The sequence below is a fragment of the Aythya ferina genome, assembly GCF_964211825.1.
Source record: "Aythya ferina genome assembly, chromosome: 1".
Lineage (NCBI taxonomy): Eukaryota > Metazoa > Chordata > Aves > Anseriformes > Anatidae > Aythya > Aythya ferina.
Genome location: NC_140296.1, coordinates 127,422,911 through 127,567,089, shown reverse-complemented (window position 1 = coordinate 127,567,089; position 144,179 = coordinate 127,422,911). Strand labels below are relative to the sequence as shown.

Here is a 144,179-nt window from a genome sequence, read left to right as displayed (position 1 = left end):
CATCATTAATAAAGAGTCAGATATACAGAACTTGCTATTATAGTCTTTGTAGGAATGGGATAATCAATTTTTACTCTGAATAAATCCTTACCCAATTATTACAGAGAATACCCAAGTTGGAAGGAACCCACAAGGATCATCAAGTCCAACATTTTTTTCAGAAGATTGATCTCTGAGAACAGGATCCATACAGCTCTCAGTGAAGGAAAAAAAAAAAGAGAGAAAGAGAGAGAGGGAGTATTAAAATTGTTGACTAGTAAGGAACAGGTAAAAGTTGTTATAATTTTGGAGATACAATGATGTAATCTCCAGGGACTTCCTTTCTACTGTTTAAGGCCCTGTAAATGGTAAGATTTAGTTCTACAAGGACACTTTGGTAGGAAAGATGAGAAGGTGGAAATAATTCTCCCTGGGAAGTGGAGAAGAAAGGAAAAGAGCAAAATCACATCCGTTTGAGACAGAAAGGTGATGAAGTGGTATTTACATATACCAACATATCTGGAATGAATTTTGTGTGTATATGTGGATATTTGTTTTAGAAATAGTGGGAAGCATATCAGATCTGCAGGGGCATACAGGAAAAAAATATAAAAGAATGGAAGGTGGAGCAAACACTAATAAAACATTAGGCTGAACAGGTAGCTAATAGGTGTTGTGGCTTACATCATTAAGGACCAAAGACATGCAGCAGGTGGCTGGTATGAACCAGTAGATAACTCTGAGCAAGTTTCAATTCTTAAGTCTGTGGTCTTTGTTTCCTGTAGACCCTTGGACTGTTCATGCACCCAAAACTAGGCATATGCTACTGCAGATGGCTGAACTGGCCTGATTTACAGTAGTAAATGTAGGTACATGTAGAAGTAGTTTGAAGATCAGAGCATTAATGAGCAGAGGGTGCAAAATAAGCAGAGTCAGTGAACATTTCTTCAGTGTTAGATAAGACGTGATAGATATGGAGTGGCCTGTACCTCCACGGTATAAGAGGTTATAAAAGAAACATGGAAAAAAAAAATGGAATTCAAAAAAGTAGAATTGGACCAGAATTTGAGCTCTGGTCATTCTCTGAGACCTATACTTCTCCTGTGGAGAGCTACTAGAATTGGATTCCATTGGTTTCTTCTTTGCTTGAAACAAACATTTATTACACACACGCAGCATTCAAATTTTGTGAATTCTCCATAGGATGACAGAATGATTTCATGGATAATATCCAGGACCCTATTCAAAAAGCATCTGTCTGAGAAAAATGGAAACGTTTTTACTTTGCTAGAAGGCTAAAGCTCAAAAAAGCTACAGATAGCTGAGCAGTTACCTTGATCCTTGGTATGTTGCCGACAACACCCTCAGCCTCTCCTTGAACATCAAGCGCTTCAGCCCCCTGCGAATCCTAGTGGTTTCCCATTGTACTCTCCCTAATCTGTTGACCTCTCTTTTGTGCTCAGACGCCCCAAACTGGATTTAGCACACCAGATGTGCCCTCACCAGTGCCAGTTACAGGGAAATAATTGTTTCCCTTGAACTCTAGGCTACATTCTTGCTAATGCAGTGGGGTATAGCTGTCCTTCCTCACCACAACTGCTGCCTCAGATTCGTCTTGCTCTCTACCAGGATCCCCAGCCCCTTCTAAAAGTGAAGCTGCACCCCCATCAGTCAGTGCCCAGACTATACTGTTGTGAGAAATTAGGTCTTGCCAGGGGGCAGGTCTTTTCATTTGTTAATGTTGAACTGCATGAGAGACCTGTCAATCCACTTCTCCACCTTTTCAGGGTCCTATCCTATTTGTATCAACTCTTACCATGCTTTGTTGTCAACTGCAAACATCTGAGTCAGTGAAAAGAAACTAACATGGTGCTAGTGGTGGATTCTTCTATTGATGTGTCATGTTGTTTATTTTCTCCAAATTAATGCATTGTGATTGAACACTATGTAGTACCCACAGGAAAGGAAAGGAAAGGAAAGGAAAGGAAAGGAAAGGAAAGGAAAGGAAAGGAAAGGAAAGGAAAGGAAAGGAAAGGAAAGGAAAGGAAAGGAAAGGAAAGGAAAGGAAAGGAAAGGAAAGGAAAGGAAAGGAAAGGAAAGGAAAGGAAAGGAAAGGAAAGGAAAGGAAAGGAAAGGAAAGGAAAGGAAAGGAAAGGAAAGGAAAGGAAAGGAAAGGAAAGGAAAAAAAGTTTTTTTCTTTTTTTTTTTTTTTCTCTTACTTTTAACATGTTATTTTTAATGTGCATTATTCTAGATGTATTGCTACTAAACCATGATTGTACTATACAGTTAGACTGACTGAAGCACAACCCAATGACAAGCTGAGATTAGTAAACCCAGAGTTTTAATCTGGTTGATTACCATAATCATCATGTAATATTCTTAAAGTCTACAAGTCCCATTTTTCAGAAAGGAAACCATTTATTTTTGTCAAAATATCCTCTGCTCCCAGTGCATTGAGGGTCCTAAATACAAGTACCATTTTTCACAGTGAAGCCTCAGAGTTTTTGAAGAGCTGGCTGTGAGTAATGGGAACATTGGTGCCCTCTCTCCAAACAACATGCAGGTTTGCAAAGTTATCTGGCTCAAGACTGCCTCCTTGCTTACCTTGAAACGATCATTTCTGATACCTACTCTGATAAGAGTAGCAAATCTGAACATAAAATAAACGCTTTGTATTTCAGGCTGCAGCCACCTTGTTATATCTTTCTCAGGAGCCACAATGCAAGGTATTTGTTGTGATGGTTTTTAACATATGGAAGATCAAGATCAGATTCCTAAAATATTCTGAAAACCAGTTATAGCTTTAACACTGACTGTGGTTAAATATAAAACCCAAGCAATTTGTTCTATTAAAAAGCCGGAGTCTTATTTTTATCAAGCGATGTTATGAGGGCATGTTCTAAATCAGCCAGAAGCTCTTGAAGTTATAAGAGCTTCACTTTTGAAATTTTTAACAGCCCAGTTAAGTTGGTGTAGGTTCTTAGTGCATTTTGTCAGCACAGGATTCTTCCTCTGACACTGACCAAATCAGAGTAACTCCAGAAGATTAAACATTTAAAGACATAGACAAGGGAAATACAAGAATTGAATTTAATTTTCCTCTGCAAAGATGATTCTCATTTGGACAGGGTCAGGTTATGGTGGGAACACAGGACTAAGAAATAAAAACACACATTTAATGCATTCATACAACACCTCTCCTCATGACATCCCTCTTCCTGCTATCATGCACTTTTCCATATGCATGAGCCCAGTTTAAGATTGCTCTACTAATGATGATATGCAACTATTCCAAGCATCTTTTAACAGAATGTGTATTCCATGCAGGATTAGAGAACAGTTTGTCTGATGCACACTAGACAGGCGGTATGGAGCAGGGTCAAGGCAAGCATGTAGCAGAGCTCTGAAATTTCCTTTTTGATCAAGCAAGTAGTCAGCATATGTTCGCAGCTGGAATGTGTGCTCAACTTACTTTAGTGAAGTTTCAGCACTGACCTTTTGCTGCATTCCTCCAGCAGCAGTAAAATGGTTCTGCTTAAGTAAACTGACATATACCAAGTGCAAGTCCAGCTGTCTCCTCCAGCCCACCATTTCTCCTACTGTTACAAAAAGCTTGAAGGCATGGGAATGCTGTCAATTAATGTGTAATAACTAATCATGAAAATAGTGTTGTGTAAAATAATTGTGTTGATGGCACAATGAAAGCCTCTTATACATCTCCTGCTGAATCATGTTGCTGTGTCCAGCTTGACTGATCCCTAACTCTCTTTGGTTGTGTTTGCCACCTTTGTTCTTGTTCTGCTTGTTTTTAAGTGTCTAGGTCTGGCTTGTGTATGACTCTAAAGTAAAAATTAAGATAGTTTATGCAGCAAGTAGGTAATCAAGCAGGCACATATTACTCTGCAAAATGTTTTTTACAGAGAACAATTTCGTTCACAGAGCTTCTCATGACAGCAAGCACTGCCACTGGTGTGAGCACTGCACAGGTGACAGCCAGATTTTGTTCTCTTGTTTCATTTGCACTGTGTGCAGGCCAAGACTTTCCCAGATGACTTGTTATTCCAATTACCCCTATTTTTGAGACATATTAAACTTTAGATGCATGGGCTTGGCTTTCAGAAAGTGCTGAATATCCCATTTGAAAGCCAGCCTGTTCAATCTGCCTTAGTTTGTGTACTCAGAAATGAAGACATTACCTGGCATTTGGATAGACAGGGAAGAGCTTTCCTTTATGTGCATTGGCTGAGGTTCCTGAAAGTCACATCTGAATGTGTCTTTCCCTATAAAAATGCAGCAAATTTAAAGGTGATAAGGAGCCAGCATGTACTGTATACAGCCTGCATTGTCACATTCTTGCTGACTTCTTTCTTTTCTTGCTGATTTCTTTCTTTTGGAAGCTGGTGAAAAATACTGATGAACAGCACTAGCAGTCAGGAAAGATTCAAAGATCTCTTTTTTCCCCCCTTCTCATAGGAATTAAGGTGCTGTCTCCATTACCCTCCTCAAATACATATCTCAGCCTTGATCGAGTTTTCTTCCCACTGCCATGACATCAACTGAAAGATTATCACCTCCTGCTGCTCCTTGCTGCTGCCTTTCACTCAAACTGTGGTGGGTCAGTTAACACAGGGCAACTGAGGGGCTCTTCTGACCCAATTCTTTCTGCCTACAGAGCTCAAATTGCATTTTGAGGAGCGTTTCACCCAGTGGAGGTAGAGATGGGGGTGGTGACCTTCAGCAGGGCAGGATGGCCAGCTGGTGGAAGTTACCCTTTCAGTGAGCAGGCAGAGAATGGAGAGAGTCCTGAGCTCCTCCAGTTTTCCAGCCTCCCTAGATCAAGCCTCCTTTCCTCCTGATGCATTCACTCAGGCCTGTGCCCACAAACTCTAAATTTGCTGCTGCAGCTCCTTGCCCCCAGGTCCAGCAGGGCTGAGTGTGTATTTCCAGCGGGCACACATGCACACAATTCAAACGTACATCTCTACATGGCTGATCCTACAGATCAGCTCAGACAGAAAACACAGCAGGCAAGGAAACACAATCAGTGCCAATGGGTTCATCCTGTTACCTTCTCAGACTGATTGGAGAGTGGAAAATATGTCATTATCAGGGGGTGTAGTGATAGGACAAGAAGTAATGGTTCTAAACTAAAAGAGGGTAAATTTAGATTAAACATTAGGAAGAAATTCTTCACTCAGAGGGTGGTGAGGCACTGGAACAGGTTGCCTAAAGACGTTGTGGATGCCTCATCCCTGGAAGTGTTCAAAGCCAGGTTGAATGGGACTTTGAGCAACCTTGGTGTGGTTGGAGGTGTCCCTGCCTATGGCAGCGGGGTTGGAATTATGTGATCTTTGAGGTCCCTTCCAACCAAAACTAATCTATGATTTTACATGTATGTATGTATATGTATGCATATATATGTACATAATACAATATGTATCCTTCCAGTGGCTGATGTGCTCTTATACACACTATCTGTCCTGTAACTTCCCCACAATCTTGCACCTCTCCAGTGGCTGGCATTTGGACATATTAGCCCCACAGGCCTGCAAACCCACTTCAGCTACTTCCTTGCACACGTACAGAAACACATGCCTTATGGACATTGTTTCCCTGCAAATTATTTCCCACTGCCAGCCAGAAGTAAAATACATGTATGCTGTTGTTGTCTAAAGCATGATGTACAAAGATAAAGAATCAACATGATGGAAACTTCCTTTCTTCAAGCTCTTTCTATAGGAATAGTTGAAATGAGCTCTGCACATCTCAAATATTAAAAAATAAATAAGATGGTCCCTTTAATTGCAATATAGGCATGAGATCATACTATCATAGAAATGTTTGTTGGAAGGGAACTCTGGAAGTCATCTAGTTTAACCTCCCACTTCAAGTGGGAGTGTTGCCAGCTCTAGAAAAGATCAAGTCATGGCTGACCTTCATGCCATATTTCTAGCTGTAGAAAGATACCCATCTAACTTAACGTTTACTATAGGGCTAAGAATACTTCTCTGACTAAGGTGCTCTTTTGAATAAACTGGATGGTATCTGACCTTTTGCAGTGGATTTTTTTCTTCTATTTTTTTCCTTTTTTAATAACTGCACTTTCAGAGTTCAAATATTCATAGCTTTCCCTTTTTCTTCAAGGAACTAGATCTCATGAAAATTTGAATAGCATCTGAATAGCATTACTGATATGAATGCAATGTGTAAAAGTTTGTTCATTTTTTTGCTTTTTCATGAGGTTTACACTACCTACACCAATACACCATAAAAGGGAACGTAGTGAAGTATATACTTGAATGGTGAGGAGCTGTATATATTGTTACCAGAAAACCATGTGTCTACATGACCTTTAAGTATATTATGACATTCATCCAGCAAGCTTTTGCTGTGTATCTCCGTTTTGCATTGCTGAGTTTCATAACTCATAGTTTTAAAATGAAGGAGCTGAAAGGGGATATGTTCGCAAAATATGCCATGAGGCACTGGTGACACCGAGGTCTCCAGTCCAGATTTCGAGCTGTTAGATTTGGCTTCTAGACATCTTTTGTTTAGAAGAGTCACAAATATTTGATGTATTACACATTTTGCACCCATTCCTCTTACTTAACCACTGTGTGTTTCTAGAGCTATATTGGGAAGTGACATTCTGGCCTTACTGAAGTCAATACCATAACTTTGTCAAAGTTCATCAAGGCAAGGATTTAACATTACTGTTGCATATGAAAGCCCTAAATTTGACTTGAGCATGCAACTGAGTGTAGAAGACTAACTGCAAACTCAGCATGTACAATGCATCCAGCAAAGATCCATCATGTGAAGGCTTTGTGCTTTAGCTTTCCAAATTCTGTGGTTTCAGTGTAAACAGCTTTGATAGTGCTCTTTACAGAGGAACGAAATTTAAACAGATTTTCTAGGAATAGTCGGGTAAGATTGTTCTCTGACTTCATCACCCCACATTAAGTAAAGGCTACTTGAAAGTCTTCCCTTAGCATTTTGAGTCATCCTCTTGAACATAGTATTTTATTTTTTATATGCATTATTCAGCTGATCAGCAATCAGCAGAGAATTTTCATGTCTTCACAAGGTTTTTTTTTAAGAGGGAAATTAATCTTAAATTAAACTCCCCTTTTAAATTCCCCTAGATTGTATTTCATGTATGTCAGAATTAAGACAGGCTCATGAACTGAACTGTAGTTAATCTGGTAGGTCAGAGATAATAGTCATGACAGCAAAAATAAGCAATTCAGGTTCAAATCTTGCTCTTTCTAGGGGGAGAGAGAATGGCTGCTTAAGTACATGGTTTGCCTGGAAGTCTCTTGCAAAGGTCTTGCTTCTGGTATGGGACTGCAATTATATGTAATTAGCTTAATTTGTCCTGTAGGTGCTACTATTCTTTTCTGAGGCCTTATCAGAGTTTGGACATGTTACTTACTCCACTGCAGGCCACAATGGCCTAAACACCAGTGATAGCTGTTGCTTTTTGCTACACAGGCATAAAGGCCAAGGTTGTGAGGAAAGTTTGGCTAGACTGAAATGTATTTATTAATAAAGGTATGCTATTTCTCTACTGAGAATTTTGATTTTGCTCTGGAGTCATTGGCTTTTCATTTTCACTAATTCCAGTGCCCTTTGAGTGAGTACTTTGGTGTCCCAGAACATGTAATGGACTCTACTGTCACAGAATGTGGTGTCCAGCAGACAGTGAATTAAACATTAGAAACAACCAACTAACCAACCAACCAACCAATCCAGAAGCAACAGGCAAGCTTCCTTCCTGCTCAGAGTACCTGCGATGTGGTTGACATGAATGTAAGGCTCATGAGAAGGCTGTGGAAATGAGGAATGGCCTCTAAGTTTCACAGAGAGGAAAATGCTCTTATCTCTGTATGACATCTAGTCCATTGGCTATGTGATTTTTAATGCCCAGGTGATTTTAAATAATTTTAACTTTTCTATAGCCTGATAGTATTTCCAGGCAGTAAAGTTTTCCTGGTAGGCTACATTTTGTCCTCAAATAATTTATTCTACCATTACCTGGCACACAGTATGTAGTTTCAGTGCCAAAAATGAACCCTTAAAGTCTGCTGCCTGTCTTCTGTGTGACTGTCAACTAAATATCATTCAATCACTTGAGTCCTCATTAAAAAAAAAAAAAAATAAATTTAGTAGAATAATTTGCTTGACCCAAGCTTTACAAGGAGTAGATAATTTGACATGTAGGGAGTTTGACTTCCCTGGGTCTACATCCATCACTTAGCTTTGCTTGCACACCATCATCTTGGTTGGGATTCATGATAACTTCCAGCTATCAAGTGACTCGCAGGCAGGAAGGACACAGGACTTTGCCTTTCATGAGGACTCCAGGTAGTGCCCGTTATTAAAGGCAGAAATGAAGAATCAGTAGACTGATCTGCACAGTAATTCCATCTGCTGAAGCACAGCAGAAACTGACACTAGTAAAAGCATGTGCACCAAGGAAAGTTAAATATCCTGTATTTTTAGGTGGCACTTCCCTGAATTATTGTGAAGGTTTAGAAATCAAGTGAATCTTGGAGAGATGCAGCAATTGTCAACAATTTTTATCTGCATATTTTATCTCTTAACGGGAAAGTTCAGTAAACAGAGCTGAACAGGGCTACCTATCAACACAAGGGTGGTATGTACCATTTTCTATTTAGTAACATGAGTTTGCAAGACTTGCCCATGATTTATGGACTGCTTAAAAGAAAGAACAACTTCCACAGGCAGGGAGAATTGCCCAAAATTGCTAAAAACACATCCAAGATAACAACTGGTTGTCAGACAGCGGTTTCCAAACAACTACTCAACAGAAGCACTCACATCCTCTTGTATAGCTTGTCAAGCTTGAGGGAAAGCTCATGTCATTGACCCACTGCAATTTCCACCTTATATTGTTGAATGAGGAAAGATTCATTTCTCAAAAAAGGAGGCTTGGCTGGCTTGTGCTGGCAGGGTTTCCGCTTTGGAAATAGGCATGCAGAAGACTGATAATGTGGATGCTGCACACAAAGCATGGCGGAAGGAAGCGGGCCCCTGTTTGTGGAGTGATGCTATTTCTGCCTGGATTTAAAAGTGTTCATTGGAACAAAGTCGAAACAGTCACTATAAATTACTTGTATGAGTGAGTACAGAGCATTTTGGAGGATTATAATTTATGCCGGGCAGATGCTGTTATGGTTCAGTTTAAGGCACTTAAAATAAGACTTTTGGGAGCCAACCAAACCAGCTTCAAGTCTGGTAACTTCCCAGTTCAAGACACTAAATTTATACGTACAGGGTCCATTCCTGCACAAGGGCCATAAGCCCTGAACTCCTATTGAAACTACCAGGTTTCAAAGATGCTCTGACAATATTTGACGCAAATGAACTAATGCCCATTATGAAAGAGCCAACAACGTCATGTAGCATGTGACTTTTCTTGTCTGAACCTGAATTAATCCAACTAAGTGATTTGCTCTCCAGCGTTTTGTCTTTCACAGGAAGTATGTCTTGAAAGAGTGGGGAATTTTTCTCCATGGCATGCTTCTTCACACACATTTGAAATGAGCTGGCATATTCAGCCAACTGGGACCAGACAATATCTGCTGGATCCAGATGGTTATGCATGTGTTTCCCAAAGATGGAATGGCAGGAGGAAGAAATCGGTTTCATCTGAGCAGTCAGAAAGGCAGACATGAAGCCCCATTTTGGCCTCTCACAGGCAGCTTAAGAGTACATTTTAACATAACAGCATAGCTGCAGCCTCACGTCATTTTGTAAATTATAGTGGATGTCACTCCATTCACTGACAAATTTTTATAAATTATGAGACTGATGTCTAAGTTTTTTAGAAATATTACTTCCACAATTCTTATGTATTTTTCTTTGCTCAATTTTATCCCTGTAGGCTAAGTTAAAACCCTTCTTGGAATACGTAGTACAACCCCGCCTCCTCTTTAATCTTTGCACCCGTTAAATATTTACAGATGGTTTTCATATTCCCCTTCAGTTGTCATTTAGACAGTGTTACTCTGTATCTGCTCAAACTTAGCACCCTTGGAAGGGCACACAAGGCCAAATTCTGCTCTCAGTTGCATCTGTGTAATTTTGGAGTAAGTCAGTGAACTTTAGTAGACTTAATTTACACCAGGAAAACACAGAGCAGAGGGTGACTCCTAAATAAAGGTGACTGCTAAATAAAAACTACGAAGAATATTAAAGTTAACATCATATCCAGGCCCTCCCTGGACTGCAGCAGCTTTTGTATGACAATAACTTTTGCTGTATTTCCAGTGATTGGAATGAAGATTTAGGAGACATGAACTGCAACAGCCATCTGAAAGATGTCAGTACCAACTATAGCTCTTCAAAGTGCAGATATAGTGCATTAGTAGATTAGTAGTCTGTTTTGAGTTATTTCATGATTTAGTGCTGCTAGCTTTTTTTTTTTTTTTTTTGTGTTGCAGATAATATTTAATACTAGTTATATCCATAGCTATATGTTACAAATATGACACAAGAACCTTGTTTTGTTCTGGGACTTATTTTCCCCAGGGGGTATTGATACTTATGCACACTAGAGAAAATTTATCAGACTTTTCTCAAAATTGTATAAGACTCGTTGAATGCACTGTTCCATGTCCATTCTGAAAGTCAAGAAACTGATGACACAAAACCCATGTATCACATACTTTAGTCATTTTCTGATTTAAAATAAATAAATATTAAAATATTATATTAAAATAAATAAATGAACATATATATAAATCTACATGGGGAGAATGTACCCAGAGGAAGATTGGCTTGCTAACTTGTTTTTTGTTTGTTTGTTTTTCATCCGTAGCTTATAGAGGTAATATCTGTAGGTTCACCTTTCTTTTCCCAGAATCTGGACTAATCTCCAGGACGTAATCTTGGAAAGAGCTTTGGAGGCTTCTTATGGGTTCCTCTATAACCTAAAGTCACCAGGGCAGCCTGGACCACGTGCAAAGTTAGTACATTCCAACTTGGAAATAAGTTGTAATATATATGCCTGCTTCAGAAGATGAGACTCTACCATCCATGCTTAGCTGCTACCCATCTACAGAAATATTTGGGAATGTAAATTTTACCAGGAACTTAAAAGCACCACTTATGAGTATTCATAAATCAATCTTAATTTCAAGAATAACAAGCTCGTAGTCTATTGGTTATCTCTGAGCTGATTCACATCATCAGCTGGGTTGTCTTCACCACACATGCTCTCTGGGGCCCAATCTGGTTCATGTGGTGAGACTTCGACAAAGATCCTGACAAACATGGTCACTGTTTAAAGATTCCCACAAAATATAAAAGCACTTGCTTGCCCTGTTCAAGACTCAATTCATTTTTTGTTTATTAATATCATTTATTTATTATCTGTAGGAATTCAAAGTCACATTTCCTATCAAGCTACAGACTTCACCAATCTAGGGGTATTACCCCATTCTTCTTGTTGGAACTGTTTGTTGCTAAAAATGAGTAAGGTTCTTTTGCCAACAGAACGCAGCTTATGACAGATGAACTGAACCCACCTGCCTGATGCTGCTAACTGTAATTACAATGCTTCTTTGCCTTCAGGGTTTAGCTGAGCTTTCCAAAGTATTGAACTATTGTAGAAGGAAAGACCTCTGATGTAATTCTTATCCCTCCGGGCAGTACCAACACTTACATCTCTAGCAGTGTGAAAAATATATATATTTTACAGCAGTGTAAAAGAAGTCTGGTCTGAATTACAACTCTAAATCTGTTCCTCAACTGCCTGCATTCTTTGCCTTGATTGTCATCAGTGATCTTGTAAGCAAACTGCTCCAGATTGTATAGCTGAAGACAATGGATATGAAAGTCAGCTAGGGATGTTCTTGACAAACTAAGACTTTAAACCTCAGTTCAGATTTTGCTAAGGGTATCTGCAGTTTATTTCAACCACCATAAGCACATTCAAATATCTGTACAATGTCATGTCTTCCACATTTCTCTTCAAAGCAATTTACTTAATACAAGCACAGCCACATACACAATTTTATACAACATCTTTAAGGTATTCAGCACTGTCATCCTTCCAAGGAATGCTGCTGTGCATATACAAATAGAAAACCTCATGCTGATTGAGTCATTTTCCTCTTAATCTCAAATAGCTTCTCACAGCCCCAGTAGGATTTCTCAGATGGCTTTATTTCATAAATTGCAGTGTGTATACTACTGGTCTGTACAGTTGCCAGGTACAGATCAAATAGAAAGGACAGCCGAGGTCATCTCAGCTCTGTATTCTGTTTTTCTACAAAGAATGACAGCTAAAACTTGCTGTTAACACTACTTCCTGGAAACAGATATGAAAAGCAGGAATAATAGATGATGTATCAAGAATTCTTTTGACAAAGTCTGGCAAGCCCATTCAGTGCTTATTAGGGCCAAGCTTCAGAACAAGTTAATCATAAATAATAGTTTAGTACCATTTCTTCCCTTTATACTTTCCAAAACCTCACCCCTGGAGTTTATTTGCTCATTTTTGTATCAAAGAGGAACTGGTTATTAGGGTGAAAAGCTCATATATAATCCACTTTCTGAGGACTGAAAAAACACAGCCTCAGAAAATGAAAGGCAGCAGGACTTACCACAAAAAGTAAATAATTATTTTTTTTTTTTGACATTATTTGCAGTTTTACACAAGTGTTACTAAATTAGATATGTCCTGAGGTTTTGTCATAATAAAAGTATTTGTGTGGAATTTTTATTAAAAGTCTGAAAGTATCAGACAGATAACTTGCTCAAGGATTTTTGGTGTTCCACGGGTTACTTCGTGGTAGATGTACTGACTGGGGGGGCAGGGGGAGGAGGCAATTATGTAACACACCTCTCTCTTATAAAACAGATCAAGTCTTACAACTTACAAAAAGGAGTACTTGTGCTACCACATCTTTCACAAACAGAATCTTGGTTAGAGCACTTGATTTTCTAGGACTAGAGTTTAACTTCATCTTAGGAGTAGCAATGAGCTTTAACAGGATTAATCCAGATCATTCTAGATTAATTTACATCCTTCTATTCTGGAACACCAAACAAGGTCACATTGCTTTCATGATTCTTCTTTAGAAGCTGCTGGCACAGGAAAAGAAAGCATTTGACAGTTCAGCAATAGATAGTTGCTGTGTCACTTAGGTGGATTCCGTACAGCATGAAGGATTCAGTAAAAGTATTAACTTCAGAGTTTATGCCATTTATAAACATCACGAGTTATTAATATTGATTCTCCAAGAATTTTAAATTATAGTTATATTTCATATTTATTTTTTATATAAATTATAGCTATAATTTTTAAATTAGAGTTTCCCCAATACAAAGCTTTACACTCTTCGCATTCATCAAACTAAATAAAACAATAATAAAGTCACAATGAAGCTAGTAAATCATCTAATTTTTAGCTGTTTTTCAAGCGCAGAACTTGGGCAATCTCTAGAAAGATATAGAGTCAAACCCATCTCTGCCAGGATCCCAGTGTATCCTACAGAACAGAACTGTGGGCTTCAAAAAGCTTCCTGGGACTTTCACTACCTCAGCTACTTTCTCGTGAGCCTAACTCTTCTGGGAACACCGAGAATACCAGCTTCAGACAGGACTTTCCCTGTGACTGGTCTCTACACTGATTGCTTACAGCCTCTTGTGCCCACAGACATGTTCAAAAAGCTTGACTGTCCAAGATGGGATAAAAGCAGTTTCTTTCCTAGTTTCCCATCAGTAGGAGGCAGAAGGTTATGAGATTTGAGTGGATTCAAGTTTGGCCTAAGAAATTTCACACAAGCATCTTGATTACTGATAAAGACCCTTTAGCGATAAAACATTTTGACAATAAGCAGCAAAATATACCTGTGCAACAGATTTCAGAACATTGTAACGTTCCTACTAAGTTGTACATGAGACTTGTCAATGTGAAATCTTCAAAGAAAGCAGAAAGATAACATAGTAAAAAGGTAGTAATTAGAAGAACACCTAATCATTTTCACAGATACATTAGCTTGATTCTTTTTCAATACTTCCAGTGGTTTACAAAATGCAATATGCTTAAGGATTCTCTCATGTTTTTCATTTTATTACAGTTAATTGGTAAAACGAGGCATTATTACATTTTATTTTGCAGTCACTGTGAGCTTGGAAAGACAACTGAGAATAATTTTGATATAATTTGTCAAAGAAGACATGTAACATCTTTTTCTTTTTTCCTTTAAATGTCACCAAGCCAATTCAGAAAATGTTTCTAAAACTAAGCAATCTGAAGCCCCTCACTCCCCCCGATCCTGCTTCTACTGTAAGTCTTATTCCTACCAAACTATGTGAATCATTTCTGTGGATTACATAAGACTAGTTACATTTCATGTCTTTCAGAAAAAGATGAGGAATTCAACATAAATGCTGTGCTGAAACAGAGAGAGACAAAAATAAAATGCTAACAACCAAATGCAGACAGCATGTATCTTTTATTAAGATGACATTATTCTTGAAATTGCAACAAATGCCAACTCAGGGTCATCAGGCCTTGGAAAAGAGACATTTCCATAAAGAATCTCCATAGCTTCTTCCTCTGTCAACAAGGTATGTCTTACTGCTGCACAGAATTCAATGCTTAGAGGTTAGAGTCAATGTAGAGGACACTCGGAAGATTTGGGGAAGCATGTTACTCAGTTGGTAAAACATTTCCTCAGAAATTGTCTGGGGGGAGGAGAGAAAAAGAAAACAATAAAGAGATACACCAGTAAGCTTTAGCTTTTTGCTGTAGTTTGGAAGAACTAAATCTGTTTAAACTGTGTTTTTTAACATTTAAAAGAGTGTTGCAGTTTTTCAGAAGGCCAAGAAGATTGTTTTCAAAATGTACATTATAATTCTATTTAATTCAATCAAAAGAAAAAGATTGACCTAAAAATCATGTTTGTATATTTATGGGATATATCTCTTTCCAGTACATTTCCTGTTCTAATAATTGATCAGTTCTGGTAAGCAGAATCAGGACAGTGCTGTTCATTATCTACAGGACTTCTGCTGTCTGAATTCCAACGTTAGAGTCATCTTCAATTTATTTATTCTTTGCTTCCTCCCTGCTCAGCAGTTTAGTACTTTGTCAACAAGTATTTGCTATTTCTTTCATACCACAATTCTGATTTTTTACAGAACTTCTAGCACCACTTTTTAGAATAAAAACAAACCAAAAAAATAACAGCACAAAAACCACCTCAGTGTTGGTTACATTTGCAAAATTTCCTGTTTCTGCAAATCAGTTAGAACTCCAAGTTAAATCATTCCAGAATCTTTATTACAATTAACTTGAAACATCTAGAGTAATCAATTGTTTTGTGGAAGCATGACTGAACTCAGTACATTGCAATTTTCCAAGATGCTCAACAGTATGACTAACAAAAAACTAATGTTATATAATGCAATGTTAGTCCCAACTCTTCAGAGAAAATAGGAGAAAAAGAAAGAGTATCTTCTTTTAAGGTTATGTATTAACCATTCATAAAGGTGAACTTCCCAGTTTGCATTTTCAGCATCCTCAGAAGATATTACAGGATACCCAAAAATATAAAACCCTTTTATTCCTGTTTTGTAAGCAAGGGATGAAACTAACAGCAATTAGGTTTAAGCTCAAACTAAAAAACAGGGCACAAATCTAGATCTGCTGACATTTAACTTCTTGTTCCCAGTCTCCCAGTTTAGATACAAACTTGATTTAACCTACCTGCGGTACCAAGAATTGTACAGTCCGAGAAATTCCTCCATCCCATGAAGCCATTTCCATCATGAAACCTAAAAACCAGCACTCATATTATATTCATTATATACGTACACTCCTCCCTCAATTACACTGTTATCAAGCAATGAGGAAGTTTTCACATACAATTAGGATTTTAACCGCCTTAACTAGGGATATCGTTAGTCACATTTAAATCAGACTTGACTGATCAACTGACTGAAATCTGATTTAACTGGAAAATCTAATGAGGAATTATTGAGAAAATTGGAATACCCTTAAAGAGCAAAATAACCAGGTCTATGGTACAGCAGAGTACTAGCCAGCGGAAGTGAGAACTTTCTCCGAATATGATTATTAGGAGTTTTTTCAATAGCTTGCTTTCATTGAGAAGCAGCTTTTTTCTTTTGCTCTGATGTGATCACATCCAGATGAATGAGTGCAAGACAATATCCAGTTGCCAAAAGGGTTTTGGCCATCTGGCAGGAACAGAAACTACTTGGACTTACTTACATAGAAAATGCTTAATGCTCAGTGCTCAACTTATCATCATTTGGCATTTTTATGCTAGCATTTCCTAACTATAACCAATGAACTACAAGGTCCACAGAAATACATTAGTGACAAATAAAGATGCTTGGAAAAATACTTGTATAATGAAAATGGTTACATGGATGATATTTCATTGTGAACCGCTGAAGTTCACAACAGCAAGAGGTTTCTTAAGTAGGTGGTAGAAAGAACATAACTACTAGCATTTTAAATACTCTAAATGACTGTTGCGAGTGTTTAAGTACAGGACACAAGAATGCAGTAAGCAGTAACACAGTTGGGAAATATAGGAAATGACAGTCAAATCATGATGACTTTCAAGCAAAAAGGCGAATTAGCATATAAACTAGCCTTGAAAACGTATAGGGAATTGTCACTGAGGAAATTAAAATACAACAGACACTGGGAAGTATACTGTAGAGAACCACCTTCTCCTGCCCTCCTTCAGAGATTGCTCAAATGCAGTAAGGGCTTTTTCTTTCACTGTCTTTGTAACAGTTGTGAAGATACTTTCAAAACACTTTTAGTTTTCATTCTAGTGTGAGATTATTTCCTGATGCTTAAAATAGTCCCACAATAATAGTTAATTTTTTTAAAGAGAAAGCATAAGTGTTTTAACAAGTAGTAAGTTACTAAAATGACTTGTTTTGGGGAAAACATACAGCTTGATTTAAGACTGGATGTCATCAAATGCAACACTGGAAATGAACTGAAGCATTTACTAACATACCTTTAACACACTTGAACACAAGCTCTGCTCTCTTTAAGCACCATGGAATGGTCATTTCCTAAAAATAAATAAATAAATGAAAAAGGTCCAATGCCCATGGATCTACCATCAAGAGAAAAAAGGAAAATTATTAAAAATAATAAGTTATTACCATAAAACCATATTTTTCCACCAGGTATCCAAGCAGCATTACAGGCCATGATGAGGGATTCAGTTTTCTGAAGTACTCTAGACAGGTGGTGTGTGTATATGTGTATGGATACATAAACACACGACCCATATATACAAATATATTTTTTATATATATATTTATATACATGTATATGAGACCATAAAAGCACAGCCACTGCTTATTGGTATGAGAGCCTAGTGTCTGAACAGCCTATATATTTTTGAGATCTTGAAAAACAAACACACACCATCATACTGTTGATAATAATCCTATTAATGTCACTGGAAAATGAGTCTACTTAATTCCTCTGTGGAACTTCAGAAAAATGTGCAATAACCAATTGTAACTATCAGATTTGTGCTTCAGTTAGCTGAAGAGAGGCTCCTGACCATGTCTTAACAGCAGTAGCTGATGATTAACAGCTATTTTTGATGACTCTGGTTTAGGCTTATTGGCATACCCATACACCTTCAGTAAAATATCTCTAATACTGAAATTGGTAGAAATAATTTTATCCTAGAGGTGCATTTTTATTAAGAACTAAAACAAACAAAATCCGGCTTCATCCGATGGGACAGGTTTCAGATATGACCAGACAGCAAATTCTTACCTGAAGTTAAACACCAAGATGGTATATGAAAAGCACCTGTATAAACTACCTTACTGTATGGCAAACAGGCCCTGGTCTAAAGAATTTAAGTAACAGTTCAAATGCATTAGTACATCAAACATTCTTCAGCTGTAAACTATAAAATGAATTATATTAAGATGAACATTCCTAGAAGGCAGAAGGAATGTCATTGTAAACACTTCTCAGGAAGAAAATAAAATTTGTTCTGATGTGCCCTCCAACATCAAAAAGTGCACTTTCTAGTATGAACATAGGAATATACACATGGAATCAAATTTATCATTCCATGTACCTTTTAAAATTTATGCTTTACATAATTTTGTATTCAGTAAAGCCAGCATTTATTTTGCTATGTCAAGCAGTGTGCAAGCTGTCATTTTCAAAAAGCTTAATTTCAGGATTTAACAAGATTATTTGAGAAGCAAGGTTGTCCAAGAATGCTGACTGATAATGTTGAGTCAATATATTGAATGTCTCTACACTAAGCAACAACTAAAAGCTTAATTCTTTTCTTAGGTGGGAGCATCTCCCTATATTCTCCCATACCTGAAATAGTAACAGCCTTATAGTAACATAAAAACAGCCTAAGTTAGAATAACTTTACAGACCTTTTTTTTTTTTTCATGAGGTAAATTCTTGCATCAATAGATGCTGCTTTTAGACTATACAACATGTGAATCAGAAACAACAATATTGGACAATTTATTTTTTTTATTTTCTAACCTTTCTGGAAGAAATAGCTGGTCTTTGTTATAATTTATCTGCCCACATTTGCATTCTGTCACAAGCAATGTAGGAGTTTATTGCTACTTTTGATCACTGTTTTGGCTTAGGTTAAAAATGAATACCTAAAAAGAACGGTCCTGTTGCTCTGAAGGCAACTTACGAGCACATTATATAATCAATAAAAGAAACTAGCCTTAAAAGGACTGATTGAGACAGCAGGATATGACTCTACTCCTCAGACTATTTCAGAGAAACATAGATGTTAAATCTTGTGGTCAATCAAGGAAATAACAGGTTGAATCTACAATGTCAGTGCATGCAAGCCACAAGAACAGAGAATGACGCAGTAATGATTTGATTTTAATTCATCTTTAAAAACTTAAGTTATCATGATCTTGACACGTTGTCAGGACTTTTCCCTATATGTAAATTAAGTAACAGTTGTGGAAATTAATAGCCAGATAAGTGCCAATTCAAAACACAGCACAGGAGACACGAAAATAACAAACACCCCATCAGATATGGTAAGTTTTCATTAACAGCATTCTAGCAAGTAAAAAAAGCGTCTGGGACTTTTGGTTTCTATTCACTACAGAAAGCACACACCATTCCTTTTCAGGATGAATAGATCTTTTGTTAGATTAACATTCCTTTAGCTGATAAAAATAAAAAAGGCCAATCACTGAAATTTGTGACAGAGTCACTGCATGGAGTTGCTGCTTTTTTGAATCTAGAAGACCATCCTTAAGTCTCTGCAGAACCGTGTCATAACCAGGTAATGAAAACACTAAGTCCATACACTTCTTATGGGACAAAGGTTTCAAACCGAAATTCAATGGTTAATTTCAGTAAGTTAAGAATTAGCAAGGTGTTTATTTAAAGTATATCTATGCATGTTTCACGGTATGAAACAGTAAGAGAAAAACTGAAGGTTAATACACTCTTTGATAATCTCTCTACAAGTATAAATGACATTCACAAATATTTGCTGCACACCTTATATTCCCTTAATATCAACTTTTTTCAAACATTTTTTTCTTAACTTATCATCACATAGGCAGCTGCCTGAGAGCTCTCAAGAGGTCTGTTTTCTTCCACATTGCTATATGGATGGCAGCATACGATACCCCTTATGTTGAAACTACCAAGGAAGTATGCCAACTCCAGCATTTTTAATGATTTCATGTAACCATTTCATTCCCCAGTTCAGTTTATGTTAGATTCAGTGCAATGATCAGACATTAGGACCTCAGTTGTCCTAAATTTGAACTTGTCTATTTTTGTCTTTCTCAAATATCAAACACAGTTTCCTTCCTTTACTGAAATTAATGATCAGAACAGGAAAAAAGAAAAAACAACAAACACAAAACTGTTGTTGTTGTTGTTGAAGTAACAAGAAAAAACAAGAAAAACAGAATTCTTTATTTTTTTTCTTGGGGGGGAGGGCCAGGAGGAAAGAGTAGCTTAATACGAAGGCTAAATGATAACAAAGGGTAACAGCTTCACTGAGACTGATACACTCATTTTTGTGGGGTTATAAACACTACTCTTCCATCCATAAAAGAAAACCTTTGGGAAATACACAAAGCAAACTCATGATGAATGCTTGCCACAGCGAGGCACGCAAACATCTCTGCAGCTGTGCTCCTGGTTAACCACTTTACAAAAATGTTTTTTTATGTAGGTGGTAAACGCAGATTCAAAACTGGAGCTGCTGAAGGCACCAAGTTCAGGTTAACCTTCGGAAATCTGTTGTTATTCACTCTTCCCTCAACAACAAGTTACAGACTTGTGTGTTTCAAATGAGGTCAGCCAGCTGCAAAACACCGTAATAAGTGATGCTGCTAATGCAATTCATGCAGTTCAGTTTTGGCTCAGTCTATGCTTATCATACAGGTCACTTTCAGCTTACTCCACAGATACTTAAAAAGCTTAATATTAAAGATGAATCATTTTACCTGGACTTTTAAGAATTCAGCATCAGACAAGTAGATGGTTCTTCAGTTTCACACATTTCAGCAACAACACCTTTCTAAAAGCATGGTGAACACCTGGTCTTGTGCTCTATTTGTATTTTAAACATGTTATTTTTAGCTTTCATTGTATGTATGTATTTCAAAGGGAAAAAAAAAAAAGTTTAATGGGGTCACTTGCCAACTTGATTAAGAGAAGAGCTCTATAAACTTCTGAAACACAGTAATTGGGTCCCATTAATAACTCAGGTTGCTGTCCTGCAAGTTGATTACTTACATTTGCATACAAAAAGTGTTAATACCAAAGATGTAAAAATATATTTCTGAAATAAAATCTATTACTAAAAGTTCACATTTTGAGGCACATCCTTTAGAATCTTCATTATTGGATATTTTTAACATTGCTTGAACTGTATAGACCTCTATCTTGCAAAAGGGATCCAGTTCTACATGGTGTTAAGATAAAATTATGAAAAAAAAAAAAAAAAACCCAACAAAAAAAAACAGTTATTCCACCTATTAAAAGCAATCCAATGATGAGCCTCTTTCTTGCTATGAGTCAGGCACTTTCAAAGGAGAGGCAGTCTTGAAATTGGTGCCAATTTTTTTAAAAGAAAAACAACAACATAACAGATTGCAAGTAAACATATGCAAAGATATAATTAATAGCAGTGTTATCTTATTCTCCTAATTTCTTTTAGTTTGTAAGTTTGTCACCTAAGGAAGTGTGGCATGTGGCTGTACTTTCTGTCTGCTGGATCTCTCCCCACCTCCATTTTCTTCCCTGCCAGTTATCTTTTGAAGCTGATCTGACAGAGGAAAGATTGTAAATGGTATTAAATTATAAGTTTACTATGCACTGTAAAAAAAAATACAGTTGAGTAAGAGAAAAGTTCTACACACTAGTGTCCCACTGAAGAAAAAAATACAGCAGTTCTGCAGAATAAGCACACTTATGTCACCAATGGATGTGACATATCACTTGAGTCTCAGCAGTATGCTACTTCTTCTCCATCTGGTATGTGGGGGGCTCTGGGGCAGAAACTAAACATGCAAGTAATTAGGGCATGAAGAAGGAGACCATTCAGAGCAAAGGTAAAATTTTGTTACTGCTGCACAGGGCTGAGGTGATAAAGAATGGTGTTTAGGGGTACAGAATTCAAATTTTCTAAGAAAACAGGCTTTGCTAGTTCTGCTGCTCATAAAAAGTTAGTTTTAATTTTTTCTAGCTAGAAGCAATTATAATTTGCATCTGCTATTACTATTATATCAGCATCTTACAAACTATAGTTTCTAAGCAAGAACTGCTGCCACAAAACATCTTTTTAACATCTAAATATGTAGTCCTATCACCTCTTTCATTAATACCTCTGTAACCGTGCACTGAGCTGGATCAAGGAGAGATGGAAATAAAAATGAAGAGGTTCAGCTGACTGAAAAGCTTATAACTGATTCAGTTCCTTAACTCACGTCACTATACAGATACCAATGGTAGCACAATGATGTGGCAGGAGCATGTGACTAGGATAAATTGCTCCATTTGTCTTAAACAAGACTGAGACATATCCTTTCCAGAAAAAAAAATAAATAATTGTTGCACCTTAGAAGCTAAGAAAACAAAACTTTAAATTTACTTACTTCTGACATATCATGTACCAACAGGAGAGGAATGCTAATGGTAGTAATGTCATGCGTGCAGCAAACTTTGAGAATGTTTCTGAGTCCCATGATCGCAGGATCCCGAGCAGTTATGTTTCCAGATCTTACATTATCATCCACACAAAGGTGAAACGCAACATGAATTTCAGAAAGATTTGAATGGCGTGTTATGTAGAATTCCCCTACAGAATTACATAAACCAAAAAGGCAAGGTATCACAGTAGTGACCTATACTGAAACACAATTGTTATGAAATGTAAGAATAGGGTCAGTAAGTTAAGACAAAAGGTAATACAAGCAGACAACAGATCAGAACACGTACATAAGGAGATACATAAAAGTTAGAAACGAACTGATCTAAAATCTCTTGGAGTATGATTGTTTTACATTCATCCTACACACACTTCCCTGCTTTGATGAGTTTCACAAGCATCAGGGACACCTGGTGTAATAAGATGTAACAGTGCCAGAACAAGCGGATACGATCTATATATAGCATGAAACAAAAAAGCAAACACAGAGGAGGTGTAATACTCAAAATATATAATGTAAGCACTGAATTGCAGACAGATGTGGGAGGCGGAAATACCAAAAATGGATGCATTAAAATAAAGTATGCAAAAAGTCTGTGGAAAAGGATAGTGGGTTATGCAATAACAGATACATTCTAGAAGACAGAGGTATAAACGATCTTTAGAATTTAAAACAATTCATAACAATGGGAAGATTAGTTACAAAGCTGCTTTCAAGAAGACATCTTGCCAGAGAGATTTTTAGGCTTAGTTTTCATTTATCAAAGATAAAGAAGCAGTAAATGGGCAGTGAAATGCAGGTCTCTGCACCTTACCTTTCTGCTGGAGAGCAAAACATCTATACTGGAGTCAACAAAAAAGCAGGTATACAATACCACTACTGTTCCAGTCAACAGATAAGCATCTTCCTTCAAACCTATTTTCACTGGCAATTCCAGTTAAGACTTCCTTTGCACTGGATTATCTGAAGAATGGGTATGTACTCCTTCCTGATGATGGCTAAGGTAATCCCCAGCAATGTCCATCTAATAATAATGATACGCTTGCCACTGCAGCAAGATTTTACTGGGATTTATCTATTAAGGATCAAAGCGGATTTATAATCCACTTATATGACCAAGATCTAAGACAATCTTGAAAGCAATTTTAAGAAGCCCTCCTATTACCCATGGGTTGTATGAATTTGTCTCCTTCCCCTACACCTCCAACTGTGCATTCATCTTCAGACTCCACAGCAGCTTTCCATGGTAAAAATCAGAGATTCCCTCTTTTAGAGAAATGCATTCTTACATTCTCAAAGTTAAAATACATTCTAAAATGCTTTACTGGATCAGCACAGTGACATATATAGTTATTTTCACAAAGTTATTTGATATTATTTATGTTTCATTTTTTTTCCCAGAATCCTCAGAGATCTTTTTATCTCCCCTCAAACTCTGAAGAGAAATTTTAGGCATAGAGAAGTGATTTGCCCCACAGTCATATGACGTGGTGGCAAAGCTGGGAATAGAAACCAGATGTCCTGACACCCAGTTCTCTGCCTTAGCCACAAGAACATCCTTCTCCTCTGATTGAGGTCAACTTAGGTTTAGTTTATAATTTATGTTCTGAATTTAGAGCTAAAAATGTGCATCTATAAAACAAAATTTCTTCTAAGAAGAGGGGGGAAACCTCTTCAGTGGAACTCACCTGGTAAAATATTTGACTGGTTTCGTTCAATATTCTTGGATTTGTCTTCAGTTCCACTTTCTTTATTTCCTGTATATAAACAAATACCACAAATATGAAACATAACATGTATTAATCATGCTTTGTCATATAAAATGTACTGAGATGATATCCAGCTTGAATTTTCACCATAGAGTTGGATAAATGTGAGGGTTGGACAAGAATTGCTTCTGCCGACTTCAATAAACGCTGAACCGATTATGAAATCATAAATGAACTTATCAAATCATAAGCTTTCTTTTTTGATCATCCTATGATACCTCTTTACTCAGACAAATGGAAACACAATGTTCTCAAATGGAATGCTAAACTTTCTGAATTACCCTCACAACTGCATAGTACCTTGCTATTGCTTTTTAAATAATGCATATATTTAAAGCAAGTTTGTTCCTAGTATTGCAAGGAAAATTTTAACAGAAATTTACATAAATCACCAATATAAAAACAGCTTTCAGAATTCTCCTTAAGACTACAGCCATATGCAGATTCCTAAGAAAACTTGTTTCGCCATGTACTCTTATGAATCTATTCATGTTACTGATGTATTTAAACCACACAAGTAGTTCTCTGCAAGAAAAACAAAGCTTCATGATGTACAAGTACTGCCTTAACACCATGTGGTCAGAAAATTTCTATGCCATTTGTAAAAATAACTGCGAAGTAAACCATTCACAAGGATTTGGTCAATACTAAAGAGTATACACATATAGTCAATTTATTACTCCATTTTTAGTACTTATTTATATGGAGGGGAATAAGTTGTAACACATCTGCAATTTTTAAGGCTTTGACTTTCATTTTCTATATAAATACAAGTCAGGTAAGTCCATGTTGTCACCAGCAGTTTAAGCTGCAGAGGAAAGTATAATTACCCTACATATTTCCCATGCTGCTAAAGTGTGATCAGAGCTTAAGGACTTTTTTTCTCTAAATTTATGTCTATTATGGAATCAAAGACATCATGTGGACATACTGTCAGTGAACACAGGATTTCATGCAGATCTCTCTGAGTTAACTGACAAACCAGAACATCACATTTTATTGATTTGTAGATATGAAGAAGAGTGAAATCAAGTCACCCCTAACCATAAACATTCTACTGACCACTATGCTATTTCAAGGAAAGTAATTTTGGTTGTCACTGACCATGATGTCTTTTCGACTTACTGCTACGCTGTGCTCTGGCCTTAAGTACAACCTTCTGGACAATTTCAAGTTGTTCTTGAATTCCAGGAAAATGAAAATCCGTGCATTCTTGGCAAACAGTTGCAAAATCTAGGAAAAAAATAAAGATTTAAATCCACGTCATAAGGATGTGCTTAGTAACATTACATAATGCTGTTGTACAGTTTAAGCAAAGACAGATACAACAGCAAAACTAAAACAAAACAAACAAAAAAGCCCTGCTGCATTTCACCTTAAGTCCTAAAAAAAGCATTACATCAGAAACAAAGTTGTTTTTTTTTTTTTTTTTTAAATAAATGAATTCCTTGGAAAAAAACAACTTGAAACAGTGCTGTTATTCTTCAGACAAAATAATCCATGCAAAAAATAAACCTGAAAATAACAGCAAGAATCACAGGATCACAGAATTCTAGGTGTTGTAAAGGACCTCAAGAGATCATTGGGTCCACACCCCCCTGCCAAAGCAGGTAAAACATACATGCATTAAATGTTACCATCCTTAAAGTGTTGATGCCTTATTAATAACAGTCCCTTGATCTGTGATGCTTTATTGAAGCATATATAGTAGATATTTCCAAGAGCAGCTATGGCACCCCAGTGTGTTTTGCAAAACAAGAGCTATTACATTCATAAACAGCATATCTGGAAAGTTGGGATTACAGTTGTTTCCTCTTAGTTCTCAAAACAGAGATCTGAAAGCTAAAGAAAAGTGCCATCAGCTGAAAAGAGCTGCCAGTTTATTTTCCTGATAAGCAATGTCAGACTTGGAAAAATTAAATTAATAATTAGGATCATAACATACTGCCCCTGTAATGCATATTCTAAGCGCAGTATCCTGATGTCCAGCCTTTTCTCCGTTTTTAAAAAATGCATGGTTATCACTGCCAATGTTAAGTTAATGGCCGCCAAAACAAGCAATTATCAAGAAGATGAACTATACTAACCAATCGTGACTTACTTCTGAGGAACCTACCTGGATTAGATCCCAAAGTACTTAATGTATTTTGATTATCTGAGGATCACCATGTAATCCTGTGAACAGGCTATAACAGGAATAGGCAGGATATAAAGAAAACCTTAATATCCTTTATCTTTTTACATCCTCTGTATCATGAAGTCTATTTTCAAAATGCTTTATTAAGTTCTGGTTTCCAAAATCAAGGGAAGAAGCAGCTCATATTCTAAAAGATTGTGTTTTCTGTGTTTATCAAGATAAACTAAGGCCAGGAAATGTTTTATTTGAAACAAAAAAAAAGGAAAAGTCTCTTATTTAAATCAAAATTAAAGTTAGTTTTAGTTTACCATTTGAGTGTGCTATACCTACTTAAAATCTGAGTCATAGTAGCCCTACAAAGTCCTAACGTAAGAGGCTCATGCTAGGTAATGCATAAATACAAAATACATGAGAAGACTATTCCTCTAGCTTACAAAAAGGAACCTGAATTAAATCTGGACATTGGAAGATCATAAAAAGTTCAACTTCCTGTTGAAAGCTGTTTTCCAGAGATGGGTCCAAGTCCAATTTCAAAGGTATATTTTACTAGTCATTGTTTAGATATCGTAAGAGATAGTGTACCCAGAAAACACTGCAGTCATGTTTTTCAGTCTTGCAAATACCTCACATATCCTGAACTTTGAGGCAAACTGAACCATCTTTGGATAATAGATTCACCAAAGACGCAACATCAAAATGTTTGTAAGACAACTGAGCTAGCAAAATATATACTAAACAAGAAGGACATTCACTAGGGTCCTCAAGATGGATCTAAACAAATTAGGTCAAACAAGTAAGTTGCAAGACTTTGTAGGACTGTACCCACTTTCCATTTAGCGTTTGCTGAGTGATTGGTCTTGCTCAAAACAACACAAAATACTTGAATAAACAGCATACTCACATGAAGCTCATCTATATCAACCTTTGCTAATCTCGAGATTAGAGAGTGATTCTAGTCCATTGCCAAACAACAGCTATTAGGTTTGTGTTTTTCCATTTTAGGACAGAAGCACTTCTACACTTTTGTAACCCAGAAATTTAGACTACACATGACATTACCTCCCTATTTAAACACCAACATAAACGTATTATTTAAATGTCTTGCAAAAAATGTTATAATAGAAATGTTATGAACCTTTGAAGCCCCTAGCACATTTACATGTATTTTTCTTTAACAGGCCTTTTCGTACGGAGAATGGTTTCTGTGTAGTGCTCTTGCAACAGATTTAACAATTTTAAAGCAAATTTTCTTCTCAAAGGTATTTAGTACTGACCTTTGCCAGAAGGTATCACTCTCACCAGACAGTAGATATAAAGAAATGTACCCAAACCTCTGTTGCTGCCTCTAGTAGTTTGAGGTCTTAGCACAACCAGATGTTCATTGGTGGTTTAAAGTAGCATATTTGATTCAGTTGGAGGAACAGAGACAATTTAAATGCAACATTTTAAAAAAGAATGGAGGCGCAGACAGCTGTGGAAAGTGCTCACAGTTAAGTTTGCCAAAGTCTGTTTGGAATTAAGAGGAATCAAAATTGACTAAGGATTATATTTTATAGATTATCCCATAGTCCCTTAGTTCCCCCCTCTACTTTCCCCTTTGCTGAGGCTGCAGTATCTAATTTTGTGTTTAGTGGTATTATCTATATGTCCATTTTCTCTTGATCATCTAAGATTTATGCACAAATTTTCACCGTTAATTTAAATATTTAAGCAGTAATAACAAAAAGCAATGGAAAATGAGTGCAAGAGTGAAATAATACTGTTAGAATTAAACTTGGAAACCATATACGGAACAAACAGAACTGGAATTTTAATAGATACACTTCCCTCTCCTTATTACAAGCCTGATTCCACACTATTTTCAGAGTGCACCAAAGCCTACTTTCCTCCCCTTTCCAAGAAAATGCATATTAGAATGATGAAAAGTAATACTGTCTCTAGTCAAAAAGACATTTCATATGTAAATATTTAGGTATTAAATTTCAAGAGGAAGATGGCAAAGTCTACAAAGTTGTTCACAGAGAGCCTGGGTGGCCAAAATTCGAACAAGAACAAACACACGTGTCATTGGTTAGGCTTAGAACACCCTCACAGAGACCAGTTAATCAAAAGATGTGCACTTAAAATGTCTATTAATTAAACTTTCCAAGAGTAGGCAATTAATACTCCTATTATACTTCCATTGTTCCCTGTTAATGGAAGTTATGGTAATACAGATATTTAAAGTAAATGTATAAATATGCTACATGCTTATCAATTTTAAAACTTCAGTTTGAGTATTTAATTGTATGGCAAATTAACATTAGAGAGTTAGAAGACCCTACTGATTATCAGCTTGTGTAAGGCAGGCAAATTAACATTAAAGTGTCCACCCTAACACCTTACTTACTCAAATGCAAAACCTAGTACAGAGATACAAAAGTTAACAGCATATCAGAGTTCAAGTTACTTAGCACAGCTCTGTCCCCCATTCTTATCCATTTCTTTTTGCTTTTCCTACCCTTCTGTAATACCACTTGCAAAACATTTACTCTAGTAAATTTTAATTTTACTGTGAATACTTTTTGTGAGAGAAGACAGCAAGTCTCAAAGAGCGATGCTGGCTTTCACTGACCTGATATACTCCATCAGAGGACTCACCTCTTTTGATGCCACTGTATGAACTGATACGATTATCTACCAGTAATACCAGGCCACAGAGGGAAGTTGAGTAGAGGGACATTGCGGTTTGAAGCCTGTGAAGCTTTACTCCACTTCGATGATTACGCTTATGTTTACAAAAATCCAGCATATCAGCTCTCAGTAATCTCAAGTTATGCATGGTCTTCAACTGAGCTCCTGTAGCAGATATAAACGATACAAACAGTATCATTAAATACAGTAGTATTTAATACAAACAGCAAAAGATGAAACTCATGATTATTATTAAACTGACCAAAACGTTCCCCTAAGCTTTGTGAAAAAGATATAAGGAAAGTATAACCAATAATACTTGCACAAAGTAAGTTCTTAACCATATATGCAATTTATATGCATATCAGCAAATTACAAAATAAAGAGTACTTGAGTGCAGTCAAAACAGACAGCATAAGAAATCTCTATTACATAAACAATACTAAAAGAAAAAAAAATCAAGCATCCATTTTTCCGTTAAGTTTTCTTGGGAACTAAATAAACACCCACATTTTAATTTATTAATCGCTATGTGTATTGATGTTAACATGTTTTTCTATATTAGTCACCTTGCTAAAGTGGATACAAATTTGTTTTTAAAATGTTTTCCATTGAGTATTTTTCAGGTAGGTAGACATTGTTTGATACAGTTTATGCTGTATTGTACTTCTCTCCCAAACTGGGAAAAATAAATATATTATTAGTTAAGTACTGTAAATAAAACACGGTTAGATGCATAATTTATTAGTTACAATCTTTGGATTTACTGTGAGTTTATTTTACTTACCCAAGTGAATAGTAAAACTTTCTTCTAAAAGTCTTTGCTCTTCATAAATTCTTCCATTTCCTTCCACAGATTCTCTCAATTGACTGGGCTGAACCTTAATTTCATCACTAAAATAATGAGAAACCTACTGAAAAGTTTATACTAGCTTTTGCTGACAATGAACAACGTATTGCAAACTCTATCCAAAATTTCCTCAGCTAGTCTGTGGAAGCCAAGAAACTAAACCTATTTGAATGAACTCTACTCCTCTGAAGTTCTGCCTTTCTGGTACGTAACACTTCATCCTTATACCAGCAGGAAGAGTAAACTTCACTATTAGATTTACATCATCAGGCTTCTTTGTAAAGCATTTTGCGATTGAGCAATAAGAACCACAATACCTAGTTATAATGAAATGAACATATAAATAAATGGGAAAAAATCTCAGTCTATTTAGAACACAAAACTTTATTCATGAAGGTCCTGGATATAATATTCTTTCTACCTGCCTCCCCCCCACACACAAAATGGGAGGTTAAAAAAAACAGTCAAGCTAAGCTTGCCACACTGTACAAGCTCAGAAGCTATGCAGTCCTAGGAACATATTCTGGGACTAACCTGAAAACTGCAAAAGACTTCCAAAACACAGAAATTCAGACACAATCGTGAGGAAAGTAGTGAGAAATCAACATGTATATTATCTTCTAACATATTTCCCCTCCTCTCTGTCTCTTCCCTCATGTTCCATACACTCTGCTTTCTTATACCAAAAGTGAACACTTAAGAGGAAGTGAAGTATTTTATACTTTATGTTCCATGCCATTTTCATCTTATCACTCACATCCATTTTAAGCAAAGGTGTCATTTTCCCCATAAATCCTTTCTGTATACATCTAAACAATCTACTCAGGCTCTTCTACTAACGAGACATGAAAAAGCACCAGGTTTTACTCCTTTCATTTTCCAAATAGTAACGAAGGTGGTAGACACTAATGATACAGCATAGGGCTCTCTTCAAGTTACAGATTTCAGTTTCCCTACTATATCCTCAATAAGAAAACAACTCTCACTATAAGTGGACAGACTGAAAGACTCCAAATATTTTAGCTGTACAGCGATGTCTATATAAAACATTAAAAAAAAGGCTTGTTATTCAAAATGTGTTACAGTTCTACCACTTATTAAACTTTAATTATTCTGTGTAATATAATTATGTGATAACAGAAAGCATTATGAAAAAGCGTTTAAAAAAAGACAATGTAAATAAGGCAAAACAGGAGGAAGCTCCATACTGCTCAGACTCTAATTCAGTGTATGAGAACATTTCTTTGTACAGAACGGTTGTAAAATGTCACACAAAGAAAAAAGGTCTAAAAATGTAGATATTTAATTATGATGGTTTATTTGCTTTTGATTCTCTTGGATTATGTTGTTTAAGCAGCTATTTTGAAAGAAAGAGTACATAAAACCACGTCTTTTGAATTAATAGAGACAGCAGTAAACGTCACCATGGAACTAAATACCTGATTGAGCTATTGTTGGGATTCTTAAGGTCCTGGTGAAGTTTTATCACCCATTCCTGATATTCCTGCTTCTGGATAGCACTGGACTGTTTTAATTCATTGGTCCATTTGTTCTCCAAATCCTAACAAGAAGACAGACATAATTTGAATGTTTTGGGTTCTCTTTTTAAGCAATTATTTGCATAATGTGTTCTAGTTCAACGCATTAAGATTACCTGCTGAGATTCAAAATGCTGAGCCGCTAATGAATTTACATCTTGGTCTGTTAGAGATTTCCCTAGCTCCTGCATCACCTTATCCATTTCTGCTCCTTGTCTGAAAGGAAAGGAAATGCAGATTTACGAATAACATTTTCAATAAACTGGCAGAGGATGTGCCGTCAATGTGCGCTTGCAACCCAGAAAGCCAACAGTACCCTGGGCTTTCTCAAAAGAAGTATGGTCAGCAGGCTGAGGAAGGTGACTCTTCCCTTCTACTCTGCTGTCATGAGACCCCACCTGGAGCACTGTGCTTAGCTCTGGGACTTCCACCACAAGAAAGATATGGACCTGTTGGAGAGTCCAGAGGAGGGCCAAAGATAATCAGAGGGCTAGAACACCTCCCTTATGAAGGCAGACTGAGGGTGTTGGGGTTGTTCAGTCCAGAGAAGAGAAGGCTCCAGGGAAATAATACAGAAGCCTTCCAGTACTTTAAGGGAAAGCTGGGGAGGGCCTCTTTATCAGAAAGTGCACTGGTAAGACAAAAAGCAATGGTTCTAAAGTAAAAGAGGGTAGATTTAGCTTTAACATTAGGATGAAATTCTCTGCTTTGCAGGTGGCAAGGCATTGGAACAGGTTGCCCAGAGAATTTGTGGATACCCCATCCCTGGAAGCATTCAAGGCCAGGTTGGATGGGGCTTTGAGCAACCTGGTCTACTGGAAGTTGCCCCTGCCCATAGCAGGGAGATTGGAACTAGGTGATCTTTAAGGTCCCTTCCAACCCCAACCATTCCATGGTTCTATAGAAAATTCAGCAAATAGCTGAAAGATAGGTCATGCAGTACTTTATCCTTCTGCTTTTTTTTTTTGGAATCAGAATCCATACATTTCAAGTCTTTCTGCAGAGATGTCCACAAGATAAGACAGTTTCTCTAGATACTCTAATATCTGGATCACTTCACTGTCCTTATTATTTGAAGAATTTTAACTAATATGTGGTCTGAACTGTCCTTGCTGAAATTCAATTACTGTGTTTTTTGTCTATTTTTCTACCAGGACACAGAAAAATCAACAGCTCTTCTCAACAGAAGCATCCCTTTATGCAGGATGGACTGGGGGAGGGATCTAGAAGACCTTACAAGGGGAACATTCTGAAGAGTCTGATAGGGAGTAAAGTATATGACAGTGCAATGGATGAACTGCATTTTACAACAGCTATTTAGTCAGACACTTAATGCTGGCAATGTTAGAGAGGAGTTCTTTATTTTACTCCTTTGAGTTAACAATTTGATCCAAAAATAATGGAACAGTCACCAGACAAAGTAAAAAAAGCAGTAAGTTTTCAGTCCCAGAACCTGAAGAATAGTTTTCTTTTACTGAAAGCAATTACGAACTAGATCTCTCAACTTTTATGCTAAAAACATACATATTTTCAATTTATTTTCAATTTAAAAATATTTTCAATTTAAAATAGCTATTATTTTTAAAAAGCACGTCCTGTTGTGTTTTCTTTTTTCCTTTCGATTAAGAATTAAGAGTCCATAAGATGTATCAAATAAAATTTCTAGATACTAAAGCCTGTTAAGAACAAAAAGACCAATACAATTTTTTAACTCTTGCCCAGGCTAGATACCATAATCCAGAGACAACTGTTATTTTGAAATGGACTTACTCTATCCCTTGTTTTTTTTTGCCACCAAGCGCAAATGATGCAGACATGGTAACCACCAGGACGTAGGCTAAACACACTTATTTTTAACAGCCAGATGAGTTTCCAAATCAAGCTACATTCGAAAAGGGGAGCTGTAATTGCTAGGCTGTCCTGCTATCATCAATTCATCCAAATATCTCGTCTCTCCTTTGTCTTCCTCAGTGTCCCTGGCTTCATTTGTCTTTTTGTATTCACCCCACCTTTAACAATGAATCGATATACTTTAACAAAAACTTAGTAATTAATATCCACTAAACAAATTTGATGGTAAGGGATTCCAAATCAACTCCTGTGCAAACAGGACATTATCTTCACTCAAGTGGGTTAGTCTCAGCTGTCATCAAAATACAAACTTTCACAATTACAGCAAGCAGATACAATAAATTCCACTGAAGTCAATACACAGCTCTATCACACTGGAGCTGTACAAGATTACTGCTCTTAATACTAAGTGCTCTTTTTTCTATATACGTAGTTGAGAAGAGTCAGTATGCAGCAAAAACCATTATGCTTACATTACTGCAACTTTTATCCCCAGATTAGAGATATGCAAGATTCAGAAGTGTTAGAAAGAAACTACAAATATGTAAAATTCATTCTGGAAGTACACTAGAAAGAACCTATATAAACAGGTGTATACCGTAAGCTTAAAAACAAAGAGTACTACCCCTTAGAAAACACACCTACTAAGGATATTTTGGCATCTCACAAGCATTGCCAGGATTCGTTGCTAGTACCTATACTATACATTCGTGTCCATTTATTTTTTGGAACCTATTTAGTTCACCTGGGGGGTGGGGGGGGAAAGAAAGTAAAACACACAATGCACGTGCTCCTCCTCGTGGACAAAGCAGCCACCTGCAGCTTTGCAAGCTTCCTGGGGAGACCACAGGGACTTTTACAAACTTCCTCCTTCAGAAGTTTCTGAATTAAAGTTTGTTCAAATCTTTTCCTCATCATTTCATCTTGTGGAACTTTCAATTTCTTATTTGAATTATATTACAATAAAGGCAAAGCATGACACATACTTAACCTAAGCACTCAAAACATCGATAGGAATGGAAATGAAACAGCAGTGGAAATTAAAATGGAATTTGAATGGAAAGTTTAAAAAAAAAAAAAAAAAAAATCAAACCTTGTACTAATCAGATGACCTTTGCTTGTATAATTTTCAGTGCCTGAGGAGAGTGGAAGATAGCTGAGCCTAACAATATAAATGAAGCATTATATGACTAAGTTTAAAGAGGGAAACACGACACTAAAATAGGGCTTTACACTGACAAATATAAATTGACAAGCATTATCATACAAGTTGTATACATCCATTAGTATGCACCTGTATTTTGTAAGACAACTGAAGAAAAGAATGCAGAATACCTTTCCCGAAGCTTTTTCAATTCCACATCTCTTTCACTTATTAATTCCGAGATGCTAACAAAATAATTGTGTTCCAGGTTTAACAGTGTTTCAGAAGCTGGAGAATGTATCAGATCATGATAAACATCTGCAAAATCTTCATCCCAGCTGGTTTCTTCAGGTTTTGCGTACTCTAATGTTGTCTAAAAATTATAAGAGAGAAGTCTTTAAAGTCACCATATAATATAAAACAATGATCTCTCATAATGGGGAGGCAAAACCAACTGGGCATTCACACTGATGCATGTCCTTCAACATACATGAATTATCTCCTTGATTTGAGCTGTCTGTATTCTGCTTTAGCTTTTATCGTTTTCTCTCTTCTCATACTCTCTTTCAAAGCAACTAGCAGCAGAAGTATTATGGTTTTGCCAACAGTGAAGAATCATCAATTTTCACCACCAGCGTGAAAAGAAGAATAATTTAGCACTTACTATTTTAAGTATTTAAGGTGCTGTCAAAAAAATAAATCTGCACAACATCATTTGCATTTGATGAAGTTTAGATAGGGTCCAAAACATCATCTGCGCAAAGAAAAACATCTTACTAGAAAGGAGGACCAAACTCTGATGTCACTACAATGTGATCAACAACAATGACTTAAGAAAAGCAATTTTTCATTAACAAAGAATGACTCAGAGATAGATGCCAGTTCAGCAGGCTCTTCTATACTGAAACGATCCTTGTATTTGCTGTGATTCCCACCATTCAGATGATAAATTTAGATGGTAACATTGAAGAAATGTCAAGAGATGATAAAATCATAATCCTTGCACTGAGGCAAGATTTTAAATAAATTTTTAAAGAGTTTGCCTAACCTATTCATAGTAACCTTCAGAGCAGAAGAGGGTAAACTCTTTCAATGATTTGAAACATTCCTGTGCTCACCCAATGCAGATTTTTCCTTCTTAAAGGTAAATTCATTTTTCTTCTTAGGCTAATTTCATTTTATTCATGTTCATCAAGGCATACAATTTGTTCACAGTTTTCTTTAGGAGACTTCATTGGTATTTTTGACGTTCTGGATGGGATCAACGCAAATCTTATTCTTTGAATCTAATGTATTATAACTCCTAGATCTAATTTTGTTTGACAGTCACTATCTATTTTACTTCTCCGTTTTGTTTTTTTAACTCTACTAAATTTTTGCCAGTAATGAGGTAAATTCAGGAAAAAACTTACTGATAAGTTCCAGGGTGAATACCTAATAATCACTTTGGAATAAAAGGAAAAAAATCATAACAATTGTAAAAATGAATTTCCATGTAATTTTGTACTTTCACAGAATTGATTACGTCTGCATACATGTGCATACACATACACATAAATCAAATTCTGAACATTAATTTTTCAGCCTTAGTCTTACCTCTTTGTAAGCTTTAGACCAAGTATCTGCCAGCTGGTTTATGTCTACTTTTCCTGATTTCACTGCTTCCAGAGCCATTTCAGCTTCTCTATCATAATCTTTTATAGTTTCCTCTTCTATGAACTTACTAAGAGATTGCTTCAGGTCTATTATAACAAACAGAGAATGGCCCATCAACAAAACCATCTAAGTGGAAGTATCAGCAATCAACTAGGAAACATAGATTTTTTTTTTCTGAAAACCTTTTACTTAGGCACTTTCCTTCTAGTACTGATAGCCATTTTCTTAAATGTTTAGCTATTAAAAAAAAAATAAAACATTTCTACTAAGTACCTTTCTTTTGGTTTCTTCAAGTGTGGTGTAAGGGATTTATGGGCATGAGTATGTGACACTAAAAATTCAAAATTTAAAAATTCAAGTCTTACCATTTTCTATAAAACATGGCAGATTGTGCAGAAGCATTAGACGTCCATGCAGATGACTAACATTTTCTTGCACAGGAAATTTAAGGGGCACTGTCAGCACTAGATGCTGATTTCCAGCATTGAATTCGTACACATAGTCTCTCTCCCTAATGCAGACGTTTCCTTTATCAGGCTTCATCTTCGAGCTGATTTCCTGAACTAGCAATAAGACGTGCATGAGTTAAATTCTAGTAAAACCATAAACAAATATGCTAACAAAAAGCGTGTTCTGTTAACAATTAACAACTTCTAGTTTTTAAAACTTTAAAACCTGCATTTTTCACAAATATTAATCTCATTTTTGACAAACCCAGCCCCATCCATTCTGCGATTTTAAACCAAGCCCAAGCCGCTTACCCCCACCACCACGTACCCCAAAGCCGAGCCGAGGCCGGGCCGAGCAGCCCCGCTCCCCGAGCCGCCCCCCCGCCCGCCCCCAGCCCCCAGTCCCGGCCTCACCTCCGCGCCCCGCCGCCCCCCGCTGCCGAGCGGCCGGCGCCAGCTTCGCGTCTGCAGGCGCAGATTCGCCACCAGCCGCCCCGTGGCGAATGTGCGGGGCGGGGCGCGGACGGTGTCGTCATGGCCGCGGGCACGGCGCGGCCGGTGCGGAGGTGAGGGCTGGTGGGGGGGGGGGCGTTTCCTAGAAAGCCGGCGGCCGTTGGCGGCCGTTACCCGCCCGTTACCCGCCCGCGGCTGAGGGGGCCCGGCCAGGGCCCCGACCCTTTGCTATAAGGGCAGCAAGGCCCTGGATCGGGTTGCCCAGAGAAGCTGTGGGTGCCCCATCCGTGGAGGTGTTGAGGGCCAGGCTGGGTAACCTGGTCTGGTGGGAGGTGTCCCTGCAGGGCAGTGGGGCTGGGTGGCTTTAAGGCAGAGCTCAAACGCTTCTGTGGCTCTGTGGGTCTTAATAACGTTACAGTAAAACATCTGAACGCGCGTTATTTTTTTCCTTAAAATCTTGAGTTACCCGAAGTCAAGTATTAGCAAGTCAGGATTCTCACTCCCGAATGACTAACTCTGTGCGGTTTTGCCACAGGAGCAAGAAAGTTGTTGATTATTCGGAATTTGGTGAAGATGATGGTAAGTGATGTATTCTTGTATGTAACAAAAATGCCAAACACTAATGCCACTACCCAAAGCATCAGTGGAGTGTTTGTAATGAATCACTTCAGCAACAAGACCTACTGCTTTTAGTGGAAGTAAACTGTGCACACTGTTAAAAGTCCTGATTCAACAGGAATATGATGACCGTAAGCCAGGATATACGAACAGTTTATTAGGGAGCTAGTGAATCCACTGTGTTATTGCAAGAATATTGTTTCTTTCCCTGCCTTAGTTTTCAGAGAGAATTGCTTGTTCCATGTCCTCCCAAAGATCAGTTCGCAGGACTGTAAACCAGAATATTGTCAGGAGTTGTGGATTGTCTGTACATAGACCTAACATTCCTATTGCAGCTCTGTACCTTGATGGGTTCTGGGTAAGAACTTAACAGTCAAATGTTGAGATTCATTGATAAGAAAAATAGATTGCAGGCTATTTATTTTCACGACAGTCCTTTCCTCTGAGCCCCAATTGGTGTCACATATTTTCGGTACTGAATTTGGGTTTCCTTACTTTCATGGATTTGGACTATGAATTTTTTGTTGCTATTGGTTTTTTGTTTTCCTGCTTGCTCTTCATCTGTTTGTGAGATGAACTGAATAGTGTGAAGTGATGGGAAGGAGAAGGTAAAGTAAATAATGTTGATGGTCCCTTGCAAGTCCTGCAGGTTAATGCAGAGCTTTAATATTATGAGTTTAAATGTGCATGACTTTTCTTAGTCTTTAAGTGACCGTTTGTAATATTTAAACAAAAGTTAAGTCACTTTTATTCTGTTCCTCGTGGTTTGTTTTTGTTTGTTTGTTTGTTTCCTCAGAATTGATCATATATATATATATATATGTATGTATATGTTCTCTGGCATTTAGAGAGCACTGAAGACCATTATACTTTTTTCCTTATTTTGTACTGTGAACTGCAGTGTCTTCAGTTGGAAGAAAGGTGGTTTCTATGCCTTCTAATTTTTTTGGAAAACTGAAGAAAATATATTGTATTTGCTAAGAGGCAATATGAGAAAGCTAGAAAAAGGGAAGCAGGAACATTTCTAATGAACAGGAGTCATTAATGGGAACAATTCACAAAACCTCAAGACTAAAACTGATTAATGACAATGATTGATATTATAAAAATTATTGTTCTGTATATGAAAAGGTGAAACTTTAGTTATTGAAATTCTGGTAACAAATGATCACCATTAAAACAGGTGTGAAAGAAGTCACGTTAAATTTTCATTAAAAATACTTTTAAGAACAGTACTGTTACATTTTTTTTTTTTTTTTCTAGTAGTGTTGATGTCAAAAAGGCTATGTTTGGTGTATTTTCAGTGTATGATGAAATTGGGTTGAGTGACTTCTTTTTGGCCACATGGAAGAATATATTGGAGGATACCTAATTACTATTTGTTGTTATTTCTTAAATAGATGAAGACTTTGCATGTATAGCTGCACCTTTAAGCAAAAAATCCAGAACACAGCTGAAGGAACCAAAGAAGGAGAAAAAAGAGAAGCAAAAAATAACACACAAAGAATTAACTCAATTTCAAAAGCAGGCACCTAGTAAAAGGTGAGAACTGTTGAAACGTGGTTAACTGTGTTTGAAAAAAGAAGCTGTATTTCAATAGTAGTATTTGTGGTGGTTTTCGTTGTTGTTGTTTTTTGTTTTTTTTCTAGAGTTTTAAACAGCTGAGAGTAAAAATACAACGTATTAGTGTGGTAATTGTTTTCAGCTTTAATGGTGTAGTTGCAAAACAATGGTATAATAACTTTACATAGGGTCAGAAAAAGTTGCCTGAGGTCAGTAGTGAACTATGTCTATTGTTTTTTACAGCTTTAAACTACAGCAATCTACCTGCATAGGTGCAGAAACAGATTTAAGTGTCTGATCTTGTCTTGATATTTCTACAATGCAAATTAATTGTAAGAATTCTATATTACTTAAGGGCTTGAATAACTGATAACTACAAAGACAAGTTTGACTCCTTAGAAAAAAACATATTTAAAGTTTAATAGAAAATAGAGAGTCAGTGCCAATAAAAAAAACTGATTATTTTGATGGTAAAGTATTGTATCAATGTTCTGTTTCAATGCAGTATTTCAAGCAAATGTTATTAGCCTTTCCTGTGATAATACCAGTTATTAGGTCTTATACTACAATGTTCCAACACCATCGTACTTTGAAGTATAGTGTGCTTTAAATATTAGTTTCTACTTTATTGAAGTCTCTTCAGGAAGTAATTCATAGTATGATGATAATTTCTTGACAAACACCAGAACTCAAAGTTTAGTAAGTCAGAGATAGATCTGTAACACTCATTTCATTGTATTATTACTTAGCCTGTTTGTTTTTTCAGAATATCCTTGGATGACAAACTCTATCAAAGAGATCTGGAAGTTGCCTTAGCCTTATCTGTCAAAGAAAAACCAACAAATATCCTTGAGGTGCAAAATTCAGAAGAACAAGGTTATTTTACAGTTCAATGCAACACTCTATTTATATGTAGCGAATTTTGACATGACTGAATTTATTTTGCAAAGAAATAGCTTGAAAGTCATGTTTTATTTCAAGATGTCATTATGAAGAAATGAGAATTTCTAGCTTGTGCCTGTCTTCTTACATTCAAGTTTTTTTTTCTGTGAGAAAAGTAACTTTTCTATAAGACTTTTCAAACAGATTGTTTACAGACAGATAAAAATGCTCATTTCACTTCTTAATATCTTTACTTTTTAAAACATAATTTTGAAATATTATTGTTTAATATATTTTTTTAATTTTATTTTCTAGATCCTAAAACAGGTAAGAAAATTGAATCAGAAAATAGGAGACCTGTTTTTACCAACTGCAGTGTAGACAGTGAACTTTTAGGTAAGTTGTTCTCATATTATGTCTTTCCAAAAATAGCATTTAAATTTACATTTAAATATGTTTTTCTCTTATTTCTGATGGATTTTGTTTTTCACCTATATGGAAAAAAATCTTACTTATTTTAAAATATTCTTAACTTTGAGGGATGCATTCATTTTTTTGTTAAAATGTCCTAAAATTGGAAAAACGCTGCTCCTTAATGTGTCCAAAATGTCAAAGCAACAAGTAGATATGACCAAAACATATGCTGTGCCACTGGGAGCTTTTTCATATTCCTGATTTTATTTTTGTGCTTCTCTACTTTCATTAGTTTGATTACAGATAAATACTGATAACTTTCATTCCTAGATAGAACAGTTTTGCCAGTTAAGTGGCATTGAGTACACCTGCAGCAAGTTTGCCAGCAACACCAAGCTGTGTGGTGTGGTTGGCACAGTGGAGAGAAGAGATGCCATACAGGGGGACCTTCACAGGCTTAAGAGTTGAGCCTGCGTGGACCTCATGGAGTTCAACAAGGATAAGTAGAAGGTGCTGCATCTGGGCTGGGGCAATCCCAAACACAAATACAGGCTGGGTGGAGAATGGATTGAGAGCAGCCCTGAGAAGGACCCGGGGGTGCTGGTGGATGAAAACAATGTGAGCCAGCAATGTATGCTTGCAGCCCAGAAAGCCAACTGTACTGCATCAAAAGAAGCATGGCCAGCAGGTCAGATGAGGTGACTCTCCCTCTCTACTCTGCTTTCATGAGACCGCACCTGGAGTACTGTGTTCAGCTCTGGGGCCTCCAGCACAAGGAAGACCTGCTGGAGTGAGTCCGGAGGAGGACCATGAGGCTGATCAGAGGGCTGGAGCACCTCTCCTGTGAGGAAAGTCTGAGAAAGTCGGAGTTATTCAGCATTGAGAAGAGAAGGCTTTGGGAAGACATTACAGTGGCCTTCCAGTACTTTAAGGGGTGCTACAGAAAAGATGGGAAGGGACTCTTTTTCACGGATTGTACTGATAGGACAAGAAATAGTGGTTTTAAGCTAAAAGAGGGTAGACTTAATGAGGTACATATAATGAAGAAATTCTTCACTAAGGGTGGTGAGGCACTGAAACAGATCGCCTGGAGAAGGTGTGGATGCCCCATGCCCAGAAGGTTTCAAGGCCAGGCTGGATGGGGCTTTGAGCAACCTGGTCTAATGGGAGGTATCCCTGCCCATGGCAGGGGGCTTGGAACTAGATGATGTTTAAGGTTCCTTCCAACCCAAACCATTCCATGATTGTGTGATTCTATAAAATGAGAACCATGTGAAAACATGTGTAGATAACCTGCTAGTCTAACAGTGTACTTCGAAAACCAAAAACAAGTTCCTGGCCCTAAGACTCAAAACCTGCTTCTTTTTGACATAGAGAGAGAGCAGAGTTACTGTGAATTTGGATTAATTAGATCACCTTCTGTTTTTTAGGTCTTGATCAGGTTCTACACGATGACATACCTAGGAGTGGCTGTAGGCAAGGGACGGCAGCATCTAAAGCTCTGTCACATCAGAAGAAGTCACTGACTGTTGACAGTGATGACAGAGAGCATGATACTGACTCTGAGCGAGAGTCTGTACCAGGTAGGCTGTAGAAACCGTCTGCTTAAGAGTTCTTTTAATGTGATTACTTACACTGAGGTTATATATGCAGGAAAGTGTGTACTGCTTCTAATGTATCTTTCCTTCCCTCTTACCAAAGCATTATATTTTAATTGTAGTGCTTGTTTTTGCAGTTGTATTCTGAGGTTTGCATCAAAACTGAATCTGGAGAACTGTCAGGTGTTCAGTGCTTTCAGTACTGGCTTTCTTTAAGTTTATTGAAGACATAGCCTCCCTTCTTTCCTTCTTCCAATTCTCATCTGTCTGAAAACCTTTCTGCGTCTGATTGGATGCCAGTCTATCCCATTGCTGTAATTCTGGTAGGAGCCAACTATTGAATGCCTAGAAAACGTGATAGACACCTCTCTTTGTTATGCCCCAGTTGTTAACATGTCTCTATCCAATCTTTTGTCCTGTACTGCAAGTCTTATTGGAAAATACTTCCAAAATTACCAGTGGAAATATCTGGGGGATAGTCTAGATACTGCTGTCAGAAAGCTATTTCTAAGACTTGCCAGTGTCTGTTACTTTCTTAAATAATAAAGCTATAAGACTTATGCAGCTGAATTTTGACAAAGTATTTTTCCATTTTTTCCATATCTTCATATTTCCATTTTTTCCAAATTTCCATATTGCTTTCTACAACTACCTGAAAGGAAGCTGTGGGGAGCTGGGGGTTGGCCTCTTCTCACAGGTAACTTGTGACAGGACTAGAGGGAATGGCCTCAAATTGCGCTGGGGGTGGGGGTTAGGTTGGAAATTAGGAGACATTTCTTGGAAGGGGTTGACCAGGGAGGTGGTGAAGTCACCATCCCTAGGGGCGTTTGTTTAAGGAAAGGTTGGATGTGGTGCTTAGGGACTTGGTTTAGTGGGTGACAATGGTGGTAGGGGATGGTTGGACCAGATGATCTTGAAGATCTTTTCCAACCTTAATGATTCTATGATTACACATTAGAGCAAGAATATGTAAAAATTCGAAGAACTGTCAAATAATTGTAACTCTTTCATCTTGCACATGTGGGATATTTTTACTTGATAATTAAACAGTTTAAAGCATTATTATTTGCAGTTTATATCAGGGTGTGCTGACTTCCAAAAAAAAAAAAAAAAAAAAAAAAAGAAATCTGTAAATACTGAATATATTATGACAGCTATTTCTTTCTCAGTTCATCATATAAATATGTGCAAAACTGTGTGCTTAAGATACACTGGTTCTTTACATTCAGAGTGAGATTAGAAGATCCTGGAGTAATAATAAATTATATTTCCTGTAAAGAGATGAAATCCCTTTTCGTTGCTATAGATGAGGAATCAGAAGACGATTCAGATTATAATGAAGATGATGATGAAGACTTTGCTATGGAAAAGAAGAAAACCAAAGGAAATAAAAAAGAAACCAAACAAAAGAGGCAGGGTGAAAAAGAAAAAAAGACTCCAACATCCAAGATTAATATTACAGGTAAGTTTCTACTAGGAATTTGAAATGAAAAGTTCCTTTTGTATACAAGAAACAACGTCTGTACCTTTGACAGGGTTTTTGTTTGATGCTTATCCTTGTTTTTCTTATTAAAAAACAAGTATTTTAAAAGACCTGAAGTAACAAATACGACTAGCTGATAAACTGACTTCAGAGTTATGATGAATAAGGCTATATGCAGAGTAAAAGGGAAATGGTGATGAGAAAAAAAATCCAGGAAGAAAAAAGGCTTTATAGTAAACAAACATTGCTTACTATAAAAATAGTTTTTCTTTTTAAAACTAGCTTTTAATAAAAGGTTAAATAATATTATGTGATCTGAGGATTTTAAAAAATAAATGAATATAATATCAGGGCATGTTCTTGCATTTACATATATGAATCTTTAATTCAAGGGTAGCCAAACAATGCTAGTACTAATAACTGTTGGATTAAAGTGTTAAATATGCAACTTTTTCAGACTTAAGTTGTTCACTGTATTTACTTTCTTCTAAATAGCTTAAGAAAATTTTTACCCTTGTGTTCATCTTGTGTCTGACTTGATAATGTCTTTTAATTTCAATACTGAGTTTACAATACATAATTTAATCTTTAGTTTTATTTATGACAGGGAATAGTTTGCTTTGAATAGCTGACTGAAGAATCTTAGCTCTTAGCAATCTAGCATCTGGAATATCTTTAACAAGAAATTCTTGTAGTGCTTATTTACAAACTAGTATTGAAATTCCAGCATGTAACAGGACTGACTGTTTAAATCTATATTGAGTTTTGGAAGACAAGGCATTACTAACATATTCGTTTCACTCAATTCAGAGAAGTCTTGCTGTAAAGGGATCTATCATCTTATACAGTGTGACAATTTCTCTGTAAAAGTATTATTCTAAGGCTGCTTTTATTTTCTAAGTATCGCCTGTAGTTCCTCCTTCACTGGTAACGGAACTAAAATCTGAGCCAACACAGATGTCCAGTTCTTCAGAACCAATTGGAAGGCCTTTACATGCATCAAGTCCTGTAACAGAGAAGAAGCCTAAATGGATACCACCAGGTACCTGTGAGATTGTAACTATAAAAAGATACATTGGTTGTATTTAGTAAAGAATTCCAGACACTTAAAGTAGACAAACAAACAAACAGCATTTTGGAACGACTACTGCCCTCTTAAAATGCAAGGTATTCTTTTAACCTTAGGTTAAAAAAGAAAAAGAAAAAAAAAAAAAAAAAGCTATCTTCATGCTTCTTTTCCTCTTACGGCATTATCCTTAACTCCTTTATGTGGGAAGGATAATGAAATATTTTCCAGAGTGTGAAGCAGATCTTAATCAAGAGATTGTCTTGTGGCCTCTTCTCTCTTATACCAGAGATAAAGAAAGCTCTTAATATGCTGTATTGTTATATATTCTAAACAAATAATAATAATGTGCTGAAGTGTTCTAACTGCTTTAGTAAAGTAAATACTTAAAAGCTTTAGGTTATCAGAATGTTTAAGCTGCTGCTGCTGAGTCTTAACTATTACTTTGTTTTTCCTTAATAGTTGATTTCCTTTAATGCACACATTAATTTTCTGTTTGACTTGTTTCTCTCAAGCCTTCTTTTGTCACTTGATTTTGTATTTGATTCTGTGATTGTCTGTGGTGCACCTGAAAATGCTCAGTAGACCAGGAACAATGTTTTTGTGCTTGTCCAGTGCCACATGGTGGTGTTTCTCTGTGTTGCTTGTTACTTAAAACTGTGTGCCATACCTGCACATACCTGCTGCACTGGCTCCCAAATAGATTGATTCCCTGCAAGTATGCTGATTTTCATGTGCTTTTGTGGTATGTTGTTCTATCCTTATTACAATGTCTTTATAATACTTTTTTGTTCTGCTTTGAATGCATAAAAAGACAGGAGTTAGGCTTTCTTTTCTTAAAACTGCTTACACCTTTTTGTTTTAAAATTATTTTCAGCTGCATCGGGAAGCACTAATAACATTGGGAAATATGCTTCGGTTAAGTCACCTACTCATGGTCTTAGACTTGGCCTCTCCAGACTAGCAAGAGTCAAACCACTGCATCCCAGCGCTACCAGTGGTTAACTGGTCGTTGACAAGGTATCATGTGAAGAACTGTGTTCACAAAAGACTTTGGAAAGCATTTTGCTTATAAGTAGAGAGTAGAAAACCAGCGGGCAGCAAAAGCTTCGTGGCATCATCTGTTTTGCGGGACAGTTATTATGTACATTTCTAATACTACAGAGTTTTTATTCTGTAAAATGCAAGGCATCCCTAAGTGCTATTGAATAATATTATTTAATCATGGTGACATCTGATCTGGTCACCAGTTCTTTTATGTGTTATACTCTGAGATAGTTTATAATAATTGTCATTCTTTTATCTGAATGTGGCAATAGTCAGAAATACTATGTAAATTATGGATTTTTATATCTCAAATGAATTGTTAACACAAGTGAAAGTTACAGTTTAAAAAAATATTTATGGGAAGAGACATCACTTCTACCCCTTCATTCTTGGAAAGTTTCTCTTCACTCAAAATCTGTTAGTGTTTGCATAATTTATGTGTTTGTTAATTTTTTTTAATATAGATATGAATGGTATTTAGAATGCTATAATAAAAAAAAAGTTAAAATAAAATACTTTAATAAAACAAATTAGTAAGACTAGATTATATAATTTTGAAGTTCATTTCCAAATTTTGGCTACAGTCCTGCAAATATTTTTGCGAGTGAAAAATTTACTTGAAGTCAATAACATTTCTTAAATTCAGACAATAAGGTTTTTGCTTTGGGCTCCTTGATCTTTGGTGAAGACTCTGATATCCTGCATATTTATTGAATTTTATAAAACTTGAAGTGACTGTTACTTTGTTATGACTGAGCTTTTAGACATAAATAGTCCACAAATGTAAATAATTTCCAGTGTAAGCATATTGGTTATTCCAGATGCCACAGTAGATGCTTTTGGTCCTGTATTACTTAAAGGATTTGGTCATGAATGAGTGAGTTGTATTCACATAACTGAAGATTCCAGGTTGTTTAACATACAAGATATTGTTAAAAGAATATATGGGCCTGTTGTTCACAGTAATTATGCAGGTAAAACCATGATGTTGCTTAGAGTAAAAATATGGTATGATACTAATTTTTAACTGTATAGTGTTTAAATGATTAAAACAAGATACTAACAAATACTTATGTATTAAAAATAATAGGCACGTTGCCTTATGGAAGGACTTAAAAAGAATCTGTGGATCAAAGTGCGTCTCTCAGAAACAAGGAAACTCATTGTTGTGACTTATAATTGCACTTTATCCACATTTTGGATGCCTGACTCCTGGCATGAAATCACATAACTATGAGTGAGTTAGGGCCTGGTAAACTGGACTAAGGGAGTTTAGGGATGGCATTTGCCTGATGTCTCTGGTGCCTGTCTGCCTCATTTGTGAGTTGTCATTGCTTGCTAAAATGGTGCATCAGAAAAATAGAACTTTACAGCAGATTATCAGCAGATGAGCTTGAGACTTCTTTTTCAACTTTGGAAGCAGTACCCACAGGAAAAGGTAGGTATCTAAGAACAATGCTTGTGACAACTAGGAGGTGAACGTTGCGTTATTCCTCTCCTTGATTGACTTCTTGTGCTTATTTAACTAGCCCCCTTCTGAGATGTATGGTGGATAAGCAGCTGTAGCAGAACAGAGGAAGCATGGGGAGTCCAGGGCCCCAGGGTGGTTCAATACAGCATCCCAATCTGCTACCCTCCACTCATGCTTCAGTCATTTTCTTTCCAGAAGAAAGAAATGGTCACGCAAAAGAACATCTGTATGGTCCCTCACTGCATCACAGTCACCAGGTTTCTTTTTATTGAAATTAAACTGTCATTAATTGTTTTGCTTTTATGTTTTGTTTTGTTTTGTTTTTCAGGATAAATTAAGATCTCATGATGTTATATGTTTTCCTGCTATGCAGGGAAATGTACATAACAATGGAAAATACTTCCTCAATATTAATGCTTTTGAAAGATATTCCTGCAATTAGTAGATTTAGGAATCCCAGGTTTCACTGACCTTCCATTCATCCTGTTTTGGTATCTTTTGTTATTTTTTTCCATTAAACATACAGTTGAGACTTGCATAGCTCAGGTCTCGGTGTTGGCATTTTCATACTTTCAGAAATGACATAGCAGTCTGCCTTGGGTCCTTGGGACCCGTGGGTTTGTATGTGTTTCCAGTTCATGAGGATTTTCCAGTTGTTTCTATGCTTTTTTATATATATATTTTTTTTTTTCACTGAATGCAGGTTGGTCAAGTTCAATATAGGCAATTAGAGGAAAAAAAGTGCCTTTGCAAGGTAAAAGTTAAATGTTCCTATTTGTGTTTCAAGGCCACTCTGTACCCAACCTGAATAAAACAGGTCTTGCCAGTAGGTGGGATTATTTACAAAGATTTTCTTTTCTGTCCTGAGTTATTAAAGAGTATGGTCAGAAGTGGTCACATTGATTTGGATGCTGTAATTGTTACAATAACTAGTTTGGTCTTTTATTTGTTTGCACTCCTGGTAGTAACAGGAGTTGTTTGTGTTATTCCAGCTAGTTTCAGCCTTGGGAAACTTGCTTTTTTTTTCTCTGAAAAGTACTTTTAATTTACAGTTGTCTTACTGCTCTAAATATTAAACAGCATTACACAGAAATCTCTATGTATCATTCCTCTAGCGGTTGCATGGTGGTGTGATGTGGAATGCATGATTTCAGTTTGTAAAGCAATCAGAAAGATAGCGCATCCCTTAACAAGTCAGAGTCCAGTTTTCACATATCTGCTCTTTCTGAAGTGAATCTGTATTAGTAACAGAGTGACAACATGGTTGTTAAAGAATAGATCACTACTTTTAGATGTAAACTTTGCTGCCAAGTCCTTCCAGTTGCAACTGACTTCAGTAGATAATCTGCCTGATCTAGAGATCACCTCTTACTTCAGAACAACAGTTCCTTTCAAGTGTTGATGTCAGCTCCAGATGTACTGTGTTCCTAGAGGTGGAATCAACAATAACATAGGTGAAAGCTGTCTCTGCGTTGCTGTGTGGTTCAGTTGCTATGACCACAGGAATGCAGGTTGGTCATGCAGAACAGGGCTGCATCATAGACACACTTCAGAATTCTGGCAGCCTGGAGACATTATGCTCCAAGACGGATAAATAAGCTTATTCTGAAACAAGCATTAAAGTTAAAAATGCCTAAAATTCAGGGACATAAAAGTGTGAAATTGCTCTGAATATTTATAAAGCATTTTTATGTACCTACAGACCTTCTATGTCATCAGTGCATTTCTCACTTCCTACTCTCTTTGAGAGTAGTGATAATGCCAGAAAAAAAGAGGAAGAAATTGCCAGGCAAGCAAGACCAGAATGAACCTACAAAGCAGCAGTTAAAGTTAAGTACTGCTGATTGGTGGTATAAATCTGTGTGTTGGGGTACAACTATTGCACCCACTCATGCTTTGAGCCTCAAACTTTTGAGTCCTGTAAATCCTGTTTTTAGACGATGGTGGTTCACATGGAAGACATGTCTTGCTATGTTAAGATCTATCAACAACAACATGACAATTAACACTGATGCTTTGGAGCGGAGCTCAGCCTTCCTGATGTGGATGAACACAGGATTTCAGAAGATGCTGAACAGGCTTGTTGTTCATGGGTGTTTGAAAACTCCAGCATCATAATGGAAACCGAGCTCTTAGATCTAGGCTCCTCATATATGTTCACTGACTTAAGCTTGCTCAAGAGCTCTCCATTTGCAATCTGTAAAGTACTTTCATCTGTTTTCTGTAGGAGTTTTGCTTTAATTAGATTAAAAGTGTGCTAAAGTAATCTTTATTGTGTATGTGAGGCCTGGATTTTGCAATGAATTTGAATTTGTGGTGTACAGAGAATAGTTGATGTAATGTGGTCAGAGGTAACTATTTCTATGGTGTTGAAATACCACAGTACAGAAAAGGAGTTAGACATTTTGATTTGGAAGAATAACATGTCTTTGTTAAAACACTTTATTTGTTTTTGAGAACATGTTTTTTCTTCATAGTGATTTTCTAGTCTGTGTACGAAGGTGAATAATTTAATGATATAAAATAATAAACAGCATTAAGAAAAATATAATTGTATACAATGACTTTGTTTTATTTATAATTGATGTTGGGGTTAGATAAAAAGTTGTAACTGATGAATAGTAAATTAAAGGAATAGTTTATATGAGTAATCTTTGTGAGAAAAGTTACATAGTTTTGGATATGCTTAGAGAAAATATTTTTCTACTGGGAAGTTCTTGAAAATAATGTGTTTAGGGTTTATTTCTATGCTTAGACTCAGCCCTGCACTGGACTTTTTGTATGTCTAATTTCACCAAAAGATATGTAAGAATTTGTAATAGAAACTACCTGTGAAATTTCACTTCCTGGGGATAAGAGGAGATTGCGGAAGAGATTCCGAGCAATGAATCCTCAGCATGGAAGCAGAATTCATTAATCCTATCTTGAGAGAGGCTTTCATTATTTCTGGGGGAAAAAAAAAAAAGATTCAGAAGTTCTCAACTTGTGGATAATTCATTATATGGTTCATTTCTGAAATTCAGCCCTCATTCTGCCTTGTCTGTATTGGCTATACTTAAATAGAACATTTCACACATTATCTTTTGAGTAGATCAACAAGAAGGGTGGGTGAGCCATGGAATATAATAGGGAAACAACCCTTGTCTCATTAATTTTGTAATATGAACAAAAATGCCAAAATGTCATTTCCTGAGACCAATTGTATCAGGAATTCCATACAATTCTAAAGGTTGCTGTTGGTTAAACTGCTCTTGAATTTTAGGCAGGGGCTTTGAGTGTAATTTGGAAGATGCCCTATCTCTAAGGAGTTAAATATCACCTGTCTTTCATATTTGATCACTTCTATTGTTTCAGCTTTCTTTTACCAAGTATATCAGTGCAAACCACAAAGATGAAAAACCAATGTTACCACTTCCTGTGATCCCCTGTGCAGAAACCTGCTCTTTGCATTATAAAATAGTTTGTCCCACAGTTTCAAAGAACTGTTTGTTGGTCTGTCTCCACTCATGTGTGACATCATTCTTGTGAGAGGAAGTGAGAAGCTATGAAAAAAACAGATCTTATTTGAATTAAGATTATTTTCTGCTGTGCTGAATCTTTCTACTCCCCATACACCCAATATTCAGGATGTGTGTACACATTTTAAACAAAGACTTTGGGCACATTTTTCCACACACGCTTGGTTAGTGGGATAATGAAAATCTGAAATTATATTTTCTTCTCTTTTTTCCTCCCCATTTTTTCTATAATTAATTTTGGATATGAGTCTAATTTTTTAATAGCTAAAGATTAGTTTTTTCTGGCTTAACTGAATAATACCCTGAAAAGACTTACAAGCTTGACTAACTGGCAGTCTACAAAATCTATATCTTTCTTAGTATATATAAAATTCTCTCTATGTAGCATCCAGGTATCTCAATCACCCAACCTCTTTTCCATGATTGTAGTCCTTCAGGCCAAGGTAATCATATTTATGGTGTCATTAAAAATTCCTAGACTCTTAAGAACAAAGAAATCATCTGAATATGAGGCAATAGAACTGATCAAACATGAAAGATGGATAATGTTTATCTGCATGAAGCATCTTATAAAGTAGAACCAAAGATAACAGAATTATCTTTCTCTTTCCTTTCATGAACAGATGAGAGAATTTACCTGGGTATCCCACAGCTTTTTACATCCAACAAATCTGTATGAATCTTGCTTTAATTATGGTAATTTTGAAGGATTTTGGAAAAATTGTTTAAATCCTGTTTCAACAGAAACTGTAAAAGATAAGTACATAGTCCTTAGCATACAAACAGAAGTTTGTAACAGCATACAGGAAATCAACATTAGAGGGCAGTACATTGTTATTATTTTAGTACAGTAGGGTTAACATCTGTATTTTCAAAGCATATACTTATTAAACAGTCAAGACATGTGAACACCAGAGGACATGAATGGAAATAGTGCATAACAATAAATTTTTAAAAAGGGATATAACTAGACAGTCAGTGAGACTGAGGTAATTGTTGCCAGTGTTGTTAACTGTTCTTTAGATCTGCTGTAGATTTATTGACTGTAGTATTTCAGCAGAAAGCACAACAAGCATGAGAACGTTCAGATAAACACATCATACTTGCATCGGCAGTGACTGGCACCCCTCAGTTATCAACAGCCTACAATTAGATTTTTCCAGACTGGAGTCTTAGCAAAGTGGGATTCTAATGTAATTCCTGTAGTAAACATCAATGCACTGACTTGATGATGATCAATAAATCGTTCCTGTATTTGTTGTCTATGATTCTTTGAAAATAAGTGTTTTTTATATATATATATATATAAAAAAAAAAAAACAAAACAAAACAAAAAAACCACACAACTATTATCACTAATTAAATAAAATATTACAGTACAGTATTGGTGCCCTAACGTGTAGTGCAGCCCTTTAAATGCATAATAGGTTTTACTGAACAGGAAAAAAAAGCAGCAATTGGCAGGCATTCTAAGGTTATATTGTACAACTATCTCTTTTAAATCCTAAATGAATAAAAAAACAAATACAAATTTAATAAGCGTTAATCATTTTAACTTCCATCGAAGTATATCAAGAATTCAATTTTAGTCTAATATTTTTCATAGATGAATTAATTCAGGAAATACCTACAATTACTTATAACTGAATGAAACAATTATATAAGTTTAAAATGTAATTATTTTCCAAATGTTTGGTATAATTTTCTGAAGCATAATAATTCAACCCCTACCTGGGAAGAAACATGGTGTGATTTATGAGTGGGGTCTGACTGATGCAGTTTCTCTGTCACCATTTCGTAGGAACAAACTTATCACCTACAAGTCAGAAAATGTAAGAAAAAGCAGATCTGTCATCTTCCCCAACATAGTTACATCAGGAAAAGGAATGCAGCCAACACATCCACAGGTAAGAAAACTGTAGAACTCAGAAGTCAGAGGCATTAACTTACCAATAGTTCAAAATGCTATAGTGCTTCACTGTATTAAAATTAGGTAACAATAGGCAGCAATCGATCAGGGCTAGATGGTATATAATCAACCAAACCCTCCTTCTTTTTCTGTGTTCCTTATGAAGGCCAATACAAATACGATCTTGTACTCGAAGCAGCGCAGGAAAATCTGACCTCCTGCACATTAAACCAAACCTTCCTCTAAGGAGTGGGAGAGCATCCCTAAGGTTGCAGGGTGTGCAGTACCAGCTTGGTTTGCTCAGTTTCTATTACATATTTGATTGCTGTGTCAAGAAGTTGCTTCTTTCCTGATTTTGCCTGCATAGGCTGTTCAGGAGAGAAAAGCAGCTGGATCCCACCTTCTTCTGCAGCCTGGTACCTCATATTCAGTGCGTTGCACCTCCCATCTTCCTCTAACAGGAGGAGCTGCTGTTGTTATTCAGCCCTAATGTTAAAAAAAGGCATAACTTCTGTGACATAGCCAACATATTCTTGACCACCTACTGCTGTTGTTGGCAAAGATTGTCCAGACATTTCTGAGGTGTGTTGGTCTGTCTCCTTGATGGCTGAAGGAGACCCTAAGGTTTATTGACTGGGGACCTGCTACTGTGGGTTCTCTGAGTGGAAACAAAAATTCATAGTCATAATGCAAGATTTTTAATCCCGATTCTCACATAATCCTCTCTTCCTGTTTTTTTTTTTTTTTTTCCTGATCCAGGCTTATACAAATAATACAAAACAAAGTTGTCGTTCTATGTAATCGTTCATATATTTTAAACACCACTAGTAGGTAAACTGTGTTGTGCTGCATTACACATCTTGAATTACAAAATGGATTGGAAGGATTTTGGTGAAGGACCAGAACAGTGATGATCCAATGTGATGGAAGTAGGTTTTTTTGTTTTGTTTTGTTTGTTTTGCTAAATGGCATTGAAAGCGAAGGAATCAGTAGTTGAGAGAATTGTAGAGGTGGCAATAGGATATGAGTGAGAGAAAAATTCAAAATGGTATAAATTTTGTACTAAATTTGACATGAAGGACAACTTCCTCATATCAATAGTTTCACAGGTGTCTAGAATCCTGAGAGTGCAGAATGGAGGCTTCGATCTTAAATGAGCTCTTTTAGTTAATGGCAGTATTCCTGATGTTGTCAATACATTCTTGTTCATAAGTCTTTAAATACAGAATTCATAGCTGATTTCACAATACCGTTGATTTCTGTTGAGTGATACTTGTGATTTTCACTGAATCCCTGAAAGCCCTCCTGAATTATCCAAATTGTGATCATGATCATTCTAAGCAGTAAAAATCTCTGCTTTAGTGTTGACAATTATTCTTTTACTTATTGTCAGGATTTTGGTATTGTTTTTAATCTGCTGTTCTCATGTTCCTGGGGAAAATCAGTGATCCAATGAATTGGCTGCTGGAAGTATTAATGCTTGTTGAACCTTCCTATTGAATAGCTGCACCCTGTGGAATGTGAAAAGAACAGGATGTAAACTAGAGGTTAAACAAGTTCCTGCTACTTACAACAAGTTCTCTTGTGCCTTGTCTGGCTGCCCCCATCCATTTCATCTGCCTCTGTGACAGAGCCATACAGTGAGTGTTATGCAAACAGGATGGACTTACGGAAGAAGGTTCAGGTGTGGTTGTAAAGCAAAGGCAGAATTTACTAAGAGCTGGCTGAATTTAGGCCATCTGCAAAGGAACTGTAAATGTGAAGTGGGAAGTTTCTGGGAACGTTTAAATCAGTACGATACAGATTTAGCACTGAATAGTTTTGAAACCATCATTTAAAGAAAAAACATGATCTGTGTGGGATATATTTTCCATCTTTAATTTATATGCTTGTATACAGAAAGTCTGATTCTCCTCATTCATCAGCTTTGTGCATTGTATCTTCATTAGCCCCAGTGAAGCTATAATAAAAAATAAGTGATTATAGTTTTCACATTCTCTCCTGATCTATGTATGCTTTGGAACATGAGTGAGCTCATCTCCTCTGAGATCAGATCCTGCTCCGCTTTTTGGTTTGCTTTGATTCATAGTTCTTGCCAAAGAAATCTGGAGGCAGATTTTTCCAGCTGCTCTTGAAAGGGTGGGGATGTATGTTATTAAAGAGATGTGAAGCATTCTGTCCTTCACTTATCACAGCCAGCCTGTTCCGAAGTGGGAGCTGTGCCTAGCTCCCATATTTTGATCTGTATAATTCCTGAGCTGTATTACCCATCATATACTGCAGTAACTCCTCTGTACACTCTTCATGTTTTCTGTGCATCTCCCTGTAAGGGGAAAAAGAGTTTATGACCAAATTTTAGTTTTGCTAACATGTAATATGACATATTACTGTTCTGATTATCATATTGTTACTCTGTTGTTGAATTTGCAGGGGATATCTTTGACAGAGGGTAAGAAAATGAGTGTTATTGTCCAAAAACAGAGACAACTGTGGTAATACCAGTAAAAAGATAGATAAGCACAACCTCTGTGTATATCATAGAATCATAGAATAGCTCAGGTAGGAAGGGATCTTAAATATCATCTAGTTCCAGCCCCCCTGCCATGGGCAGGGACACCTCTCACTAAACCAGGCTGCTCAAAGCCCCATCCAACTTGCCTTGAACACTTTCAGGGATGGGGCATCCACAACCTCTCTGGGCAATCCGTTTCAGTGCCTCACCACCCTCTGAATTAAAAATTTCCTCCTAACCTCTATTTTAAATCTATCCTCTTTTAGTTTAAAGTTATTCCATCTTGTTCTGTCATTATCTGATAGAGCAAAAAGTTGCTCTCTGTCTTTTTCATAAGCCCCCTTTTAGTATTGAAAAGCTGCAATGAAGTCACCCTAGAACCTTCTCTTCTTCAGGCTGAACAGCCCCAGCTCTCTCAGTCTTTCTTTATAGGAGAAGTGCACCAGCCCTTTGATCATCTTTGTGGCCCTCCTCTGGACCTGTTCTAACAGATCCACATCCTTCTTGTGCTGGGTGCTCCGTACTGGGATGCAGCATTTGGAGTGAGGCCTCAAAAGGGCAGAGCAGAGGATGACAATCACCTCCCTCGACCTGCTGACCACTCCTCTCTTGATGCAGCCCAGGATGCAGTTGGCTTTCTGGGCTGTAAGTGCACACTATAGGCTCATGTTGAGCTTTTTGTCCACCAGAACCCCCAAGTCCTTCTCTGCAGGGCTGCCCACAATGAGATCTTCTTCAAGTCTGTACTCATTTTGGAATTGCCCCAATTCACGTGCAGCGTCTTGAACTTGGACCTGTTGAATGTCCACGTGGTCCCACTTCTCAAGCTTGTCCAGGTCCCTTTGGATGGCATCCCTTCCTTCTGTTGTATCAACTACATCACTCAGCTTGGTGTCATCTGCAGACTTACTGAGGGTGCGCTCAATCCCTTCATCTATGTCATTGATAAAGATATTAAACAGTACTGGTCCCAGGACAGACTCCTGAGGGACACCACTCATCACTGGCCTCCACCTGGACATGGAGCCATTGACCACCACTCTCTGGGTGCAGCCTTCAAACTAATTCCTCATCCAATGAATGGTCCCCCCATCAAATCCATCTCTCTCCAATTTGGAGATGAGGATGTCTTGTGAGACTATGTCAAAGGCCTTGCAGAAGTCCAGTCCAGGTAGATGATATCAGTCAGTCTTTCCCTGTCAACTGATGCAGTTGTAAGCAGTGATATTGCAGTTGCGATACAGAAGTGTTTAGGTTGGAAGAAACCTCCTGAAATCATCTAGTTCAAATTAAAGTATTCATTGCACAGCAACATGTAACAGCTAATTTAATAGTTCTTCTTAGAAATCTCCCTAATATTCTGTGTCTTGATAATGTGCATTAAGATGGTATTACTAAAATATTTCCTCTAAATCATAGGGAAGCTTCTTAATTAGATATATATTTCTCCTGAAATACCACTGGGACATAGTTTCTAGCATATTCCTCATTTCCAAGAAAAAGTGAGGCAAAATGTGTACTTAATTTTTTCTTAAATTTAAGCTAACAGTAGCAATGCTTATGTGCTAGGTATGGACTTCTTGGCACACCATCTTTAGTACAGTGAGATTGAGATTGATGTATTAAAACTGAGCATGTGTACTGAGATACAGTACACATACTGGGAGGTAGCAGTCAACTGGTGGCTAGCAAACGTGGCGCCCATCTACAAGAGGGGCCAGAGGGTGGAGCTGGGAAACTACAGTCAGTCTGATTTTGGTGCTGGGGAAGCTCATGGAGCAGATTATCTTGAGTGCCATCACGCAATGCTTGTAGGGCAACAAGGCAATCAGGCCCAGTCAGTATGGGTTTATGAAAGGCAGATCCTGCTTGATGAACCTGATCTCTTTCTGTGACAAAGTGACGTGCTTAGTGGATGTGGGAAAGGCTGGGGATGTGGTCTACCTTGACTTCAGTAAGGCTTTTGACACTGTTTCCCCCAGAATTTTCCTGAAGGAACTGGCTGCTCATGGCTTGGACTGGTATACGATTTGTTTGGTTAAAAACTGGCTGGATAGCTGGGCACAAAGAGTTGTGGTGAATGGAGTCAAATCCAGTTGGAGGCTAGTCACTAGTGGCATTCCCCAGGGCTCAATATTGGGGCCAGTTCTCTTTAGTATCTTTATCAATGACCTGGATGAAGGGATCGAGTGAGAATTTGATAACAGCACACAAAATGCAGGCAGCAGCCTGAATCCCAGGGGTTTCCTGTGGTATCCAGGTACTGAAAAATCTCTCTCTAGGCTGGTGGTTGCCAGCTGATGACAAACATCAACATCAGGGTGAATCAATATGGTCTCCCAGGCTTGCTCACTTTTCCCTTTTGTCAAATGTTGCCAGGAGCTGTTATCACCCTGAGGAGATGCAGCAGGGATGGTAGTGCTGCTACTATCGGAAACAGCTCAGACCCTTCTTGTGCCTTATGCCCCTTCATCCTCACACTACATTACTTACGTATGTCTGGCTGTAATCGTAGTGCTGTGCCTCCTTAGAGGCTCAGTGCTACTGCTGATCTGGGGAAGGAGTTGGACATGGACTCCTAAATGATCCACTGGATGCAGGAGGGACTGGATAGCAACAAACCACCCTGCTTATCGTGCACCAGCATTTCTGAAATGCCGAAGTGTCTTCATCATGTACGAAAATATGTTTTTGTCTTTAAATTCTGTAGCTAAATGTAGATACCTTGCAACATCTAAATGCAGATACCAGCAGTAGGTAGTCCAGCTTTCCTAAATTAGATCCCTGGGCTTCATGTACAGCCCTTGCAGGAAGGCAGAACAACTTGAAACATCCAGAGGAAGCAACTCAGAGCTAGTCAAAAGCAAACTGTAGGCAGAGGGATGTCCCCAGAAGCTGCATCTTGATTTTACATACTTCCGCATAATTATTAGATCTGCTTAGGAAGATCATCTTCTAAGGACGAACAGCATTTACAGTACACGTATACAGTGTACCCTGGTTCCTCCTTCCATACAATTGCACCTTGTATTGCACCTTTATCTGCCTGCCTAACAGAATGAGAAATTTTATACAATTCCTGACTATATAACCTGTGTGCGTTTATTTCATTGTTTTTGTATATTGTCGTGGTTTAACCCGGCTGGCAGCTAAACACCACGCAGCCGTTCGCTCACCCTCCCCCCTCCCTCTCTGGGATGGGGAAGAGAAATGGAAAGTGAAGCCCGTGAGTTGAGATAAAGACAGTTTAATAAGACAGGAAAATAATAATAATAATAATAATACAATGATGATAATAGTACTACTAATAATAATATGTACAAACAAGTGATGCACAATGCAGTTGCTCACCACCCGCTGACCGATGCCCAGCTTAACCCCGAGCAGTCCGGCCCCCTCCCCCCGGCTAGCCACCCCTATATATTGTTTAGCATGACGTCAGATGGTATGGAATACCCCTTTGGCTAGTTCGGGTCACCTGTCTTGGGTCTGTCCCCTCCCAGCTCTTACTGCACCCCCAGCCTGCCTGTTGGCAGGACAGAGCAAAAGTCTGAGGTGTCCTTGGCTTGGTATAAGCACTGCTCTGCAACAATTAAAACATCGGGGTGTTATCAGCGCTCTTCTCATCCTAAGCCAAAACACAGCATTCCACCAGCTACTAGGAAGAAAATTAATTCTGTTCTAACTGAAACCAGGACATATATACAGTTCCTTGACCTCTCAAAGCGGCAGGAAATCCATCCACTGAGGCACAACTCTATCAATTATGGCAAGTAAGAAATTGCAGGAAATATTCAAAGTTAATGCCCAAGTGAAGTGCCCAGCTGTAAAGAAGTGTTGCAGCTGCTTGTCTGTATATAGGCTTGTCTATATATAGCCAAGGGTTTTGCTCCATACAGGTAGCCAGAAGAAGCAGAGGTGTAGTGAATGATACATACTAGCAGCGTGCAAGCAAAGAGGGGGGAAGAGGTAAGGGAGTGGAGGCCTTAAATTGTTGAATTTTAAGCTTTTAATCTACAAATGATTTAATTGTAACCAACCATATCCTGGGCTGTATCAAAAGAAGCATGACAGCTGATCAAGGGAGGTAAAGCTCCTCCTCTACTCTGCTCTTGTGATACCCCACCTGGAGTACTGCATTCAGTTCTGGGGTGCCCGGCACAAGAAGGATGTGGACATATTATAGCTAGTCCAGAGGAAGGCCATGGCGATGATCAAAGGGCTGAAGCACCTTTCCTATGAAGGCAGGCTGAGGGAGTTGGGGTTGTTCAGCCTGGAGAAGAGGAGGCTCCAGGGAGAACTTATAGTGGACTTCCAGTATCCAAAGGGGGCCTACAGATGGGGAGGGACTCTGTCAGGGAGTGTAGGGATAGGACAAGGGGGGAATGGCTTTAAACTGAAAGAGGGAAGATTTAGATTCAATGTTAGGAAGAAATATATCACTCAGAGGGTGGTGAGGCACTGGAAGAGGTTGCCTAAAGAAGCTGTGGATGTCCCATCCCTGAAAGTGTTCAAGGCCAGGTTGGATGGGGCTTTGGGTAACCTGGTCTACTGGAAGGTGTCCCTGACTGTGGCAGGGGGCTGGAACTAGATGATGTTTAAGGTCCCTTCCAACGCAAACCATTCTATTATTCTGTGATTCTATGATCTTACTTCAGGCACCATCTGTATGAAGAAATTGTGTCTGATAGCAGTGGAAGAGGCGTGTCCTATGATTAGCAACAGGGTCCTAGAAACTTCTAGGGAGATAAATAAATTCATGATAAATAAATTGCAAGACTGACATTAAAATATTAGTCTAATGTATATTGGAAAGATATGGGAGAGCATGCAGTATCAGTGGCATTGTTGCTTGAATAGGCCTGAGGTCTAGTCAGTGGATATTATATCCATTATAAAGTGGGCAAACGTGTAAACACTGAAGGAGATGCGGTAACAGCAGAGAGCTCTGTGACTTAATTTCTAGGAAGGTGGTACTGTTCTCAAGGGACTGTGACACACATGGTTAGTCAGCAAATTGGGAAATGTGGACCGCAGCCTGCTCAGACTTCCGTTTGCTATATATACCCATTCAGTTATTCACAACTGCAAATCAAATTATGCCCTTGCAGGAGGTAAAAATTAAATTTACATACAGACTCAGCGCCTCTTAACATCTGTTATTTTCCTGCTGGCGTATTTGCTCTAGCAGTGTACTGATGTCAGGCCACTGCCATGCACCATGTATGTGCTGAGCAATAATAGGAGATGGTGCAGATTCACTTACTTGTCTCTACTCTCCTCCCAGATCAGTATGACTTTTTCAAGTGTTGAATGAGAGCCAATCTGACCTCTCCTAGAGAGAGGACAAATCATCAACCTATTGTAACCTATACGGAAGTGATCAGTTATTTGGCATCTTTTGATTGCGAGGTTCATAAGTGTTTGTGAAAACTAGGAGGAGCCATAACAAGTTTCTCAGTGCCTGAATGAAAGCTCACTTTTCTGTTTGCTTAGTTCATAGTGACTGTGGTTCAGGATCTGAGGAATCATCCATCTTTCTCTAGACTTCACAAAAACTTATTTGGTTTGATTTCATACAGTTTCTCCATTTCCCATCCCTTTTTCTTGTCTGATTGGAAAGCTCTAAATTTGACTCCTAGAAGCAGAACACTTCACTGATGTGAACTGTAGCAGAATATGAAGGCAAAGGCAGAATTTGTTCATTATCGTCTTCATAGTGCAAGCTGTTCCTTTTTTTATTTTTATTGCGGAATCTCACAAAACAAAACCTTTGCTGTTTCTCTGAAATCTTTCACAAGTTTTGAGATTGTTTTTGAGGAAGAGGTATGGTGTTCAGATCTTTATTTTTAATATTAAAACAGTTTGGGTTTTTGACTTCTTGGCATTTAGATTTTCTTTTCCACTTGTCTTTATTTAATCCCTCTCTTTCTCCTCCTCCCATGTTTTGTGTTTTGTTTTGTTGTGTTTTGTGTTTTTTTTTTTTTTTTTCAAATTTACAAAGAAAATAAAAATTGATTAAGAAGAAAATGTAACTTCAGTGTCTCTGGGGTTCTGAATCTTATTTTCCATGAATAAACATGGAAACAAGGATCAAATAATATATAAAATTATAAACTTATAAAAAATGTAAATGGTATTAATTTCAGTGTTTTCCAAAAGGAGACTTAGAGTTTTCTCAACTTTATTCCAAACCTACTGTGGCTTTATTGTAATAAGTTTGTGTTGTTCTTCTGCTTTTTTAAATCTTTCTTTCACTTTGACAAAGATTTTGTTTGCATTTTTTGCTCTTTATGAAATACAAATTGCTTTATCATTCTTCAAGAAAAGTACAGAAAATAATGAATTGAGATTAAGTGTTAGTTATTCCCCCATGGAACCTGTCAGGAGTACAAAACTAGATTACAATATGCTGAATAAAGATCACTGAAGTATTTTCCCTTTGTATTCCAAGCAAAAGCCGCTCCTTCTGCAAGCGTTTGTTTTGCTGATGGAGTATCTAAAAGGTTGTTAGAGCCCACAGAGGATTAAAGCCTAAGCGGAAACAGAGCTACCTAGAAATAGTCACTCCAAGATCACAAGTATTTTTGAGGGCTAAGAGGAAACCATGAGTGAAATGCATGGGGACATTCTTTGGACTTACAGTAAAACTCTATGAATTATACAAACTACCTTTGAATTACCTTCGTTATAGAGTTTGTTTTTAGCAGAACTAAATCTGTGTCTGAGTCTTTACGAAAGGAATTAAAAAAAAAAAGAAAAAAAAGAAAATGATGCACCTTGTGGTACCTCAAGGGACAGTTTTGCAATCATGCTGAGCCTAATTGATGAACATGTTGTGCTTGTGCTAGGTCCTCAAAGATTTCATAGCACGTCAGCAAATATGCTAATATTCTCAGTTTGGTTTAATATTACTTGGTTTGTGACAATGCTGTGGAACTGTGGTAAAACAACATGTGATTTAATTTCAGCAAGCTCACCCATGGAAATCATCAAACAGCCCATGCTATTACTGATACAGGGGCACCTGTATGGCAGGGTTGGATTAGACAAACAGTAACATCAGGTTTAAGTTACAAGAGAACAATTTAATGGAGACAGATTTAAAACATGGAGCTTTGTCATTATGGGGAGAGAAAGAAGCAGTGAAAACTGCTGTGATTTCAGCTTCTTCAATAACTCTTGTTTACGAATGAGAAGAAATAGAAGAATCCAGCCTAAGGTAATAATGGTTAGCATTTGCTTTTATTCTTTAAAGTATGTACATTTGTATGATATACCTCTTGTGTGGAATGATAAACAAATACTAGAAAACAGAAGACAGTTTGATCAATTATACTGTCTATTATCAATTCCATATATTTTTTTCAGGATTAATCATAATTTAATTTGTATTGAAAAGGGTAATTAACATGTCACTTTTTAATGAAAACATTAACATCATTAATGATGTGAAGTTAGTTAATGCTTACGTTTTTAAGTTGCAGGAGTATCTTACAGGTTTCTGCATAAATGTTAAAAGTGATTAACTTGTAGAATCTCAGAGTACTTAGGGTTCTGCAAAAGATTTCATACTGATCTTCTCATTTACATGAGAGGCTTTGTAGTTTATTACAAATTTTAACTTATATCCTATAAACAGCTAGTCTATTTCTTATTTTAGAGGGTGCTCTATAGAAAACTCCACTGATGGCACCATTTAGGAAGCCATCTAAATGTACAAGTGTGTACTTGAAATCAATGGCATTTGGGAAGGTGTTTAGTAAGTGCAATTATGAACTATACAAGGACTGGGAGATCTTGATTCCTCCACGCTACCATGCTAGCTTCTGCTTCACAAGAATAGACAGGTGTTTCCTGAACATTACCTGCAGACTGGTAGAAATAGCTGATGATCTTTCTTGAAAGAAAGATCTTGCAGGTCTTTCAGGGCTTCATAGGAAAGTGAAAAATACTTTTCCATCATGATAACGAACTTATTTTCCTATAATCTTTTTTATTTTTATTTATTTTTTTTTTCCCTGTGACTGCTCAGTGTGTTTAGGAGCTACATTTTGACTGTGTACCCCACTTGATTTAAATGAGCTTATCTGGTACATATCCAATTCCTGCTTCTCATGTGATTCCTCTTCGGCTTGTGAGTCCAGGAATAACCATATTTTCTGTTCTTGGAATAGTCCTAAGAACAGGTTGGTGCTTTAGGAAAAAAAAATGTTTGAGCACTGATTTCTAGGCTAAGTTCTTTATTTGCCCAGTCTGTTTCCTAGAAATTATAATGTTGCTCCAGTCCTGGTGGCTTTAGACAGCCAAACAGTTGTTTGGAAAATCCCCATGTACCCAGATTCTATCTAAATTTGGTCATGGACCCTTGCTCTGATGTTAGAAATTATCTTTCAAAGTTTTGATAATTATGTCCTTAGCTACACAGTGCTTGATTTCCTCATATGTGATTGTTATTTATCTTCAGAGCTTTTTTACACCTGAATAGTATTATTAATTTGTTTCTCCTGTTTGCTCATACCAGGAGCATATCCCAACCATGATAGGAATTATTAATAAGCTTTAGAGAAGCATCTTCATGGCAAATAGTTTAAATGTTAAAAAGGTGAATTTATCATTCACCAAGCTTTTGCACTCTTCTGTGGAAGACATACACTAAAGAAGTCAGAAATTGTGCAACTGTTTTTTCCATTTCCAGTAAACTTGCCCACGTTGGTTCATCTGGTGCAATCTTTGCCCGAGTTTATGCACGCAAATCTTAAATCACCCATTCCCTTTTCACTGGTTAAGCAGTAGTGTTATTGACATAGTTCATATGCTTTATTACAACAAATAAAACAGGAATGATTTAGGAAACATTAACTGTATTTTCTGGCAACTCCAGTCACTTCAGGGACTTGTATTCACCGTACTTGCTTCAGTCTGCAGTGGCAGCATTTCACTTTCTCCATTGCAATGGTCAAGCGTTTATGTAAGCCACTGCATGGACCTGGACACAAAGGGTTCAGTTTGTTGCCCCCTTGTATCTTTTGTCTTTAGTCAAATCAGTGGAATGACTGTAGGCAAGTAAAATGTTTTCAAATCAAATTTAGGATTTGGTATCTCTTTTGTTTAGTGGTACTAGTTCTACAAGGTGCATTGCAGTGCAGGAGGTGCACAGTGAAGTGTATAAAGAGCAGAATTTATAAGATCTAATTTTAGTGATATAAAATTTGAGGTACCTGATCTACATTACTTGCATAATCTCCTTCTCAAGCCGAGCGAACAAAAAGTCAGAGGCACTTCCACAGGGACCTTTGTTTACCTTGAACATTTAGGCTAAGTTGGAATGAATCTTCTTCCCACTCCAAAATGCCTAGTCCGCCACAGGGCAAGTTCTTTAATTACTTTACCTTTAATATTATTCTATTTCACAGAGATGTTGCTGAACTTAATAGGATTGTAGTTAAGGGTTTGCCTATGTGATGATCACAGCCAATGATGGCATCCACGAGGACTTTATCTACTATTGAACTTAAGCCCTCTAGTAAACTGTCAGAAATGGGTATTTTGTTAATAGTTAGTTACACAGACAAAGACCATAAATATTTCCTTCAAACTTAACAAAAATGCTTTGTAATTTATAGCTGAAACATTTTATGCATTTTTTTTTTACTTCAGATGACTGCACTTTTAACTTTACTACCAAGTTCCGGTCATGAGAATCCTGGCAGGTTTCTTTCACTTTGACAGTGTTGTTGAGAAATGTAAGAGAAAACCTTACAGTAGTTTCTTGTGTTGAAAAATTATTTGGTCCTCTTCAGGCATGAGAAAGAATGATCCTAAAATTTGTTTTTATTCCTCCATGACTTGACACACACACAAAAATAATTGAATATGCTTACAAGAATGTTATAAAATAAAATAAGGAAAATAGAAAACATTATGAGGAACAAAAATAAGGAAAATAGAGGACATTCTTAATGGGGGACAATTGAGTGTATGACCAGATACATCCTTTGCTCCCTTGTATGTAAATTATCCTAGGGATGTTAATAATTTCTTAATGAGTTAAGAGTCAAAACCTGAGATAAGACAATAAGGCCCAGAAGGTTGTTGAGCTATGCAAAGCTGTCTTACACATCTTTTAATAAACAACATGGCTGCACTGCAAACAAACCAGAGGGAATATGGTGTACAGCTTTCTCTTACATACCCTGCCTCTTATATCTAGCACTGCTGGTCGTAAGAGCAGAGTGCTGTGAGTGTCAGTAGTGGTACTTCCCACCTGTGTAGTACATGTACTTGATATCCACAGTGGACTGGACTGATAGCTTCCAGCATCACAAATTTATGTTTTCACACCACATTAGCTAAATCCCTTCTTGTGAACCTTTGTGAAAGCTACTCAGAAATGGTTGATATACCTGTGGGAGACAATAGCTGGAGTGTAACTAGCTGTATGTGCACACACATTCCTGCTTGTCTGTGTATGTTTGTGTGGGAGTGATTTAGGTTGAACACACTTGATGCATATTCATGCTGTTTCATTTGTATTCCAGCACATGGCATCTCCATGCATTCCTAGGGCTAAACCTGCACTGTTGGCATGACAGCCTATGATGTTATTTGGCTAGACAATGAGAAGTTGTTTTTCTTGTATGTGAGGTGTAATTCTGGGGAGGATTTGTTGACTGGAGAGCTCCAATTTGGGGAGAATGGAGAAGTAGAAGTGATAGAAATGAGAGTGATTTGCCTTTTAGGATGGTGCACCTCAACAATAGTATTATGCAAGGGCATTGCTTGGACCTCCATGACTGCAAAAGAATAGCTGTTTGTCCTCTGACAGCTCTGTGGAAAAACTCATCCACAAGCATCAGCAAAGGTGGCTGTCTTCTAGAATAGCTTCTGTGGGTGAGCATGTATCTCTTCTTCGTAAAGCCTGATTTCTGAGTGAAAATAGAGCTATTCTGGGTTGTCGACAGATTTAGAACCGGCAGGGAACATGCCATTCCTTGACTGTATGAAGGAGGAGAGCACATGGTATTTTTCGGTCTTAGCTATTCCCATAAGATGTTGGGGAGATAGGATCACTTCCACCAGTGCTCCCCCTCAAATGCACTACACCCAAATGAGGTAAGGGAAAGACAGGATGGCAGCTAAGCTCTATCTCACTATTTATACCAAAATGAGAGCCTCGTTATCTCACAGGTCAGAGAAGCTCTGTACTGATGCTAACAAGAACCCCAGGCAAAGGTGCCACAGTTTGGTCTTCAGTAAATGAAACGTCATGACCAATGAGAAATGAGTCCTTGAGGTATTAATCTATTTTCATTTTCCAAGCTGACAGTCTCAGTGACTAGATTTAACTCAATGTATAGCAAGGTCTCTGCGACAAGCTTTGAAAAAATATGATTTCAAGTGGTTTTTGGTTTCGCAAGCACACGATCTCAGTAAGAAAGAACAGACTGAGACAGCAAGGAGAACAGCCAATCCTGTTATATTTGTCTTTCTTATTACTGACTTGCCATGATAAATATGGAAAATTATATTTGGCTAGAAGGAGGTTGAGAAAGGGAACAGATGGCCACCAAAAGAATACTAGAGCAGCTAATAGTCACTGGCATATTTCCGGGATAAAAATTTAAATTTAAATCTGAAGCCAAGCAGAAGGGTTTTTTTCTGATCAGGGTACTGTGTATGAAATTGAGCCTGCTCTGCTCTAACTAGATGAAGGTGGGCTTCCTGAAATGTGTTTTGCAAATGGAATAAACAGCCTCTGTCCTGCAATTAATGGCTCTTGCAGTTATGCTGACAGAAATAGTTGACAAGGTAAGGAAAATGTTTATTTTCCTGCTGTATTTTGCGTGAGCAAATATGTATTTGCTATGGCTTTTGAATATACTGCATGATTTAACATTATGTTGCATTCTGTGTATGTATTCTACAAGCTTAATTCGATTTTGATAGTGGGCAGGTGTCCATTTAATCAAGGAAACTATGGAGTCTACGTTTTATATAGTTATGTGTTTTATCATTTCTAAAATTCTAATACATTTCTGGTCAATTGAATACTGAAAAAAAAAAAAAAAAAAGCTGACATATTGGGTATTCTGAAAAAGTGTCACACTTCCTGATTTTGCAGAATGGTGAATGCTCAGTGCCTCCTGTGATTGCAAATTAATTAGGTAGCGAATGGCGACACTGCTCTGTTTCTTGAGTGACAATTGGAATTAGCAAGGTAATAGCCAGTAATACATGATTTGAAGGGCTGGAATAGCAGGAGATTGTAGTTCAGGACTGCAGTGCACTATATGTATCTTAGTTGTAGGACAGGCCAAGTGCTATATGAGTACAACAGCCAGGAGTGAAGTGGAATGGAATAGTAACAGTTGCTGCAGTTTTTCTTTAGAGTGCATCTGCCAGATTAAACCATGCACAACAGCTCAGCTGTAGTTCCCATTACTAAATGTACAGGATTTCACTAGAGCAGCAGCTGATGGGTCATTTGGATCAAGACTATCAAGTAAGTCACTGTGTGGACTTAAATCCATCTGCTCCCTTGTCAGGTACTGGCAGGACTGTTGTAGGCACAGATCAGTTTTTCCAGTGGTAAATGTGTATGCTATCTAACTGTTTATTTTATGAGGGTTGATCAGCTATTGATTTTAAGGTGTTTTGAGTAAATTTCCCAAAGAGTACTGAAGAGCTCTACATCCTTAATAAGAAGGTTTAGAAAAAGAGAGGCAAAGAGAATCACAATTTTCTGCAATTAAAAAAAGGCACAGCCATGGGCTAATGGACTGATTTTGCTTTTGCAGTATTAAAGGAGAACTGTCTACCTCAAAATTGTGCTAATTTTTCTGTAGTAAATAGAAATTAAATAGATTCAGAATTCTGGCAGCATCATGACCTGGAGTTCACTCACTTGCTTCCTTAGCTCTTGCTGAGTTTTAATGTCATTTTGTGAGTTGATTAAGCTATGTTAGTAAATACAGTATATTTTGAAATTTATATTTAATAATATAGGCATCACTGCATAGCATTTTTAAATCACTGCTAAGAAATAAAATGCCATTTTAGAGTGAAGACTCTGCAGTCTGTACAGGTATGTGAAGTCAACTCTATCTTTATTTGCTTCTCAGTGATGACTTTCTCTTTAAAAGCCTGGTATTGTATTGACTTGTAGTCAGAAAAGCACACAGCATTTAAGAAACTCTTTCTAAATGGAATGTAATGTTTTCATCAGGTCCATAAACTGAAAAATAAAACTAGCTGGGAATAAAGTATGGATGAGGTGTGAGAAGAAATCTAGTATGTCCTGAAATCAATAGTTAAATGTATTAAGTTCTGGGTTGATACATCTGGTATAGTTACGAGTGTGGAATCCAGACTCATCTTCTTAATAAATCTGGTTCTGCACTGAAGTGCAGGATATGTAGTTTACATGCAAAGTGTTTGTATGTGAAAATGTTCTGGCAAATATTCATCTATTCAAATTCACTCTGGAAAATAGTGATCACAAGGACATTTGGAGCACCAGGAGAAGTATATTGTGCTCTAGGTAATTCATATGTAGGATGCGGTAATCCAGTGTTTCTCTTTGGGACAATTATTGTGTTTTGTTGCTGGGAAGTTTTGAACTTACGGTGTATGATTCTTCAGACAGTGAGTCTAAAGGAAAGTGGCATGGAGTCCCTTTCACTGTGGCTAGGCTGCATCATGGCAGGTGACTTATGGCCCATACAAAACACTAGCAATACTCCTCTCATATGCAGACTTATTTTCATGTGGACTTACTGAAGCCCACTACAAAGGCCTTTAAATAACAATCCTCTGGCACTGATCCTGGAACTGGATAGAATAAATGTCATTGCAAAGAGCAGTGACTTCTCTTCATCAGGTGCTCTGCACATTTAAGACTGTGTGACAGGTACAGGCCATGGAAGCCCTGGCTACAAAACAGGTAAAGAAGAATACAATGCTTTGTTGAAGTATGTTTAATCTTCAGTTTACATCCGTAAGACAATTTTGGCTGCAAATTATTTTTTTTGAGACACTAAACTAAAGTTCCCTCCCATGCCTCCAAGTTCCTCTGCTTTTAGAGAAAATCCTGCTTTTCTACTACTTCAAGAATCCTATAGTGGAATTGTTGTGCCTACTTGGTTAAAGATGATTTTCATGATTATGAATGGAATGACGTTATGCCTTACAGAGCCCAGAGACAAGGAAGCATATTTGACCAAACCTGGTGAGGTTCACTTGAGTCTATAGAGCAGAGCTCCAAGCTGCTATTGTGTTTCAATATCCAAATTATCTTACAGTTTCCTTCGATTCACTGCAGTCTCATATTGGACAGGATTGTACAGTACAATGCATTTTATGTTTGTAAGAAAACTGCATAAAGCACCAGCAGAATCTTAAAAATGACAAGCTACTTAGCGCTTTCCCCATGTTTCTTTTTCTATTATTGTAAAATTCTCTCTCCTTTGGAACCAATTGGATTTTTTTTCTTTATCTCAGTAAATTTAAACATTGATATGTGTTTTCTTTACCACAAGTTGAATTAGTATAATTCTGCTATTAACAATGGATGGATTTACAATCTACCTTATGAGCCATTGTAAAGTTGTCCTTCCAAGCAGGCTCACTATATACTTTCAAGCACATATTTTTAAGGACGGCAAAGGCCCCCCTTCCCCTCTGTTGACCACATGGGCACATCAAGCATGCTGAGAAGCACAATAGGCAAAGCAAGCTGTCTCTGCACCTGCCCACAAAACAGCTGTTCGACTGGGAGGGGAATTGCCAGAGAGTAGTGTGTTTTCAGCAGCTTTTGTGGTCCTCTCTCAAACACTATTTTGGCACAGATATTGCCACAAAGGAAAGAAAAAGAAAAAGAAAAAGAAAAAAAAAAAAAAAAAAAGCATTTTTTTCCCAGAGTAATTATTATTATTATTAAAAAAGCATCATCTCATGTTTACAGTCTTCTCATGTGGATACATTTTCTCAGCCTCAGCTGACTGTTCAAGAGAGTGATCATCTGGGATCTAACAGAGTCTTCCATGAGGTAGGTAACTCTTCAGCTGACTTTAAAGAATACCTAAATGCTCGTTTCCTAAAAGATTCCACATAATAAATAAATCTGAGCATAGAAAAGTCCTGTATTCCCTGCCCTCTTCCATTTTTCCTATAGCTGTATGACTTTGTCCCAAGTGCCTGAGAGTATTTTATTTTCTGCTAGCTGTTCAATAACATGTGAGGCATTTCTCCTGCCCACAGCCACTTTTGTCTCCTGAAGATGTAATGAAAAGTTCCCTGGAATCTCAGTTCTAAGGCTTTAAAGACTCTTCTATAATATTGGAAAAAAACTTACTTGTTCAAGATGGTTTGATAGAGAGCTTGTTTCTTTGCTTTTTGAGAAAAATATCAAACCTCTCTGTTGCTGTCAAAAGTTTGAAAAATATATTCTTATCAGATCTATGTTGCAGATCTATTTCAAATCTTTTTTCTTTTCTTTTCTTTTCTTTTCTTTTTTTTTTTTTAATGTTTGCCAAAGAAAACAGTCTACCTTGAATTTTTTCTTTGTTGATAAGAGGGTGATTTCTCTCATTCTAGATATCCAAGATATTAGAGGTCCTAACATTCATAGAACCACATACTTAAAAGACTGATTCTAGAAAACGAGTGTTATAGACATATTTTACAATAAGAAAAGGGACAAGTCTAAAGGAAAGACTAATCATACTGGAACTTTCAAATGATTATAAACATCTCATTTTCAATACAGTTTGCACAAAACACGCCTTTTCATTAACAAATCAAATGTTAACAACGGTGCCTAGGCAAAGAGAACTGTATGGAAAATGAGGGGGGAAGGAAATGCTGAGAAAACAGAACAGGGAAGACCCTCTCAGTGACTCCTTTTCAGTCCCAATTTCTCTTCTGCCACCTGGGATAGCTAATGAAGTTTTTTACCATTTACATTTCGTGTCTATCCTACATACACTTTATTTTCCCCACTCCTGCGGCCTGGAGCGGCTGTCCAGTTTCCCAGCCCAACCACCTTTTCCACCTGAGGCACTCACTCTGTTGCTGGATGCAGGTGTTCTTGTGGGGAAACTCGAATGCCCCAGAAGGTGCCAGACGGCCGGATTGCCTAGACAACCTCCTCCTGCATGTTAGAGCAAGTTGGAGCTGCTGGAGAGTATCTGCCCTTTTTGCTTTCACCGTTAGGTGTCAGAAGTGAACCATACACACCATTTCAAGGCTTAAAATACTTCTGTTTTTCGAAGCTGTTACACAGAATTGCCTGCTAGGATGTTATGTAATATTTACTTATGCTTTCTATTTAGAAAGTCAGTCACAGTGCTATTTCCTTCCCACATCTGGAAGGCCAAGCAAAGCATGGTTTGGTTGCAGACTCTGCAAACCCTCCCCCCCTTGAAAGCAGCCTGTGTCAGATAACAAATACCAGCTTGCAGAATGTGCTCCCCCCTCTTCAGGTGAGTTATAAAGTTCTTAAACATCTTGATTTTCATTAACTAATCAGCTTCTCTCTAGTATTGCTAAGAAAGTGTCAGTGGAAAAATGTCATAAATGTATTTCTGGGGGAAAGAGATAAATAATTTAGAGCCTACATTTGCATCAGTTTCTGTTTTCAGTTACAGAAAAGAAAAAAAAAAAAAGAAAAAGAAAAAGGAAGAACTATAAATAGTCAAACAGATAAATTGCTTATCAGCATGATCGTGTAAAGCTCCTGTGATTTTAATGGACACCTACACCTAACCTCATAGGAGCTGCCTGGGCTGTCTTCACTTTTGGTATTCCTTCTTCCATCTTCCCCCCGTCCTTGAGCTGTTGTGCTCCTCATACCTGGCAGCTCTGCTTTTGTAGTAGTCAATATTGAAAAAGAAAGAAAAAAAAAAAAGGAAAAAAAAAAAAAAAAAAGGGGGAGAAAAAAAAAGCAGCAAGGCTAGATGCAAATACTGGAAGATGATTTTAAAATAAAACTTTTCACTCACACTAACACGTTCTTAATCCAAAACTCACAAGTATCAAGATGCATGTATCCCATCAGGACTTTTTGCAGTGACGTGATGGACAAGGACTGCCCACGGTTTGGTCTATATCACATCTACTGGGTTGTTCTTGTGCTGGCAGCCATGTGCTGGTTTTGGGATATGGCTTTTGTATCATGGCACCCAGACAGACTGATCTTTTGTGTCTCTATCCTGGTCCTCTTGTATGAGTTGTCAGGACTTTCTCAAAGGCTGAAGAATTATAAATATATTTATTTATATATAAAGAATAATAGCATAACTTAGGTTGGAAATGTCTTCTGGAAAACATCTAGCACAACCTCCCACTCCAACTAGATCAAGCTTGGAACTGGTTGCTCAGGGCCTTGCCCAGCTGTGTTCGGAGTATCTTCAAGGATAGATAGTCCACAGCTTTTTTGGGCAACCTCTTGCAATAGCAAACCACCAGTACAGTAAAAATGTTTTTCCTAATACCTAACGAACAATTCCCAAGTTGTGATTTGTATCCATTAGCCAGGTATCCATCTTGTCCTAAGACCACACACCCCGAGAAGAGACTGGCTTGGCTTTCCCTATATCATCCTGGCAGGTAACTGTAGATAGCAATACAGCCAGTCCTGAAGCATCCTCTTCTGCAGACTGAACAAATGCATTTCCATCAGCCTCTCTTTGTACGTCATGTGGTCCAAGCTCCTAAACATTCCCTGGCCTCTCCCCTGAATTCACCCCAGTTGGTTGATGTCTTTCTTGTACTGGGGATCCCCAGCCTAGACTCAGCACTCTGTGTTGCTATGAATGCTGAAGAGAGGGGGAGAATGACTTCCCTGCTGGCTATCCACTTGCTAATTCAACCCAGGATGTGTTTGGCCTCCTTTGCTGGAAGGGGCAGAGCATACTGCTGCCCCAAGTCCAGTTTGTTCCCAGGACCTTCGCTGCAAAACTGTATCCTTTCAGTTGTCTCCTAACCTGTTCTATTACTAGGGAATATTCTGTTCTAGGTGCAGAACTTTGCATTTGTCTTCATTCAACTTCAGGAGATGCCCATTAGCCAATTTTTCCAGCCTGCTGGCCTTTCTTTGGATAGCATCCCTGATACGGCCTGCAGATTTCAGAGGGTGAATTCATCTATTGCCCACGTAATTGATGAACACAGTAAGACTGCTAGCTTTAGTATCAGTCCCTGAGGGTGGCTGCTGGTAAGCAATTACCACTGATCACAGTCCTTGGAACCTGACCATCCATCCAATTCTTGACTCACATTACGATCTGTTTATCCATTCCAGATCTTACCATTTAGGACATAAGCGTACTGTGGGAGACAGTTACACAGGCTTTGCTGAAGTCAAAGTATACAGCATTCATTGCTTTCCCCCCATTTACCAAGACAGTCACTTCATCAGAGAAGGAAATCAGGTTGTTCAGACACAAATTCTTCACAATTTATTCTGCCAAATCCACATTGGCTGTTTCAAATAAGCTTTTTGTCTTTTATTTGGTTGGAAATGGCTTCCAGGAGGAATTGCTCCATAGCAGTCCCTGGGGTGAGGTAAGGCTGACCAACCTGTAGTTTCCTGAATCCTTCTTCTTGCCCTTTTTGAAGATGTGTGATGTTTGACTTTTCCACATTTTCAGGAACTGCCATGGCCTTCAAATATAATAGAGAGCAGCCTTTCAGTGACGTTGAGCTCTTTTTGCACATTCTCAAGTCCATCCCATCTGGTCCTGTAGACTTAGGTACATCCAGCTACTTATGTAGTCCTTAAATATCTTGAAATATCTTGATGTACTGCAGGTAGATGAGATTTTTCCACAAACTCTGCTCCTTGACTCAGGGACATAGCAGGCCTGAGGGCATAACTTACCAATGGAAAGCATCTAGTACCTTAGTCTCTTCCATGTCCTTAGTCACTTGGTCTCAAACACCACTGAGCAGTGCATTCATATTTCCTTTAGCCTTCCTTTTTGCTGATGGTGTACTTAGAGAAACATTCCTTGCTAATTGCAGATTCAACTGAGGTTTTGCTTTCCTAAACATCACTGTGTGCTTGTGTAGTGCCTCTTATATATGTCCCAGATAACCCATCCTTGTTTACACCTTTTTTGTACTCCTTACTGTGTTTGTACCTGATCAAATGCTCCGTTTCCATCCATTCTGGCCTTCATCCATGCTTGCTTAACTTTCTGCATGTCAGAATAGACTGTTCTTGTACTTCAAAGAGATCTACTCTGAAGATTTATGAACCCTTCTGGTTTCCTTTGCCCTCCAGGGCAGTCTTCCATAGGATTATAAGAAGATCCATGAACAATTCAAAAGGTACTTTTCTGAACATCAACGTTTGTGGTTCTGCTCTTTGTCTCACTCATGTCTCTCAGGATTTTGAACTCCACAATCATACGGTCACTGCAGCCAAACTGCTCTTTCTTTGACCTTTATATAATCAGTCAGTTGAGATGAGCAATGCTGCTTGAGAACAGCAGGTCCAGCAGAGCATCTCAGATCATCTACATTAAATCCACAGTCCATAAATCTCCTGGATAGCTATTGCTATCTCAACAAATGTTTAGGTGACTGAACTTGCCCATGAGTATCAGAGCCTTTTAAGTTATGAAAACTCTTCCTTGATGTACCTAATTAAAAGCCCTGCTAAGCATGGTTAGCAAAGCTATTTGCAAATGTAATCTTGCCCTGCTTCATCAGTTGGATTCTTTTTCTTCTCAGCAGTCCTTGTTCCTCATCCTGTGTACATAGAAGACAAATCACTCCCTGTAGCTTCAGCCAGGTATTTATGCACTGAATGTATCCTCTCTAGCTGAGTCTTTTCCGTTCATTGAAGGGATTGAGAACATAGCTTGGGACCCCACACCTTCTATTCTTATCCCAGAGCACACTATTTTCTGTCTTTTTATCTGTCTTCCTTTTATATCCAACCCTCCATCATGTCCTTCTGACTTGATTCTGTAGGCTGTCCTGTTCTGGAAGGCCTGTGAACTGCATGTGCTGGAATCTTGAAGACCTGCTGATATAGATAGCATCTTTATATCATTTCTTACACCACTTGTTCCTTCTAGTGCTTCCACACCCATACGAGCCCATTCATTCCTCGTTCCTACCAATCTGGATATTTGTATTGCAATTGTGTAGGTGTGCAGACCCACACTGCTGTCTCTGCAATGCTGCAGGCTGCACAAGCAGTCTGATGGATTCTAGCACAACTCTACTCAATGTGTCCATACAGAAATCAGAGATAGAAAATGCCTATTTGACTATCTTTGCTGCACTTCATACCAGGAAGACCGTACTCAGATCTATCCTAGCTCATAAAAGATAGGCAGCTTAATCAAGCCATGGTGGTTTCTAGCATTTATACAATGTAAGTACCCATATATTGAATGAACATGGAAAATGAACTTTATTCTTTTATTTAGAAATTTATCCTTCTGTGGTCCAACAGTGCTATAGGCAGAATTTTGGGGTATTCAGTGAGTTCTTGTTTCCAAGCATACGTGTTCTATCTCAGCACAAAATTGACAAAGATCACTCAAGAAATCCAGCTCTTGTAGTCCTGTCTTTAGGAATGTAGTAGGTTGGGGTTTTGTTGTTGCTGTTTTGTTTTTGTTTTTGTTTTTGTTTTTCACAATTGTAGATAGCTGAATATTCATGAAAATATTTGAAAATAAATTTACTTTTTTTTTTCTTTGCTTGTCAGGAAAATGGAATTATAAGTAAGTTTCCGCAATTTAACCTTCTAAATAGTCATTCTGAAAATGATACCAGAGCTCAGAGAAAATCATCAGAACTGGAAAACACCAGCACCAGTGTCAAGCTGCCTATGACTGCTTCAGGTAGACTATAAGAGAGCATGCTAAAAAGACTAGAGTGACAGGTTGTGTGTATAGATAGTGAGTGTATGCAACCAGGATACTCACTGATGAGAGGTCCTTTGCTAAATGTTCCATGAAATATTTAATAAACAATTTGAAGGGCAGGAATATGGACGGGCTTGTTGATCCCTAACAATTCTACTTGCAATGTAAGAATGCAATAAATGGAATATGAAAATGAATAGACTAACACAAATACATAAACAAGAAATTTATACATTATAAAACTGAACTTGTATTTGTCAAAGATTTATGACAGATCATGAAGCAGTATTCTATTATGGTGATAAAACACTTTTCCCACTTGCTTGTAACTGTGTCACATTTTATTTATGTGGGCTAAATTGCATTTTGGTATTCCTCAGATGTAGAAGGTTTCTGGATGAGTAGACCTATTTTTACGAACAGTGCTGGGAAAAAAAAATGTAGTGGCCTCTTGCCTTCAAATGATTTAACATCACTGCATTAATGGATGGAAATCTGCTAGTGTTTAACAAAACACCCATGTGCATGCCTAGAGAACACATTGATTTATAATCTCTGTTTATTTGTCTAGATTTAAATGATATAAAAGGGGGTGTAGGTAGAAATTCTTCTGTACAGGTAGAATCAGGATTAGTAGAACAGCAGATTTGGGTCCCACTTAATTCCCAACCTCATGCATTTGAACTTGATATTTTTTGTTAGAAAAACAAGTACTTAAAAGCTTTGGTTAACTAAAGCTTACTGCCATTTCATAAATATGTCAATCCAATCAATAAAAAGCATACAGTTCTTCATGTAATCTGTGAAGCTTACTGAAACAGATGGACAACAGATGGGATTTTCAAAAACATCTGGGTATGTGACTTTGCTCAAAATCAAATGATTTTTACCTCAGCTCTCAAAATCTTGCTGAGAGATAATGAATGTTTCGTTGAACATAGAACAGTAAGTCAGAAAAGAAAGAAAAAGAAACATAATTTTGTACAAAATGTCAACGTAGAATCATAGAAATTATGGTTGGAAGGAAACTCTAGCAGCCATCTACTCAACCTCGTTTTCAAACAGATATGCTTTACTCTAAAATTTTCCACTGTTAAAGCAATTTGCCATTGACAATGTATTTAGCCACAGCTTGAGTACTGTATTCAGCTCTGGGGCCACCAGTTTAAGAAGGACATGGACCAATAGCAAGTCATAAGCAGGTCCAGAGGAGGGCCACAAGGATGATCAAGGGGCTGGAGCACCTGTCCCATGAGGAAGTTGTGATCGTTCAGCATGGAGAAGAGAATGCTCTGGGGAGACCTTATAGCAGCTTTCCAATACCTACAGGAATACTGGAGAGGAACTCTTCATCAAGGGCTGTAGTGATACAACTAGGAATAATGATTTTAAACTGAAAGAGGGTAGGTTTAGATTAGACATTAGAAATAAGTTATTTATTCAGAGGGTGGTGAGGCACTGGCATAGGTTGCCCAGGGAAGTTTTGGATGCCCCACCCCTGGAAGTGTTCAAGGCCAGGCTGGATGGGGCTTTGAGCAACTTGATATGGTGGGACGTGCCCCTGCCCATGGCAGGAGGTTTGGAATTGTGTGATTTTTAAGGTCCTTTCCAACCCAAACTATTTTGTGATTTTGCGATTCTGATTTTTGTTCTTATTTTCTTGTTTTTTAATTTAGAAGCCTTGAAAAATTTTAGAAACCAGTTAACAGTCTATGAACAAAAAGAAATTTTCAATTATCCAGAGCTATGGTTTCTTGGTCTGGAAGCTAAAAAGATTGAAGGTTTACCTGAAGCCCAGAATAATAGTTGTTATGATGATGAGAATGGTTCTTACCTGAAGGTAAGTGGAAACATTACGGTATTCACTTTCAGATCAATAAGTTTGTAGTGACTATCGACTCTTAAGGGATCAATGTGAGATAAATGTTGTTTCCTGAAGGTAAATATTCCCATAGCAAAACCATCAGTAATAATCATGGTAAAGCTTAGAAGAGAATCCTAAAGAGATAACCGCTTTTCCTCAGGCTTGATGCAAGGTGGGTGGATTAATGAACCATGTACTTGTTATTTTTCTCTCTTACAGTTGCTTAATGTAGACATCACTTGCTACAAATCCAGCCTCTTTCATGAACTACTTTAAAGCATGATCTTTGCCTTGCTGTTTGAATCTGAACTATTTGTTTTCTTTTGAAGGTTTTACATGACCATATTGCATATCGATATGAAGTGTTGGAGGTCATTGGAAAAGGGTCATTTGGGCAGGTGGCTAAATGCCTGGATCATAAAACCAATGAATTAGTGGCACTGAAAATAATAAGGAATAAGAAAAGGTGAGACATCCATTGAATTTAAACCAATACAATCAGCTCTTTATTATATAGGCAGTGACAAACTGAGATAATGTGAACAAAGCAAAACCAAGCCTCCAGTACCACAGGTTTTCATTAAACACACTCAGAACAGAGTGAAGAAAGGTTAAGTCAGGGTCTCAGAACTGGCCTGAGCCCAGTGGAGATACAGTCTATGAAAGCAGCCACAGTTTTTCCATACTTACAAAGAGGTCTCTTATCTGTGGCACAGTTAATACACAGCACAGGTAACCAGCCCAGTACAACTGTTTTCTGAGAGCCTACTTTCCTACAAGACCTCAAAACACCAAGAATAGTCTGGGGGGCTTCAGTCGCTCATTTTAGTATGGAAAATTCTGCGCTATGTTCCTAAGAAACATCTTCTCATTTATGTGACAGATTATAATTTTGTCAGTTGAGTTTAGTGTTAACTGAAGTCAAAGGAGCAGATGAGAAACAGAATCATAGAATTATTCAGGTTGGAAAAGACCTCTAAGATCATCAAGTCCAATGGTTAGCCTAGCACTGCCAAATCTACCACTAAACCATGTAACTAAGCACCACATCTATGTGTATTTCGAATACCTCTATGGCTGGTAACTCAACTACTTCACTGGGCAACCTGTTCCAATGTCACACAACCTTTTCAGTGCAGATTTTTTTCCTAATATCCAACTTAAATCTCCCCTAGCACAACTTGAGGCCATTTCCTCTTGTCCTATCACTTGTTGCTTGGGAGGAAAGACTGACCCCTACCTTGCTACAATCTCCTTAGAGGTAGTTGTAGAGAGAGAGAAGGTCTCCCCTGAGCCTCCTTTTCCCTAGGCTGAATAACTCCAGTTCTCTCAGCCACTCCTCCTAAGGCTTGTTCTCTAGACCCTTCACCAGCTTTGTTGTCCTACTTTGGATACAATCCAGCACCTTAATGTCCTTCCTGTAGTGAGGGGCCCAAAACTAAACACAGTAATTCAGGTGCAGTCTCACCAGTGCTGAGCACAGAGGGACAATCCCTTCCTCAGCCATGCTGGCCACGCTGTTTCTGATAGAAGCCAGGATGGCATTGGTCTTCTGGGCTACCTGGGCACAATGCTGGCTCATGTTCAGCCTGCTGTCAGCCAGCACCCTCGATCCTTTTCTGCTGGGCAGTCTTCTAGCCACTCTTCCCCCAACCTGTAGCGCTGCTTGGGGTAGGTGTACCCCAAGTGCAGGACCCATCATGTGGCCTTGTTGAACTTCATACAGTTGTCTCAGTGCATCAGTCCAGTCTATCCAGATCCCTCTGTAGAGCCTTCATACCCTCAGGGAGATCAGTACTCATGCCCAACTTGTTGTCATCTGCAAACTTACTGAGGGTGGACTCGATCCCCTCATCCAGATCATTGATAAAGATATTGAAGAGAACTGGCCCCAATGCTGAGCCCTGGGGGACACCACTAATGACCAGCCTCCAGCTGGATTTAACTCCATTCATCACGACTCTTTGGGCCTTGCCACCCAGACAGATTTTTACCCAGCAAAGCCTATGCCCATCCAAGCCATGAGCAGTCAGTTTCTCCAGAAGAAAGCTGTGAGCAAGTGTCAAAAGCTTTGCTAAACTCTAGGTATAAAATATCCACAGCCTTTTCCTCATCCACTTAGCACATCACCTTGTCATAGAAGGAGATCAGGTTCATCAAGCAGAACCTGCCTTTTGTAAACCCATGCTGACTGGGCCTGATCACCTGTTAGTCTTGTGTGTGCTGCATGCTGGCACTCAAGATGATCTGCTCTATGAGCTTCACCAGCACCTAACAGGCCTGTATTTCCCTGAGTCCTCTTTCCAGCCCATCTTGTAGATGGGCATCACATTTGCTAGCCACCAGTCAATTGAGACCTCCTCTGAAAGACAGGACTGCTGAGAAATGATGGAAAGTGGCTTGGTGAGCACTTCTGCCAACTCCTTCATTACCCATGGGTAGAAGCCATTTGGCCCCATAGAACTGGGTACATCTAAGTGGTGTTGCAGGTCACTAACCATTTCCTCTTGGATTATGAGGGCTTTATTCTGCTCCCCATCCCTATGTACCACTTCAGGGGATTGGATACCCAGAGAACAAATGGTCCTACTACTAAAGACTGTGGCAAAGAAGCCATTATGTACCTCAGCCTTTTCCTCATCTTTTGTTACTGTTTCCCCCTACATCCAGTAAAGGATGGAGATTCTCCTTAGTCCTCCTTTTTTTGTTTATGTGTTTTTAAAAGCATTTTTTATTTTCCTTTATGGCAGAAGCCAGATTGAGCTTAGGTTGAGGTTTAGCCCTTCTAATTTTCTTCCTGCACAACCTCACAACATCATGATAGTCTTCCTGAGTGGCTTGCCCCTTCTTCCAAAGGTCATAAACACTCTTTCTCTTCCTGAGCTCTAGCCGAAGGTTTCTGTTCAGCCATGCTGTCTTTCTTCCTCGTGGGCTTGTCCTCGGGTACATGGGGACAGTCTGTTCCTGTGCCTTTAGGATTTCTGTCTTGGAGAGTGTCCAGCCTTCCTGGACTCCTTTGCCCTTCAAGACTGGCTCACAAGGGACTCCACCAACCAGTCTCCTAAAGAGTTTACCCTCTCGAAGTCCAAGCTGGCAGTTCTTCTAACCTCCTCCTTGCTTTTCCAAGAACCAAAAAGTTCATTAAATTATGCTATTGACTCCAGGAAGAGCTGTATTCAGAGCTTCAACTGTTAAGTTTTTTTCCCTCAGTGAACACCGAGAGTAAAGACGTTCTTCAAAACTGACAGTCTCACTGTGCTATGTGTGAAATATTGCTCTGTTTGAGTAAATGTAAACATTCCTATGGATTTTGAAAGCATCAGGTTTTTACTCTGGATGTTTGTTTGAAACTATTTTTCTTTATTTTTTTTCAGACAATTCAAAATATCTACTCTTAAGTGCTATCTAAGACTGGTATATTTAGACTAGGAAACAACAGTGAATCAAATTTAAAGTAGTTAACAGTGAATGGTGAATTTTTAATTGTCTCACACATTGAGTTTATAGTAAAATTGTGGTGTTTGCAGTGTTTGTATTGCAATAAACTTAGATTGAGTTAATGATTCATCCATTTGGATGCCATATGATATTGCAGATTTCACAGCCAGGCTTTGGTGGAAGTTAAGATCCTTGATGCTCTTCTGAAGAAGGACAAAGATGATACTCACAATATTATCCACATGAAGGAATACTTCTACTTTCGCAATCACTTCTGTATTTCATTTGAACTGCTGGGGTAAAGTGTATTTTCCTTTACATAAATCTTAAGGGGCATTGTAGATCTTGTGCCTTATGAGCTTCCATTTTAATGCCTTCTTCGGAAGAATGTGTATCTCTCAATGTTCCAAGAAAGGAATACTGTCTAAATTCGAACTGCATAGCTGAGTCTTTGATCAGCAAAGATGAAATGAAAAAGGCCCCCTCAGACCTTATATAGACAATGACATGATCTATTCCTTATCTTCTGTGCTACGTATTAAAGTGTTCTTCTCTGAGACACCTATAAGTAAAATTGTGAGTTCAGAACTGGTAAACTTCAGGGTGTAGAAGCATGAATTATGTTAAATTATTATAAAATATTGCTTTATGTGAATGTATGCTGCAGGACACACCTCAGGTGGAATTTTGGATAAACTTCAAGGAAGTCAGACCATTTTATTCACCAGCCTCCTTATAATCAGGGCATCGAATTATAATTATGTTTACCTATAATTTCCCATTTCTTCAAGTAACAGCCCAGTTGCTGCATGTATCATAGCACTTGCTGAATTTTCATCATCCTATGGAAGTCTTGATCTCAAATACACCTAAATTAATTGTAATTAATTGCTGCTTGTAAGTCTGTCAGTCAGACACACAGGAAAAGAGTTGACTACTTGTCTCCAGGGAAGACATGGATGAGTCTTTTCAGAAAGCTGCTATGGAAAATTCACAGGAAAACATTCATGGTATAGTCAACATATGCAGCTTTTTACAGAAGAGTAGCAGACTCTGACTGTCATAAAAAGTATTTGCCCGATAAATTCTTGAATGCTTCTAAAATGCAATGAAAAACCCTTAATTTGTGAACTTTGTGCTCCATCAAGTCCTGGTAACTTTATTTACTTCCAAAGGAATGAGCCTTGTCTGAACTAGTGGACATGCAAGTGGGGAAGGCAGAAAGCTACAGTTGGTGTATGCCCTTGACGTGACATGGGAGCTGGGGTCTCCCAGGGCTGTGGAGGCTCCTGAAAGGAGTCTGTGAGCATCAGAGGCTCCCCATGTCCATCGTGACAGGGCCTGGTGCCTACCTGGTGCAGTAGGTACCAGAAACACCAGTAACAGTCCAGGCATTGGGTACCTTTCTGGGGATGGGCCAAAGCTGTTCTGGGCCATGGGTCCATAGGCTGGGCCTTGGGGAGCTGGAGCCCGGCCCTGTTGTTGGCCTCACTGGGGCAGTGGTCGGCAGCTATGGTGCTGACATGGGGTCCCAGGCTTGGTGCTTGTGGCACCCTCAAGCTCTCAGGGCACTGTTCACATGAGCAAACACTAGTCATATCATTTAATGCAGTACCGGAAGGCGCTAAGATACGATGATGACAAGAGGGATTTAAGAACCTAACAAGACCTGAATTTATGGGTTATTTATCTAGAATAATTTAATACTAATTAAAGACTTTTTAGACAAAATGGATTTATACAAGGTGCCAAAACAAAGATAAATGAGAGAGAAAAGAGACAATGTTTTTTTTTTCCTTTCAATTCCTAAATGATTGTTTTATTTGATGTAAATCAGCACAGTTGCATAACAGCATGGAGTTTAGTAAGCAAGCATGTCTATGGGCATTATGTCCTCATTAGATCTGAAGATTCAAGGAGATGTTTATGCATATTATATACAGAACATCATTCTCAAGGAGGAAATTACTTAGGTCGTTTTATTCTTCATGAGTCTCCTCCCTCAGGTAGGAAGACAGACAAAATACTTTCTTAATGCACTCTAAATTATTCATGCTGTTAAAAATAAGTTCTCTAATCTTTTTTCTGCTTTCTGCCTTCTTCTTCCAACCCCACAATCCTCACAGAATAAATTTGTATGAGTTGATCAAAAAGAACAATTTCCAAGGTTTCAGTCTGTCTTTAATTCGACACTTCACTCAGTGTGTGCTGAGATGTTTACAAGTGCTCTACCAGGAAAGAATCATTCACTGTGATCTGAAACCTGTAAGTACTGTCATTTCCTAATGTGTTATTCTGCACAGAATCTTATTTTTTTATTGATTGAGAGGAACACTCAGTAGAATCATTAAAATTTAGTAGGATATTTGTCCAGAAGCTAAAATTTCTCTCAGATGTTATTAGTACTAGGGTTAAGTGATTCTTTCTGTTGATTCAGTTTCTTTACTACAGTTTATATGTGGTTTTGTGGCTGCCAAAATATGTGCAAAAATGGATAAAATGCAGGTAATGGCTTTTTGCTTAGAGACAGAAAAAGGTATTTGTGAAATTAAATAATTCAATATGAGGAGCATTATAATATAAGTTACTCTCAAAGTAGCCTGTTTCTGGTTAATCCTGTTGCATATTTAATTTCATATGTGTAACTATAAAATTAAGTATTCTAGTAAGTAACAAAACAATTTTATAATACACTATTCAGGATGCTTACATATTTCTGGAGGAATATCTGCGATCCAATTCCTGCTGTTATATCTGCTAAGCATTCAAGCTAGATGAAACATTTCCATTCTCCTTAAGCCCCAGTCTTAACTCTCTCTCTCTCTCTTTTTTTTTTCTTTTTAATTCTTAAGAATTTTTTATTCTGTTCTTAAGAAAATTCTTTAGTATTTTTAATCTTTTAATTTCAGGTAAACCATTCTCTCGATTTTTTTTCCAATCATCAAATGAACCAATAAATAAATAAATCATCTCTCAAGTAAAAATGCTAAGGATGGAATTCTGCTCTCACTATGCGTAATGTAATCTAACTCAGAACTCCAAAAAGTCAAGTACTGTCTGTACCCGCTGTCTTGCCGACATCTTTAGCAGACTGGTTTACAGTGAGAAGTGAGGCTTGCAAGATAGTCAAAATATTGTAATCTGAAACAATTGCCCTAACAGGAAATCTCTTCCCAGACAGCCACTGCCATGAAATAAGGTTACCAATATCAATGAGTATAGTCTGCATTTAAATAGAGTGATATTAGTGAATACTTAATGGTTTAACTGAAAGAGAATTTTGTTCTCATTCTTTAAGTATGGTTTCATGACTTGAATTTTTGTTACCTGAAGCTCACGTGTGTTATTACATCTGCCTCCTATGATATTTCTCAATGTAAGTTAGGGCACAGAATTGCTGTGGACTTCATGCTAGGTAAGTAATGGCCCCAGAACCTGATTTTGCCATTAATCAGTTTCTTTGCATTGTGCGGGATTCAGTATTAGAGAATGAATGCTACCATGAGCATGGAAGCATAGCTAGCTGCAGAGAGAGGTTACATCCTGTAACAGGACCAAGACCATCTGGGTTGTGGAAGTGAGTCCTTGTCTTGACTTTCATCAGTATCAGCATCTTCCTCCTATCTCCTATTTTTATGAATCTAATAGCACAAGAAACTATTTTGTCACTAGTTGACAGCAATCTGGGAACTGTTCACTCCTTCAAAACTTTGACGCAAAATTGGTATAAAACTTGTTGATAAACGTAGCTGTCTCTCTGCTGAGAAGTGGAAAAGACCGTATGATCAGAAAGAAAATCAAAGGAAATTCTTGATCTCAAGAGATTTTTAACAAGGGTAGAATTCAACTATCCAGCAGAGAGCTAATAGGCTATGTTTCCTCATTGATGCAGATATTCCTGAGCTAGTTGTATAGGAATCACTTTTCAAGTTAGAACTGTAGGCACACAGTACTACTCTATCAGCACCCAGCTAATATGTCGATAGGACTGTAACATTGTAATTCATTGCTACTTTGATATCTCCACACCACACTATTGTGAGGTGGAAAGAGATAGGCTTACAGAGTATGGTGAAGGTTGAAAGAAATAGAGGGAAGATATGTGAATTACAACTTGTTCATGGGGCAAAGGCTTTCTGTGTTTACAAAAATAATGGTTCTAGTTAGATCATAATGTGACCAGATACAGTTCGCCTTTTACTAAGTTAATAACAATGGGTTTGCAGGGGCTCATTCTGCTCACACAGCAAGTAGTCTCACTGGCTGGTGCCTTGATAACACCACACACTGTGCAGTGCAGTGGCTTGGAATGTATGTCAAGGACCAGTGTGCCTGCCTAGCTAACCTTCAAACTCTGTCCATTTACAAATCTCCCCTCTGCTTTTGCACACATTCCTGGATGTGGTTGCCTACTCATGTTAGCAAATGCGTTCTCAGGGAAGATGAAATTTTAAGCTTTTGTTATGCAGATAAATGTAGACCTGATATATGTTGCTTTTTTACCCAAGTGTTCACTAACCTAATGGGGTGTTAACCTTTTTTTTTTTTTTTTTTTTTTTTTTCCTGTGATTTTTCCCCCTTTAGGAGAACATATTATTATATCACAAAGGCCAAGGTTCAGTTAAAGTTATTGATTTTGGATCAAGCTGCTATGAACACCAAAGAGGTTTGCAGAAAAGTCAAGTTGATGTAATTTTCTTAATAAGTTTTCTTAATTTTTAATAATGTGGGAAAAGCTAATTCTTTGATTGATCTAATATGGTCGCCTATGTCCCTAACCAAAATCTGACAAGCTGTTCAGCCATTGGTGGTGGAACATATACTTGTAGGAAATAAATAAGCTATTACCATGTTTCTTCTTTGTCCCAAGCCTAATCAGCCCTCTACTGCTGTTGAACTTAGAATTGCATTTGCAAAAATGGTTAGCTGAAATGGGCCTATCCAGATAATCCCAGTTACATGATTTAACAAATAGTTTGTAGGATCAGGATAGGTCCAGAGATCCTTTCCCAGTGGAAAGATTAAAAAACAGGCACTTTTTGGATGAATACAATGAGGTAGGAAACAGAAAAGAAAAACAGAAAGAAATCTAGACTACATTTTAAAACCAAAACTAGTCTTGAATTGCTCCTTTATTTTCCTATGAAAGTTTGATATATAAACTGAACCAAACATGTTCATTTATATTTTGGGATTCAGCCCATTAGATTTGCATCACAGTTTTGTAGGAGCAGGTAATCATTTTAGGTTTTCCCATATTTGAATAAAATATAATCTGAAGACACAGCCTAAAATATTTGCAGATAGTAACAAATTGAAACATAAACATCAGTAGAAAGAAAGAAGGATCATGACTGAGACTCTGTCAGCTGAAACAAGACTCAGTGCAACCCTCAAATTGGTACAGGATTAAAGAGTATAAAACAAAAAAATCAGTTATTTATTTGTGATAAAATGACAGAAAAACAGCCAACAATTATACAGTTGGCCAAATGCACAGATTACCACCATGGTGCTCTTTATCTGCACAGATTTGGTGAAATCGCATGTTGTGCAGAACTAACTTTTCAGGGCACTTTCCTTCCAGAAAGATTTCAAATATATGGGAATGTAAAGAACTGCAAAAATATAAACAAAGTGACAATCAGGTTGATAAGAATAAGGAAATAACAGTGCTTGTATACTGTAATAGTTTTCATTTGTTTGAACTGACAAGAGGCAAAAGGATAAATCTACTCATTGGGAGTCCAAACTTGGAATGTGATTTTTGATAGTTGCTGTGAGGCTATAGTTCAGACAATAATGCATGAACAGGGGAATCAGAAGGCAACAGGAGATATTCCCTAGATATCAGTAGAAAAAAGTATTTCCTATAGCGTAAGATTGTGATAACGAAGAACCCTTGATTCATTCAAGGGGAAGACCTGCAAGTATGAAAGTGAACAGAATAAGCTGAATCACAACATTAGAAGAAGAGTTTCTTTTAGTAAAACCTATTGAAGTATGATTTCAAATAAAATAGTGCTAAACATATTGCTCATTGATTTCAGAATGGGATAAGGGAAGGTTTTCAGAGCCTGTGTGAGCAGTCCATTAATGGGAGCTAGTAGTTAGAGTAGATATATGGTGCTTGAACATAGATATCACTTTTCCTGTGGAATCTGGAATCCACATTTCTGTCTCAATTACAATATTTTGCTTCTTGTCAATTTTTTATTTTTATTTTTTTGTTGCAGTGTACACGTATGTTCAGAGCCGGTTTTATCGCTCACCTGAAGTGATTCTTGGTCATCCTTATGCCATGGCTGTTGATATGTGGAGCTTAGGCTGTATCATGGCTGAACTTTACACAGGCTACCCACTGTTTCCAGGGGAAAATGAGGTTGACCAACTTGCTTGCATCATGGAGGTAACTTCTGGGATTGTATTTTGAATTACATACTCACTTGATAAACTGTGCTGCCAGCAACAAAAAGAAATTTCAAGAAATGAAGAAGTATAATTGATGAAGAGACAGCCTTTTAGAGAGCGGTTTATTGCAGCCACAAGACACTTTGAAAGGATAGGTTCTAACAAGAAATTGTTATTTCTATTTCTTGTGCTAAACGCTTCTTTGTACATTCACTGTCTCGCTTCTGAAGGAAACACATTTTAATCTGCTCAGAATTTGTACAGAGAAGCTACCACAGAAGTATATCTAGGGGGAAGGAAAAGCAATACAAATTATATAACAGGCTCCTCTTCTCTCAGAGATCACAGAACTGACAGTCAAGTGAAATCTGTCAAGGTCTTTAGTCCAAGCTCCTTCTGAGAGTGAGATTTTTGCTGATCAGTCAGCTGTGGCTTTGTCTAGCAAATCTTGAAAACCTCAAAGTCTGGAGTTTCTACCACCTGTCTGCATGAGCTGTTAAAATGCTGCTCTATTCTCCCGGTGAAAAAGTTTTTCCTCACAGTCACCCTGAACTTCTCAAGCTACAGTTTGTGGATGTTGCCCCTTCTTATACTGGCTGCCTACCAAAGAGTTTGGCTCTGTCATCTTTGTAACTGTTTCAGGAATGTAGTGTGATACATGTATATCCTACCTCAGATCATCTACCAAATGTTAGAGTAGGTGCAAAGCTGACCCATGAAAGCGGCTGCATACCAACCACTACACTGCAATCTGATGTTGAACTCAGCCCCAAATTCTCATCCTTCTAGTGCCATGTCAGTTTGTACAAGATTTTTCAACAGCAGCATCTCTCTCTTTGGCTTCCTACAATGTATTTTATTAACAGAAATGCTAGTTCTTAGAGCCCTCTGTGGATGAAGATCCTGATGTCAACTTTTATGAGAAGACATTTTCTATGTGCAGATAACTTTAAGGGAATCCATTAATTTCTTCCAAAATAAAATGTATAAAAGCAAATGGCTTGTTCATACAAGCATTTGCTTTTATACAAGCATTTGCTTTTATACAAGCAAATGGCTTGTATAAAAGCAAATGCTACATTCAGCTTCTTTTCAAATGGCGTTAGGTGAAATATCACATCTCTCCTGATGGCTGTTGTGTATGTTTATGAAATGAGCAGTAACTCCATGTATTTTTTTTTTTTTTTTGTATTGAAGGTTTTGGGTCTTCCACCAGCTGATTTTATCCAGGCTGCATCAAGGAAGCGAACATTCTTTGGTAACTGATTCTGTTTGTTTTTCCTTGCTGGACTCCTCTGCTCGTTAATCACTGATAGAGCACTGGTAGAAAGTAGGGTTAGAAGAACTTAAGCTGCTTCTTAGCTGACAAAACTTCCTTCAGAAAGAGGTATTGAGGTAAAGCAAATTGATAACATTAGGCCTACAAATGAATGTGTTCCTGTGTTCTTCATCTTTTATGGGCCTCATATTGCCAAGCTGAGAGAGAAGAAATTGGGAAATCCATTCCATTGTTACGTCTTAAAAGATGTTGTTTCAGAAAGGAACACAGGGTTGGGGAAACTAATTTAGACTAAGTTAACTTCTCTGGATATCATGTGGTTTTGGAAAAAATTAACAAAACACTTAGTGTAAGATGCAATCTCTAGGATGTAACCAGTATTGTTTGCCACAATGCTGACAGATAATCAGTTGAACAGGACAAAGCTGGAGTTAGTGGTATGGATGCGTACTGTTTTTGCAACTCTTAAAGTTTTGGTCAAGATTTTTAATGTGATTTTTTTTATCATGTTTTTATTTTTTAAGATTCCAAAGGTTTTCCTAAATCCATAACCAACAGCAAGGGAAAAAAGAGATGCCCAGACTCAAAGGATTTAAGCACAGTGTTGAAAACTCATGATGCTGGTTTCTTGGACTTTCTGAAAGGATGTCTAATGTGAGTTCATAGTTCTGATTTACATGCAGCAGACTGGTTTTGAACTTGCTTTCAATGTCTTGTGCCTTTAAAATCTTTGTATCTGTTTGTTGGCTTTTGTGTGTGTGTTTTTGTTTGTTTATTTTGCCCTTCATGGTATTGTTAGGGTAGCTATTACAGATACTCACAGCTTATTGCAGTGAAAAATAATTGCACAAAAAGACTCAGTGTAAGGGACTAGTTCAAGCTACGTTTAAAAAAAAATGTCATGTCTAAAAACATCTCTCCTTCCTCTGATGTTGCAGACTAAACTTTAAAAGCAACATTTTTTGTCTATTTAGACCTTTTGTATTTCATCCTTTCTGTTTTATCTAAAATAAAGGTTCATTCTTCTATGGAGGGTGTTGGGGTCATTCAGCTTGGAGAAGAAAAGACTCTGGGGAGACTTTATAGCAGTCTTCCAGTACATAAATGGGACCTACAGGAAAGCTGGGGATGGACTTTTTATCAGGAAGTACATTGATAGGACAAGGAATAGTGGTTTTAAACTAAAAAGTTAGATTTTGATTAGATATTTGGAATAAATTCTTTCCTATGAGGGTGATGAGGCACTGGAACAAGTTGCCCAGAGAAGCTGTGGATGCCCCATCCGTGAAAGGGTTCAAGGCCAGATTGGATGGAGCTTTGGACAACCTGGTCTTATGAAAGGGGTCCCTGACCATGGCAGGTGGGTTGGAACTGGATGGTCTTGAGGTCCCTTCCAACCCAACCCATTTTATGGCTGTGATTCCATGATTCAGATTAACACAAATAATGATAATGCACTGCCCCAAGGCAGTGCATATTTGCAAATCAAAGTTTGGTTTTGTACTTAAATCAGCCTCCTACTCTGGTGGGAATAAAGTCTTCCAAAATTTCCTCCAGTGGGAGATATATTGGGAGCTAACTTAGCTGACTTGAATTTCTTGATCATATTTTCTGTGCTAGGTCTTGGAAATGGCAATCAGATGATATGTTATGGCATATGTATGAAAATAGTTCTGCTTCTTTGAATATCTGCTTGCAACGATCTCACTGTCAGTATGTATGTTCCGTGGGTGAGATTAGACTTTTTGGTTATAATATGCTATAGACATCCCCCGTTGCACAGGATAAAAGGGCAAAGTATATTCAAGCATGTCTCCATTCCAGAATCAATAGTATTGTTTGCTTGTTCACTTCTTTCTTGACTGTGGTAGTTAGTGTGGAGAATTGCTTAGCATATTTACTGGAGTGTTACCTTGTATTCTGCATGCTGATTTTTTTTTTCATTACCATAGTTATACTTACTTCTCATCAATGGCAACACAATGTACGTTTCAAGAATGATCTGATCTGAAGTATCAGATAGACCATATTTTTTCCATTCTTAAGATTGAAATAAAGTTTTATAAATCAGTCAATCTCAGAATGCAAGAAGAGTCTAATATGTCTCAGGTCCTGTCATTTCTAAGATAATATGTTGACTTCACTCCAGTCAAGAATTTTGTTACTATAGGGCAAGTAGTATACAAATGTTTTCTTAAAGGAAATTGATGACTGGCACAATTTTCTAAAATGCTAGACACAAATAACATGGAAATGTTTACAGTCTTCACAGAAGTTAGGAATCAGACAGATTCTCTATGCCATGAACTTTTTACATAGTACCACAGAATAATTTAGGTAGGAAGAGACCTCTGGAAGTCCTTGGAAGTAGCAGGGCAAGTCCAAGCAGGGCAAACTTGGATCAGGTTGCTCAGAACCTCGTCCTGTTAGGTTCTGAGTATCTCCAGAGAGGGAGAATCCACAGCCTGTGGCAATCTGTTCCAAATACAAAGCACTCTCATGTTGAGAGCATCAATGGCAAGGAGTCTTTGTGTTTGTGTGGGGGAAGGGAGAAATATTTCAGTGTCAGCAGCATATCATCTGTCTTCACAAAGTCATTGGGACTTTTTTATAAAAGAGGTATTGTTGGGAAGGCAAGCTATTTCATGGCTCAAGTACGATCATGGCTTTTCCAAAGAGGTCAGGTTACTAAGCATTTTACATGGTGAGACTCCATGATATGAGGTGTCATTTTACGAATAGTTAAAACGAAATCTGTTGGGAGGTGGTTACTAATGAAGTTTTACTCATCCATTGAACGAGAAAACTGAGCATAGAGGAACAAACTTGTGTCTGGTTGCCTTAAATATTTACCTCTTATTATAGGTAGAGTAAGCTTTTGTTCTAATTTTTACTGAAGTGTAATGGCAGCAGAAGCTGGTTCCATGCCTTTTGCAGTGCTACCTCTGCCTTATGCAAGGCTAGTATTTTGTGCCTTGTTTAACATTGTAAAATTCTTTCTAGCAGTTATGGGTTATTTTCCTAGAGAAATCCAACCTAGTTTGCAGTTACCTCTTCTCGTGTGTCTTGCACAAGAAGATTGCTTTTAATGTTCTCTGTTTGCTAAAGCTGTATGAATCATTGAATCATTTTGGTTTGCTGGTTGAATCATAAAATTTAGAAACAATTTCAGTGAAGCAAAGACACCTGTAAGCAAGTAATTTCAGGTCACAAAAAAAACATTTATGCTGCAGTTTTTGTTGTTATTGTTGTTTGTTTGTTTTAATTTTCATAGGTTTGAAATGAAAGCTCATTGGTGACAGAAAGAATTGATCTATTTGGTGTTTTGAAGTTGTCAATCTGTGTTTTTCCAAAGCAGCTTTGTACATTTGCCATGACCTCACAGATAGTTTTGTTCAACTTGAGACTAAAAAAGAATTCAGTCAGCTCTTGTGATGGCAAGAGCATCTTTTTTTTTCTACTTCATTTCTGTACAGTTCTAAACAGCATTGATATTGGGCAAATCAGAATGAAATACCCTGCAACTAATGTAGAGATTTGTGACATAAATATTAGGATTGTTATGAATGCAGTGTGAATGGAAATGTATGCTTGCTTAAGCACTGGAGTAAACAGCACAATGAGGGCCCAAAGAATTGTGCATATTAATAACAAATGATACCATTCCCAGGACACTGGTCTCCCTTGTAAAGCTGGGAAGTGCAGTGTTTGTGTTACAGCCAGGACAGTCAGGAAGCCTGCATTCTGGTGATACCACAGCACAGGTGACCAGCAGTGAAAAATCTGAAAGGTTGCAGAATATCACCCACACCATTAACTTTCCTGTTAGTCAAAAGCAAACAAAACAGATACATATTCCAAATCTACAAGTGAAAACAGACGATGAGTAGTTACCTTGCACAACATTCCAACACTTATGGAGATCAAAGTCGGAAAGGTTCTTATGTGGAGGACAATGCCTAAATGCCAGGTGACTTCTAAAGGATATGAAAGGTCTGTCCAAGGACTATTTCACTGTCACCAGTCAAGAACAACCCCAGAGGTGTGGTGAAGACTCAGTAGATGTCATCTCTTGTCATCTGTGTGACACACAAGTGATATCGGCCAGAACACTTGGTATTTGTGAGTGTGTAGATGTGAAAACTGTGTGAATTAAACCTGTGAGAGAATGAATGTGAGAAGGTAAAATAAAATTAGGAATTTTGTAAAAATATCACCTTCCATTTCCATAATAAGATCTCTCATGAATTTGTTAAACTAATTCTCCACATTAGTTTCAGATGCAGCTAAATTAGAGAAGATTTATCTTTTAATGAATTACCCTATGTCTGATTTGTGTTCACATTCTTGGAGCTTGCATTGACAGAATGTGAAAACTTTGAAACAAATATTCAGTTGGGTCCCTACCCTAATAACACTATAAACTGCACATTTTTGTATTTAAAAATATCTAGATGCTACAGATTAAAGCAAAGATGAGATCAGCAAAGCACATAGTGCTGAAGTAAGTAAAAAGCTTTTAGCAAGTAGAAAGATGGAGAAGATCAAGTAAGATTTTTCTTTATTTTCCATTAAAATTCTTTTGTTTCAAAAAATGGCCTCATGGCATGACTTTCAAATACTGAACCTCTTGGCTTAAACTAACTTTCAGTTATAGCTACTGTTGAATAACTTTTTGCCTACTGTGGATTTAAGGTGGGAACCTGCTCAGCGCATGACTCCAGATGAAGCAATGAAACATGCATGGATCCAGGAACCAAAAATATGCAGAGCAAAACAGAAAATGCAGGTTTCAAGGAAGCTGAGTGATGGCTCTTTCTCTACACCAGGAAAGAAAAAAGAGAATATCCGTAAGCATGTCTACCTGGAAAACTAACTGCATTTATATTGGTGTTTGGTATTTCTTTATATTTCGTAGCATCTGACCGATGTAAGGTGAGGTGATAGTACACACTATGCAGATAATGAACAGTCACTGGAATCTAGTGAATATAGCAACTATTTCTTACCTCTACAGAAATAGATCTGCCCACTACTTATTTTTTGTAGTGGCTCCCAGCAAGAAGACTGGTAGCACTAACGGTTCACAGAGAAAGCTTTTCCCTGTTCACAGCAAAATAGTTATGGTATCTGACACCATACCATAGTGCACTTCACTTTCAGAGCAAAAGAATGCAGCAGTGGTTGTTGTGAGATCACAACAGAAATTTTCAATTGATTTTTTCTGAGTTTGTAGTGATCGTGTGTTTAGCTGCTGCTGATAATCCACAGTCTCACCCTATCATTTTATTTATTTATTATTACAGAAAATATCTGGAAAGATACAGCTGACAATGTGAAAAGTGAACTGGGTGAAAGACTGACTCTCACTGTGCCCTCCACAGGAACAACAGAAAATGATGTACAGAATCACACAATGAAACATGCTATCCCAGAGAAACTTTTGGATACTGAAATAGAAAAGCCAGTCAAAAACGATCAAGCAGAACACAGTGGTGAAACAGCTCTTCCAAAAAATTCTTTCTTTTTCCCACCAATTAAATAATGCAGAGTATAAGTAATGATTGGTTCAGTTGCATACCTGGTGTATTTTGTAGGTACTTGTACTCAGGAACATAAGCTGTATCTGTCTGAACATGGACTGTGCATATTGTAGGTTTATTTAATGTTCATTTTACTTTGAAATAGTCCAGGAAAAAAAAAAAAAAAGAATTTGAAAAACATTCATTTTCCTCACCTCCATCCTTGCTATGTTCAGAGATACTTTACAACTAGCAGCAATAAAATGGAGACTGTAGAGACAGAGTGGCTTGTTCGTGATGTCATAACAGACTTCTGAATTTTAGGTTTTCCTGAAGCTAAAAGAACAAATGTATTGACTAAAGGATCTGAATCCTTTCACATACATCAGCATAACTAAGGAATAATTCACAGATAGGCTTGCTGGATTTACTTCTGTATAAAAAATAGAAATCAAACACAGCATCTCCACTTTCCTCCTTCTCTATCTCATCTTTTTTTGTGTGAAGCACTAGATGGAAGCCATTGTCGCACTTTTGTAGCAGACTTAGGAATGTAAATTATGTTCTTTTGCTCTTCCACAACAACAGAGGGTGGTATTTCATGCCCATTTCTGCAGGGACTTCACTCAATACTCATATCAACGAGAAAAAGGAATTAAAGCAAGCTGTTTAGATTCATGGGAATTGTTCTCCATAGGAACTTAATAGTCCAGAAAAAAAAAAAAAAAAGAAACAGAAACAAACAAAATCCACGAGATTTCTAGGAACCCTATGATTTCTATGCTCAATTTAAACATTAATCTCTTTGGCACACACCTCGTTATGACTCATTTACCTTACTGTGGCTTATGGATAGTACTGCAAAATATGAAAGCACATAGTGAGGAAATTGTCATACAAAATGCAGCTGCTGCTGTAACAGTGCAAAATAGTAGTCCCAAGAGAGCTAGGTGATTGTTGGTGTTAAGAGTTACCATAACAGCAAACTCCCGCAGGCCCTATGTGCAAAAGGAAAACCCAGAGAACATGAAAATGCTCCCTACACAGTTCTAATACAACAATGAATAAACAAGGCGTCTGATAGGGTCCAGAGGCGACTGCGTTACAAGAGCCCTACTGTAGGTGTGCTGCCAAATATAAAGTTAATGGAAACAGTCATCTCAGAGAAAATGGGCTGCACAATAAAAAGTGACCATTCATGTGGGTTTCAGGCAAGTCCTGGGACTCAGGACTGCACAGCTGGAAGATAAGCGACCCAACAGGGCAACAGCCCATTATTGGGTGTAATTGAGTGATTAAGCGTCTTGGTATTCTGGCAGTAAAATGTCATTCTGCTGTGATTCAGATGTTACTGACAAGCAGGCCAACTTGCAGTACCAGAATTGTCTGTATCTCTGGCTTCAGAGAGACTCCTGTTCAGCTGAACTCTCCTGAAGACTATAAAAAGCTTCTGTTCTTCCATGGAAGAATATGCCAGAAAAAGTGAATTCTCTTGTGCACTGCATTTATTTCTGTGATTACACAATACCCAAAGAGGGTGAGTATCAAGTGGGAGGTACACAGAGCCCTTACCATGTTTCATGGAGAAGGAATCCCGCCCCTGATGGGAATGGAGCTAGACTCATCAGCAGTTTTAGGGAATATTCAGATAGGTTTTTGCAGATATTTGGAAAATATTTTGGATATTTCTTGAAAGTAACACAGAAGATGAGAAGCAAAAGGTTTCCGTTTAAGTGCAAGGGTTCTTTGTGGACTAAGAACAGCAAGAGTACTTATCCCGATATCATGTAACATAAAAGGTCAGATTCTTATCTCCTTGGAAAAAGAAATTGTACAGTTTCTATTCAGTTGCTGTTCCTTCTACAGCTCTGTTGTGGTATGTTCACTTGATGACTGTTTAGGCTGCTCCAAGTTAAAATATCTGTTTTCTCACAATTTTGCACTTCTGTATTTGTCTGCTCTACCTTAGAGACAAGGTTTTGGGGTCTTTTATACCAGCCTGCTTTTGATAGTATTGTTTAGTGATAATGAAGCTGAAAACTCAGTCTAATGCATGGGTTCACGTGCTGGAGCTGTAGTTTCTTCCATTAATTCACAATTAATACATTTCAGTAGCTTTTTGTAGTAAGCAGCGTCATATTGCTTCTCTTGGCACATGTTTGTGTTTTTTCAAGACATTCAGAGCATATAGAAACAAAGCCACCAGAGACTGAAATTCAGTGTGATTATCCTATTCACAGTAGGCAGCTAGATGGCATTTTACTGTAGCTAACTGGCTCTTCTGTATTTTGTCTTCCCTTCTTTGCTGACCTGCTGTTATTTTTTAATTCCTTCAGCCTCCACAGTGATTTCCACCTTCCAAGTATTTCTTAATAAGGCCTCTTTTAGATAACTGTTGGATTATTTATTTATTTATTTATTTATTTATTTTTCAGATATGACAGAAATAGATAGAAATGCCTTGGTAGGAAGATCTAGTCCTCAGATATCATCACCGCTTTCACAATCTTCTGCAGAAAAAAAAAAAAAAAAAAAACAGATCCATCAGATACAGGTAGCATCCAGTTCTTTAAGCTGTAAAAGGAAAGTCAAAATACTGAGAACAGTCCTCTGACTTCTGCTCTGTTTGATCTACCTGCAGACTGATACCACTGAGTTTAAGAGAAGTTGCAGGAACCAGCACTGTTGCAGAAGTCGGTATTTAAAGGATGTAGGACACAAATCTGTAGGAAATCAAGCTGTGAAAATATAGGTGCTCATTGAACAAGTGAGGTGTATTCCTTCTCTCCCTGAAACCTCATTTAGAAAACGTCTGTGAAAACTAATGATAATACATGCACCTTGGCTCTGCTGCTTTTCTGGAATTTAATGCATTTTGGGGAAAAAAAAAAAAAAAAGCACCCCATTGCCCCTCCTAGGAGGCTAAGTGTAATTGCTGTAAGTCAAACAGTCACTGCCAGAGCCAAGATCAGACAAGACCAAACCGTGCGGATCCTCACTTCCGTGCGCTTCTCTTACTCGTGTGGGATCCTGAAGTTGGTTCTTTTATTCGGGGTTGATAAAGTTGTCATCAGCGGCAATGCTGAAACACTGCAGCCCCAGCTGGAGTAACGCAGAAGTGCAGCTGTTGACGAGGTGATGCCTGTCTGCTCGTTTGGGGTCGTTCGCTAATGTTCTGATGCCATCTAGCGTTACAAAAGGCTGCGTGTATTCTGTTTCGAGTGCATTGCTAATGGCTCTTTAATGCCCAATAAAAAAAGTAATAAGCTCATCAAGAACAAATCTCATAGAACAAAGGGTGACAGTGATAAGGTCTCTCTTTAGATCTAGAATGTTGTAGCCTAACCTGGGCACAGAGAGTGTTTTAGAGCCACACCTCAACTCAAATAACAAGAAAAACACATTATTTTATATACAGGTAGGGCTGAGCTATGTGGAACATTATCTCTACCTCAAAGTAAGGAAAAAAAAAAAAAAAAAAAAGGCCTAAGTTTAGTAATTGTTTTACTGAATCAGTGCAGCCAGGACAGGATATGCAGGAACAGCATTTTGATTTCCTGACTGCGTACACCATGCTAAGACCTACTGACATTACCTTTGGAGATGACCGGAGGGGACAAGATGGCTACCAACAATGTGAAGCAATCGCTTTTCCTGAGCATCTCAGCAGTAACAAAATACCTACTTTACAAGCTGTAGTAAGTTTATCCACACTCAGAGAACTGAGCCACTGCCTGTCAGTCAGGATTTTCCCTATTCTTCCACACCCACTACCCATCCCAGCTCTGTTTCCCCACAGGTCATGGGACTAGAGGAACCCTGCACAACCTCTGCAGCTGCAAAAGCCATCCAGAGAAAAAAAGTCTACTACACATAGTCCTAATGTTCTCTAAAGGAAACCTAATAGTGGATCCTCAGTGATGGCTTGCTTAATTATATTGTAAATTAAGCAACCTATTTGTCTTCCCATAGTTATGTTCTCTCCTTTATACCATTGGGAAAAATCAAGAACCTGGGTGTAGGGTGGGACGTGTCAGGCATTTTCCTCTACAAACAACCAGAGGAGAGGTCAGCTGCAATCTGTGTACTGGCAGGAGAGAGGGAAGACTCAGCAGTTGGGTCAAGGGGAAAGCTTGAAGGAGAAAATCATTGGGTGGGAACAACAGCAAGGTGACCCCTCACCCTGTCTCCCTGAGAAGCAGCAGTCCAGTTCTTCCAGAGCCAAGGACAGGAGAAGAATGGCAGGTCCCTTTTCTGAGGCATTTAGTGCTCAGCTCTTTTATCATCCAGGTCATTGTATATCTTATTTGCCCCAAGAATGAGTCACTGGGAAAGTCTGAACCCAAGGAGAACAGACCAAGATGTTTTGTTTGTTTGCTTGCTTTTAATACTGTTACTTTTGGCGCTCCCATTACTGAATTCCTTCTCAGACTCCATCTTGACACCTCTTAGTTCAAACATGTTACTAATTTCTGGCTGTCCACCCACGTGGGAAGCTTGTACTAGTAAACTATTGTGTGAACCTTCTACCTGGGTCTGCCCAGAGTCATGGATTGCCAGTCTCTGATGACTGTAGTGTGTGACTGTTTGGGGGTTCATGCTGGAAGGGACAGGAAACAAAGTGGCAGGGGCTGAAATGGCTCTAGGGAGAGATGAGAAAATATACTTAAAAGCTGGGAGGAGGAGGAATCAGATTGGGATGAGATGAGGTGGTCCTAAGTTCTGGAGGCCACATTCATCTGTGTTGATGAAAGACAAGCAGAAGAAGCAACCAAGTCTTTGTTCTCCTGAGAAACATTTTATACATTGAGCTAATAGGAATCAATCAACTACCACTACAGTAGATGTGTCTACCTCCAAATGGGGAAAGGTCTCCCTCCCCACCTCTCCCATCAGAAGCTTTGGGGAATGGAGCAACTTACACAGCTTAGCATGAGGCTTGGGCAGAGACACTGGAAATAATGCAGCCACTCAGGAACATGGGGATTTCACTGACCCAAGATGTCAAGGCAATCATGAGGAACCTGAGAGGAACCATTGGGAAAAACCCCTTTCCTCTAAGGACCTGCCCATTGCAGTCAATATTCTTACTGTACATTGAGTTTCATGAAAATGCAGTGCAACATCACTTACTTCCTCTCCTTTCTGTGTGTCTCCATCTGCCATATAAGACAGATCCTCAGAAGTACTGTTGTGCCCTGTGGTTCTGACCCTCCTCATTCTTTTCACACTTGGCTCCTGCATGAGCACTTAGTTTTTCTAAAGGAAGGGTTATCTTATTTCCTCTGTCATTTTATAATCATCTTTGGCATGTGGCTCACTGCTAATCTGTGGTATTTTACTGTTCCTGAATATCTCTCCCATGTCCCTTAGTAGTGGTGTGCAAACACCACATCCTGTTTCATCAAAGAAACCATGCAATTCTAATCCTTGTCACACAGCTAAGCCACCCCTCTTTGTAATCCTGGGATAACCATGTCTTCCAGCAGTGTATCAATTCCATCCCCTAATACCTTACTCCTCTCAGTGTAAAAAAGGGATTTTCTGCTTAGAAGAATAGAGAACTAGCAATGATGAAAATTTCTCACACCAGCAGGTCTGCAGAGCATCCTCATTGTAGCTGTGTATATTCCCTTCCCTTTTTCCCTCCCTCTACTTCATTAACTCTTGTCTTGGGTTCTCCCCACATGAGGGCTGAAGTCCCTCAGTTTTGACACCCTGTGATATCCTATCCTTTTGTCCTACTATATTATCACAGCCCTCAGTCCTGGCTGGTGTCCCTAGAACAGTGTGCTGGGCCTCTCTGGAGCAGAGAAGCTTTAAAATGTTGGCATTGTACTACATAATTCAGAAAAGAAACCGCAAATGTACTTGCTGCCTACAGCAAGACTGTCAACAATGTAAGTGGGCATCCAAGAAATCTGTATGCAATGTGATCTGTTTAAATCCTATCCCTGAAGATCAGATTAGATATCTCTCCTTCTCTGTTACTCATTTGTCCTGCAAGCACTTGTCTCAGCAGAATAATACAAATGGGCTTTTCTAGGCTTTCCTAGCACATAAGTCAGAATGAACTACAACCTTCTTCAAAATCCATAGACTCGGGCTATGTTTTGTAGTGCATTATGCAACTAGACAAATTGTAAATGAGATTCACAAGGCAATTCCTGGCAGAACTGGTTGGAAGCCTGCTGAGGCTATTTGTTTTTCTTATCAGTACTCCGAATCCTTCCGGAAACCATGTTAAGATACATGAAAGACAGGGAGGTGAGTGGAGATAGCCAACATGGCTTCACAAAGGGCTAGTCAGGTTTGACTAATTTGGTGGCCTTCTAAGACAGAATGACAACATTGGTGGACAAGAACAATGGCTGTCATCTACATTAACTTGTGCAAAGTTTTTGATATGGTCCCACCGAACACCCTTGACTGTAAATTGGAGAGAAAAGGATTTGATGGATGGATTATTCAGTGAATAAAGAATTGGCTGGAGGGTTATACTCAAGGAGCTGCAGTCAATGGTTCAATATGAAGGTGAAGAACTCTGAGAAGTGGTATCCCTTAGGTGTCTGTACTAGGACCGGTACTGTTTAATGTTTCCATCAGTGACATGGACAGTGGGATTTAGTGCATTTTAGCAAGTTTTCAGATGACACCAAGCTGAACGCTGCGGATGATACTACAAAGGGAAGGGATGCCATCCAGAGGAACCTTGATAGACTTGAAAAGTGGGCCCATGTGAATCTCATGAAGTTCAACAAGGCCAAATACAATGTCCTGCACCTGGGTCAGGGCAATCCCAATCATCAGTACAGACTGGGTGATGAATGGGTTAAGAGAAGTCCTGTAGGGAAGGACTTGGGGGTTCTGGTGGGTGAAAAACTCTGCATGAGCCAACAATGTTCTCTTGCAGCCCAGAAGACCAATTTATCCTAGGTTGCATCAAAATAAACATTCCCAGCAGGTTGAGGGATGTGATTCTCCCCTTCTACTCTACTCTCATGAGACCCCACCTGGAGTACTGCATTCAGCTCTGGGCGTCCCTGCACAAGAAGGACGTGGACCTGTTGGACCAAGTCAAGAGGAGGGCCACAAGGATGATAAAAGGGCTGGAGCACCTCTCCTGTGAAGAGAGGCTGAGAGGGTTTGGGTTGTTTAACCTAGAGAAGAGAAGTCTCTGGGGATACCTTATTGTGGCCTTCCAGTACTTAAAAGGGGGCTCACAAGAAAGGTAGGGAGGGACTCTCTGCCAAAGGAGTGTAGTGATAGGACAAGTGACCAGTAATGTTTTTAAACTGAAGGAGTAGATTTAGATTAAATATAAGGAAGAAATTCCTCACTATGAGGGTGACGAGGAACTGGGACAGGTTGCCCAGAGAAGTTGTGTAAGTCTTCACCCTGGAAGTGTTCAGGTTAGATGGGGCTTTGAGGAGCCTGATCTAGTGGAAGATGTCTCTACTAATGGCAGGGGGGCTAGAACTGGATGATCTTTAAGGGACCTTAGTTTGCTTTTAACCCATACAATTTTATGATTCTATGATAGGGCCTTTTGTCCATATAGCCCCAGTCCAGATTGCTACTGCAGGATAGCTTCTTTACATTGCTACTGCAGGATAGCTTCTTTATATAGCTTCACCATAGCTTCCTCTGATAAACTAGGAACTAAAGCTCACCAGCCTCTTCCCCACAAACTTTCCAATAATTATTGTACCAGGCAATAAGGTAGCACAGTCAGGGTTCATTTCAGCATTTGCAAGGAAAGACACGTAGTCAGAAGAGTCCTTTTTCGTTCGTGAAAAGAGGCATCATTCACCTATTCTAAGGAGTACTGGGTAAAACAAAAACTTTTTTTTTTTTTTTTTTTGGCTGTGTGGTACAAACCAGCTCTTTAAAATGTTGTAATATGTACATGGGATGGACTAGTATGGTTTCACAGAGGCAGGGTGCCAGGACATATTACGTAAGATGTTGATCTTTCTTAAATGTTAAATTGGATATAAAACAGCTGGTTTCCACTTCCCCTTTCTGGCAACAGGCCAGCCTCACGTAATTCCATATAAGATGGGCCCCTCACAGCAGAATAGCTGCTCAGGGTATCAACAGAACACAGAAATTGCAGCAGTCCTGTGGATAATGTCTGTTCCCTTCTCAAGAATAAAGGGCATGTTCTTCCTCTTGTTCCTCACATGGTTTTGTTCTGGTCAGCCTGCACCTCCACTCTTACGTTTCTCTGTCTACCTGGATCCTTTAAACATGGTATACCTTCGTTGGGACCATGATGAACAGGAGATGATGACTTTTGAGCTGCAGGTTCACACAACTGGCTGGGTGGCGTTTGGATTCAGCCCTCATGGAGAGTTGCCTGGATCTGACATTGTGATTGGAGGTGTCTTCCCTAATGGCAGCATCTACTTCTCTGTAAGTTGAAAAGCCTTCTGAAAAGTCTTCTTCTGCACCCCTCTTTGCCAAGGGCCACGTTATCAGTGTGTTGTCTTGAGAGCATATGGGCTTAACCGACTAAAGCTAGCTATCTGGGACCATTTTAGATGCTATAGTAGCCTCTGACTGAAAGAGTCCAAAAGGTCCCAGGTCTTCTGCAGGTCCTGTATCATGGCTGCTATCCCCATGCAGCTACCTCACATACACTATGATATCCCAGATGGCACTAGATGTTGTTGTTAGGCAAATAAACTGATCCCATCTGTGAGTCAAAACCACAGCTATAACCAATTAGATTTGATCAAAGCAGTCACCTACCGTGAAAGTAGAAAAGGCTGCTGGGAGAGTTACTTCAGACAGGATTCTGATGTGAAATTCCTCTGTTTTTCCTCACTTTCAAAGGTTTTTAACTTTTTCAAAGGTTAAATAAAATTCAAGAAAATTATGGTTTGTTTACTACAGATGTTGAGCGGATGGGGAGGAGAACAGCTTTTCACATTTCCCTGCCATTTATGCATTCAGCTGTCTTGATTTTGTGTAGGAGCTCATAGCCTATCAGAATTGTGGCCTAGCTTTGCAAAGTGGAAGAGACCTCCTTGGAGCCTAGCTTTGACCTGAGTATTGTGAATGGGAGTCCTCCTACCAAAGTAAAGTTGTTAGAGAGGCAGTCATCTGGATTGAACTAGCTTTCTGAGTTTCTTCTGGAGTAAGTGGAGAGATGTGTTCACCTCCACAGGTGGCTTCTTCCTGACAGTGTTAAATGCTCCAGTAGGAATAGGATAGAACACCCTTGGGGCTTGATGATTTTTTCCATTGACTGTAAAGGCAATAACTAAGGTTAGATGCCTGATGTTAAGGCAGCTGAACTGCAGATGAAGAAAATACCCATTAGGGTGCTAAATGCAAAAACGCTGTGTTTGTTTGTTTGAAAGAGAAATAGTTTAGTATTATCCAGACACAGGAAAAGAAGAAGGTACACCGATTAAATATTTGCAATTCAAAGTGGTTTTAGTTTGCTCAGACATTTTATTTTACCTATTCACATAACAGCAAAATGTGTTTTGCATGAAATGTGTCTACATTTTCTAAAGTCAGTGAACTTTGGAGGAGGTGAGGTAGCTAGCTTTACTTATAGTCTAGTTGTTTGCAAAACTGCTCTTGTAATACTGAGTTTTAAATCTTCTTTTGATTGTGACACAATGAATTATGGGGGTAAATGAAACTACAGGAGGGAAATAATATGGACAACTTAGAAGAAACTGTTGCTTGTACTTTGTTTAAGAGTAATTACAATAATAATAATAATTTAGGGTAAAATGAAAGCATTTAACAACTCCTAAAATGTACACCCTAAAATAAGAAATTGAAGTATTCAGTTTCAAAATTATTAATATTAAACTTTCCATAATATTCAGATTAAATATTTAACATTTTCATAGTTTCTCTGCCTTGGTAGCTGGAATTCTTTGCTTAAATTAGAAAATCACTTCAGTCCCACAGACATCCTACTTTTTATCAGCTTTACTACATGTAAGAAAATATGTCCCAATGATTTAAATCTGGAGACATTATAGTAAGCAAGCACATTACTGAACACAAAAATCTACATGTGTTGTAGGATGTGTGTCATTTCTCCTGAACCCATGAAACAGACTGTGGAAAAATTTGCTAGTTAACATAAATGGCATTTATGTGGAGCTTTCTCTTTGTGTTCTTCCCTTAATCCTGTTTCTTGTATCCTTGGTTTTTGTTTTAATCCCCTTTTTTACTTCAACCATGCCAAACTCATTATCTGAATAATGACCAATGGGTGGGAAAACTACCCCAAAAAATGTTGGATTTCTGTTTGTTGTTGTTACAGCTGTTCACTGCTTTTCTCTCTCTCTCTCTTTTTTTTTTTTTTTTTTTTTTTTTTTTTTATGATATATTTAATTTTACATATTTTTTCAAAGTACTTCACTTGCAAAATACTTATCTTTAAATTGTGATCTTAGAAGCTTTGGTATGCCCCAAATATTTCATATCTAAACTACCCCTGTTTTTCAGCAGGGCTTGCTTTACCTCCCAGTTCCTGTGTAACTTAGCCAAATGTGCTAAAATACCCTGGTATGCAGGAGGAGACACCCTCTGTCAGGGAGTAGGGAAGATCCTCTAGGACCCATCCTATCCAGGCCATCCTCTGGGCAATGGGACACCAGGGGCTTCTCTTCCCTTGAGAAGCTGGATGTAGCAGGACTGGATGGGAGTTATCTTTGATTTATTTGTGGAAATCGGTGGTGAAAGTGGGGGAGATTTTTTGGTGAAAGATAGACTTAGATTATTCAGGTACCACCAACAGTAATTAGAAACATGGCTTCCTGGAGTGTAGGAAGTTTTCTCCTCTCTATGGCTTCTACCACTCTTCCTTTTCCAGGATTTTCATGTGGTAGATGATGCAGCCCTTGAGGAAGATGATAGCCAGGACTACCAACTGCTGTCAGTGACAGAGAACGAAACCTCTACCACCATGCTGTTCAAGCGCCACCTCCGGACGTGTGACTCAAATGACTTGGATATCACAGTAAGGAAGGGGACTGGTCAAACAACAAACCAAACCAAACTGCTCTCGTGTCCCACTGTAGTCCCAGTTTCTCTGGATAAGATCTGAGAATAACAAGATTTTCTCACAACAGTAAAGTTACAGGAATATGAAGAAAAATATGGTATCATATGGCCACATTTATAATGCCCATTTCACCCATTGATATGTTTTATATTTTCTTACAATGTTTTCCATCAAATAATTGTGATGATGTAAGTCTCAGTGTTTTCTTAAGCTTGAATACAAGTTTAGGCTACGCAAAAATGTTTGTCCAGAGGTAAGTGTATATTCAACATTTTTCCAGAGTTCAAATACACGCTCAAAAAAATAGTTACATTCCTTTGAAGTGACAGACCTTCCTAATTACCTTCACTAATTGGAAGGAATATAATCCCATTCTAAATGGTAAGAATGTTCAGACTTCCAAGGCTACTGCTGTTCTTGCATGGTGGGGCAGATCCAGGCAGGAATGTATGCTCAGTGTTAGCTGCTAATGGAGAATCATGGTACTACAGTTTTGTTAGCATTTTTTGTTAAGTCTTGTAGCAATTCTTAGTAAAAGTTTCTGAAGCCAGCACCCTTTATTTGTAAGGAAAAAAAAAAGTGTGTGTGTATATATATATATAGATACATATACACGCACAAATATACAAATATATGTATATATTGTTTTTGTGCCTGGACAAGGCAAATTTTATGTGTTATAGTGATTAGTTTCTGTTGTGTGTTCTGATATGTTGCCCGATTGCCCATGTGTAATCTACATACCAAACATTCACGTTTATAATACAGGTGACTTTTAACTGCAGATGGTTAGTATTGTATTGGATTTTAATATGTGTGCAGCAGTATAATGCAGATGGTGTGGGTGAATTACATGTTTATCGTTGATGGGAATGAATTAAGATTTTCCAATGAAACACTCTTATTACAGATGGACACAGCACGTCTCATTACTGCATTTGGCACCGATGACACAGTACAACTCTTTAAGGGCCAAAAATTTTCTAAATCTCTTTTCTTGATGAGATACAGAAGTCCATCCAACTCAACTGACCCTAAAATATTCTTCACCTATGACCTGAGGCTGGACAACGTAAGTATTGGACAAAAAAGTTAGCTCCCAGGCTCAATGTCTAAGCTGTGCTTGCTCAGAGTTGTGGATAGGTGAACTGGAATGCTGGAGCAGGCTACCTGGGATGTGTTAGAGGAGGAGGACAGACTTACTCAGAAAAGAAATGATATATGTATGTGCTGTGCTTGAGACTCTAGACATACAGGAATTAAAAATTATTGATTGAACAGGTTAATTGTTAAGACTTGGTGGTGCTGATCACTGTATTTTCTCTTCACCAGAATGGAGTTTTATCTTCTTGAACCTTCATTCAAGAATCATTTCACTGATTGCTACCAGAACCCCATTAGTCTCTTGCTAACTGCATCACCTTTCTCTCCATCCTGACTGGAGGAACAGGGTCCAGTTCTGTTTTTTTTGTTCTCTTTGCACAGCCTTCTTTTGGCTTCTCCACTTTCCTGCACATGTTATTGTGTTGCCAGAGGAATCTTCAGGTGACTTGTGTGTCTGCTTCTTTTACAGTTTGCTGTTCCCATTGAAGAAACCAAATATGCCTGTACTTTTCTTCCACTGCCCAGGGTTAAGCAGAAACACCATATCTACAAGGTAAACTGGGGAAAAAACAGGACAGAACAGACTTGTTCCTTCAATTATGCTTGCAAGTCTGTCCCTTACAGCATTTTTAGCATAAATCAGGGAGCATTCCATGTGTCCTTCACTGCCATTGGGATGAGCCAGTTAATTTGTCTGGATTGCGTAAAAAGATTCTCTGCCTCATTTCTAACCTTGGAATTATCTTTGTCTTTATGTACATCACACCTGAAGAAATCTTCCTACAAGTCTGATTCTCTCAGTGTAATGAACTCAGGCCAAGTTACCTATCAGTATCTTTGAGAGCAAAGGGAGCCTGCAGAATTTTCTGTATTTGAAATAAATTCGAGGACTTTTCCTTTTGTTCTTGGAAATTTCTAAGCATATCTATATAAAAGGCAAAATTAACACTTGAAGCAGTTTCAAGATTGGATACGAAAAGAAAAGATCATGAATTTACCAAACCTAGATTAATTCTCAAATTAAGATAATTTTTCTTTAATGTCACACAACCTTTTTTAATTTTGTAGGTTTTGAAGGTTTAAAAAAGAGATGTTCCAATGTATTAATGTAGAATTTCAGAACGAAGAATTTACATGGACTGGAAAAGTGAGAATTTAAAGGACAAAAAGACAAGCCGACAAAACAAACTCATGAGTTTTAGTCAGTTCTGGTGGTAACATCAGGATTTTGAGGCCTGATCTCACTGGTACTAATAAAACTTCAATGATTCATAAACAGATCCAGGTTATTTGCAGGTTTATTTTAAACTATCTTGATTATAGTTGTGTTGGCACAACTGAGGGGTCAGCAAGTTACAGTGAACCTAGATTAAGCATCCAAGGTCAAGGTTCTTTATCTTGCTATTCAGCCAGTAAAGTGGTTCATGAGGTAAACTAGTTATATTTCTAGTCTGGAATCCCACTGCCCAAAATAGTAGGGCAAATAGACATCCCTATAATTCTGATTAAAGAAACGTGCTTTAGAGGAAAATGCAATTAAATTCCGAAAAACATGGACTCTGCTGGATGTGTATTGAAATTAGTAGATAAACCATCATCTAGTTTGCCATTCATCTTGTGAATCTGACTTTCTGTTCCCCCAAGCTGTGGTTAGCTGTTCTTCCTTGTTGCTTGAGAAATAAATATTTTAGGAATGAAAATAACTTTTTTTTTTTTTTTTTTTTTTTTTTGTCTCTTTATCTTGCTTACAGTTTGAGCCTGTAATAACTCCCCACAACATAACTTTAGTTCATCATATTCTGGTTTACGCCTGTGGCAATGCCAGCGTTTTACCAAGTGGCATAGATGACTGCTATGGAGCCAATCCAGATTTTGCCCTGTGCTCTCAGGTGGTTGTGGGCTGGGCTGTTGGAGGAGAGGTGAGTCTGTCATTCCCTTCCTTATTTCTTGTTGTGAATAGTGGTAACCCTTTTTGTCATCTTATCCAGTAACACCTCACTGTCCTGCAGAGCCAGTCAAATTGGAGGTCTCTCATTTTATTCTCACTCAAGTCATCTGTGGCATCAGTTGAAGATGTTGATTTCTACATAGCTGTTGATACATGGAGTGTATGTGCATGTTATTATCATACAGGCATTGAACAGTTATTATATGTCAAATAGTAAGGCTTTAATTCTGACCTTTTGATAATGTTGACATTAATGTAACAAAACTCTCCTTGGACTAATCTTGCATAAGAGAAAGGAGTGTAACTACTCGCTGCCTTCATTCCTACTGGCTCCACTTGTTTTTCAGCATAATAAAATTAAAAGTTCAGTGAAACTGGTGCAATGGATGAATGGTTTAGTTAATACCCAGGGTTACACAAATTATAGCATCTATATTGTGATGGTTACTTCACTTCTCAGAGCAAAATGTATTTTGTGGTTCTATGGTATGGATGTACATAGGGAGGAAAAGATGTAGGAGATGAATTTTAGACAAAACACATTAATTTTATTTAGATTTCAAATTATGCAGTGCCAATGCTGATGTGAAACTCAATGCAAGAATTTATACTTTATATAAATATCCTATAAAATATAGTAACAAAATAAAAATGAAACCAAGCAAAAGAATAATGGAAAAATAAATTTTGAAAAGCCTTCCTTATTGCAATTCAGAAGAAAAAAATAATTAGAACAGGAATAATTTTTGACAACATTTTGCTTTTTAATGAAGTCTAAAAAAATATTCAATATTCACAGATGCAAGAAAATCAAAACTTTATTTTTCTAAGTTTCCATATTTTGACTCTGTCCAAAAACAGAAAAAAAATAAAAAATAAAAAGAGAGAGAAGAGTTAAAATTACTCATTACTTCATGTAACTTTATTTCTCCACAAGTCTTATCAATTTCCAGATGATGCTGCATATTCCATCGGAACACCTTGGGACCCTCAGTATGTCCGACTGGAAATCCATTACAGCAATTTTGACTTGGTATCAGGTGGGTAATGTTGGGTAGTTGCCTGACAAAGAACAGCAGCAGGATAGTAGTCTCAGACCTCACCTACATACCAATTAAGAACCAGTTACTGAGTGAAATTCTTCCATGTATTGATCAGTACAACCTTCAGACAGTAAGAGGAAACTGAGAGGTGCTGAGAGTCAAGCAGTGACTATCTGGGTATTGAGGGGACTGGGGATGTGGACCTGGGAGCTGAGAAAGGTGAGGATTCAGACATGCACAGAATGGATGGAAAACTATGGAAATGGGTCATGTAAACCAGAGATGTTTCTAGAGTCATTGCTGAAGGAGTGGTTATTTTTATTTTAAAGGTTTGATCGACAGCTCAGGGGTACGAATCTACTATACACCAGAGGTACGAAAGTATGATGTGGGGATACTGCAAACAGGCATCTTCACCTTCCCTGTGCATTTCATTCCTCCTGGAGCAGAATCCTACAGATCTTATGGCCTTTGCAATTCAAGCCAGTTTGATGAAGTGAGTGTGGGGGAAAGACATTAAATCCTTCTTGATTTTTTTTTGATCTTTCTCACTTTGGTCTTTCATCTTGCTCTAGACATGTCCAAAAGCCATTTGGTGCAGGGTGCCATCTTGCCTTTCATTTCTGCATGTTGCAAAATGAATAATTTTCTAGCAAAACTGCTCGGAAGAGACCCAGGGTTTGGCCCAAGAGCATTGGCAGAGCTGTGCAAGCATGTCAAAATCATGGCTCAAGTAACCATTCACATCATCTAAGTGAATGGGGTGTGTGTGTGTGTGTGTAAACAAAGAATGTAAAGCTCCCCAAGACCCCAAGGGAGTCTGTTCCACTACATGTGAGAATTTTGTCCTACCACAGGCATGTGGTACTGGTGCAGGAAGGCGCGTGCTGGGCTGGGAGGAAGTGGTACAGTCTCTCAGGTCAAGAAGATACCTCTAGGGCAGAGAGCTCACATCCCTCTAAAAACTGCCATGGGGTTGCTTAAAACAGTCAATTCCAGTGGACTGTGGGATCCAGAGGATTTACCACCTCCAGGACTACTAGATTCCCCTTTCACTGCTCCTAATCCCAGCTGAGGCTGGGGGCAAACTCCAAAAATACAGACATCCTCCACTCCACCCCACCCACCCAAACGCACATGACCAGAGAGTGGTCTCAGCTGGCCGCCAACAGATCAACATAGACAGGAGTACAGTACCTTTATGGGCACCCCATGGGTGAGCACAGACATGGGGGTACCCTTGTGAGCACACAAATGACCCAGTCCTGTTCCTGCTATCTGGCAAATCAAGGTTAAAATTCACTAGAGAAACACGTACATACTCTCATGCAGCTTTCACCGGTACTCGTACTACTGGGTCACTCCAATTTCTGGTTCACACTGTAAGTCCTTCCAGCATCTGTGCCCAGACCTAGGCCCCTTTTATGCAGTGTCTTGCAGGGACCTTGGGTCTTACGTATGTGTAGTACAGAAGGCACACTCACACAGAAAATAATTAGCAATAGAGTGTAACAAGTTAGTATATATAGACTGCAGAGGTCAAGTACCAGGCTTGGCCAGCCTAGTACACTGACCTTAACTCTACTTAAGTAAATTTGGACTCTTTCCTTCCTCTCCCCGTTGTCCTACATTTGTTACTATTTCCCTACCTTTGAAAATTTCCCTAAACATCCCATAACGTATTTTGCACATTCCCACAATCCACTTACAACATCCCATAAATTTTACTTTTAATTGAGTGATTTTACATTTTTACAATTTTAAAAGTTTTATGATTTTAACTGCACATCCTATAAGAGGTTTGCTCCTTCATATGAGCTCTGAGGTAACCTTGGTTTTCTTCTTCTCACCAATTATTACGATTCTCTTTGAAACTTTTCTGGTTTACACTTTGGTCATTCTCTTAATAGCCCATTGATTGTTCAGTCTTATATATAAATATACTTACAGTACCCAGCTTGAGAAATCACAGACTCAGACACCTATTATAAAGTACCTAAAGTGAAATTTTCAGAAAGGCTCACCAGAACCTTTCTACAGTAACAACCTACATGAGGAGACAAGCTAAACCTTGTTGTTTGTTTGTTTGTTTGTTTGTTTTTTTAAATGCTAAGTTTAGAGAGGTTCAGTCAAGCTTTTGACTTGATGGACAGGCTTGAATGTGTATTGCAAAGCTCTGACTGTAAGACATGACCCACTTTTTTTTGGACTGCAGATGAATGGGACACCAGTTCCAGATCTGCACGTCTTTGCCTACTTGCTTCACACTCATCTGGCTGGCAGAGGAGTGAAGGTTGCCCAATACAGGTAAGAGACATATTCTTGCCCTTGCCATGGGCTCAGTCACTGACTCTTGGGTCAGAGCAGGCAAGAATCCTGCTCCTGGGGTCATTTCCATTCTGAAGGTGCAGGAGACTCCATAGAGCCTGAACTGTAGTGCCAACAACTAGCTCTGAAAAGAAGTTCAGTGAAGAGTGAAAGAGTAGGACTGCATGTCCTGTCAAACAAAATAGCCCCAGGCAGTGAGTTCAAGCACTGCACTGCTGCTCTTCTACACTGGTCAGCTGCAACAAGGTGCTCTGAAATGTCTGGACCTGCTTGCCAGACTCACCCCAAGGCTATATAGTTGCGTTTCTGTGGCTTGCATGTACCAGTTCCCGTGGGCTGTATAGGCAAAATTCTAGTGGGTTTGGTTTCCTTTACCACCCTCCCACTCTAAAGATTTCATCTCCCCTATGCACTGTCTGATCACACCACAAGCCATGAGGCGTGAACTCTCACTTTAGGCTCTGAAAATAGCAAATCATGGTCTGCAACATATTGTTTCAACACTACTTCTACCAATTTAAATTTATAAATAAATAAATAAACTGAAGGGGGAGGGAAGAAAAAAGTTGTGCTTTAGGCCAAAAAGACGTAACAGAGGTCCAAGTGCTTGGTAGCATAGGTATGAACGCTTTCTCTTCCTTAGGTTTCTAATTTCAGAACAACCCAGTATGACCATCATGTTTCAGACTTTACAGGTAGTCAGGCACTTAGACTTAGACTATTTAGCCTGAGAACAACCCGTGACCCTATGCTGCTTAGCCATATGGGTGTAGCTCAAGACATTAACAGTGTGACCAGCAGGGCTAGGGAGGTGATCGTCCCCCTGTACTCAGCTCTGGTGAGGCCGCATCTCGAGTACTGTGCTCAGTTTTGGGCCCCTCGCTACAAGAAGGACATGGAGGTGCTTGAGCGGGTGCAGAGAAGGGCGACGAAGCTGGTGAGGGGCCTGGAGAACAAGTCCTACGAGGAGCGGCTGAGGGAGCTGGGCTTGTTCAGCCTGGAGAAGAGGAGGCTCAGGGGCGACCTTATCGCTCTCTATGGGTACCTCAAGGGAGGCTGTAGCGAGGTGGGGGTTGGCCTGTTCTCCCATGTGCCTGGTGACAGGACGAGGGGGAATGGGCTTAAGTTGAGCCAGGGGAGTTTTAGGTTAGATGTTAGGAAGAACTTCTTCACTGAAAGGGTTGTGAGGCACTGGAACAGGCTGCCCAGGGAAGTGGTGGAGTCACCATCCCTGGAAGTCTTCAAAAGACGTTTAGATGTAGAGCTTAGGGATATGGTTTAGTGGGGACTGTTAGCGTTAGGTCAGAGGTTGGACTCGATGATCTTGAGGTCTCTTCCAACCTAGAAATTCTGTGATTCTGTGATTCCAGCAACATTATAATATTAGAGTGCTCACCGTGACAGCTTCAAGGTGAAGTTCTCTGTCTATACAGCATCACTGATGCATCTGGGATGTGATGTGGGTCCCATTGGAATGCTAAGAAGTTTTGGCATTGCTTGGTCTTTACGTGGCTGTGCTCTCACACTAAATTCCCAGACCTCTCTGTCTAGAGAGTTCATAGGATCATAGAACAATTTGGGTTGGAAGAGACCCTAAAGATCATCCAGTTCCTACGCCCCTGCCATGGGCAGAAACACCTCCCACTAGACCAGGTTGATCAAAACCCCATCCAACCTGACCGTAAACACTTCCAGGAATTGGACATCAACAACCTCTCTGGGCAACCTGTTCCAGTGCCTCACCACTCTCATACTGAATAATTTCTTCCTTATATATAATCTAAATCTAACTTCTTTTAGTTTAAAACCATTACTCCTTACCCTATTTGTTCAGTTCACTTAGGATGAACATATATATGAGAAATGACTCTTACAGATTTTACCATGTTAGAACCATGCCCTGAAATCACCTCAAGCACAAGTTCCAAAACAGAAAGTCAAGTGTTGAAACAATTTCTGAACAGATCTGATTCAGTCACAGTGAGCTGTGGGGGGTGATTATTTTTTTCTGGGATTTCCCCTGTAGGATGACTATGTTGTTCTCAGTTATTTGTCTAATTAGTGGAGCCCTCAGCCTATTTGGAAGTTGGTCTTGCTAAATTATAGCAGATTGTGATTATTCTTGATAACAATTTAGGGACTTTCTGTGGTTGTCCCTGGCTGAAAGTTTTTCTCTGAAAGGTAGCTTTATTTTTCTGGAGCCTTTGACTCAGGGCTTTGGTAGCACAGGTCTCTCTCCTTTTTAGGTGTTTAGTTTCAAAATATCCTTATGTGCCAAAGCAGCCATAGCAAGTAAAAGTGAGGAAGGTAAAGCTATGTTGTTTCAAATTATAGCAGTAGTTTGGGGCTCCTTCTCTTAATGTGAGTCGCGTGATACACATAAACTGTGCGTTATGTGACAAAGCATCTTCATTCTTATCATTTTGGAAGTACTCAGCAAGATCTAACGACTTGTAATGTTGATGGATTAACAATGCTCAAGCTGAGCAAAGACCACCTAAGGAGATGTAACATAAACCAGTTTAGAGATAACAAATAAAAATTAAAATATCAGTATAGAAATATCAAATTAATTTATTTTTGATGCACCTGCAAGGGAGGGTCTACAGAGCTTGCCAGCTCTAGTGTGCTAGGGTCAGAGAATCTTTCTTTTGGTGCTTTATATTACAGGTATTGGAGTTCTTAATTCTGGGATCCCAGAAAATTTTAGGAAAAAAAAATTTTTGAATTGTGTGTTTGGGACACACAAAATGTTTGGGACCGTCACTAAAAATGTGTTGTATAAGTTATGTAAAAAAGAGATCAAGCATGATGTCTGGATGGGATTTTCCTTGGCTCCATTTATTTCATGCGGGAATCAGTTATTTCACACTCCCCTCTGCAAACATTATAACCATCTCCCCTTGTACATCTTTGCCAGGAATGAAAAACAGCTGGGGATCATCTGTGAGGACAACAAGTATGACTTCACCTTGCAGGAGATTCGGGACATGAAGGAAATCCTTGTAATCAAACCAGTACGTTCGTTCATTCCTCTTCTGGAATGTAGCTGTGGGGGAGCAAGCTGGGGAGATGGCATGCATCAGAGATGCTAGAATATGTTTACATATTCTGTCCTTCATTCCACTTCAGACTTTGGCCTCTTTCCTGCATGTGGTTGTTGTCTGTGGTCTGTCTGTACAGCTCTGATGGAATGACCTACTGTGTTCTCTAGGGGGATGAAATCCTGGTCGAATGTAACTTTCAGACACTGGATCGGTCAGGGATTACTTTTGTAAGTTTCTTTTTCTACCTACCATTTTTCCATTGTTTTTAAAACTAGTTTAGCCCCATTAACATCCTTTGGGCAAATTTAATATGGCACTGTCAAATGCTTTTAGTGCTAGACACAACATCAGACGTACCGAGGCATGCCTTGCAAGGTTGTGCTGTGGCTGTAGAGTAGCTCACCATTAAGACCCTCCTACTCTAGGCTTATGAGCAGATCCCAAAGATGTCTTGCACCTAATACCATACAAGCTAACCCTTGTCCAAAAAGTCATATGCAAGTAGAGAAACTTGCAGCCAAGTTGTTTTTCAATCACTGAACAACTTTATTTAGTGGACAGTTTGGGTCAAATACAGAAAGTGAATTAATCTGGCAGTTGGATCTTATTTAGACTTCTCAAAATATAAAGTAATTCTTTTTAACTTTTCTTGTTCAGATCTCAACCACTAGTTTAATTATACCTGTACACTTCTGCAGAACACAGCACATAAGCAATTATTGACATACTCTAGCTTCATAACTGACTTATTTCAGAGCACATACAATGTAGAGATCAAATATTATAGATATATCAGATATTTCCCTTAATGTTTCAGAAGAACTTTGCAAAGTTTCAGACTTTAAGATCCCCTAGATTGAAAGACAAATACGGTAGTCTTCTTGAAAGACAAAATAAGTAAGTTTAAGTTATAAAATTACAGAGCAGCCTATTTATTGAACTGCTGGGAGGATTCTTCAGTTTTAACTGACAATCAGATTCTTCTTTTTTCACCACACACAATCTGCATGATATGTAAACAAGAGTGCTTTCCTGAGGAGAAACTGTCTCCCCTTTGAATCTCAGTAGGCCTCTGAGTCATCCTTATGTCTTTGCAGGCTGGGCCAAGCACCATGAATGAGATGTGTCTCTCATTCCTCTTCTACTACCCTCGTAACAACATCTCCAGCTGTATGGGCTACCCTGACATTTTGTATGTTGCGCATGTACTCAAGCAGGAGGCCTCAGAGTGAGTCCTGAGTCAGCATGTTTCTGGAGGTAGCAGAGCAAAATGTAGCTATCAAGAATGGTAAATAGAAAAGAGAATGTAAATGAAATGGTCTTAGGGAAGATATACCCACATATCTGGATCTGTCAAGTTGAATTGCCTTGTTGCAGGAATTTATCAACTCCATCACCTTAAAAATCTCTTCTTTTTCCCCTTTCTCCTCACTGATTGTCTTCTCTACTTCCCCATTTCCCCTTACTCCCTCCTCAGTGCAGTGGAAGGAATGATGGCCATGGACTTTGTTGACTGGAACAACGAAACTGTCAAAACTGCAGAGAAAGCAGCCAAGGAGGCAGATCAAATAGTTGTGATTAAAACCATTAATGTAAGTCCCCCTTCTGCACTATTTCTGGTTGGTGTCACCTCTGAGATTCTGAGAGTTAAGCACAGCTGAAATACAGAGCCAACACACACCACCGTGAGCTTATCATAGCTTATCTACAGTTTATCTATTGGAACTGAAAGAGAGTACTTGAATTATGAAAGCCCGTCTCTTAGGCTGTAACTGCAAGCAACTGTCCAAGAGATGTTTAATAATCATTTACCATTGTTCTAAAAGAGTTAAATGTTCTTCAGTGGAAAACAAAACAAAACAAAACAAAAACAAACAAACAAACATTTTTGCATCTCAGTAATATACCAGTGCTTAACAGGTAATGCTACAGAAGGGTATTTTTGATGCAATAAAAAATAAAGTAATGCTGAAGATCCCTCAAGCAACATGGGAGTTAGGATGATCCAGAAAGCTCAATCTCATGGGACAAGGTTTCCTAGCCTTACTTCTCTAACTACATGTCAGCCTGATTTTACAGATAAATCGGGGGAAAAAATCTCTTTAACTGAGAAAGGATGTAAAATCCATCTTCTCCTCTCTCAGAGGGCTTCTCTTCTGTTCATGACTTTTTCTGAGATGACTAGTTACTCATCCAGACAACAAGAAATTTGACTAAAACATATCCAAAACTTACAGTGCTATCTGAATTTTTGTGGCTCCCAATTTATTTAAAAAGAGAAACTATAATTTTATTTTGCCTCTTTCCTTCCATCCCCAGGAAATCCAGAAAAATGAGAGTGGTCTCATCAGAGAAATTCATATTCCAGAGCGGGCTGTCTGTCACAATATTTCTGTACAACAGACACTGTCAGATCTGAGAGCTACTGCAAACCTTCGTTTGACCGCAGTACACAATTTTGAATCCTCAACCACCAAAGAATTTGTTTCACTTCCTCTTCTTTTTCTCACACAGCTGTTGTTTGCTTGGATTATTTTTTCCTCTGAGTATAGGAAGTGAGGGGCAGAATACTAGAACAAATCATTGGCCTGATGAAGAAGTCGCTATAATTACCACGTGGTATCAGAGTATTCCAGCCCCAATGTGAACACGAGAAGATACTTAAATAATAGAATATTCTCTCCCTTTGGAAGAAATAGGTTCTGTGTGTATTGGCATTTATTTTATTTTCATGAAAAATACTTTCTACTGTAGTTTGTTCTAAATCAAAAAACAAACAAAAACAATGTACTATAATGCAGTAAAGACAGGAATATGATGTCAATTATTGAATAGCTGGTGAATAATTATTAAATCCAGAGCTTACATAGATGGGTTATGATCTATATTTGCTCACAGATATTTCAGTAATTGTTATCTAATCTCTAGTTATATACTCACAACCTGCACTTAGGTCAGTATAGAAAACTAGGCTCCTTAGTTATTAAAACATTTTAATTAATAATCCAAGTAATATATTTGAATGTAAAGCCAGTAGTGCCATATCCAGCATTAAAGTATGTATTCCTATGACTGTACACCAGGGAATATATCTACTGATTGCCAGGTAATAATGAGGCAATGGCTGGGTGTTTATTGACTAATAGACCTGAAACATCATCAAAATGTGAAGACATAGAACAACTCAAGAATCCCATGCCTTGACATTAAATATATGCAAGTGTAATGGCTAATCTATCATGCTGAAGTTTTCCTGTTTTCCTTTCTAACTGTACATAGATATTTTCTTGCAGTGTGACACCTAAGGAACTGTGACTCTGAAATTAAATTTAGAACCTCTCCAACTTTAACCCTGTCATGATATTCTACAAAGCAGGCTAGGAATCCTCAAAGAAATATCATGAAAATATTCTTCACAAACCAAAATATGTTCATATAAAATATTATTAAAAATAAATAAATAAATATATAATAAAAGTTGATGTATTACTGGGAAAAGTGAAAAGCAGATATTCTCATTTCTAGTTTTTTCCTAAACATTCTTTTATCAGTAGAAATATTTTGGTTATTATAATTTGGATATTATTATAGAGCTTTCTATATATAATGTTTAAGTGGAAAGGAGGTGAAGCTGATTTCTGAACCTGATGAAGTAAAGGTTGTTTTGTTTTTGTTGCATAGTATGTCCTGGGACAGACCATCATCCAGAACACAGATCTTTTATTAACAACTCAAATGTTCTACTATGGAAGACAAAAACATCATTTTAAACCAAAGGGACACCTGCTGCAGTGTGGTATCTGTAGCATATCAACACAGAACTTGGAGTTCTGCTGTAAGTTTTTACAGGCAAAAATTTTCCATAATGATGTCAAATAGCATGATGTGAAGTGTAGCAGAAGAATGATATATTTGCCAAATCCTTCTAAATCATCTTTTTCTGTTAACAATAATTTCCCTTTTTACATGCAATGATATTTCTTCTTGTAAGGCAGAATTTCAAAAGCACCTTTCCTGTGAGTAATTTCCTACAGTTTATAGTTCCTAAAAAAAAATAAAAATAAAAAAAATAATAATAAAAAAACATTTTACAGTAAAAAGAGAGAAACGAAACAGAAAACAACACAGCCATATTTTTTTTACTTTATTCAAGGTTTGCCTTTTCTTGCATGTTTCTTAAAAAGGTTACAAGACATTATGAATTAATGAGAAAATGAGCATCAGAAGAATGAGACACATCAAACTAAAGGATATAGGTCAAATGTGTTGGGTTGCTTTGCATGACTTCTTACTCATCTACTCATTTGTACATTAGCACTGGTCATTCAACATGAAGTCACGTACATGAATGACTTCACAGTAAGCAGGCTAACTTTTTAAGTGCAGCAATAGATGAATGAATCTGAAAGATTTCATGGCCAAACAGTAAGCTTCTCAGTTTCAGTAGGCTAAGCTCCTCAGTTCCAGTAGACTGAAGATGTATGCTGAGATGCCCTAGAGAAGACTGCAACAGCTTGATAGCATGCATGGGAACCCAAAATCATGTAAAATGGCCTGACCACATTTTGACTTCTGTAAACCGTATTTCAAGATGCCATTGCATCTGCAGTATGTTCAGACAGATTTATGCTGCTGAGAACACAACTGGTGGTAGAGGAGAACAACATCAAGAATAAATTTGAAATGTTTTTCAGTTTTCTGGTTCCAAGTTCCATTGGTCTCTGAACTGTATCCACATTTCCTGAAGCCATTTTTCTGTACTGATAGGTCAAGTTAACAGATGACATTCAAACAGGACAAGCTCTTCAGCTGCAAGTAAAATAGAGGTCCTTCAAAGGAAAAATAAATAAATAAATGAAAGGATAACAATGCAAACAGGGAATACAGCAGATCACGTCAGATAGTGTGGTCAGTTAATCCCAACTAGTACCTAAGCACACACCAGGTCCTTGCTCACTCCTCTCATCAGCAGGATGGAGAATAGGAAAGGTTAAAGTGAGAAAAACTTGTGGACCAAGATAAAAACAGTTAAACAAGTGAAGAAAACCAAACCAAACCAAAACAACAACAACAAAGTGATGCAAAGGTAATCACTCTCCATCTTCCACCAGCAGACTGATGCCTGATGAGTCCCCAAGCCATAGTTACTTTGGAAAAACTTCCCCCTCCATTTTTTATTGCTGAGCACAGCATCAGAAAGCATGGAATATCTCTTTGGTCAGTTTGGGTCATTTTTTCCAGATGTGTCCCCTCCCGGTTTCTTGCCCACCCTCAGACTCCTCACTTGTAGGGCACAGAGAGAAACAGAGAAGGCCTTCAGGCTGTGTAAGCACTGTTCAGACATGGCTAAGACATTGGTGTGTCACCAATTTGTGTCTTAGCCACAAATCTGAAGCACAGAATCACACTGCTACAAAGAGCATTAGCTCCATCCCAGCCAAACCAATCTGAACAGGAAGAACAGGTCAGACCACAAGATATCAAAAGAACACATACTTCCTCTGCGTGGTTTAGTAACTTTTCTAGAGTTTAACATAATTCACAAGCTGACAACCCATCATGAAAACAAATCTCTTTCTTTGGTCCATTCTCTTTGTACCATGTCTTTCAGAGTCCTCTTCATGTTTTCTCTTTTATAGCCATGGGAAGAACAAGACTACCAGAAGAAATCTTTTCATGGTATATATTAATATGTGATTACTTATAAGACCCTCTTCTTATACTGGTACAACCTGCCATCAGGTCCTCTCTTCCTCACGTCCAAAAGTAGAGTTCAAGTTGACAACAGAAATAATCATGATTAATACTTCTTTTTTATGAGAGAGTGCATACTGTGGTTGATGTAATCTCTGATGTGTACACTGTTAGGGGAAGGATCATGGATTTGTTACTGTCAGTTGCCCAGGTTTGCTCAGACAGTTCTGGTGAAATACTTGTCATCACCAGGAGCAGCTATCATTAGCCAGTTTGATTCCTTGACTCTTCAGAGATCTCTACCCGTGGTAGCTCTCTGGTGGCGTCACTTTTTGGCTATGAGTATGGTATGTATTTCACCCTACAAGTCAGGTATACATAGACATTCCATGTCAACATCTCCTCTGGCACAAATTTCAGAATTACAGATTTGGTCACCACATTGACTCTTCCAAATTTCAAGTTTCATACTGGAAGTCTCCAACAAATTCTCTCCCTACACTCCCTAAAGCAGAGTTTTTTCTTATTTTGGCAATAATTCATATAGCAGGTAAAAACACTTTTTGACTTTAAAAGCAAGCAACAGAGTGACAGTGTGTATTCCTTCTTCATTGGGCTGATGAATATTTAATAGCTAGTAATAATCTTACCTAAAACCGAAGCATGGGCAGAAAAAAAAAAGATTTGCTTTGAAGGTAAGTTCATGAGGAGAATCCCGGATTGCAAAAGATTCCGAGAGAATCATCCGGACATCCAGAGTCGTATCCCAAATAAAATATATTAGTGAGATCACTGTGTTCTTCTTAGTAACATCTTAATTCTCACAATTCTCACTTAGAAAATAATAATAATAACATCCCTCCCCTTCAAATTCCTATGGGAATATATCATATTTCTTCTCACTCACAGTGTAGCCAAATCATGGCGAGGCCAAAAGTACAGAGCTATCCATCCCTTGTACTTTAATGAGGGCAGGAGGTTTCTCCTGGCAGATCAATTTGCCTTCAGGGCATGATAGTAAATTTGGTATTTTCAGTTGCTAATTGCTGCTATGAACATTCCCTTTAAAAGTGATTCACAGCACAGTCCACATAATTGCTACCTCCTGTTCTAAAAAAGCATCAGTCATGTGGCGATTAAAAGCTTGGAAAGTCTGGGGATTGTTGTGTTTAGGCTAAACTTTTCTAGTTGATGTCTTTTCAAATTAACCACCCTTGGCCCTTCCTGAAACATGCTGGAGCCATCCCACTTTAGGAATCCCAATTTGCCTTCAGAAGTTACCCACAGAGGGGATGAACATGTTTGTGAGCTGCATAAAACCCACATTCCTCAGGACACAGGAATTCAGATGTTTCTGGATTTAAAAAGCTGTAGCCACAAGACAAAACCCTGAAGTGTGGTAGGCTCCTCTTTCAGCAGTATCACATACATTTCTCTACAGATCAGGAACAAATATATCATAATTTCAAATGTCTGCTTTTGAGAGTACTCCCTCCTGAACAACTCAGGGTTGCTCCCTATGATGTGCTGCAGGTCCACACTGAGAGCTTTACTCTGCTTCTCAGACCTCACTTCTGAATCTGTTCTGTTTTTCTCCTTCCCATTTCATCTAACAAAGTCTGCCTTTTCAAAATACAAGGGGAAAAATTAGAATTTGAAAATGCTAACAGTGCCATAACCCCTTCTAGACAAAGGTCATCATATCAAGGCTTGCAACCTTACCCTTAACATGCTGCTATAAAAAGACCAGTTAAAATCAAACTTCCCCTATCACTATTGGCTTCTGTATGACAGAAGGAAGAAAGAACTTCCTCCTGAGGAAGCAGAGGAGGGTAGTTACAAGCCCATTACAGCAGAGAACAACTTTTCAACAGCAACAAAGGAAAAAAAAGAAGTGGGAATAAGAATGTCAGAAAATCTCATCTATGCTGACTTGAACTTGACTGAATCGAACAGGTCTAGGCTACAGAAGGACATCAATGTCCAAGGTAGGTCAATCTGTCTGCACCGAGCTTTGTTTTATTCAACCTCCCTCACTTTCATTTTGAAAGAGGGTAGCACCAAAGCCCCAAAGGGGGTGATGGAAATATAGAGGGCAAAGCTGTGGAAAATTTGCAGGTGGGGTCAATTTTTAGTTTATTTTTTTAACCTGAATAAAGGGAATTTTTATAAGGTCTACTTCTCATTTTTTTGTTATAAGGTCTACTTTTCATTTGTCAAGGTGCAAATATGAAGGGGAGTTTCTTGTGTGGTATTAAGAGGTCCAATTTAAGAAATTACTCCATAGCTGAATGTTACTCGATCCTGATCCAGGTCTGTTCTTATGTAGCATACTCTGATTCTTACAGCAAACTGATCAGAGGGTTGAGTTCCTAATGTTTCCACTGTTTGAAGCAGTCTCATGCATAGTACAATGCTTCTTGATGAGCATAGCAAGCATTGTTTTGTGTTTTTTTTTTTTTTTTTTTTTTTTGTTTGTTTGTTTTTTTGTTTTGTTTTGTTTTGTTTTGTTTTGTTTTTGTTTTTTCCCTCCTGGTCTTGCCGGTGCATGCTGCTTATTTAATAAATCAAGCATAAAATATTTCATGAACAGATTTGGTTTGATTTAGTACAATGATCTTGCAAAATTCTTACCTAAATCTTATCTTAGCAGTAAGAATTATTATGTAAATTTTTGCACTGTTTTTGCTACATCTGCATAATATTACATCCTAAAATTATAGACATTTTAGACTTCATCTCCATATTTCTTCCTTCCTTCCTTCCTTCCTTTTCTTTTTTTTTTTCCTCTTTCTCTGTTTGACATTACTATCTCTTGGCCAGAAATAGTAGTACCTATTTCTTGCCATCCTGCACCTGAATTTTGCATAAATTGTGATCCCTTGGCATCTATTTTAAGGTGGCTGAAGTGTCTAATGCTCCAAGAAACAGTGTTCCCATCATCTCTTTCAAAAGATTAACTCACAGCTAGATTGACATACAACCACAATAGAAGACACTTGATTGAAAGTTCCATTTTACTTATAATTTAATACATGTTCTCCTGCTTACAGCTTTTACACATTTTAAATAGCATTTTTATATTTCTTTCTGGAAATCCCGTATGAACTATTTTCCTGTAAATGTTCATTTAATTTATGCACTGTATCTCCCAGTAAGTATAAATATCTTACACAAAGGAGCTTAGAAAATGTCTTCTCTATTCTTTTCCCTCTAGTTTGCTATTTTTGCTATGACAGCAGATTTCCTGGGATCAAATGCATTAATCTCAAAGGAATAAAATTAATTCTATAAGCAGAAGAATGCACTTACAATCATAGAAGATATTAATTCTGTATGGTGATATAAACAGTGGAGCTCAGTGCTGCATGTCAGGATGATTTTGAATATTTTATAAAATTGTAACATCGTAGTTGTTCTTTTCTACCTTATTTCTACACTTTCCTACCCTTCCTTCCTTCCCCACCTGCCTTCTTCCATTTATTATCTGCAGATGTTGGAGTAGTTCTCAGCTTTTCCTCACCATCTCTTTATTAAATAACCCCTTCCAATTCTGTACCAACTGTAGCTTTCAGGTCTGGTTCCTTATCGTAACCACTCTCACCACTCATGTTTGTATGTAAATTGGGTAAGACAGTCAGAGACCTTAGACCTTTTTTTCCACTTCTGTTTAGATTTAAAGCGTGTGTTCATGTTTCCTCTGTTACTGTCCACACTGAACTGATGATAAAACAGATCTTTTTTCTGCTTATAAAAAGTCCTTTATTGTTTGAATGCAATGGGCAAACATATTACTGTGTCAAAGTTAAACACTGTCACATGAATTGCATCAGTTGTTGCCATGTGTTTATAATTTCTCATAATTGCAGTTATTTTTATTACATTTAATTTGTTTCTCTTCTTTTTCTGTTCTCCATTATTTTTGCCTGCTTTCAGATTCTACATACGCAGAACTGAATGTGCAATCCCTAGACACAAGTGCTGTAGCTAGCTGTGCATCATCTGGTGAGTTTTCAGCTGTCTGCTAAACTGATATGAATTTAAACAATGTGAAGTGGGTAGTCCATTCCTTGTTTTCAAGAAATGAAGTGATATAAAACCACATGGAGACAGGAACATACACTTGACTGCTTTATGTAGCCAAAGTAAGGAGCAGCTGATGTGTTGTATTCTAAGCAACTAAACATTTGTTGGATTCACTGGCATAGGAACACAAGATTTATGGGCAGTATCAAGCAATCACATCGCCCAACCTCTATCTGCAATGGCAGTCAAAAGTGTACAACTACTGACGAGTAAGAAGAGGGTAAGCATATGTACTATCTTCTTGTAATAACTTTCCCAAGCATCCAGCTACTCAAGGACTTCCTGAGGCAGACTTGTTTCTATCTGCTTACCGTTGGTGGATTTCTCTTTTATGAACTTGCCCAATCTCCCCTTGATTCCATACAAAGCCCTGATTTCTATAACATCCTTTGACAAGGAGATCCACAGTTCTTTTAGATATGCAATGATGAACCAGCTGCTTTTGTCTATCCTAAGCTGGCCTACTATTACTGTATTACTATTTCGAGGCTGTGCAGGGACAAAATTAGGAAGGCCAAAGCTCATCTGGAGCTCAATCTGGCTACTGCTGTTAAAGATAACAAAAAATGTTTTTATAAATATATCAACACAAAAAGGAGGACTAAGGAGAATCTCCATCCTTTACTGGATGCGGGGGGAAACTTAGTTACAAGAGATGAGGAAAAGGCGGAGGTGCTTAATGCCTTCTTCTCCTCAGTCTTTAGCAGCAATACCGGTTGTTCTCTGGATACCCAGTACCCTGAGCTGGTGGAAGGGGATGGGGAGCAGGATGTGGCCCTCACTATCCACGAAGAACTGGTTGGTGACCTGGTATGGCACTTCGATGTGCACAAGTCGATGGGGCTGGATGGGATCCACCCAAGGGTACTGAGAGAACTGGCAGAGGAGCTGGCCAAGCCACTATCCATCATTTATCAGCAGTCCTGGCTATCGGGGGAGGTCCCAGTGGACTGGTGGCTAACAAACGTGACGCCCATCTACAAGATGGGCCGGAGGGCAGACCTGGGAAACTACAGGCCTGTCTGTTTGACCTCAGTACCAGGGAAGCTCATGGAGCAGATCCTCTTGAAAGTCATCACGCAGCACTTACAGGGCAAGCCCAGATCAGGCCCAGTCAGCATGAGTTTATGAAAGGCAGGTCCTGCTTGACGAACCTGATCTCCTTCTATGACAAAGTGACGCGCTGGGTGGATGAGGGAAAGGCTGTGGATGTGGTCTACCTTGACTTCAGCAAGGCTTTTGACACCGTCTCCCACAGCATTCTCCTCAAGAAACTGGCTGCTCTTGGCTTGGACTGGTGCACGCTTCGTTGGGTTAGAAACTGGCTGGATAGCCAGGCCCAAAGAGTTGTGGTAAATGGAGTCAAGTCCAGTTGGAAGCCAGTCACTAGTGGCGTTCCCCAGGGCTCAGTGCTGGGGCCGGTCCTCTTTAATATCTTCATCGATGATCTGGATGAGGGCATTGAGTGCACCCTCAGTAAGTTTGCAGATGACACTAAGTTAGGTGCGTGTGTCGATCTGCTTGAGGGTAGGAAGGCTCTGCAGGAGGATCTGGATAGGCTGCACCGATGGGCTGAGGTCAACTGCATGAAGTTTAACAAGCCAAGTGCCGAGTCCTCCACCTGGGGTGCAACAACCCCAAGCAGAGCTACAGGCTGGGAGATGAGTGGTTGGAGAGCTGCCAGGCAGAGAAGGACCTGGGAGTGATGGTGGATAGTCTACTGAATATGAGCCAGCAGTGTGCTCAGGTGGCCAAGAAGGCCAACAGCATCCTGGCTTGCATAAGAAACAGTGTGACCAGCAGGGCTAGGGAGGTGATCGTCCCCCTGTACTCGGCTCTGGTGGGGCCGCACCTTGAGTACTGTGTTCAGTTTTGGGCCCCTCGCTACAAGAAGGACATGGAGGTGCTTGAGCAGGTGCAGAGAAGGGCGACAAAGCTGGTGAGGGGCCTGGAGAACAAGTCCTACGAGGAGCGGCTGAGGGAGCTGGGCTTGTTCAGCCTGGAGAAAAGGACGCTCAGGGGCGACCTTATTGCTCTGTACAGGTACCTTAAAGGAGGCTGTAGCAAGGTAGGGGTTGGTCTATTCTCCCATGTGCCTGGTGACAGGACGAGGGGGAATGGGCTAAAGTTGAGCCAGGGGAGTTTTAGGTTGGATGTTAGGAAGAACTTCTTTACCGAAAGGGTTGTTAGACATTGGAACAGGCTGCCCAGGGAAGTGGTGGAGTCACCATCCCTGGAAGTCTTCAAAAGACGTTTAGATGTAGAGCTTAGGGATATGGTTTAGTGGGGACTGTTAGCGTTAGGTCAGAGGTTGGACTCGATGATCTTGAGGTCTCTTCCAACCTAGAAATTCTGTGATTCTGTGATACATACTACAGTAAGCAGCTAAACCCAATCCAAGGTCTCCATGATATTCAGGATTTTATAGTGGGTACCATATTATAGTACCCACTAGGTTCCCTGGTACAGTCTCAGAACAAAGGAAAACACTTTACACTGAGGGTGGTCAAACAATGGAACAGGTTTCCCAGAGAGAGATTGTGGAGTCTCCATCTGTGGCGATAGTCAAAACCTGACCTCACAGTTCTGAGCAAGCTGCTCTACTTGAACCTGCTTGAGCAAGGGAGTTAAAGTAGGTGATCTGAAAAGGTCATTTCCAACTTAAATGATTCTGTTATTGTGTGATCAGCTGAAGTTCACAGATCTACTCTATTTATCTATTTATTTATTTATTTGTGGGTTTGGCTCACATTAGATGTGTTACCTTCTAATTCCTGGGTGCAAAGGTAGTTTTAAGAGAGGGATTACAAAACTGCATTAGTAATGCAGTTGTCTCACACCTAGCTTGTCTCGGGATTTTTTACTGCACCCAGTTGTGTATTTGGGCCATATTAAAGAAACTCTTCACAAAAAACTGTCCTGAAATGGGAGGTCCACCCAGTTATTATTCAGTCAACCCTGATGAAAAGGATTAATTTAGCTTCTCTGCTATAGCCTTATCTTCTGAATACTTCATGGATACCATACAATCCACTGGCCTACAAAGCTCCAAAAAGTTACTTTCTCTCATTGTATTTAAAGACAGGTTGAGTGGTAATTCTGATGGTTTTTGCTTCTCAAGTTCCTAGCTGTCTAATTATTTTTATATATGATTTTTATCTTCCCACCATTTATGATACTTTCTATTTATTTAATTTGGTGTTTACAGCTTTGTAAATTTGATGTTTACAGCTTTGTAAAGTTTACCATCTGTTTCTAATAGCCTTGTCTGCTTCCTTTTATCTGTTCCCAGATCATTCTTAGTAAGTGGCTTATATTGTCCACATGCTGCCAGGATGTTATTCTTTAATAATATATGCTCTGCCTGTATTAATTTTATTATCTTCTAGCAGTACTTTTCAACTTCCTTTTTATAAGTGCCCTCTCCTTTATGTAGTTCCCCTATTTTCTCCATTAGCACTCTATTTTCCCTTTTGTAGTCTAGTACTCTGCCGTCCCTTTTCCTTCTATGCACTTTCCCATATACATACTGGGGTGCTCTTTGGTTAACAAACCACAAGTGTCCAGAACCACCTGGGAAGTATTAGCACATTCTGTCTGCATTCAGTAGGCAGATCTAGAAGACCACAGATCTCATGTAAGTTTTGTAACATCTTCCAGATATGTACAGTTATCTGATATTTGAGGCCATCTTGGATGACACAAAGCACAGATTCTTTGGTGATTGGGTGTTTTAGTCTAGGGCTGGACATTTTAGATCTTCTCATCTTATTTCTTAGTCTTCTAGTATATAGAATCATAGAATCACTTGAGCTGGAAAAGAATTCTAAGATAATCAAGTCTAGCTGTGACTCAGGCATTCGGTTTAAATTTCACCGAAGTGCCTATGAGTATAAGGACTGATCTGCATGCTGAGCCAGAGCTCAAGGGATTCCTAAAAGGAAAAACAAACAAATAAAAGCAGCTATCAGCTTTAAAAAAAAGTCTGCATGAAAGATCAACCACAACAAAAAGATCATAGAGTCATAGTCATAGAATGGCTCGGGTTGGAAGGGACCTTAAAGATCATCTAGTTCCGACCCCCCTGCCATGGGCAGGGATGCCAACCACTAGAGATCAGGTTGCCCAGGGCCTCGTCCATCCTGGTCTTGAACATCTCCAGGGATGGGGCATTCACAGCTTCTCTGGGCAACCTGCTCCAGTGCCTCACCACCCTCTGAATGAATAATTTCCCTGTATTCACCTAGAAAACAAAACAATAGGTACTGATCAAATTAGGTAGGTTTTACTACCCCCAGTAGTGTATTTCATCCTGTAAGGATCTCAGAGAGCTTTGCAAAAGGCAGCCGAGGGACAGTATTTCTAAAGAGAAGTGTGGATCATGGGATATAGCAGAAAATGAACTACCAAGTTTACAACTCACCCACTTTGCCCAGCAGGAACAAGTAGAAACAGAGGTGATTGACAGTGGGGTACAGCCATATCTGCCTGGCCACACGCCCGTTCCAATAGCTCCCATAATAGTAATTGACCAATTTATCCACTTCTGGCATCCAAAACTGCTTCTGCATCTTCAGTTTGGCCTCTTTGAATTTACCTGGGTCCATTTCACTCCGGGGTTGCTGATTCTTTTTCAAAGACTGTTTTAAAAGCAGTTTAGTTTAATACTGTATTAAATATGACAGCTGTTTAATACTTTACTAATTCAACTAGTAATGAATATGCACACGTGAAAATGAGGTTATCAGACAAAACAGACCGAGTATTGACTGCAGTTAGGGTGAAGACTTGGTTGGTCTCCTCCTTTACATAATGCTATTTACTTTAAAGGTCTAGGAATGATATAAGGAATAACCTACATTTGTTCTACAGTTCCCAGTGGTCAAACGGACATCACAAACTTCAAAGACAGCAGAAGTGGTGAGTAAAATGCTCTAGCAGATACATGAAGGTCAAAGTGACGGAAAGCTCTCCTTTACCCTTTAATTCAGTGTCTGCTGAGTTCACACAGCTTCCAAACATATCATTTGACCCTCTTGAAGCTGCCTGTGCTCTGCAGTACCCACTGAGTTGGCAGAGTAATGACTGATGCAAGGATCTCCTTGAAGTGAATCCAAAAGCAAAAATACATAAAAAACTGTCAAAACATAAAGATGAGACACTTCAACACTTCTGAAAAAAGATGATATGGCAGGACCTTTGTTGGTAGGCTGATTGGGTTTTCCTTCACTAATATTTTGAGAGGGCAGGTAAGGATGCCAAAGAGCACTGAACTCTAGCATCAGGTACAGCAGAATTTAACATAGTATTCTAGGCAGTATCAGAAGGGTTCAGTTGAATACCTATGATAGGAAAGAAAAAAAAAAAAAACAAAAACAACAGGTGTGCACAAGAAGAACAAACATCAGAGGGAAAAACTTTGACTAACTTGAAAGGGCTGTCTCAATATGAGCCTGGAAAGGACATCTTTGAATGACGATGAAAGGTCCTACCACTGCTGTTTTCCTAATCCTTATTTTTTCTCTCTGTAGGTAAAAACTGTTGTTCCAGAACACATATTGGAATATTGATTGCTGTGATAATCCTCCTACTGATCATAGGGGTGGGGCTGACACTCCTGTGTAAGTTCAGCTAAAAATGTAATAACTGCAATTTTTTTGTGGCTCACCCAAAGAATAACATCTAAATCATGATGAGTAAAACCACGAGAAGCAGAAGGCTAGTTTGATGGTTTGGGACAGTAATTGTTGACAAACCATGGTCATAAGAGAAGTCTGTAAAGGAGTTGAATGGTTTTCCATTCTATGTTTCCAAAAGAAAAATTCCAAAAGAAAAAAAATCTGAAGCACAATCATCAGAACATACAATTTTAAACAGTAAATCAAATCAAATCAAATTAAACAAATAAATCAAAAAATACAAATTAAAAACAAATCAAATAAATACAAATTAATCTAATAAATAAAATAAATACAAAAAATGTTGAAAAAACAGAAAGTAAAAATGAAATAATAATGATATTATGGTGGTTACCCATGAGAATATTTCAGAGATAATCTTGTATAACATCACTAGGATGTCTATAACACCAGAAATCTTTAACTGAATATGAATGAAAGTACATTTGAAAGAGGTTCCTGAGTTTTAGGGAATTTAAAGGAATTGTTTTGCACTTTACATAATCTAAATGCCACCCCACTTCTTTTCTCTCATCTTATTTTTGAGTTTACTGCTGGAAAATGAAGTTCTTTCTTTTAATATTTTGTTCCTTTTACTGTTTGTCTCAAATGTGAAACCTGCATATCATGCTGAACCATGAACAGTGTGAACTATGCTGTTCTGCTACAAGTTTGTCAGAACTCTCTTGAATCCAATCTTTTTTCTCATTTTATTATTTTATTTTATTTTATTTTATTTTATTTTATTTTATTTTATTTTATTTTATTTTATTTTATTTTATTTTATTTTATTTTATTTTTGTTTGTCTGTTTTCAATGAATTTATTGATTCTGGTTTCAAGTATAATAATTCTACCACTATAATATTTAGTCTATAGTTTCTTTACCGTGGTTATTAATACATTTTTTGTCCAACTCCAAATAACCTCAAAAATGCCTTTTTAAACTTTGTTAACAACACGTTCTTGTTGTTCTTTGCATCCCTCACCAAGTTTAGTTCTGTCAGCCTTGACTTTCCTGATCCCATCCCTGCACATCCAGACAGCATTTCTGTGCTCTTCCCAGGGTACGTGGCCCTGTTTCCACTGTCTATGCACTTTCTTTTTTTGCCTAAGTTTGGCCAGCAGCTTCTTGTTCAACCATGTTGTTTTCCTACTTGCTTGATATATTGCATATGGAAATAGAGAGCTCTTGCTCTCTAAGGAAAATATCCTAAAATAGTTGCCAGCTCTGATCAGATCCCCTGTCCCTAAGGACCATGTCCTATGGGATCTCAGCCACTAATTCTGTGAAAATAAGGTTATTTGAGCTTGGGCATCTGCTTTAAAACCTACAGTGAAGACTGTTGTCTCATTGTGGTCTCAGGGTGCAACACTCTTCGGAAATCTGCTCCACAGTATAGTACTACCATTTTTTTTCAGTGGAGGAGGAAATAGTGGAGGAGTAGATATTCTTTGTGGAATGATAGTGAGGATCAAAAAGGCCTAGAAGAGCTTTGACACTCTGTGGCAAAATGGTCAGCTATTTAAAATAGAAATTATTGTCATCTTATTTCCAGACCATCCAACCACAAGAAGCCCACAGGACAGAGAAACATTCTCCATAATCTATGATAAGGCACAAGGTAGGTAATCATCCATGGTTCAAAAGGCAGTTTCCAGGTACCTGTTGGATTGCTTTTCAGGAGGGGTTCTTGGTTCTGTTCAGAGGAAAAATAATAAAAATAATAAAATAATAAAAGTACTAATCTGACCAAAAAAAAAAAAAAGTAACTAATAACTCAGAGAATATGCTCTCAAGTCCAAACAGCAATATTTTCATCTTTGAAACTATGCTTGCTCAACACTACATTATTGTTTCAGGGGGAGGAAGAACTGATTTACTCCCTTCATGCTAGTGCAGAGGAGCCTGTTGTCTAGATGAATGGACATTAATACAATGGTCCTTTTGGTATCACAGCATAGTAGTGAGCATGCTGGATCAATGTGTATGTATTGTTTTCAAATACCACTTCGTTCTTAGCCTTTTAATTAAGTGCAATTTCTTTTTGATGTTTAAGGGCTGCTGAGTAACCAACAAAACTCTATTACACAGTCTGTCTCATTGAATTTTATCAACCTTTCCAAGTCTCATTCTCTGTCCTTCTGCTCCTAGCAACAGGGAGAAATATTCTTTCTTTCAGTAGCATCACTTTTGTCATATATTGAAACAGGCAAATAAGAGGTTTGAAAACCAAAAGCTGCTTTTTGCCTCAACCTTTTTTCTTTACTTCCTGAGGACAGTTTTAAAAGACTGGATAATGTTGTCCATGATCCTACTTCTCTGCCTCATGCATAGAGACTAATGAGCTTGTACTAGCTACAGAGATTGGCAGGGATCCCTGGAGGGAAAATTATGAACAGAACCACAAGGGTACTTTTCTGGCTGTAATTTCCTTTTTTTTTTTTTTTAATGGGATCATTTTATTTGTTTGAACATGGAATTTATTTTCCACGTTTTTCCCTCCTATAGATTGCCCCCAACATTGGAAAAGAAATGGGGAAAAATGCTACTTCTTTTCTCGAACTACAGAAGGAAAAAACTGGACAGCTTTCCATGATGAATGTACTGGCATGCACTCAGAACTGGTGACCATTGACAACAAGAAAGAACTGGTGAGATCTAAATCCATGGATCTGAAACCCTGCTTCTAGGGTTGTTTGACCTGTATGCCAAAGATCCCGTGGGCTACTGGTGTCTTCTTATGTTACATGTCTCTGGGGACCTATAAACACTCACATACTCCAAGCACCTCTGTAAGGTAGAAAAAGCCATCACAGAAAGATGTATTTTGGCATCTTACCCTCTTAAAGTCTTGCATCTAGAAGCTTCTCTCCTCAAACATGTTCCCATGGGAAGGAACAAATTCTCTTCCTACATGATGTATGCCTTAAAGGGATTTAGCACACAAACCAAGACCAAATGAGTCAAACAGACATTTTTGGTCAGAGAAAAACTTTGAGAAAAAACGAAGACGCCTTCCCATCACAGTCAGAACAGAAAAATGTCTCCAGGTATTAAGTCACAGCTTTAATAGTATCAGGAGTTTATTATTTTATTTAGTCTGTTCCTAAGAAGCCTCAGGAAGAGGGATGAGATTAAATAAGAATGAAATAATTCAGCCTCTGAAGCTGCAGAAAGAGAAAGTGTAGCTAGATCCATACCGTTCTTTCTATGTTGGCTATTTAGTACTAAAATTTCTGTGCATTTCTGGTGAAGAAAATGTAATTTGGAAGTATTAGCATTGTGTTTTTTTTCCTTTCTAGGATTACCTTATTTCACAATCAATGAGTGATTACTACTTACTTGGTCTCCGGTACAATGAAAGCAAGAAGAAGTGGGAGTGGATTAACGGCAAAGAACACAGCACAGACATGTAAGCTTATTCCAGCAAATCACTGTGATGAATGTCTAGAAACTGTCACAAATGCTCCAGGGCCCACACAGTGTGCAAGCAGAAGTGGGGTTTTGAAGCATACTGATTCCTTGAGATTCTGGTGCTACAGTACATCCTAATGACAATTCAAAGGGAGCCAATGGCTGAATCAGTCATGTCAGATCAGGATGGCAATACAGGGCACAGCTATAGTTCTGCTGGCAAAGGAGGTATCTGACTAAATGGAGTTCAGTGAAGGGAGGAAGGATACACCAGGCAGATATAAAAGGGACTGTGATCTTAGCATCATTGAATGGAGCACACTGAAGAAGAGAAAGGTGTCTTCATGGGAAAGCATAGTCCATATACTTCTATTGAGGATGGGTGAAAAAAAAAAAATAAGGAGCTGGGAGGGAGACTCTCCAATGAGGCAGTCTCCATTACAATTGACAAAGACATAGGCTGCAAGGCAAGGTGACACACTGTCTTTCATGTAAATGATACTATTCACTGCTATTGCATCTAACTGAGTCAGGAATGAAACTAAATCTGACTTTCTCTCCCTGTTCAGATTTAATATAACAGGACCTCGTGACTACTTGTGCACTGTTGTTGGCTTTGGCAAAGTGTCAACTGCACCTTGCTGTGGAACCTCAACAACAAAAAATATGTGTGAAAAAGGTGCAAGTATTTCAGAAAAGGCAGAAGAGGAGCAACAAACAACAGATTCAAGTAGGAACCTCACTCCCAGCTTTGTGTAGGAACAGCAGATGGAATTTGTCTCATTTTATCTGCTTAAATATCTTATCAAAGGAATCTCTCATCCTTCTGTCTAGACACCTTGCCAAGCTTAGCACATTCTTTGCTAAAACAGGTATCAAAGACTGGATGGATGAGCCTCTGGAAGAGCCTTAATTTTTACACATTAGGAACCTGGATGACTTGTTAACATCAGATGCCTGACTTTTAGGGAACTACTGTTTGGTGATGAGTCCTGCCTTGGTGAGAGGTGTGATAACATACAGATCCTGTTTCTCATAGACACATGCATATACACTTATACATCCACAGTCCTCCTTGTCCATAAGGAGGCGCTTTGAAGCATTGCCATGCACTAGCATTCCCTGCAGCTGCAAGTGAAGCTTAAGACGTATTTATATTTTGGATCCTGTAGACAAGTGCACAGTTTACTCAGGAAAATGGAGAAATATATACATGAAGGTTTTTCTGGCACTGACATGTCAGAGTCAATACAAGAAAGAGGAGGAACTAGTGGAGCAGAGACATGACCAGCAAATGGTGAATGCTACCAGAGATCTTCCAATGTCTTTCATTTGTTCTTGGGACTCTGGTGCTTTTGTGACTCTAAGGATTGTCATTTTTACCATCTCCTTTGAGGCAGAAATGCTCCTACTTCAAATTGTGTCAAAGTCAATTCATGGCTCTCTCCAGCATCTGCAGGATGAAGAAAGATAGAAAGATTTATGAATTCTTTGATGAAGTACAGTGATGGCATGCTTACTCATTGGAAGAAGGAGAAAAAAAAGGGGGGGAAAGGGAAGAAAAGAAAGATAAAGGGCTTTTCTTAATCAACAATTTCTATTCAAAATGTTGTGGCCAAGGCTAATGAACATAGAATCATGCAGGAAACTTTCTCTCATTCTTACTTGAATGCACATTCCAAAGTCTCTTCTTAGTGGCCTTATTCATCAAGTCTCCTTTGAAGCATATTTTTAGTTCCTTCACTAACCTTTAATCACCAAAGAACAAAGTAAGAACATAAATGTAGCACAATAATCTCAATGGCCGAAACCAGAGTCTAAACTGTTATTTCAGAGGAAGATGGGGCAGTTTGTTTGTACTCAGTTTACTGAAGGGGGTGGGAGATAGCTCTGCATTGTACTACGTAGAAGTCTGGAAGAGAGCTGCCTTTTAATTTTCATATTCTAGCTGCTGTCCTTTAATTGGGTGGGCTCTGATGAAGGGGGTAGGAGATATATCACTTCCCTAAGAGCCACTGGACCTAAAGTAAGTTTGGAGGCTTCAGAAAGTGGCAGAACTAAGCAGCTACATATCAGAGGTGAAAGAAACGAGGAAGTGGCCCTAAGGGCACTGTGGGACTACATGAAGTCCTTCAAATCCAGAAAGTCACAGGAGTAAGAAGAGAACACTGTTTATAAAGAAATATCTAACAAGTGAGGAAGTTTGATTTAAACTGATTTATTTACTCAGCCTTAGTGCTTCCTTTGCTCACAAGTCTATCTTTCTCCGGATTTGTTATCTTACATTTTAAATAAACCTGAAGTTTACAGTTTGAGAGACTTTGATTAGCTTTTGGCATGTCCACCACAAGGAAAAGGTGAAGTAACTCACACCAACTCAGCCTTGGTCATGGTCTCATCCTGATGCCAAGGGCAGGGGAATCCCACACCAATCCAAACCTAACCTCTCAGAACTTCAGTGGTTGGTGACTGCAGACAACTACAAGGTTGGGTTTAATTCTTTCTGTGGTTGGGCAATGGGTCAACTGTCATTTGGCTAGGTCAGGCTCCAGGCTGCTTCACTCAATGACCATTATCAAGAAGAACCTGGGACTGAGAACTTAGTAGATGAGGAAAAGGCAGGGGATGTTTTTGATATAGATTTTAGTAAAGCATTTGACACTGTGTCCCACAGTATTCTCCTGGAGACTCTGTCTGCTCATGGCTTGGACAGGTGTACAGTTCACTGGGTGAAGAACTGTCTGAGTAACTGGACTCAGAGAGTCTTAGTGAACGGGGTTCAATCCAGCTGGCATCCAGTCACCAGTGACATTCCCCAGGGCTTGGCCTTAGGGATGTAAGGAATGTTCCAGCAATTCGTGTCAATAGAGGGCTTGAAGGGTAAACCTTGAGTCTCTGATATCTGGAGGGTTTCAGAATAACTGCTAACTATTGTGACTATTGCATGGGACACTACACAAGTCTCTGATATCCGGCCAAGAGATTAAGGAGAAGGGGAAAGCTGAAGGATGACTAAAAGACAAAGCTTGCATGGGACGCTGCACAAGTCTCTGATATCTAGCCAAGATGGACAAAGGAGAAGGACACGGACAAAGACTGGGAGGAAGACTACGAGCCTTCAGCACAAGAGACCCCCAGAGGTACCACCGGAGACTGATACGCATGCACCAGTGGGAGGGCTCAGATTCCGGGAACTAATTATAATAAACCTGCCTTTTCTAGAAGTAGTAATGAGTATGTATTAGCCTAGGAGCATAAAAACAGGCCGCCTGATGTAACGTGTGTGTGTATAGGAGGAGCCCAGACTCCCTGCACACCCAGCACTGTTTACTTCCCTTTTATTGACCCCATAAATAAATCTTATAAAGCTAAATTGACTCAGAATTTATAACAGGGACAGTTTTGTATATGATTTTTATCAGTGATCCGTGTGAGGGGTTTGAGTGCACCCTCAGTAAGTTTGCAGACAATACCAAATTTGGCAGGAGTGTTGATCTGTTTGAGGGCAGGAAGACTCTGCAGAGGGATCTGGATAGGCTAGATCAATGGGCTGTGTCCAACTGAATGGCATTCAACAAGGCTAAGTGCCAGGTCTTGAACTTGGGTCATAACAACCCCATACAGCAGTGTAGGCTTTGGGAAGAGTGGCTAGAAAGTTGCCCAACCTGGGGGTGCTGGTCTGAACATGAACAAGCAGAGTGCTCAGGTGGCCAAGAAGGCATATGGTATCTTGACCTGCATCATAGTGTGGCCAGCAGGACTAGATTAGTATTTGTCCCCTTGTGCACAGCATTAGTGAGACTGCACCTCAGATATGGTGTTCAGTTTTGGACCCCTCACAACAAGAGGCATATGGAGTTTCTAGAGCGTGTGCAAAAGAGAGCGATGAAGCTGGTGAAAGCACTGGAAAACAAGAGCTTTGAGGAGTGGCTGAGGAAACTGGGGTTGTTTAGTCTGGAGAAAAGGAGAGATCCCATGACTCTTTACAATTGCCTGAAAGGAGATTGTAGCAAGGTGGGTGTTGGCCTCTTTTCTCAGGTGACAAGTGATAGAACCTGAGGAAACGGCCTCAAGTGCATAAGGGGAAGTTTAGATTGGACATCAGAAAGAATTTCTTGATTCTATGACTCAAGAGGTATTCTTCAGCGTTTGTCCTATATTCATAGACCTATATCCAAGTGTGCTTCAAGAAAAATCTCTTCAGCTATATTGGCTCTGATGAAGGGCAAAGTGAACCCAAGGTAGTCACAATGCAAAAAGTGACCCTTTTGAAAAGGAAAGCATGCTTTTGAGTAAAAGCACTACACTCATGACTTAGCCAAAACTATGAGGAGGGAGATGACAGTCAAAGCACAAAACCAAAGCATATCACATTCTGGACAGTAGCTATGTAGACATGAAAAGCAGTACAATTTAGAGAAAGGACAAAGATGTCTTTCTGAAGTCCTGAAGTCTTCTTGAAGCTGAAGTCTACCACAAAGATGCATCCTAGGCATCTCCTTTGTCAGAAGGCCCTGCAGCCCTATTTGTAGCATCCTATTCACAGCTGAGCCAACAAAAGACAGTATTTTTTTGGTTTAGGATAGCTTTCACACAAATGCACAGCAGCTTTAAAGTTAAAATACTCTTTTCTTGCACCAAATTGTCCTATTCTTGCAACAGTAATATTCCCTACAGTCTGTGCTAAGACCATACACTATTTACATTGCAGTCACATATTGTTATAATATTCCACAAACTGAAAGAAATTAAATCAGGAAATGCTAGATTTCCCAACCACCATGTCTTGGGGGAGAAAGAGACAAGAACATCTTTACCTAAGAGACTATCTGGCAAGTCTAAACTACAAGAGACGCACAGCAAAGTGGTCTTTGGTCGATTAACTGGGTTATTCTGCTCATTTACTGAATGGGGCAATATTCCTCTGACCTCACTTCTCTGGCTGGTATGAGTTGTCTCTTCCACTTTTGTCTGTGATGCCACTGACATAAAAGCATGATTTCTGTGCCATTCCCCCCGCCATGCATGGTTTGATTTTAGATAACCTGAATGATCCCTTCATGAAAGAATCAACAAACATAAATGGCTGAGTGCATGTTGAAGAGAAAATATGTGTGTATATATGCATATGTGTAGACACATATGTACACATTAACCCTCTGAAAAGTTTCCTTGTTATTATGAGGTCTGGGACAAAACATGAAGATCAAACAACCAGAAAAATAATACATGTTTAAATATATATATATATATTTTTTTTTTTCAACTGTGCAGGAATCCTCTGAGATAATACAGTACATTTAGAGAACAGTGGAGATGGACTAAGTGTAGTTTTAAAGAAAAATATGGAGTTTTCTGGGAAAAAAATAAATAGTAGTTTTTCTACACTAGACCTCAATACACCCTATTCTTCTTTTGATAAATAAAATACAAACAGTTTTTTGTAAGGGAGATGAATTCAGAAGACTGGTGAGCAGAAAGGAGTGTGTTGACCAATTCAACCTGCTGCTTAGCAACTACCAAACTTTAGATAACTTTAACATTAAAAAGGACTTTGCATCCCTGGGAAGGATGTTGAAGGGATCAGGGGTGCAGGTAGTGTTCTCATCTGTCCTCCCGATGGGTGACTGGGACCCAGAAAGATGGAGAATGGAACAGGTAAATGACTGGCTGAGGGGGTGGAGACTAGACTAAGGCTTTGGGTATTTTGATCTTGGGCAGGCCTTTGAGAAGCTGGGTATGTGGGCTGCTGATGAACTCCAACTCAGCAAGTGGGGCACAAGTGTACTGGGGAGCAAGCTCTGTGACTTATTACCAGGGCTTTAAACTAGGTTTGACAGGGGAAGGGAGGGGAGTTAGATGTGACAGAGAAGGGCTGGGGGAAGTTGTCACTGCTGTTACTGTTGAAGACAGTAGGGAAAAACCTCTGAGTTGTCCCATAGGATTGTCCAAGGGCTCCTCAGAGAAGGTATTGCTCCCAATACCCCGTCTGGAATCTTCTTGTGTCCCTCTAGGGGTAACTACACCTGCTGCTTCCCTAAAGTGCTTGTATACCAATGCACAAAGCATGGGAAATAAACAGGAGGAGCTCAAGATCTGTGTATGGTCACAGGGCCATGGTCTCCTTGGAGAGATGAGATCATCATATGGAAACATCATATGTTTCCATTGGAGCATACCACCTGGGGGACCGACATCCCTATGTATCCCTAAGGATAATGTGGCCTTGGGGAGGAGAGCAGTGGGTGATAGCTTTAGGGGGGTATGGGAAAAAAAAAAAGGGGGGGTTGGTGGGCCATTTTAAATTGGCTATTGATAAATCTGCACCATGGTGCTGGAAGCTCCTATATATAGATGTTTTCTTGGCTTTGATATATTGATGGGGCTGAGTGCTGCAAACTGTTTTAGGACCTTTTACTTTCAGGCTACCCACTTTAAATGGAAACACTATTTGCAGCAAGGTATGCTTTCAGGTAAACCTAACATCACTTATGCTCATGCTGCCCTTCTGGGGAGCTGTTGCTTTCACTCATTCCCCAGAATCAATAGAATGGGCAATAACTTTTTAACCATCCATCTATAGGCAGGAGGTCCTGCTGTATGGAGATCTAACAGAAGAACAGAAACATGTTGCATGGGTAATTGACAGATTGGCCGCATACAATACTGTGGGTGGCAAGCAGTAAACTATAACCCAAAATGGAAATAAACAGTGTTAGATACCAGTGAGGCCAATCTAGGCAGTAGGACAAACAGTATATGGTCCATTTAACATTCAGTTGTACAGAGGGACGTGTGTGTGCCTACAACAAAAACCAAGTTGTTTGCAAGGTGTTACTGACATGGATGGCATATGGGACACATATAACACACAGGAGTTTATCAGCATTGTAAAACCTCTGTGGGGTAAAGAACTGTGACAAGAAATATACTGCATTAGTTTGCAAAAACCAATCTGGATGTGATACGTGGATGTGCCTACAAAGTGTAATGCCTCTGGAACTGTCCACAAGGCTGTAGTAGTTTGAATAACTAAAGATACTATGACAAGTGTTGGGATTGGCATACAGGATATAGACATGTGCCCGTGGAACAATTGTTCGATTTGAGCTTGCCTTAAGCAACCAGAAGCAGGCCTTAGAAAATCTCAGAGCCTGCTGTAGCTGAGCAAACCAAGCTGCCAGAGTAACTGTGAGAAGCTCCCACGGCAATGACTCCCACATCGCCCAATTAAGGAACTCAGAAAAATATTGTTACCAGCAGCTGGCCTCAAGGACTAGGTCTACGTGACCGCTAATCACAAGGGGGGTTCTTTTCTTGCAGGTGGGGTTGTTGTCTTATAGTTGTTTGTCTGAGTACTTTTGACCAATAATCTTGTGTGAAACACTGTCCGCCCCTGTCAAGTTCACTATAAAAGTTAGGCTATTCGGGCAATAAAATGGAGCAGCACGATCTGACTCAACTGGTGTCTGTCGTGCTTTCGGCCGTGCTTCGCAACAGACAAGGGCTACTCAAATACACACAGCTTCAGGGGAGTGACGAGCAACTGCAGCCAAAGGATGGGCTGCCAAGAAGAGAGAACAAGTGTCATTACAAGCTTTGCAAGAATCCTGTTTGAGTTGCCTTACTTGTTCCTGATTTAATCTTTTCCCTCTGTTAAAGGCTCAATTAAACGATGCTTTGCTAGTGAAATATGGCAAGTCAATGATATAGGGCTCCTGCCAGCCCGGCAGGGCAAACACTATGTATTTGTAGCTGTGGACATCCATTCAGGACTGCTGTTTGCCTATTCCACTATGCATTATAATCAGCATAGTATGCTTCTACTGTTGTCTGAACTAACCACTCAATACCAGGAGCAGAAACAAAGTAGCCAAGGCATCCACCTTACCAGTACCACTGTGCAAGACTATGTGAGAGGTTTATGAATTGAGTAGCTATATCACATTGCCTGTGACCTGCAGACCAATGGGTTAAGAGTGCTACAATGGATTATTAAATATTATTTGTGAAAATTAACCCCCTCTCATACCTGTCAGGCTGGAGGACATGTTTAGCCAAGCATAGAAATTTCTTGAAATATGTGTTGTAGGTATGAGGAAATCCATACCAAAGTCTGGTTGGCACAGCAATGTCAATATTATAACTGCACAAATTCTCCCTATTGTTAGACTTCATCCTTGGGCATAATTACCTATTAGGCCTACCCCCAGCATTACCTCTTAGACTGTGTTTGAGTCTCCTTGAAAGTGGATCTGCAAACCCAGTTCCTATTTTGCTGAACAGATGCCAGGAAACTCAGTACTGTAATAAACAATAATACAGACCCCAATATTTTGTCATGTTCTTAATGTGCCTCAAAATATTTATATCATATTATTTATTTTATTTTATTTTATTTTATTTTATTTTATTTTATTTTATTTTATTTTATTTTATTTTATTATCATAGAATCATAGAATGGTTCAGTACTGACAGCAATTTCAGTTTGGGAAGTCACACGAACTGTGGTGCCCAACACTAACAGAGTAACAGTGCAACTGCCCCAGGCTCCTCTAAGCAGTTGTTTTAAGACCCTGTCCTTGCAACAGTAAGACAGGCCCCTGCATAACATCCACTTCCTTTTCTTGTAAATGCATGTACGTGATAACTGCTATCTGAAAGTAACCATTGCAGTTCACAGAGCCAATCACATGCTGAAGAGAGAAATTCCTGATGTAGCAAGAAATCAGCCTGGTAAATGCTCTGTGTGGACTAAAAATGTTGCCCCTGAAAAGGATGAAATGAGGTTTCATCCTTCTGACAGACAACTGGAGTTTCTCAGCTGTTCTCACTGGAGCTCTCCAGGCCAGAAAGAAAGGGGAGCATCACATACATCATGTATCTAAAGAAGTTTGCACTCCAGAAGGGAAGAGCAATCTCTGGTAATTCCACTGCTGTTCAGTTCTGCCCACTACTGCACTTTTCACAAGTACTTTTTTTTTTTTTTTTTTTTTTTTTTTTCCCTACTTCACCCTTGCATACATCAAGGCAATTCCTTATGGGCTTTATCAAGACTAGACTTGAAGATGAGTACTTGTCCTGTTTGTATTTGTATAACCTACAGACATGATTAATTAGAGGGGATGTAATAAAGAACATGGTGTGCTCAAGAGACAGTAAATCAACCAGTCTTCTCTTTGACACTTTACCTCCCCTGCAAATAAGCCTGAAATGGAGGGGAACTGATGTTCTTTGGAAAACATTTTTCCCCTTATTAGCCTTCAGCAAGACACCTTCTGTATGCCTAGATGTCTGCACTGACAACCACCTAACCTTTGTCTTGTGGGCAGTATATAAGTGGGCTTTACTTGAGTGCGGCTACCTCAGTAGATGAACAAATAACTTTTTTTTTTTTTCCCGTGACATTGACACCATAGATATTTTGCCTGCAAATACCTTAGTGTTGCATTTCTTCGAGGGTCAAATGGAAATAGAATATAATCCCCTTTCTCTTTCTTATACCCAAAGCTCTTTTTTGTCAAGACAAAAAAGGACCAGTGTCCATTACATATTTATCTTGCCTGCTGCTCAAAGTATAACCTCACCAGCATCTAATCTAAACTCAGTTCTGTTTTATCTGGATGATAATCACTATTCCAGTGCCAGGACCCTTTCTCCATACAGTGGTACACAAACTGGCAAAAACAAGGCCCTTTATCCCAGTGTCCTCGTGTTGTCCCCAAGCCAGAGAACTGGAAATGCTTCTTGGCTACACAACAGGCATAATCAGAGGAGAAATAGTGCAAGGCTCTCTGGAACATCTCTTCAGCAGAGGGTTCTCCCTCTCCAAAAGTCTCTGTGAAGTGACTCCTGCACCCCTCAAGGGAGATGTAGACTAACTGGAGCTTCAGTTGGGAATCACAGCCAACCAGAAGGGAATTCTTTATCAGCAGTGAGTTGGCCTCACCAGCAGCATGGGACATCTCCAGAAGTTTCTCATCGGCTGATTTGATTTTGTAGTTGTAGACACAATTAAACGAAACAGAAATGGTACACAGAGTTGCAAAGATCATAATACAGCCCAGGAAAGTTGCGTAAGAATCACCGGAGTCCTGATCAAACCCAGCAAATAATAAGGTACCAACTATCAAAAATAAGCTTCCTAATAGGCTAACTGCAATCCCGGAGAGAACACTGATTGAGGTACAAGGTGGTACCCTAGAAGATACCTCATTAATCATCTGGATGGCCTTTCTGTAGACCTCAGTATCTTCACAGACTATACTCAACTGGTCAGGCAGTGCCTCACTGAATGTGCCTCCTCTCCATTTTGGAACGACCTGGTCATCCACTGCAGGTAGAGCCAGGAGGGACTTCCCATTGTAGAGGGATGGAGGGCTATAAGGAACCATGGTGGCATTCCTCATCTTGTGATTGGGAGTGCAAATCACCTTGATAACTTTATCTAAAAAGTGGACATCATTGGTGTCAAGATAAGTCAAATGGGTGAGGTGCAGTGGCACAAAACAAGGCACTAACATGATGGGGATCACTGGCTTCCTTCCGAAACAGTCTTGGAAGACAGA

The 144,179-nt window shown here is 38.6% G+C and overlaps 6 protein-coding genes across 23 annotated transcripts in view; 4 read left to right on the top strand and 2 right to left on the bottom strand.

Moving 5' to 3' along the window:
• Positions 1–14,455: 14,455 nt before the first annotated feature.
• Positions 14,456–36,825, bottom strand: FERRY3 (FERRY endosomal RAB5 effector complex subunit 3). Of its 11 annotated transcripts, none has more exons than XM_084509656.1 (14): positions 36,700–36,825; positions 36,202–36,399; positions 35,777–35,922; positions 34,372–34,553; positions 31,302–31,401; positions 31,087–31,208; positions 29,585–29,691; positions 28,765–28,962; positions 25,092–25,220; positions 23,907–23,975; positions 22,165–22,367; positions 17,025–17,082; positions 15,731–15,798; positions 14,456–14,706 (listed from the first exon to the last, which is right to left on the bottom strand). In XM_084509656.1, exons 2-14 carry the CDS (start codon positions 36,377–36,379, stop codon positions 14,614–14,616), a joined length of 1,653 nt encoding a protein of 550 aa, XP_084365782.1. In that variant the 5' UTR covers positions 36,380–36,399; positions 36,700–36,825; the 3' UTR covers positions 14,456–14,613. The 11 variants fall into 11 exon arrangements, with proteins under 11 accessions (XP_084365782.1, XP_084365788.1, XP_084365790.1 ...); XM_084509662.1 differs by having other exon boundaries at positions 25,113–25,220; XM_084509664.1 differs by having other exon boundaries at positions 25,113–25,220; positions 36,202–36,394; positions 36,700–36,763.
• Positions 36,764–46,145, top strand: RAD51AP1 (RAD51 associated protein 1). The gene is made up of 9 exons (XM_084509748.1): positions 36,764–36,851; positions 37,274–37,317; positions 38,757–38,898; positions 39,686–39,795; positions 40,117–40,197; positions 41,646–41,798; positions 43,120–43,275; positions 44,198–44,338; positions 45,240–46,145. The coding sequence occupies exons 1-9, from the start codon at positions 36,820–36,822 to the stop codon at positions 45,365–45,367; spliced, it is 987 nt and encodes a 328-aa protein (XP_084365874.1). The 5' UTR covers positions 36,764–36,819; the 3' UTR covers positions 45,368–46,145.
• A 20,320-nt stretch (positions 46,146–66,465) lies between these two features.
• On the top strand, positions 66,466–94,504 carry DYRK4 (dual specificity tyrosine phosphorylation regulated kinase 4). Of its 2 annotated transcripts, none has more exons than XM_084514802.1 (14): positions 66,466–66,630; positions 69,785–69,868; positions 71,154–71,303; positions 75,548–75,683; positions 77,384–77,547; positions 77,901–78,037; positions 81,167–81,307; positions 83,136–83,274; positions 85,594–85,675; positions 87,246–87,418; positions 88,618–88,678; positions 89,224–89,353; positions 93,395–93,549; positions 94,006–94,504. In XM_084514802.1, exons 1-14 carry the CDS (start codon positions 66,592–66,594, stop codon positions 94,242–94,244), a joined length of 1,830 nt encoding a protein of 609 aa, XP_084370928.1. In that variant the 5' UTR covers positions 66,466–66,591; the 3' UTR covers positions 94,245–94,504. The 2 variants fall into 2 exon arrangements, with proteins under 2 accessions (XP_084370928.1, XP_084370927.1); XM_084514801.1 differs by lacking the exon at positions 66,466–66,630 and adding an exon at positions 67,233–67,324.
• A 7,632-nt stretch (positions 94,505–102,136) lies between these two features.
• Positions 102,137–118,221, top strand: LOC311431185 (putative DBH-like monooxygenase protein 2). Of its 6 annotated transcripts, XM_084508483.1 has the most exons (14): positions 102,352–102,421; positions 102,532–102,639; positions 105,074–105,220; positions 106,176–106,337; positions 106,839–106,922; positions 108,121–108,288; positions 109,255–109,357; positions 109,690–109,856; positions 111,576–111,667; positions 114,609–114,705; positions 114,903–114,962; positions 115,833–115,963; positions 116,213–116,327; positions 117,055–118,221. In XM_084508483.1, the coding sequence occupies exons 3-14, from the start codon at positions 105,167–105,169 to the stop codon at positions 117,292–117,294; spliced, it is 1,473 nt and encodes a 490-aa protein (XP_084364609.1). In that variant the 5' UTR covers positions 102,352–102,421; positions 102,532–102,639; positions 105,074–105,166; the 3' UTR covers positions 117,295–118,221. The 6 variants fall into 6 exon arrangements, 5 of the variants coding, with proteins under 5 accessions (XP_084364608.1, XP_084364609.1, XP_084364611.1 ...); XM_084508482.1 differs by having other exon boundaries at positions 102,137–102,639; XM_084508485.1 differs by lacking the exons at positions 102,352–102,421; positions 102,532–102,639 and adding an exon at positions 103,113–103,366.
• Positions 118,222–122,205: 3,984 nt separating this feature from the next.
• Positions 122,206–136,983, top strand: LOC311437532 (killer cell lectin-like receptor subfamily B member 1F). 2 transcript variants are annotated; one of them, XM_084520903.1, is made up of 8 exons: positions 122,206–122,417; positions 124,366–124,434; positions 129,388–129,435; positions 130,047–130,136; positions 131,752–131,817; positions 132,705–132,847; positions 133,499–133,608; positions 134,180–136,983. In XM_084520903.1, the coding sequence occupies exons 1-8, from the start codon at positions 122,336–122,338 to the stop codon at positions 134,367–134,369; spliced, it is 798 nt and encodes a 265-aa protein (XP_084377029.1). In that variant the 5' UTR covers positions 122,206–122,335; the 3' UTR covers positions 134,370–136,983. The 2 variants fall into 2 exon arrangements, with proteins under 2 accessions (XP_084377029.1, XP_084377030.1); XM_084520904.1 differs by lacking the exon at positions 129,388–129,435.
• Positions 136,984–141,989: 5,006 nt separating this feature from the next.
• The window catches only part of LOC311437524 (uncharacterized protein), a 4,488-nt gene continuing 2,298 nt past the window's right edge, over positions 141,990–144,179 (bottom strand). The window contains exon 2 of the mRNA XM_084520894.1: positions 141,990–144,179. This exon is cut by the window's right edge and continues 387 nt beyond it. Coding sequence (XP_084377020.1) covers positions 143,205–144,179 — 975 coding nt within the window. The 3' untranslated portion in view covers positions 141,990–143,204.

What these genes read in the sequence shown, in the direction of transcription:
- LOC311431185 (XM_084508482.1), top strand. Translation starts at nt 102,283, where the DNA reads ATGGGCCCCTCACAGCAGAATAGCTGCTCAGGGTATCAACAGAACACA. An exon ending in AGAAACACCATATCTACAAG is followed by an intron (nt 106,923 to 108,120) that starts GTAAACTGGGGA and finishes TCTTGCTTACAG; the next exon opens with TTTGAGCCTGTAATAACTCC. An exon ending in GTGAAGGTTGCCCAATACAG is followed by an intron (nt 111,668 to 114,608) that starts GTAAGAGACATA and finishes CATCTTTGCCAG; the next exon opens with GAATGAAAAACAGCTGGGGA.
- LOC311437532 (XM_084520903.1), top strand. Translation starts at nt 122,336, where the DNA reads ATGTCAGAAAATCTCATCTATGCTGACTTGAACTTGACTGAATCGAAC. An exon ending in AGCTAGCTGTGCATCATCTG is followed by an intron (nt 124,435 to 129,387) that starts GTGAGTTTTCAG and finishes TTTGTTCTACAG; the next exon opens with TTCCCAGTGGTCAAACGGAC. An exon ending in TTGACAACAAGAAAGAACTG is followed by an intron (nt 132,848 to 133,498) that starts GTGAGATCTAAA and finishes TTTCCTTTCTAG; the next exon opens with GATTACCTTATTTCACAATC.
- RAD51AP1 (XM_084509748.1), top strand. Translation starts at nt 36,820, where the DNA reads ATGGCCGCGGGCACGGCGCGGCCGGTGCGGAG. An exon ending in GGAATTTGGTGAAGATGATG is followed by an intron (nt 37,318 to 38,756) that starts GTAAGTGATGTA and finishes TTTCTTAAATAG; the next exon opens with ATGAAGACTTTGCATGTATA. An exon ending in AAGCAGGCACCTAGTAAAAG is followed by an intron (nt 38,899 to 39,685) that starts GTGAGAACTGTT and finishes TTGTTTTTTCAG; the next exon opens with AATATCCTTGGATGACAAAC.
- FERRY3 (XM_084509656.1), bottom strand. Translation starts at nt 36,379, where the DNA reads ATGAAGCCTGATAAAGGAAACGTCTGCATTAGGGAGAGAGACTATGTG. An exon ending in CCCAACAATAGCTCAATCAG is followed by an intron (nt 29,692 to 31,086) that starts GTATTTAGTTCC and finishes TCATTATTTTAG; the next exon opens with TGATGAAATTAAGGTTCAGC. An exon ending in TACAATTCTTGGTACCGCAG is followed by an intron (nt 14,707 to 15,730) that starts GTAGGTTAAATC and finishes TCCTCCCCCCAG; the next exon opens with ACAATTTCTGAGGAAATGTT.
- DYRK4 (XM_084514801.1), top strand. Translation starts at nt 67,268, where the DNA reads ATGTACAGGATTTCACTAGAGCAGCAGCTGATGGGTCATTTGGATCAA. An exon ending in ATAATAAGGAATAAGAAAAG is followed by an intron (nt 78,038 to 81,166) that starts GTGAGACATCCA and finishes ATGATATTGCAG; the next exon opens with ATTTCACAGCCAGGCTTTGG. An exon ending in TTTCTGAAAGGATGTCTAAT is followed by an intron (nt 89,354 to 93,394) that starts GTGAGTTCATAG and finishes TGTGGATTTAAG; the next exon opens with GTGGGAACCTGCTCAGCGCA.